Consider the following 128,773-nt stretch of genomic DNA (forward strand, 5'->3'; position numbering starts at 1 on the left):
GGCACTCCCACACCTATCATCACCGCACATACACCGGCACTCCCGCACGCACCATCCCCGCACATACACCAGCACTCCCGCACGCACCATCCCCGCACATACACCGGCACTCCCACACCCATCATCACCGCACATACAACGGCACTCCCACACCCATCATCACCGCACATACAACGGCACTCCCACACCCATCATCCCCGCACATACACCGGCACTCCCACACCCATCATCCCCGCACATACACCGGCACTCCTGCACACACCATCCCCGCACATACACCGGCACTCCCGCACGCATCATCTCTGCACATACCCCGGTACTTCCACACCCATCATTACTGCACATACACCGGCACTCCTGCACGCACTATCTCTGCACATTCACCGGCACTCCCGCACGCATCATCTCTGCACATACACCGGCACTCCCGCACGCACCATCACTGCACATACACCGGCACTCCCACACACACCATCTCTGCACATACACCGGCACTCCCGCACGCATCGTCACTGCACATACCCCGGCACTTCCACATCCATCATCACTGCACATACACCGGCACTCCCGCATGCACCATCACCGCACACACCCCGGCATTACCTCAGTGACATCCCCGCTGACAGCGCGTCTTCCTTCAGTTGCTGCGTGGAGCTCCCGGGAGCGGCGGTGTTTTACTGCCACTCCTGAAATCTTCATGTAGCAGAGCTGAAAGCGTCGCGGGAGCTCCGTGAATTACGTCGGACCTGGAGGGGTATTTGGGGATTTTAATAAAATGGTGAAAGAGGGTTTTTTTGTCTTTTATTCCAAATAAAGTTGTTTTTTTTTGTGAGCTTATTTACTTTCACTTACAGGTTAATCATGGAATGTGTCTCAGACGCCTGCCATGATTAACCCCTTATTACCCCGATTGCCAACGCACCAGGGCAAATCAGGAAGAGTCGGGTAGAGTCCCAGAACTGTCGCATCTAATGGCTGCGGCTATTCTGGGCAGCTGCTGGCTGATATTTTTAGGTTGGGAGGCTGTCCATAACGTGGGGCTCCCCATCCTGAGAATACCAGCCTTCAGCCGTATGGCTTTATCTTGGCTGGTTTCAAAGTTGGGGGGAACCGCAGGCCGTTTTTTTTTAATTATTTATTTTACTGCAAGATATAGACCCGCCCACCGGCGGCTGTGATTGGTTGCAGTGAGACAGCTGTCACTCAGCGTGGGGGCGTGTCTGACTGCAACCAATCATAGGCGCCGGTGGGCAGGGAAAGCAGGGAATACGAGACTGAATAATGGGCGGCCGGCATTTTCAAATCAGGAGAAGCCGCCAGCAGTGTGACAGCCGTGCAGCGCCGCACCGCTGATCGGTGAGTTGAGTGAGTGTGACTGTGAGAGAGAGAGGCTGGGGCCACACAGGGCACTACTGCCATGCTGGCATCACACTCGGCTCGCACTGGCAGCACAGCAGGAGCCGAGTGTCCCTGCGTCTGCGGTCCGACTGTGCGAGCGGACCACAGCTGCGGGGGGCGGCCAGGCTCTCAGGAGTGGCGGGCCAGCACGGAGGAGGGGAAGGTGGGATTTCTCTCCCTCTCTCCTCCGTAGCCGGTTATTGCGATTCTCGCTCTGCACGCGCAGTACACCAGTGTACCGCGAGTGCAGTGTGATTTTTCTCTCACCCCCATTCACTTGAATGGGGGTGAGAGAAAAGAGTCTCGCATTGCACCCGCAGCATGCTGCAATTGTTTTCTCGGTCCGATTAGGGCTGAGAAAATAATCGCTCGTGTGTGCTGTCACACAGGCTAGAATTGGTGCGAGTGGAATGCCAGGTTTTATCGCACTCCACTCGCACCGATTTTCTTAGGCCAGAGAGAGATTTTCTGACAAGCAATGAATTTATATCACTTCTGAGCATGCTCAGAAGTAAAAACCGAATCCGGTACATGCTTCCGGCATTTGATGCATGCCACCGGATTCGGCATGCATAGACTTTCATTATGCACCATGCCGCACCCGGCGCGATGCAGTTTTTTGTCAGAGACAAAAAACGTTGCAAGAGACGTTCCATCCGGCCGCCGCATTTGCCAATTAAGACGGATCCGGCAAAAGCCGGATGCAACGCAAGACCATCAGGCACAATCCGGCGCTAATACAAATCAATGGGGATAAAACTGATCCGGTGCCGGATCCGTTGTATCCGTTTTTTTCTGGATTGTGCCTGATGGAAAAAAACTGATGTGTGAAAGTAGCCTTAGAATTTGATACAAAACTGTTCTAGAAGTGGGAAGAATGTTCATTTCTAGAATGATAAAGCGCGGTGTGACATTAGTGATCAGTCACTGCCGGTTGGATCTGTATTGGGCTGCGGTCACACATTGCTGTAGGTAGTTTCCAGATTAACTCACAGTCCTCACATGTAGAGATGAGCGATATTCGAGGTTCGCCAATTTCATGTTCGAGTGATTTTGGGGGTGCTCGAGATCGAACTCGAGCTTTTTGCTAAAAGCTCGACAGTTCGAGTTACGTTCGAGAACGGTTCGATCACCAAAAGCAGGGCTTTTTACAGCTACAGTGTGCAGGGAGCCATCACTGGCAGCCTGCGGTAAGCTGGTAACCAATGTAAATATCGGGTATCCAAGCAAAGCGTTTTGGTTAGCAACCCGATATTTACCCTGGTTACGTGTGCAGGGAGCCGACACTTCCCCGCTCGGTTCCGCCCCCTTCTGCACTCGGCATGTACACACACACACACACCTGTCCCCAGCCATGCAGTCCCCGGCACTGACGTTCTCAGCGCCACATGGCCCCGCTAGGCTCCACTCACCTCGCACTCCACCGCCTGCACACATGGCCCCGCTAGGCTCCACCCACTTTGCACTCCGCCACCTGCACACATGGCCCCGCTAGGCTCCACCCACCTCGCACTCCGCACACTTGGCCCCGCTCGGCTCCACCCACCTCGCACTCCGCACACATTACCCTGCTTGGCTACACCCACCTCACACTCCGCACACATTACCCCGCTTGGCTCCACCCACCTCACACTCCACACACATTACCCCGCTAGGTTCCACCCACCTCGCACTCCGCACACATTACCCTGCTTGGCTCCACCCACCTCGCACTCCGCACACATTACCCCGCTTGGCTCCACCCACCTCGCACTCCGCACACATTATCCTGCTCGGCTTACCTGCGGTGATGAAGTCCCGCCCTCCCGACCTCAGCGCTGTCACTGTCCTCCATGGCCGCCGCTTGTCACATCTGCTCCTCTCGCTGCCGACCCGAGACTGTGACTAGCGGTGACGTCACAGGCTCCCGCGATACTTGGCTGTGAAGGCGGCGGTCATTGAAGTCAGTGACAGCTCTGCTATCAGTAGTGCAGGAGATTGTCACTGCAGGTAATGTACCTCGCTCCTGACAGCAGCACTTGTCATGCCCTGCAGTGACCTGAGCTGACCCATTGATGTTAGCTCAGGTCACTGCATTGCTCTCCCAGCCAATGGGGAACATTCTGTTCTTCATTGACTGGGACAGTGACTATGGTATGGAACGTCATGGGAACCCCTTGGATTACAGCAGACCTGGAGTTGTTTTTCTTTCTAATAAATTGGTTAAAGAGGAAATGTGTTGAGGAGTGTTTTTTTAAATAAAAATGTGTTTGTCTTCTATTTTTTTTTATTACTGACTGGGTTGGTGATGTCGGGTATCTGATAGACGCCAGACCTCACGAACCCCAAGGCTTGATGCCAGGTGACATTACACATCTGGTATTAACCCCATATATTACCCCGTTTGCCACCGCACCAGGGCACGGGATGAGCTGGGGCGAAGCACCAGGATTGGCGCATCTAATGGATGCGCCACTTCTGGGGCGGCTGCGGCCTGCTATTTTTAGGCTGGGGAGAGTCCAATAACCATGGACCTCCCTAGTCTGAGAATATCAGACCCCAGCTGTCCGCTTTACCTTGGCTGGTGATCCAATTTTGGGGGGACCCCCACGTGGTTTTTTTAATTATTTATTTAATTTAAAATAACAGCGTGGGGTGCCCTCAGTTTTGGATTAACAGCCAAGTTGAAGCTGCCAGCTGTGGTCTGCAGGCTGCAGCTGTCTGCTTTACCCTAGCTGGCTATCAAAAATAGGGGGAACCCTACGTCATTTTTTTTTAACTTTATTTTTTAGCCTAAATACAAGGCGAAGCACCTCTTAGTGCCACATGAAAGGCACCAAAGGGTGCAAAATTACAAAATGCAGGAGAGTGGAACATGATGTGTCTTTCTGCCATTATAATGACAGAAAAGACTGATATGAAGTGTACAAGCACAGGAAAATCACCAGAGCGCTCTACGCTGTGAAAAGGAGTAGAAAATGGCACTGGAGTGAACATGTGACCACCTCATGTAGGTTGAAGCTATGGACCCTGGGTAAATTTATGTATTTTCCCTCTTTCAGTTTTTGTACAGTACACAAAAAAAACGGAAGGCACACGGATGACAAACGGATGACATACGGACCGTATACGGAACGGAAACGGATGCCACACGGATGCATCCGTGAAAAAAACGAACCGTTTTTTGCGGACCGCAAAAACGGATCGCTTATGTGAATGTAGCCTTATTCTGATCTGCCGTTTATAAACAGCAGGCAGAAATAAGTGAATAGCGCCCCCCAGCGTCAGAAAATCTCTGGGGTTTCAGGGGTAGCTGAGACCCTGTAGATCATGATTCAGGCCGGTTTTTCCGGTCCCCGCTCACGTGATCACCGGTATACACCGTACACTGATGATCACGTTACAGTAAATGACAGCGCCGGTAAAAAATAATTTATCTCCCATCTGGCATGAACAAACATCTCAGATGGGAGAAAAATCTCCTCCCCGGTCCCCCCCCCCCGTCCCCCGGTGTCGCCAAAGTGTCCCCCCCCACGACCCCCTCCCGAAAATCCAAGATGGCCGCGCGCACAGGTGTGTGCCGACCGCATTCACCCTACTCCTCTGATTTCTGTCGCATGTGCCATGACACATGCGACAGAAAACTCTTCCCCAGGCCCTGCCAGGTCACCCCCTATAAACCCACCGGTGTTCCCCAGTGTCCCACGGTACCTGTGCAGCGTTCATCCCCCGCGGCCCCCTCCTTCACAATAGACCCTGCCGCATGCACAGAGCGGCTGTCAGCTCAGCTTCCTGTGTTCAGACACAGTGAGTGGCGGTAACCATGCATCTGTAAGCTACTGCAATGCCCTGCTCATGAGGTAAGGAACATAGTTAATCAGGAAAGCTATACTACATTTTAAATGGAGGTATTTGATTTTATAGTTGCCCTGCTGAACGACTACCAAACATGAGAGTCCGTTATACGCCACACAAAAACATGTCTAAATAGCGAGCTCTGTTGTTTAGTATTCATTCAGCTGGATAACTGGACTTAAAGGGGTATTCCATCTCCAAGATCCTATCCCCAATATATAGTAGGTGGAATAGCAATAATATCAGCAAATACCAATATTTGGAAATGTAGAATAGTTCTCCTGATTAGGCATGCCCTTACCTCATGAGCAGGGCATTGCAGCTTTGGTAGCAACAGTTACGACATGGACTCTGCTGCTGTGGATCCGGGGAGAGTGGGTGCAGATTCATTGCACCCACACTCCTCGCATGGAGGGTTTGCACTCCTAGAAAATGGGGGATACGTTCCCTGAGGGTGCCCCCCCATATTCTAGACGGTCTAGAGTCGTCGTGGGACCCCCTTATTTTTTTTCCTTACAATAAATTGGTGAAAGAGGGAATGTTTTGGGGAGTGTTTTTTCAAATACATTTTTTTTGTCTATTTTTTTTGTTAGTACTGGCAGTTTGTGATGTCGGGTATCTGATAGACGCCATGACATCACAAACTGCTGGGCTTGATGTCAGGTGACCTTACAGCTAGTATCAACCCCATTTATTACCCCGTTTGCCACCGCACCAGGGCACGGGATGGGCTGGGGTGAAGCGCCAGGATTGGCGCATCTAGTGGCTGCGCCACTTCTGGGGCGCCTGCGGCCTGCTATTTTTAGGCTGTGAAGGGCCAATAACTATGGACCTTCCCACCCTGAGAATACCAGACCAGAGCTGTCCACTTTACCTTGGCTGGTGATCCAATTTGGGGGGACCCTACTTTTTTTTTGTAATTATTAATATTTATAAAACAATTATAAAAAAGAGCTTGGGGTGACCTCCACATTGGATCACCAACCACGGTTAAGCTGCCAGCTGTGGTTTTCAGGCTACAGCCGTCTGCTTTACGCTAGCTGGCTGTCAAAAATGGGGGGACCCAACGTCATTTTTATTTAACTATTTTTTTTAAATAAAAAAAATTAATGGGCTTCCCTGTATTTTGATTGCCAGACAAGGTAACGCCAGGCAGATGGGGGTGGCATCCCGTAGCTGTCTGCTTTATCTGCGCTGAGAATCAAAAACACCGCAGAGCGCTACGTCATTTTTTTTAATGATTTCTTTTTACAGCACTGTGATGTCACGCAATCAAAATACAGGGAAGCCCTTTTTGTTTTTAGTTATTTAAATAAATAATTAAAAAAAAATATATATGGGCTCCCGCTGCATTTTTTGTATTGCTAGCCAAGGGTAATCCAAGCAGCTACTGGCTGCTAACCCCCACTGCTTGGTGTTACCTTCACTGGCAATGGAAAATCCAGGGAAGCATTTTTTATTTTTTTTGCCAAAAAACTACAAAAAAAATAACGTGAGCTTCACCATATTTTTGTATGCTAGCCAGGTACAGCAGGCAGGTATGGCTGCCCCCAACCCCCAGCTGCCTATTTGTACCCGGCTGGGAACTAAAATTATAGGGAAGCCCTTTTTTTTAATTATTTCATGAAATAATTAAAAAAAAACACGACGTGGGCTTCGCCCCATTTTTGTGTCCAGCCAGGTACAACTAGGCAGCTGGGGATTGGATCCGCAGCATAGGTTAGCCCGAGCTTTCTGGGCCTCCCTGCTGCGAATTGCAGTCCGCAGCCGCCCCAGAAAATGGCGCTCTCATAGAAGCGCCATCATCTGGCACTGTATCCAACTCTTCCAGCTGCCCTGATGCCGGTGGCTCGCTGGGTAATGATGAGTTAATAGTAACTTTGTTTTACTAGCTAGTATTAAGTCAGAGATTCTTAATGTCAGGCAAGTTTGACCCGGCCATTAAGAATCTCCAATAAAGGGTTAAAAAAAGACACCACACAGAGAAAAAATACTTTAATAGAAATAAATACACAGACACACTTAGAGACTCCATGTTTATTACTCCCTGACAGCCCTCCTCGATCCATGGTCTTCTGTCTTCTTTCTCCTTCAACCCATGCAGCTCTGCTACATCCGACAGCACAGCATGGGAGTAAGAACGCTGCTGCTCCCCGTGCAGGCTTTTCACTCCGTTAGTGATCAGTGCTGTTGGCTGTTAGTGGTAACGTCATTGCTGACAGACGGGTTACCATAGCAACGGTGCTCCGATCACGTGATTCCCGGTGCCGCTGTGTGCTGTTAGCGGTGACGTCACCGCTAACGGGCGCGTTGCTATGGCAACGGTGATCTGCGTTATTGACCGGCTGTGGCAGCCGGTCAATAACGGAACGGGGAAGCAGAACGGGGAGTCGACCGTGTGCCAGAGCATGTCGCCGGTACACGGCGATACACAAACGTGTACCGGAGAGATGCAATGACAGTACCTAGCATGACGTCAAAGCCATGTGACCAGTCTGTAGCCAATGAGCTAATAGACACGTGACTGGTCACATGCTATTTTGACGTCACGATAGCTCCTGTCATCAGTGCTGGTTACCGGGAGGACGCAGCGATTACCGATGGAAAAGCTGCGGGAGACAGAGTGCAGGACGCATTGCGGCGACAGGTAAGTGTTATGGCAATGTTTATTAACTGTATGTGTATATTTATAATGTGTTTTTATGTGTTTCTGATTGCCTCCCATTGTTTTCAATGGGGTTCGAGAGGTTCGTCGAACGGGGTACCGTTCGACGAACCGAACCGAACTCGAACTCTAGGGGGGTGGCTCATCTCTAGTGTCCACCTTCACCACATCCCGTGGGTGGCATCACGAACCTAACATGGCTCTGGCTGTACACCTACGTCCCCTAAACCGCCAGCCCCTTTTAGACCGTAGTGACCACAGGACCCCCGGGTCCGAAGACGCTCGAGCCATCCAGCAGCGAGTCCGGATCCGAGCGGCTCAGCTGCAGCCGAGCACGGGGCGGTACAGATGCAAAAAAACTGATGTGTGAAAGCAGCCATAGGTACTCAAACTGTTATATTTATTATTTTTTTCCAAAGGGCAAATTTTTATTTTCATTATTATTATAACTTACATTTTATTATTGCTTTTTGCAATATAAATAATTTCACACAGCGCTGATTGTTTAGTTTTGCTAGAATTTTAATTTTACTGTATTTCCACGAGTCGTGGCCGCAGGACTGACATTGAAAGAGTGGGCGGAGCCTCACAAGGAAAAACGGAACCGCGCAGCTGACAGTCTTCATAACTTACAATGTTGGATCAGAGTGGATTTTTTGAGGATCTCCCTGTAGCCTTCATTCTGTACAGTTTGGTGCTGAGGTGGCTGGAATTCAGTTTTTTGAAGTGTGGGAGGAGCCTCAAAGCAAAAAAACGTAACAGAGCGCAGCCGAGAAAGTGCTTAAAATTTCACACATTGTATCGGAGTGGATATTTTGAGGACCTCATTTTAGCCACTCCATTCTAGCTGCTTCAGCAGTGAGCCGTCTACATCAGAGTGGGCTTTTTGAGGACCTCATTTTAGCCACTACATTCTAGATGATTCATTAGTGAGCTGTCTAGATTGGAGTGGATTTTTTGAGGACCTCATCGTGGCCTCCACTATGGACAGATCGATGCTGAGGTGACTAGAATGGATGTTTTTCTGAAGATTGGGCAGAGCCTCACAGGGAGAAGCGTAACAGAGCGCAGCAGAGTCGTCACAATCTACAATATTGGATTGTAGTTGCTTTTTGAGGACCTCATTTTAGCAACTCCATTCTAGATGATTCACTAGTGAGCTGTCTAGATTGGAGTGGATTTTTTGATGATCTCCCTGTAGCCTCCACCAGGGGCACACCACCAATAGAGGCAGGTCACTTCACCGCTATAAGGCCCGTGAGTCACTGGGGCCCGATGCCAGTGCTGGCATCGACCCCCTTCCCCTCCCGCGGGCCCAGTGCCAAGGATCGCACTTTCATTTATATCGGCATCACAGATGCCAATACAATTGAAATGAATGATGAGAGAAGGAACAGAACCCTGCATTATAAAACATGACGGACTATGGCGGTGCATTATAATACATGTAGGACTATGGTGGCTGCATTATAATATATGGAGGACTATGTGGTGCAGTATAATACATGGAGGACTATGGGAGTTGTATTATAATAATTGGAGGGCTATGAGAGCTACCTTATACATGGAGGACTATGGGAAATGCATTATAATACAAGGAGGACTATGGGAGTTGTATTATAATAATTGGAGGGCTATGAGAGCTACCTTATACATGGAGGACTATGGGAAATGCATTATAATACAAGGAGGACTATGGGAGTTGTATTATAATAATTGGAGGGCTATGAGAGCTACCTTATACATGGAGGACTATGGGAAATGCATTATAATACAAGGAGGACTATGAGGTGCATTCTAATAAAATGAAGGGTTACGTGGGACCCAATATAGTATATGCAAGGCTATGTGGGAGACATTATAGTATTTGGAGAACTATATATACGAGGGGGCACAAAGACACAAGCTTGGGCTGGGAAAGTTTTGTGCTGATGGAAAGAGGCTCTTTCCCGCAGCACCCAGCTTTCCGATACTCTGATATAGAAAAGCTGGGTTCTGAGGGAGAGATGTATAGCAGAGCATAGGGATGCTGGGTCCTGAGGACAAGATGGATATCAGAACATAGTAAAGCTGGATGATGATATAAAGAAGGATTTCAGATCATGGGAAACCTGGGTGCTGAGGGAAAGAGCCAAGCGTTAACGTCATTATCCCGTACCCTGAGTGTCGGTGTCATTATCCCATACCCCATGTGTCTTATGTTGGGGGGGCCCAACCAAGAAGCCCTTTGCTTGGTTACCCGATATTTACCTTGGTTACTAGCATCCGCCGCTCTCAGGCTGCAAGTGCCGGCTCCCTGCTCCCTGCACACGTAGCCAGAGTACACATTGGGTAAATAAGCGAAGCTGTTTGCTTATTAACCCGATGTGTACTCTGGCTAGGAGTGCAGGGAGCCAGCGCTAAGCGGTGTGCGCTGGCAACCAAGGTAAATATCAGGTAACCAAGCGCTTGGTTACCCGATATTTACCTTAGTTACCAAGCGCAGCATCGCTTCCACGCGTCGCTGCTGGCTGGGGGCTGGTCACTGGTCACTGGTGAGATCTGCCTATTTAACAGCTCACCAGCAACCCGTGTAGCGACGCTCTAGCGATCCCTGCCAGGTCAGGTCGCTGGTGGGATCGCTGGAGCATCGCTTAGTGCTGGTACCTTTACCTTGAGAATGGCTGTCAAGGGAGGGTAGGAACTGGAGTGTTGGAATTCCACTTGTTGATCCCTTTGTTCTCTTGAAAGATAATCCACCACCAGAGGAGTCAACATCTGCTCTCAGATAGAGAACACAAGAACATTTGGCCGAGCACTCCTGTATGTGATAGTCACGAGAGCTGGAGGCCAAATGATTGTAGGGATTGTTTAGGGGCCTTAAAGGGTTTGTTTAGTGAAAACAAGTTATCACAAGTTATCACCTCTCCATGGGCCAGGTGATCACCTGCTGATCAGTGTCCGATCACTGAGTCCTGCACTGATTGGGAAAACAGGGAATTTTTATCCATGTTTCAGGTATGTGTGACATCCATTTTAAACACGGATGCCACACGTACTCATGTTATTCTATGGTGTTCCTCACACATGCGTGTTTTCACATGGACCGTGTGGCCCCATGTTTCCCTGCACGCAGACATGTCAGTTTTTACTCCGGCAGCACGGGTGTCACACACTGATGTGATCCATGTGACACGTACCGGAGAAAACACGTGTCTCTAAAATAAATTTTTTTTTATATACTCTCTTGTCTCCAGCCCTGCTGTCACTTCCTTCCGATCCCCGCTCATTATACTCAATGAATATGCACTGCACGGAGGACCTGGAAGCAGCAGCACTAGAGACATCAGTGCCAGGGACAGCATCGCTGGGGACAGGTGAGTATCCTGCAGTGTGTGTGCAGTGAGGTCAGGACTATCCAAGGAACTCTAATGATATCCTGCCTACACCCATGCTACTGCGGGTGTAGTGACCGTGACTTCACGGGTTCATCAAAGTTCATTGGGAACTCGGATAAACCCATGACCTTACTGCGGCGGCAACAACAATAGTGCGTACGTCACAAAGGGGTCATCAGGATGTCATCTGAGTTCATTGTGAACTCGGATTAACCCGTGACATCACTGCCACGCCCGCACATACTGCTGAGGTAGTCACTGCGGTGACCTGAGCTCACCTTATGAGGTCCAGGTCACCGAACGGAAGCATCCACAGCAGTGTGTGTCTGTGCTCTCACAATCAATTAGGAACGTTCGGTTCTCCGTTGAATGTGACAGCAGTATGGAATCGACATGGCCGCCCAAATTGGATTTCAGCAGACCAGGATTAGGGCTTTGATAGAGAAATAAATTGGAAAAGAGGGTGTCTCTTGTCTTTATTTATTGAATGATTCTCTTTTTATGTCTTTCCAGATTTGCTTTTGGGGAATGTCATGGGACCTCACCATGGATTACGGCGAAATTTTTATTTATAAAAGTCAAATAAATTGGTGAATGAGCACGGAGTCGGAGGTTTTTTGTTCAAATAAACTTTGTTCTTATTCTTTCAACTACTGGATTAGTAATAGGGGGTGTATGCTAGATGCCACCCATTACTAATACCAAGGCTTGATACCAGCTGGAGCTGGCATCAACCCCACAAACATTACCCTGTTTGCAATCGCACCAGAGCAACGGGAAGAACCGAGTCCAGCACCAGAATTGGCGCCTCTAATGGATGTGCCACTTCTCAGGCGTCTGTGGGCTGCTATTGTTAGGCTAGAAAGGGCCAAATAACCATGGCCCTTTCCACCCTAATAATATCATCCCCCAGTTGTCTGCTGTACCATGGCTGGTTTTTAGTAAAATGGAGGGGACCCCACAACATTTTTTTAAATCTAAAAATTTGAAAAATAAGCATGGGAATCCCTCTATTTTTCATAACCAGCCAAGGTACAGCAGACAACTGAGGGTTGCCTGCAGCTGCTGCTGTTCCTGTGCGAGACATGAAAATTGTGGGGACCCCACTTCTTTTTTTTTTAATTAATAAATAAAAATGGTGTAAAACAGCTGGTCAAGCTCTCTCTTCTATTTATCTTTATATATGTATTTATAATTTTTCAGTCTTTACACATTAAAAAACCAAAACACGGACGTCTGAAACGGGACTTATGGATACCCATCTACTGTATGTACTAACGTTTTGTGTTGCTGCAAATTATGATGTTCTCAGCGGCTAAAAATACTTCTCAAATTTTCTAAGGAGTATTGTTACCCCTCTGTAAAATATGTAGTGTGACCTCTACCAGAGCCTGTCCTATGGAACAGTGGTGACAACAGCTTCAGACCCTCAGCAAAAAGCAACTTACATCCCTTTAAATTAAAAAAAAAACAAAGGTTTCGCCCCAAATGACCTGAATCAGGCGATGTGAGCATCATGGAGTTATGTTGCCACAAAAAGAGGATCAGGGGGCTGCTGAAGACCGAAAATAAATTGTCAGCGAGATCTGAACAGTTTACTGTGCGTCTACATGTGAGGACTGTGTGAGTTGTTGTGGAAACTCCCTACAGCAATGTGTGACCGCAGCCCGATACAGATCCAGCCGGCAGTGACTGATCACTAATGTCACACCGCGCTTTATCATTCTAGAAATGAACATTCTTCCCACTTCCAGAACAGTTTTATTAAAACAAGTATCAATAATTCTAACAAAAAGGAGAAATATTTATACAGTTTTATTTTTATAGAGAACCATCGATTCCATGCTGCACAAGGGAACGGGTAACACAAAATACAGATACTACTGTGCCAGTAGTCACAAGCTGTATTTGAAAAACAAAAGGGAGAGGATTAATAACACAGAGTTCCCTGTCCGAGCCCACCCAATGTGCAACACTGCCCCCTGCCCAGCGCAAGCCCACCCAATGTACAACACGGCCCCCTGCAATCTCCCCCAAAGTGCAGCCTCTCCCACTGCGAGCCCCCCCAATGTGCAGCCTCTCCCCTCCGCGAACCTCCCCAACGTGCAGCCCCCCCCTGCGAGCCCACACACATTGCAGCCTCCAGCTACCCAGTGCAAGTCCACCCCACAATGCACAGCGTCACTCCCTGCCCAGTGCAAGCCCCCACAACGCGCACCGTTGCCCCCCCTGCCCAGTGCGAGCCCCCCCAACGTGCAGCCTCTCTCCCTGCGACCCACCCCCGCAACGTGCAGCCTCTCTCCCTGCGAGCCCCCCCAATGTGCAGCCTCTCTCCCTGCGAGCCCCCCACTCCAACGTGCAGCCTCTCTCCCTGCAAGCCCCTCCACCCCAACGTGCAGCATCTCTCCCTGCGAGCATCCCCTAACATGCAGCCTTTCTCCCTGCGAGCCCCCCCAACATGCAGCCTCTCTCCCTGCCAGCTCCCCTCCAATGTGCAGCCTCTCTCCCTGCGAGCCCCCCCACCCCAACATGCAGCCTCTCTTCCTGTGAGCCCCCCCACCTCAACGTGCAGTGTTGTGAATGTCAGTTATGCTTTGGCTGCTGGGAGGCTCCCTCTGATGGCCAGGAATGGTTTGGACTTAGACCAGGTGTGTTGAGCAATGGGCGTTTCCATTGCTAACTCTCTGCTTATTTAAATCCTGGTCTGATAGCAGGCTATGCCGGATGTCAGTTGTTCTTTGCTCACCAGCCTGCTTCATTCTGCTCTACACCACATCTACCCCAGATAAGTGCTTTGCTCTTTATTTATTGTTTGGTTCTTTTGCTCTTATCGGAGTTTGTCATTTGCTGTGGTTGTTTTCAGTTTATTTTGCATGCAGGGATTTTCCCTCTCAGTTTCTTAGCTGGGAAACTCCCTGCAGTTTTGTTTGGAGCATAGCTCCTTTAAGTCCATGTGTTTGTGGCTTTTTTGAATTTGTTATGATTCTTGTTTTCTGTTCATTGGGACGACAATAGCGCCTGGTATAGGACGGAGGTCAGATCGTGCGATCTGAGGGCCTTTTTGTACTATCAGGAATTTGGAATTTTGCAGGGTTTTTCTCTGGCTACCATCAGTCCCTTTCCTGTCCTTTCCTATGTTAGTCAGTGGGGGCCTCACCTTTTGCTAATCCTATCATCTATCTGTGTATTGTGTTTTCCTATATCACCGCAGTCTTTGAATGTGGGAGGCTTGCTATTCTTATCTATTTTCTGAGGTAGAGAGTTATTCATCTTTCCTACCTTTAGGATAGTTAGTTCTCCGGCTGGGTTCGCGGTGCACAGGATGTTAGTTCACCCCTCGGCTACTTCTAGTGTTGATGGTTAGTAAGGGGATGGCGGCCAGATTAGTTGCCAATGCTCTTGTCACCTTTTCCAATGATTTGTGGTGGTCTTCCATGGTTCCGGATCATAACAGTACATCCGGCCAACAAATTGAAAGGGTACTCTTAAGAAGGAAAAAAAAAAAAAAGTCTGCTGAGAATTTTTTTTTTGCGTTTTTCCTCTTCTTCTTTGGGTTCCGTGGAAGATTTCTTTTTTCTAGCATGGATGAATTGGGTGAGCGTGTTGCTCATCTTGATGCTAAAGTTCGTCATATAGAGTCTTATCTTGCACAGACTCCCCTTGCAGAGCCTAAGATTCCCGTTCCTGAATTTTTTTCGGGAGATAGGTCGAGATTTTTGAGCTTCAAAAATAATTGTAAATTATTTTTTGACCTGCGCCCTAAGTCCTCAGGGAATCCCGTACAGCAGGTTAAGGTTTTCATCTCCTTACTCCGTGGTGACCCTCAGGACTGGGCCTTCTCTTTAGCGTCTGATGATCCGATTCTCAGTGATGTGGACTCCTTTTTTCAGGCTTTGGGTTTATTATATGACGAACCCAATATTGTGGACCAACCAGAAAAGGTCTTGTCCTTAACTCAGGGTTTGGATTCTGCAGAAACGTTTTGTCAGAAATTTCGAAAGTGGGCGGTCCTTACCAAATGGAATGATGATGTGCTTGCGGCTCTTTTTCGGAAGGGTGTTGCTGATTCTGTGAAGGATGTAATGGTAGGATTTCCAGTCCCTTCTGGTCTTGATGCCTCTATGACCTTGGCCATTCAGATTGATAGGCGTTTACGTGAGCGCAGGAAGATACCTACTGGTTTTGTGCCTGTGAAACAGTCTTTGGAGCCTATGGAGTGTGATAGGGTCCTTTCTAATGCTAGTCGGCAGGGGTTCAGACGGAAGAATAGACTGTGTTTCTATTGTGGAGACGCTTCTCATAGCATCTCTGTCTGCCCTAAATGTGAAACGAGATTGGCTACTTCTGTTACTGTGGGTTCTTTGCAACTAAAGTTTCTTTTGTCTGTCACATTGATTTGCTCATTGTCTTCCTTTTCTGCATTTGCCTTTGTGGACTCAGGGGCAGCGCTCAATTTGATAGATTTTGGGTTTGCTAGGGATTGTGGTTTCCCCATGGTTCCTTTGCAAACTCCTATTCCTTTAAGGGGCATTGATGCTACCCCTTTGGCAGAACATAAACCCCAATTTTGGACCCAGGTGCTTATGAGAGTTGCACCAGCGTATCAGGAAACTTGTACATTTTTAGTATTGCATAATCTACAGGATACCTTGGTATTGGGATTTCTGTGGTTGCAGACCCATAATCCAGTTCTTGACTGGAGATCCTTGTCGGTAGCTAGTTGGGGTTGTCAAGGTTTGCATCAGGACCTTTCCGTGTCGTCCACGTCTGCTCAGGCAGTTGATGTTCCGCCTTTTTTGTCTGATTTCCGTGATGTTTTTAATGACCAGGAATCTGATTCTCTGCCCCCACAACGGGACTGTGACTGTGCCATTGAGTTGGTGCCGGGTTGTAAATTTCCCAAGGGGCGGATTTTCAACTTGTCTGTGCCCGAACATGATGCCATGCGGTCATACATCAGGGAATCATTGGAGAAGGGGCACATTCGGCCCTCATCTTCTCCTTTGGGTGCTGGCTTCTTCTTTGTTGCTGAGAAAGATGGTTCGTTGAGGCCTTATATTGATTATCGTCTTCTTAATAAAATTACGGTCAAATATCAGTACCCTTTGCCTCTGATGTCTGATCTGTTCTCTAGAGTGAAGAGCGCCAAATGGTTTACGAAACTGGATCTCAAGGGTGCGTATAATCTCATCCGTATTAAGGAGGGTGATGAATGGAAGACGGATTTTAATACTCCTGAGGGGCATTTTGAGTACCTAGTGATGCCTTTTGGGCTCACTAATGCACCCTCCGTCTTCCAGGCCTTCATGAATGATATTTTTCGGGACCTTATTGGTAAATTTTTGATTGTGTATTTGGATGACATCTTGATTTTTTTCTGATGATTGGGACTCTCATGTTGGGCAAGTACGGGCTGTTTTTCAGATACTTAAGGATCATGCACTGTACGTTAAGGGGTCAAAGTGCCTCTTTGGGGTGCAAAGGATTTTCTTTTTGGGCTTCATCTTGTCTCCCTCCGCTATCAAAATGGACCCGGTTAAGGTTCAGGCTATTTACGACTGGGTGCAACCGACTTCTCTAAAATCCCTGCAGCGGTTTTTGGGGTTTACTAATTTTTACCGTAAATTTATAGCCAATTTTTCTGCCATTGTCAAACCTCTGACAGATTTGACAAAGAAGGGAGCTGATGCTGAGCATTGGACCCCAGAGGCAATTGTGGCCTTCCAGGAGCTTAAAAGGCGATTCCCTTCTGCCCCAGTCCTGCAGCAACCTGATGTGTCTCGTCCATTTCAAGTTGAGATCGATGCCTCAGAGATCGGAGCAGGTGCTGTTCTGTCTCAACGAGACGCTACTTCGGGTAAACTTAAGCCCTGTGCCTTTTTCTCTCGGAAGTTTGCCCCTTCTGAACGGAATTATGATGTGGGGAACCGGGAATTATTGGCTATGAAGTGGGCACTTGAAGAGTGGAGGCATTGGTTGGAGGGGGCTAGACATCAAGTAGAATCTTATCTATCTGGAATCGGCCAAGAGGTTGAATCCTCGGCAGGCCAGGTGGGCTTTGTTTTTTACCCGGTTTAATTTTGTGGTCTCTTTTTTGCCGGGCACCAAGAATGTTAAGGCCGATGCCCTTTCCAGGAGTTTCTGTGCTGAATCTTTGGAGGTTGTCGAACTGTCTACTATCCTGAATGATGGTGTAGTTTTCTCGGCTATTTCGCCTGATCTGCGGTTGGCACTGGCGGAATTTCAGGGGGATAAACCTGAGAGATGTCCTACATGGAAACTATTTGTCACGGACCAATGGAGAGACCGAGTTGTCTCTGAGGTTCATTGCTCTGTTTTGGCGATCATCCTGACATTTTTGGTACTCTGGATCTTGTGAGCCGCTCTTTTTGGTGGCCTTCCCTGTCCCGGGATGTCCGTCGTTTTGTGCAGTCGTGTGGAGTTTGTTCTAGGTCCAAGCCCTGTTGTTCACGTTCTAGTGGGCTATTATTGCCTTTGCCGGTCCCTAAGAAACCTTGGACGCACATCTCTATGGATTTTATTTCAGAGCTTCCCGTCTCTCAGAAAATGACTGTGATTTGGGTGATCTGTGACAGATTCTCCAAGATGGTCCACTTGGTTCCCCTATCTAAGTTGCCGTCTTCATCAGAGTTGGTGCCTTTGTTTTTCCAACATGTTGTTCGTTTGCATGGTATTCCCGAAAACATTGTTTGTGACAGAGGGGTGCAGTTTGTATCCAGGTTTTGGAGGATTTTTTGCTCCAAATTGGGTGTTCAGCTGTCTTTCTCCACGGCGTTTCAGCCTCAGACCAACGGTCAGACTGAAAGGACTATCCAGACCCTGGAGACCTATTTACGGTGTTTTGTTTCTGCGGATCAGGATGACTGGGTTTCGTTTTTGCCTTTGGCTGAATTTCCCCTTAACAATAGAGCTAGCTCTACCACATTGGTGTCCCCCTTTTTCTGCAATTTTGGGTATCACCCCAGGTTCCTCTCGGGGCAGCTTGAGGCGTCTGACTGTCTGGGGGTGGATTCGGTGGTAAACAGAATGCAGCAGATTTGGGGACAGGTAGTGGATAAATTGTTTCAGTCCCAAGAAACTGCCCAAAAGTTTGTCAACCGGCGTCGGACTGTTGGTCCCCAGTTTAAAATAGGGGACATGGTGTGGTTGTCCTCTAAAAATATTCCTATGAGAGTTCCATCTCCTAAATTTAAGCCCAGATTTATTGGACCTTATAAGATTTCGGAGATTATCAACCCTGTATCTTTCCGTTTGACTCTGCCTGCGTTATTTAAGATTCACAATGTCTTCCATAAGTCCTTGTTGAAGAAACATGTGGAGCCAACAGTTCCTGCAGCAGCGCCTCCTGACCCTGTTTTGGTACAAGGGGATCTGGAGTATGAGGTTGAAAAAATTCTGGATTCCCGTCGCAGTAGACATCAGCTTCAGTACCTTGTGAAATGGAAGGGTTATGGGCAGGAGGATAACTCTTGGGTTGAGGCTTCTGACATTCATGCGAACAGGTTGGTTCGCGTCTTCCATCATGCTCATCCCGAGCGACCCAGTGACGTTGGTGAGGGTTCGGTGACCCCTCCTCAAGAGGGGGGGTACTGTTGTGAATGTCAGTTATGCTTTGAATGCTGGGAGGCTCCCTCTGGTGGCCAGGAATGGTTTGGACTTAGACCAGGTGTGTTGAGCAATGGGTGTTTCCATTGCTAACTCTCTGCTTATTTAAATCCTGGTCTGATAGCAGGCTATGCCGGATGTCAGTTGTTCTTTGCTCACGAGCCTGCTTCATTCTGCTCTACACCACATCTACCCCAGATAAGTGCTTTGCTCTTTATTTATTGTTTGGTTCTTTTGCTCTTATCTGAGTTTGTCATTTGCTGTGGTTGTTTTCAGTTTATTTTGCATGCAGGGATTTTCCCTCTCAGTTTCTTAGCTGGGAAACTCCCTGCAGTTTTGTTTGGAGTATAGTTCCTTTAAGTCCATGTGTTTGTGGCTTTTTTGAATTTGTTATGATTCTTGTTTTCTGTTCATTGGTATGACAATAGCACCTGGTATAGGACGGAGTTCAGATCGTGCGATCTGAGGGCCTTTTTGTACAATCAGGAATTTGCAATTTTGCAGGGTTTTTCTCTGGCCACCATCAGTCCCTTTCCTGTCCATTCCTATGATAGTCAGTGGGGGCCTCACCTTTTGCTAATCCTATCATCTATCTGTGTATTGTGTTTTTCCTATATCATCGCAGTCTTTGAATGTGGGGGGCTTGCTATTCTTATCTATTTTCTGAGGTAGAGAGTTATTCATCTTTCCTTCCTTTAGGATAGTTAGTTCTCCGGCTGGGTTCGCGGTGCACAGGATGTTAGTTCACCCCTCGGCTACTTTTAGTGTTGATGGTTAGTAAGGGGATGGCGGCCAGATTAGTTGCCAATGCTCTTGTCACTTTTTACCAATGATTTGTGGTGGTCTTCCATGGTTCCGGATCATAACAGTGCAGCCTCTCTTCCTGCGAGCCCCCCACCCCAACGTGCAGCCTTTCTCCCTGCGAGCCCCCCCCCAACGTGCAGCCTCTCTCCCTGCGAGCCCCCCAACGTGCAGCCTCAACAACGCAGTGTTGTTTCTTCCCGGTGAAAGACCTGGCGTTGAGAAACACGTGATGGTGTCTCTGCGGTGTTGGATGTTGTTCTCCCTAAGGTCAACCATCCTTGCTTATGTAGTCTTCTACTAGGCATTGCTTCCACTAGCCAGTTTCCTACTCCACACTGATGAGGGGCAAATACCCCGAAACAGCTGTCTGTGGATGGATACCATGTTTGGTATAGGTGGTCTCCTTGACTGGAGACTGCCCTTCCCGTGGTTGTTCCTTCCCGGTGAAAGACCTGGCTAGTTTCCTTGCAGCGTTGAGAAACATGTGATGGTGTCTCCGCAAGCTTTCTTGTTTTGAATATTTCCCAGGGGGCATTGCTCTAGAATCACTGCGTTGAGAAACACGTGATGGTGTCTCCGCGGTGTTGGATGTTGATCTCCCTAAGGTCAACCATCCTTGCTTATTAAGATATTTTTTGGCCCAGTCTTGACGTCTTATCTTATGTTTCTTGTTCAGAGGTGGTGGTTTTTCAGCCTTCCTTACCTTGGCCATGTCCCTGAGTATGGCACACCTTGTGCTTTTTGATACTCCAGTAACGCTGCAGCTCTGAAATATGGCCAAACTGGTGGCAAATGGCATCTTGGCAGCTTCACGCTTGATTTTCCTCAATTCATGGGCAGTTATTTTGCGCCTTTTTTGCCCAACACGCTTCTTGCGACCCTGTTGGCCATTTGACATGAAACGCTTGGTTGTTCAGTGATGACGCTTCAAAAGTTTGGCAATTTCAAGACTGCTGCATCCCTCTGCAAGACATCTCACAATTTTGGACTTTTCAGAGCCCGTCAAATCTCTCTCATGACCCATTTTGCCAAAGGAAAGGAAGTTGCCTAATAATTAAGCACCCCTCATTACAGAGAGGCACATCATCTGATTTACTTAATTGGTAGTTGTCTCTGAAGCCTATACAGCTTGGAGTAGGACGACATGTACAAAAAGTATCATGTGATCAAAATACTAATTTGCCTAATAATTCTGCACACAGTGTACATCTTTCCCTCAGCACCCAGCTTTCCCATATCAGAGTATCGGAAAGCTGGGTGCTGCGGGAAAGAGCCTCTTTCCAGCAGCACAAAACGTTCCCATCCCAAGCTTGTGTCTTTGTCCCCCCTCGTATATATAGTTCTCCAAATACTATAATGGCCCCCGCGTAGCCTTCCATATAGTATATTGGGTCCCACGTAACCCTTCATTTTATTAGAATGCGCCCCATAGTCCTCCATGTATTATAATGCATTTCCCATAGTTCCTCCATGTATAAGGTAGCTCTCATAGCCCTCCAATTATTATAATACAACTCCCATAGTCCTCCATGTACTATTTCTTACCCCATAGTCCTGCATGTATTATAATTCACCCCATAGTCCTGCATGTATTATATCTCACCCCATAGTCCTCCATATATTATAATGCACCACCATAGTCCTGCATGTATTATAATGCACCACCATAGTCCTCCATATATTATATCTCACCCCATAGTCCTGCATGTATTATAATGCACCACCATAGTTCTGCATGTATTATAATTCACCCCATAGTCCTGCATGTATTATAATTCACCACCATAGTTCTGCATGTATTATAATTCACCCCATAGTCCTGCATGTATTATATCTCACCCCATAGTCCTCCATATATTATAATGCACCACCATAGTCCTGCATGTATTGTAATGCACCACCATAGTCCTCCATATATTATATCTCACCCCATAGTCCTGCATGTATTATAATGCACCACCATAGTTCTGCATGTATTATAATTCACCCCATAGTCCTGCATGTATTATAATGCACCACCATAGTTCTGCATGTATTATATCTCACCCCATAGTCCTGCATGTATTATATCTCACCCCATAGTCCTCCATATATTATAATGCACCACCATAGTCCTGCATGTATTATAATGCACCACCATAGTCCTCCATATATTATATCTCACCCCATAGTCCTGCATGTATTATAATGCACCACCATAGTTCTGCATGTATTATAATTCACCCCATAGTCCTGTGTGAAGCCCCGCAGGTGTTGCTGATGCAGTGTCGGTGCATTACCTTCAGGGACTCCACGTAGCTGGATCTTGGTCACAGGTAGGAAATCTTCTATTTGTCGTGACGCCACTCTCAGATTTGCGGTCAGTGGGGACCGCCACTGCAGATTAAGGGATGCCTGGGGCTGATGGTGGGTGCAGCCAGTTGTTGTAGCCTCCTGAGAGTGAGGCAAGCCCCAGGGCCCTGTGTAGATGTGTAGAACTACAAGGCGCAGAATGACTCCACACAAGCAGGATGTCTTTCAGGGTTTTTACTCACAGTTGATGGCAGGGTGAGTGACCCGGGCATAGCTGGGATGAACCAAGTGGGAACCAGGTGTCCTTCAGGCTGACTTCTGATGGTGACTACCAACTCGCCTTCCTTAGCCCTTTTAGGTTTGGGGTGACCCCGACTTTTAGTCCCTATGGGGATCACCCAGGGAAGATGCTGCAGCCTCTCTCCCCTTCGTTTGCCGTGTGCTTGTCGCCTGGACCAGGCCACTCCAGCTGCTTGCCTCCTGTGACCTATGGGCCCTAACTGTGGCTACGTGGCTGCGGCTTTTGGTTGTTGTGGTGTGGGCTTTGAGGGCCCCACACCGGCAGGTTTGGCAGGGAAAGGTGAATCTATCCTCGCTCCGGGATCTGCCGCCCGTTTGGGCCTGGTACTCTCTAGCAGTCTCCTTACTTCCCACTCCGTGCCCTCTCTTTAGCTGAAGATGGATTTCGGGTAGCACTCCTAGTTGACCGTTCTCCCCCGTCGGTAGCCACTGCGCGGACGCTGTCAGACTACAGCAGCCCACGGGATCTGCTCCTCACTTGAGCTCCCTGGACTCTGCACTGAACTGGCTCACTGCTCCTCCTCTCCTGTTCTTGCCTACGCCACCTAGCAACCAGATTCTCTTACCACACCCCTTGATTGGAGATGGAGGCTCTACCCCCTCCACTATTCCAGTGGAGGTGAAGGCTTGCCCCCTCCTGGGTTCCCCAGGGGTCCTCTCAAAGGTACATGTGTGAGACCTGATCACTATGCGCCTGTGTAGTCACACCTCGGTCAGCCTTCTGGATTACCTGTATTGTACTGTCCCCAGCATGGGTGCAGTACTCAGTGGTGCCTGACCAGGTCAGGGGCGCCACATTCCCCCTTAGTTATCACCAGCACGTCCTCGGGCTGCAAGACAACATTTTAAAATGCGTAAAACAGTAAAAGCATGATAAAACATTTTAAGACCACCAGTTATCATACATCACCACCCTCCACCCACAAGTCCGTTAACCCACCCAGAACCCTCTCAGGAGGCAGGTCACCGGTTTCTTTTGGTAACCAGGTCTGGGCCATCCACTTCCCCAGACCTTTCCTCCAATCTGCCTCTCCCGTTGGCCGCGCCTTCAGCCACTTCTGGCAGGATGTAGAGGCGGCTTTCATGGTCTGGTGGTTTCAGGGTATACCTGGCCTGGTGGAGTCGCGCCTTCAGCCACTTCTGGCAGGATGTAGAGGCGACCTCCACAGTTGGTGCTGACCAGGTACCCTCTTTGTGGTGGAGAGCCAGGCCCCATAAACAGGCATGCTCTCTGGTCGCAAGTGAGCCAAGGCCCTATATACGGACGGACTCCTCCTGGTTGCAGACGAGCCAAGCCCCTAAACAGGCTGACTCTGGTGGTGGTGCCACTAGTGTAACTATTTACACTGCGAGAGTTTGTGGCTATAGCAAGTTCATAGCCTTAAGGTTTATTTCTCACAATAGTTTTTGTGGGCACATGCTTAAACGTGAACGTTGCAAAACTTCAAACTTTTTAACTGGTCAAACAGTAACTTGGTGTACTTCTTTCTTTTGCTTTTCTCTACTCCTCCTTACCAGGGCTTTGGCCTGTAGGGCTGCGGCACCTGTTGTTTTCTTGACCTTTTTCCTCATCTGTAGTGGTCTCATCAGTAGGGTCTTTCTCTGTTCTTTCTTTATCTCTGTCTTTCCTTTCTTCTTCTGTGTCTCTGTCTTCCTCTTCTGTTGTAACTGCAGGGCTTCTGCAAGGACTGTTAGGGCATGGTGCAACATCTAGGGCATACCAGCCTCTTTCTCCCTGATGCATAGTGAACTCCACTGAGTCTCCTACCTTCAAATTTCTTCCAGGGTGTCCTCTGGGCAAATGGGCTCTCACATCCCTTCTATTTACGAAAATCCCTTCCTTCACACCAGGTGACACTATAAAGCCGTATCCTGATTTGAGGCTAAAATCTTCGACAATTCCTCGACGCAGGGGTCCTCTGACCTGTGCCTTGGCTCTTCTCAAGAACCGTTTCTCCTGTAGGTCTCTGGCGGTGACTTCGTCTTGCTGTTCAGGAGACTGTGGTGTTGGAGGATACTTCGTACTACCGCCTCGGCGCCGTGTCTTGCGGGCTGGATTCTGCGCAGTACAACTTACAAGCTCCCAGGTGGGGCGGTAAGGCAGGTCTTCCTCAGCAGGAGGTGTCAGGTCTTCCTCATCCCAGCGGGAATATGGCAGCATCTCCGGCTCTGGGACTAGCACTGCTGCTGGCTCCTGAGTCAGCTCCTCAACTTCCTGACCTCCTCTCCCCCTTAGTTCTTCTTGGCACTCCTTTGGCGGCAGTGCTGGGGATGGACTTCCTTCAGCAGGCCCAGACGGTGGACTCTTCGGCGTGGTTGCTGCAGGGGTTGCCTTAGGGGTGTGCGGAGGGAGTATGCACTGTACTACCAACCATTGTGGAAACTTGGCCTCCATGTCGGCCTTCAGCTGCCAGTATGCGGGGTCCTCTCCCAGCGTGGGCTTCCCAGCAGGGACCTCCTTGGACTGGGGAGCGGTGTCTGCTCTGACCTTGCAGGCCGGGATAAATGGTGGTGTAGTCTTTTCTTGGCGGGCCGCGCCTGTCATGGCGGCGGCCTGGTCTTGGCGGGCCGCGCCTGGCATGGCGGCGGCCTGGTCTTGGCGGGCCGGGCAGGGCATCGCTGCGGCGGCCTGGTCTGTGCGGGCCGGGCAGGGCATCGCTGCGGCGGCCTGGTCTGTGCGGGCCTCGATGGGATCCGTGCAGGTCGAGCTGGGCGTCGCTGCAGCGATCGGGGCTTGACGGGCCGCACCTGGCGTGGCTGCGGCCTGGTTCAGCATCTCACTTGCGGCGCGGACGAGCGTAACTGCTGCGGTGGGGTCTTGGCGGACTGGGCTCAGCAGGGTGGCAGCCTGGGTCAGCGTCACACCTGCAGCACAGATGAGTATCGCCGTGGCGGTCGGGCCCTTGCGGGCCGGGCGGGGCATCGCTGCGGCGGCCTGGACTTGGCGGGCCGCACCTAGCGTGGCTGCGGCCTCACTCAGCGTCGCCGCGCCGGGCGCCTCTTCTGGGACCGCGGGCGTAGCTGCAGGGGTCGGGGCACTTGCGCTGGCCGGGGCAACTCTGGACTCACCCATCGGTGGCACCATCGGGGTCTGAGTCGTCGCCGCTCGGTCTGGCATGCGTCGCGCGGCTCCCTCCTCGTAGGTCCGAACCGCCGCCGCCATCTCCAGAAGCTCCGTGCGTTCTTCTCTGAGCTGTCGCATAATCCTGGCCTCCAGCTGGTCACAGAAGATAGCAAGCTCCCGGCACCACCAGGCAGCAGTGCCTGGTTCTGGGTATCCGCGTCTGGACTCCATTTTCTCTAGCAAGCTGCTGGCTTCTCTTCTGCTCCGCCGTCTCTGGACGCTTCCGCTTTCTTCACAAGCGAGGTCAGGACTCTGCAGGGGATCTCTGGGTAGCCACACCTCTTCGTGGGCGGTAACTTCTTCCAGCGCGGGCTGCTGTTGTTTTTCAGCGCGCTTTTCATGGTGGCAATATGGCGGCGCTTCCAATTTTCCAAGCGGACCGCCCAGGCACATGGTCACCTGTCTGAACAGGTCTAGTCCTTATCCTGTTCGTGACGCCAGATGTGAAGCCCCGCAGGTGTTGCTGATGCAGTGTCGGTGCATTACCTTCAGGGACTCCACGTAGCTGGATCTTGGTCACAGGTAGGAAATCTTCTATTTGTCGTGACGCCACTCTCAGATTTGCGGTCAGTGGGGACCGCCACTGCAGATTAAGGGATGCCTGGGGCTGATGGTGGGTGCAGCCAGTTGTTGTAGCCTCCTGAGAGTGAGGCAAGCCCCAGGGCCCTGTGTAGATGTGTAGAACTACAAGGCGCAGAATGACTCCACACAAGCAGGATGTCTTTCAGGGTTTTTACTCACAGTTGATGGCAGGGTGAGTGACCCGGGCATAGCTGGGATGAACCAAGTGGGAACCAGGTGTCCTTCAGGCTGACTTCTGATGGTGACTACCAACTCGCCTTCCTTAGCCCTTTTAGGTTTGGGGTGACCCCGACTTTTAGTCCCTATGGGGATCACCCAGGGAAGATGCTGCAGCCTCTCTCCCCTTCGTTTGCCGTGTGCTTGTCGCCTGGACCAGGCCACTCCAGCTGCTTGCCTCCTGTGACCTATGGGCCCTAACTGTGGCTACGTGGCTGCGGCTTTTGGTTGTTGTGGTGTGGGCTTTGAGGGCCCCACACCGGCAGGTTTGGCAGGGAAAGGTGAATCTATCCTCGCTCCGGGATCTGCCGCCCGTTTGGGCCTGGTACTCTCTAGCAGTCTCCTTACTTCCCACTCCGTGCCCTCTCTTTAGCTGAAGATGGATTTCGGGTAGCACTCCTAGTTGACCGTTCTCCCCCGTCGGTAGCCACTGCGCGGACGCTGTCAGACTACAGCAGCCCACGGGATCTGCTCCTCACTTGAGCTCCCTGGACTCTGCACTGAACTGGCTCACTGCTCCTCCTCTCCTGTTCTTGCCTACGCCACCTAGCAACCAGATTCTCTTACCACACCCCTTGATTGGAGATGGAGGCTCTACCCCCTCCACTATTCCAGTGGAGGTGAAGGCTTGCCCCCTCCTGGGTTCCCCAGGGGTCCTCTCAAAGGTACATGTGTGAGACCTGATCACTATGCGCCTGTGTAGTCACACCTCGGTCAGCCTTCTGGATTACCTGTATTGTACTGTCCCCAGCATGGGTGCAGTACTCAGTGGTGCCTGACCAGGTCAGGGGCGCCACACCTGCATGTATTATAATTCACCCCATAGTCCTGCATGTATTATAATTCACCACCATAGTTCTGCATGTATTATAATTCACCCCATAGTCCTGCATGTATTATATCTCACCCCATAGTCCTCCATATATTATAATGCACCACCATAGTCCTGCATGTATTATAATGCACCACCATAGTCCTCCATATATTATATCTCACCCCATAGTCCTGCATGTATTATAATGCACCACCATAGTTCTGCATGTATTATAATTCACCCCATAGTCCTGCATGTATTATAATTCACCCCATAGTCCTGCATGTATTATAATTCACCCCATAGTCCTCCATATATTATATCTCACCCCATACTCCTGCATGTATTATAATGCACCACCATAGTCCTGCATGTATTATAATGCACCACCATAGTCCTGCATGTATTATAATGCACCACCATAGTCCTCCATGTTTTATAATGCACCACCATAGTCCTCCATATATTATATCTCACCCCATACTCCTGCATGTATTATAATGCAGCCACCATAGTCCTCCATGTTTTATAATGCACCACCATAGTCCTCCATATATTATATCTCACCCCATAGTCCTCCATATATTATATCTCACCCCCATAGTCCTCCATATATTATAATGCAGCCACCATAGTCCTGCATGTATTATAATGCACCACCATAGTCCTCCATATATTATATCTCACCCCATAGTCCTCCATATATTATATCTCACCCCCATAGTCCTCCATATATTATAATGCAGCCACCATAGTCCTCCATATATTATAATGCAACCACCATAGTCCTCCATGTTTTATTCTCCTCCTCCCTCCTTCTCCTCCGGTTATTCTCAAAGATGTTTGGGACAATGTACCTTCCAATTTTTATAGATCTTTTTTTTGTGTGTGTGCAGACAGCAGTGTTTGTGCTGCAAGGAGTTGTGTGAATATAATTGCTGCAGAGATCACCTACTCTAAACTTATGCATTAACATTTGTGATATTAAATCTTCTACACCACCAGGGCTATATTTTGAATTTTTTTTTCCCCCTATATTCTTTCTAAATTTGAGGTGTCCTGTAGAACAACACAATGTGTATACAAAACTGAGCAAAAGCTTGTAAGATTTTTTTTTTTTAAGTGAACAAAAAAAAAACCTCAAATCCCAAAAGATGCACTATTGATGTAACTTGTCGTAGCACCATCATATTCCACAGCACTTACAGGCATCGCTGTCCCCATTGGAATTTGTGGCGCCCCTGACCTGGTCAGGCACCACTGAGTACTGCACCCATGCTGGGACAGTACTTCCAGGTAATCCTAAAGGCCAGAATGAGGTGTGTACGCACAGACACATAGCAACCAGGTCTCCCACACCTTTAGAGGGGACCCTTGGGTAGTCTCCAGAGGAGGGCTAGCCTTCAATTCTTCTCAAGAAGTGTAGCCGAGGGGCTGGAAGCTAAAGTGCAGAGGCTGTAAGGAAAGAGAGGAGGGCCAGTCTGGTAGTGGAGCGCGCCGGTTGCTAGGAGAAAATAGAAGTGCTAGGAAGGCGAGCTAATTGTCACCCTCAGACTTGCCCAAAGGACACCTGGTTTCACCTGGTTGATTGAAGCATCGCCCGGGTCAGCTCACAGAAACATCTTGAAGCGAGTAAAAATCAGTTAAAAGACTGTTGGACTCTGCCTGAATTATTTTGGGACCTGCTACCCTGCTCACCCAAGCCCCTGGGGCCAGCCTCACTCACGGGAGGCCACACCATCTGACTGCAGACCCCATCAGCCCCAGACGCTCGTTAAATCTGCAGTGGCGGTCACCCATATCCCTGACCGCAAACCGTGAGTGGCGTCACGATAATAAAAACTAACATACCTGTTGCCAAATATACAGAAGAAAGTCCTGTGACGTCCCTGAAGCTGGAGCGGCATCCCTTGGGGCAACGCAAATTTCACAATCTAGATTCCCGATCAGTATGACTGGAGCGTGGGTGGAAACTAGGCAATGCATAAGAAATCCATGGCAAGAGATTACATATTTTTTTTCTATTTTATTTAATTCTCTAAAAAGTAAAGCCTCAATTCCCCCAGGACCACTTGTCACCTGTTTCATATTTTGAGGCATCTCTGCAGTGATTTTTTTCCGTCTAACATCTTGGAGAACTGACCATTAATGATAGGTGAGCGTGCTCGGTACTTGTTCAAGCACACGTCTGTGTATAGCTGCACTTCTTCCTTTGCATTATATAGCACTCTGGACACTGAGATCGGCTCCCACCTACACTGACGCACTGATAATCTGGTTTGTTTATTGCTTAACGCTAGTACATTCACAGCACTTGGTTTCAGCTTGCATTATACTCCAGCGAGAGGCTGGATCTGGGGCGCGGGCTGCGCATGCGCGGCTTGCGTTCCATTTCACCGGCTTCCTGTATTCCAGTAACAGGAAACTATGTTTACCTTACATGCCCATACTCCTCCAGGACGCAATTGCGGGGGGCGGGGTCTGGGGCGCGCACTGCGTGAGCGCGTCGTGCGTTCCAGACTCCCGACTTCCGGTATCCAATGACAGGAAGTGATGTCAGTGATGCACGCCCACACTCCACACTTAAACGCCCGAACGCTAGACACTGCACACTCTGCAGGATCCTCACACAAGTCCACACGTCCAGCGGTAGCACAGGTGAGTTATGGTAGCCGACTCCTTTTCCCTCCTTCTCTTTACTCTCTACGCTACTCACATAATCCTTTTTTACTTTTATTAGGACTCCGGTCATTAACTTTTCCGGTACTACCGGTGATATCACACATACAGACCGCAATTTGTAGGTAATGTAAACAGTCCCTTTGTTTGCCTTATATCTCAGTCTCATGAGCAATCACTAGATGGAGGAATAATTATTCGGGAATGTCCTGCTTCTCTTCTTCTCTTGTACAGAGTGATGCAGGCACAAGTCTGCACATTATCACATCCTTGTGACTTCACAATCATCCCTTACCATTGCAACCTGCAGGTAACCAGTATCAGCCGGATAGGAATCAGGGGTTTATTACATCTACCTTGCATGTAAGATTATATGTTACAGCCCTTTTCTTTCCATTTTGGCAGGACACTGCTGGCCAGTCTCTCTGAGATTTAATTCAGCCACTTATTATTGCCATACAGCCCATAGGTACCTATCTATTTCTATATTATTCATTTATGCTTATATACATGACATATGACGTATTTCTCTTTCATTTCTGTTCAAGCTGAGACCAATGTGGCGCAACCCTACTACAGAAACGACCCTTAAGTGATACAGTGCACAACGCTCGTCTATACTTCATTACTCTTAGGTATCAACCCCACATTTCAGCTTTGAATTACGTATGACATACCTGACATCTTTTTCACACACAGTAGACGCAGCCCGTAGAAAACTCTTGACAATATGGCGACATTGCACCTAGGGTGGTTAAATACACACCATATTGAATTCATTAAACCTTGTATGCTCACGCAGAGAGGCGTCTACTGTAAGTTCATGTATACATCACTAGATAATTTGGTTATTATATTGTACTATGTGGATTACATATAGCTCGCAGTACTTGAAACATACTAATCATATCCACGTGGCACAGCATTTGACTTTGCACAGGGAGTATAGCTCCTATATATATCACATTACAGTGACCCTAAACCTACATTATAATATGTTTTACATGTAAATTGATATACGTCTTCTCTATTTTAGTTAAAGGCCTCCCAAGCCACTAACGCGGTATGACCTACCTATTGCGGAGATTTTGTATCTAACATATTACTCTTGGTGAGTCATGTAGGTTACCATCTTCCTCCCATATCTACATTCCCCATATATCTACTCTACGATCTCATTGTCTCACATCTCTCTGCTGTAGCATGACATTCTCTCTCTTCTCTGGACTCATATCTTCTCTTCCTACTGCAGGGTCGGCTCCTCCAATAACTCCACCATATCACGTAATCACTATAGTTCGATATCCGAGACCAATCTCTATGTACTCCGATACTTACATATGGTTCCACATGCCTCTTATTGGACTCCCATGTCCTTACTGAATATCTATTATGTTATAACTATATGACAGATTGCATCTCTTACTCGGTATTTTGTCCTCGTCTATCTCGATGATGTTGGAAAGCATGTCCTCTTTTGTCAAGCTTATATGTATATGATATTGATTATTGTTATCTCTCACTGTATACAGATAAAAAGTCCAGTCTGACGAAGGCTTATTGCCGAAACGTCGACCTATTGTGGACGAATTGCGTGTGCATATTTTCTACTTTTTTTGAATCTAAATAAAGAATTCAGCATAATATCATCAACGTCTCTTTTTTGGGAGTAGTAGTGTGCCGGGGTTACCTCCCTTGCTTGTTCAAGCATCAGGTTACTTGGGGTGCTCGGCTGACTATCGCGGGTGCTCAGATATGTCGTTCATGAAACATCGAACACAAATTGTCGGCTTGCTTCACCGAATGATTGGAGAAGGCACCACAGTGAGCAACTTGCATGTTGTGCCCCCAAAATAACTCTGCCCCCCCACTGGAAATACTGTATGTCTGGCGGTATGTAGTAGGGCCAAACAGCCCAATCATTGACTTCCATTATACTTGGTACTTGAGCTGAGCATCTGACCTGCTCGACACAAGCAGTGAGCCTTGTACTGCTCACCCATCGTTACTAATGACAGATCTGTATATGAGACTTGTGCTGACCCTTCGGTCTCTTGATCCCAGATGGGATGATGAGATCAGGACTCTTTGGGGCCGGATCATCACCTCCAGGATTCCTTGTTCTTTATGGTGAAGATGGTTCTTAATGACAATGACTCCAGTCAGTGTAGCAGGACAATGACCCTAAACTTACAGGCAGTCGGACACCTTCCTGATGGTATTGCACGATGGACAATTGTCCGCCTGAATTTCTCAGCAATGAGGACATCAGTACTCTGACCAAAGCCACTCAGTGCTGCCTTTCCCTTTAAAAGGAACTTGTCACCTACTCACCTGGAGGGTGGTCCGGTCTGATAGGCGTTGCTGGTCTTGACCCGGCACCCCTTCCCTTGCAATCACCGCCTCCTTCTTGCGGATGACGCATTCTATATTAGCCACAAAGTGTTCAAGGACCCGTAGACGCGCAGGTTGTGTGAAACGGCCACCGTCCTCCTGCGTGCCTGCACCCGGTTACTCTTCCACATGATTTTAATGCACCTTCTTCAATAAAGTGGATTTTTATGAAAGGCGATGGTGAGTGACACTTTTTTCTCTTCTGCATAGACAATCAGCCACACAGCGTCCTCCATTGCCCTCCTGCGCACGCGCACTTCTCTCTGCTCTGCTGCAGGCATAAGAAAGCACTGTAATGCGCAGGTGCAGGGAATGACCATAGACCGCCCACACATGCGCATTACAGTACACTTTGATCTGCCCTCAGCATGGCAGAAAGAAGTGCGCAGGAGCGCAATGGAGGATACTGTGTGGACGATATAGAACGTGTCATCCACACGAAGCTAGTAGAGGACGGCGACACTCATCAGCCTGGACCAGCACCATAAGTGAGTAGATCACAGGTTCACTTTTAAGGTGTGTATGTGTGTCAGCACAGGATGACTGTTCAAACCCAGTACAGGCACTTACGCATCATGGTGCTGCCAATCATTAATGACACCATCCTCCCTGCTTGTCATCCATCTGTCTCTAACCCTTTCCCCCCCACCCCTTCTTTGATTGACAGCTCTGGCTTCATAGAACAAGAGAACGGCAGGGATTAGATGGACAACAAGCAGATGGGGAGGCATTTACCTGATTGGCCGCGGCATGAGGCACTGAGCGCCTGTGCTCGGTTTGGTCAGTCTCTCTGGGCTGACGGAATCCTTTCCAATCCACTTTTGGAAAAAAAAAATAAATATTTTTATACTTGTGATGTTGTAACTATATATTGCAATAGGAAGAAGAGAAGACGTCTTCCCAGCTCAGTGCTTTATTCTCCTGTTTGTAGCACAGTGGTCCTGGGCCAAATCTCACTAAGGACAAAACTAAAATTTTGTTTGGTTATTCCTTCTGCATTGTGTAGAAGAAATGGCTTTGAATTAATATATTAAACCATTTTTTTTTTTTTTGGGGGGAGGTGGGGATGGAATATTGTTTATTTTTGGACCGGCAGTGGTTTCTTCACTCGTGCTATGTAAAAGAAAATGGCACACGTCTTCCTACATGGCATTATGCCTCAGTCCTCTGCACTCATGTTCTTCAGCAGTGACGTCCTGGATTCAGATCTCTTCAGTAACTGCAACTAAAAGTCAAATAGGTTATTTATTTGTAGAAGAAACTACAAAGTTTACATGTGCGGTGGCTCAGTGGTGAGTATTGCTGCTTTACAGTACTGAGGCCCTGGGTTCAAATCTCACAAAGAACAATATCTGCAAAGATGTTATAGTTGGTAGACTTGGGTCTTCTTTCTGTTTTTAAACCTTGTTCCTTTGTGAATGGGGGAGGTATTTAATTTTGGGTTTTTTTACACTTTTGGTAGAGGATACATGCAATGGTTTGATGGATTGTTTCTCTGTGCACGGGTGGCTGAGTGTTTAGTGCTGTTACTTTGTAGTCCTGAGGTCCTGGGCTTTAACCTCAACAATATCTAAAATCATGTTATTTTTGAAAAGTGGAAAAAAAAAATTACAACATGTGTTGGTTTAGCTACTTGTTCCATCTGTGCAATTCTGCATTATACAGAAAATACCACCTGACAACGACAACATGGTGGCTCAGTGGTTAGTGCTGATTTTTCTTTTGCAGTACTGGGGTCCTGGGTTCTAATTCCACCAAGGACAACAACTAAAAGCAAATGTGGCTATTTTTTCAACATTATATGAAAGATGCAAAAATTACCTACTTATGGTGGCTTAGTAGCTACTACTGTAACTTTGCAGTGTGGGGACTCTGGCTTCATCTCACCACAAGGTGGCTCAGTGGTGAGTACCATGTGCAGCACTAGTATCCTGCCTTCATCTCACCACAAGGTGGCTCAGTGGTGAGTACCATGTGCAGCACTGGTATCCTGCCTTCATCTCACCACAAGGTGGCTCAGTGGTGAGTACCATGTGCAGCACTGGTATCCTGCCTTCATATCACCACAAGGTGGCTCAGTGGTGAGTACCGTGTGCAGCACTGGTATCCTGCCTTCATATCACCACAAGGTGGCTCAGTGGTGAGTACCATGTGCAGCACTGGTATCCTGCCTTCATCTCACCACAAGGTGGCTCAGTGGTGAGTACCATGTGCAGCACTGGTATCCTGCCTTCATATCACCACAAGGTGGCTCAGTGGTGAGTACCATGTGCAGCACTGGTATCCTGCCTTCATATCACCACAAGGTGGCTCAGTGGTGAGTACCATGTGCAGCACTGGTATCCTGCCTTCATATCACCACAAGGTGGCTCAGTGGTGAGTACTATCTGCAGCACTGGTATCCTGCCTTCATCTCACCACAAGGTGGCTCAGTGGTGAGTACCATGTGCAGCACTGGTATCCTGCCTTCATCTCACCACAAGGTGGCTCAGTGGTGAGTACCATGTGCAGCACTGGTATCCTGCCTTCATATCACCACAAGGTGGCTCAGTGGTGAGTACCATGTGCAGCACTGGTATCCTGCCTTCATATCACCACAAGGTGGCTCAGTGGTGAGTACCATGTGCAGCACTGGTATCCTGCCTTCATATCACCACAAGGTGGCTCAGTGGTGAGTACAATGTGCAGCACTGGTATCCTGCCTTCATATCACCACAAGGTGACTCAGTGGTGAGTACAATGTGCAGCACTGGTATCCTGCCTTCATATCACCACAAGGTGACTCAGTGGTGAGTACCATGTGCAGCACTGGTATCCTGCCTTCATATCACCACAAGGTGGCTCAGTGGTGAGTACCGTGTGCAGCACTGGTATCCTGCCTTCATATCACCACAAGGTGGCTCAGTGGTGAGTACCATGTGGAGCACTGGTATCCTGCCTTCATATCACCACAAGGTGGCTCAGTGGTGAGTACCATGTGCAGCACTGGTATCCTGCCTTCATATCACCACAAGGTGGCTCAGTGGTGAGTACCATGTGCAGCACTGATATCCTGCCTTCATATCACCACAAGGTGGCTCAGTGGTGAGTACCATGTGCAGCACTGGTATCCTGCCTTCATATCACCAAGGAGTTTGCATGGTCTTTTCTCACTATAGAATAAATTACATTATACAACTAAGGATAGCTCAGTGGTTAGCACTGCTGAGGCCATGTGTTCACAGGGAACAACTAAAAGGGTATACAGTATATGACACTTTCTAATTTTCAGTTGACTTCTTGTTCTATATTCCGCAATATTACTTTATATAGAAGAAACCACCACCTCCTGTAATGAGCAGCATGGTGGCTCAGGGGGTTAGCACCAATGCTTTGTAACACTGATGCTCAGGGTTCAAATCACACAAAGACTAACTCCTTTAGGCATGTGCTACTTTTAAAGTTTGTTCAAGATTCAGCATTGCTGGACTATCTATAAGAAATTACCCATTCTTCTTATGGCAGGTTGTGGTTCAGTGGTTTTATCGTTGATGTTTTGCAGCACTGAGGTCCAGAGTTCAAATCCATCCAAAGACCACAATTAAAGCCATGTGCGGGTCTTCCTTTGACATTATATAGAAGAAACGAAATCTACCTCCTTAGGACAGCACGGTAGCTCAGTGGTCAGCGCTGGTGCTTTGCAGTGGTGGAGTCCAGGGTTTGAATCCCCACCAAGGATGACATCTGCAAGGAGTTTGTATGTTCTCCCTGTGCTTGAGTGCCCCAAAGACATCCAGGTAGGGGCAATGGCGAGAATCCTGTGGTGTTACTTGTATCAAGTGTGTGTGGCCTCCAGGAGGGACACTGCTGCTATGCGCTGCTTGTCTGGCCAGGTCATTGGGCGAGTATCCTTAGTAGTGTGTTGGTCCTTCATGAGTATACTGATACAAGCCAGATATAAAGCAATAGATTTGCTATATATGTGCAGCTCAGATGGAAACTGAGCTGTAAAAACAGTTACTAAGCGTTTTGTGGACTTAATTTAACCCATCTCCTGGTGCAAGGAAAGACTGACTGCTCAATGGACAGGCCAGGCCAAGCCAACCTAGCAAGTCACTCCCCAGAAGCAGTGCTCCTCATCAGTGATGAGCTACCTATACCATCACTGACCCACTATCCATAGGTCACTGGAGGACAGGTGGAAACCCAATTCAATCACAGAGAGAACATACAAACACACTGCATATATCATCCATTGTGGGATTTGAACCCAGAACACCAACACTGCAAAGCACCAGCACTAACCACTGAGCTACTATGCTACACAAGACTAATCCTCTGGTTGAGCCATTCATATGACTCTAACCACCCATTTGAAGATTATGAAAAAGTGGAACAATGGACTTTTGCCATCACTGATTTCAACTCCTGAGAGGTGGAATCTCCTTATCCTTGGTCAGACTTGAACCCAGAACCCCACCGTTGTAGAGGAACTGCCCAGACCACCAAGCCACCTCACTGTTTGAGAACTTACTTGTGGCTAAGGCCGCTTTACAAGCTACGATTTCGCTAAAGCGATCTCATTGGGGTCACGGAATTTGTGACGCACATCCAGCCGCTGTAGCGTTCTCGTTGTGTGTGACACCTATGAGCGATTTTGAATAGTCGCAATAACGTTCAAAATCGCTCATCGGTGACATCCCCCCCTATTCCCAATTATCGTTGCTGATGCTTGGGCGATGTAGTTCGTCATTCCTGCAGCAGCACACATCGCTATGTGTGACACCGCAGGAATGAGGAATCTCACCTTACCTGCGTCCCGCCAGCAATGAGGAAGGAAGGAGGTGGGCGGGATGTTCGTCCTGCTCATCTCCACCCCTCCGCTTTGATTGGGCGGCCGCTTAGTAACGTCGCTGTGACACCGAACGAACAGCCCCCTTAGAAAGGAGACAGTTTGCCGGTCACAGCGACGTCGCTATGCAGGTAAGTCCGTGTGACGGGGGTGCGCGATGGGCAGCGATTTGCCCGTGTCGCACAAACGATGGGGGTGGGAACGCACTCTAGCGATATCGGTAACGATATCGCAGCGTGTAAAGCCCGCTTAAGTCATTGATATGGCTTCCAGCACCTATGGGAAGGTCATGAAAAAGAGGAGCATTGCATCTTTGCAGTCACTGATTTCAAACCCAGAGAAGAGGAATCTTCTTGGACAGAATTGAACTGAGAACCTCAACATTGCACAATAAGAGGACAAACCAGAGAGCCACCTCACTACCTGAGAACTTACTTGGCTAAGTCATTGATATGACTTTCCCCACCCATGGGAAGATCATAAAAAGAAGGAGGAGGGCCCCTTTGCAGTCGCTGGTCTCAAAGCATGAGAGGAGGAATCTACTTGGGTCAGCATTGAACCAAGGACCATGACATTGCACATTAAGAGAACAAACCAGTGAGCCACCTCACCACCTAAGGGCTTACACTTCTGGCTAAGTCATTCATATGACTTCCAGCACCCATAGGAAGGTCTTGAAAAAGAAGAGCAGGGACCCTTTGCAGTAACTGATTTCAATTCCTGAGAGGAGGAATCTCCTTGGTCTGACTGGAACCCAGAACCGGACATCTACGGCACAGACCACCAAGCCACCTCGCTGCCTGAGACCTTACATGGGGCTATGTCATCAATATGACTATTGATCATATTGTGATGGGCAGATTATAAAAAAGCAAAAGTAGGTGCCCAAAACATCCAACCAGTTAACTGATTTCAAGTTCTAAAGTTTATCTGAGAGGTTGAATCTTTACTTCAATTGTTCTTCTAAGGGAAAAAGTGGGGAAAATGTGTGTGTTTATCAATTAACCAAACAGAAACATAAATCCCATCAATACTTGGTGACCATCTTCTGTCTTCATCACTTCTGCCCAGATTCGCAGTTTTTGAAGGATCTCAGTTCTTCCAAATATCTAAAGCTACGATCCCAGATCCACTATCAGGATCCGTTCCGTTTTTGACGCTGCAGAATTTCTGCTCCATACCCACAGCTTGGTTTATTTGCGTTTTTTACGTTGCGTTTTTTGTCTCTTTGGTGTCATTCTTTAAATAAAACTGTTTTGTCTTTGAAACTTCCCAGTTTTGACAATCTTATGTGCGGATTATGTGTTTTTGAGGAGTTGCCGCCTCGTAGACGCACCAAAACACGTGTGTCACTTACCTGCTGAATTTCCACATCTAATGCATTTCTATGGGGAAAATCTGCACAGAAAACTGAGCGTTCCCGCAAGAGAAACGAACATGCTGCGGTTCGGAAACACACCGCACTCAGTGCACGCAGCGTAAGAAAGAAGCGCAGTGGACATGAGATTTCTATGAATCCCATCCACTTTGCTTGTACTGTAAAATATTGTAATTGATAAAAATAAACTATTAACTTTTTACGGTAATTTTGAAAGCTTCTCACGGGGCGGCATTTCTGACCCACACCTGCCTATATCTTTTGCACAGTATATACACTGCTCAAAAAATGAAAGGGAACACTCAAATAACACATCCTAGATCTGAATGAATGAAATATTCTCATTCAATACTTTATTCTGTACAAAGTTGAATGTGCAGACAACAAAAGCACACAAAAATCATCAATGGAAATCAAATGTTTTAACCAATGGAGGCCTGGATTTGAAGACACACACAAAATGAAAGTGAAAACAAGTCAAAATCAAAATCAAAACAAGAAAAAATTAAAGTGGAAACAAGTCAAAATGAGGCTCAGTATTGTGTGTGGCCTCCATGAGCTTGTGCGACCAGGGCCGGCGTCAGCACCCGGCATACCCGGTCAAATGCTGGGGCCCTGGGCTGCCGGGGGGGGGGCTCACTCGCGGTGGCAGGAGTGGCGTAACGCTACTTAGGGGGGCCTGGTGCCCACACTGTCACCAGCCTCCCCCCGCCGAGGATCGTGCTTTCAATTGTATTTGCATCGCAGTTGCCGATACAATTGAAAGCAATAATGAGGGAGAGAGCAGCGCACTCCCTCTCTAATCATTCTCCCGCTGTGACTGTCGGCGCTCTGACAACTCTGCAGCGGAGCACGGTGATGTCAACACTGTGCGCCTGCAGTGAGGTCAGATCGACAGCAGTGGATGCGCCGAGCATCCGGAGCAGCAGGGGAACAAGGAAAAGTGAGTATGTATTAATCACTGTGGCTAGATAACCATGGGGGCTGTATACTACATGAAGGTGTCTAATGCTATCTAGGTCTGTACTGTGCTATATGGGGCTGTATGCTACATGAAGGTGCCTAATGGTATCTGGGTCTGCACTGTACTATATAGGGGCTGTATACTACATTAGGATGCCTAATGCTATTTGGGGACTGCTTAATGTTATATGGGGGCTGCATAGTGCCATATGGGGGCTGCATAATGCTCCATGGGGGCTACATAACAATATATGGAGGAATATGGGGGCTGCATACTACTATACTCCCGATTTGTATACCCCCTCAGCTGTATGTCCCCCCCCCACCCCAGTGCTGTATACCCCCCAGAGCTGTATATCCCCCCACCCAGAGCTGTACACCCCCAGAGCTACATATAACCCCCCACATCAGAGCTGTTTGTCCCCCCCACCCCAGAGCCACTGCCCCCCACTAGAGCTGTATGCCCCCCATTGCTGTATACTCCTTTCCTCAGTAATATGTATGCCCCCCCCCCAGTAATGTGTATGTCCCCAGCCTCTCTTCTGATGTATATACAGCAGTGTTAATGTTCTCTATGTGCGGCCATGTCTGTTAGTGATGGCCACCAATCAGCGTGGCACAGACACATGCCCAGGAGGAGCTGGATGGAGACAAGCGGGGAGGGGAATGAGGCTGTTGCCGGCTTCACAATATTAGAAATATCTCTAATGTGTCTGTGTGTGCATGTATGATCTGTATCTATGTATGTCAGTGTATATGACTGTGTATAGATTTGTCTGTTTATATGTGATTTTGTGAATTTCTCTTTAAATATATATGTGTACGTATGCCTGTATGTGTATGTATCTGTGCATGTCTATGTGTGGATGGGGCCCACTAAGACTCTTTCGCCCAGGGCCCACAAAAACCTGGAGCCGGCCATGATATTGTATATAGGGGCTACTTGGGGGATTAATGCTGTATATAGGGGATGCTGTGTGTAGGCTCCTACTGTATATACAGGGTACTGTGTGTGGGCTCATACTGTATATAGGGGGTGCTGTGTGGGCACATACATACTGTTATATATGGGCTATGTTGGCTCATACTGTAAATACATTGCTGGCCAAAAGTATTGGCACCCCTGCAATTCTGTCAGATAATACTCAGTTTCTTCCTGAAAATGATTGCAATCACAAATTCTTTGGTGGTATTATCTTCATTTAATTTGCCTTCAATGAAAAAAACAAAACAAAAAATTGCCATAAAGCCAAATTGAATATAATTCCACACCAAACATAAAAAAGGGGGTGGACAAAAGTATTGGCACTGTTTGAAAAATTATGTGATGCTTCTCTAATTTGTGTAATAACAGCACCTGTAACTTACCTGTGGCACCTAACAGGTGTTGGCAATAATAAATCACACTTGCAGCCAGTTGACATGGATTAAAGTTGACACAACCTCTGTCCTGTGCCCTTGTGTGTACCACCTTGAGCATGGAGAAAAGAAAGAAGACCAAAGAACTGTCTGAGGACTTGAGACTCCAAATTGTGAGGAAGCATGATCAATCTCAAGGCTACAAGTCCATCTCCAAAGACCTGAAAGTTCCTGTGTCTACGGTGCGCAGTGTCATCAAGAAGTGTAAAGGCCATGGCACTGTGGCTAACCTCCCTAGATGTGGAAGGAAAAGAAAAATTGACGAGAGATTTCAACGCATTTCAAGAACGTTCTCAGGTCAGATGAGACAAAAGTAGAGCTTTTTGGGAAAAGCCACCAACATAGAGTTTACAGGAAAAAAAAGAGGCATTCAAAGAAAAGAACATGGTCCCTACAGTCAAACATGGCGGAGGTTCCCTGAGGTTTTGGGGTTGCTTTGCTGCCTCTGGAACTGGACTGCTTGACCGTGTGCATGGCATTACGAAATCTGAAGACTACCAACAAATTTTGCAGCATAATGTAGGGCCCAGTGTGAGAAAGCTGGGTCTCCCTCAGAGGTCATGGGTCTTCCAGCAGGACAATGACCCAAAACACACTTCAAAAAGCACTAGAAAATGGTTTGATAGAAAGCACTGGAGACTACTAAAGTGGCCAGCAATGAGTCCAGACCTGAACCCCATAGAACACCTGTGGAGAGATCTCAAAATGGCAGTTTGGAGAAGGCCCCCTTCAAATCTCAGGGACCTGGAGCAGTTTGCCAAAGAAGAATGGTCTATAATTCAAGCAGAGCATTGTAAGAAACTCATTGATGGTTACCGGAAGCGGTTGTTCGACGTTTTTTTGGCTAAAGGTTGTGCAACCAAGTATTAGGCTAAGGGTGCCAATACTTTTGTCTGGCCCATTTTTGGAGTTTTGTGTGAAATGATCAATGATTTCATTTTTGTTTCATTCTCTTTTGTGTTTTTTCATTGCAAGCAAAATAAATGAAGATAATAATACCAAAGAATTTGTGATTGCAATCATTTTCAAGAAGAAACTGAGTATCATCTGACAGAATTGCAGGGTGCCAATACTTTTGGCCAGCACTGTAGGGGTACTGTGTGGGCTCATACTGTATATAGGAGGTGCTGTATGGGCTCATACTGTTATATAAGGGGGGCTATGTGGGCTCATACTGTATATAGGGGTACTGTGTGGGCTCATACTGTATATAGGGGTGCTGTGTGGGCTCATACTGTATATAGGGGTGCTGTGTGGGCTCATAATGTATATAGGGGGCGGGCTGTATATGGGCTCACAATGTGTATAGGCGGTGTCAGCATATTTAATTCTGCTCAATATTAACAATTAAACAATTATAATGTGTTAATATTGAGCAGAATTACTTTCAGCTTTTTGGTTCGGCCTCCACACCACAGTCTCTCATGTGGCCCCTTTGGAAAATGACCCCCCCCCCGGCTCTATTATGTACAGCGCGGTACATAAGGGAACAAGAATTTTGGTGTTTTTGCCTTTCAAATTTTGCTGTACCTGTGCGTTAATCACATGACTTATCAAAAGAGGATCAGACCTGTCACATGACACATCGGACTGCTCCTAATCCGCCTGTCCGTGGTTATGTAGGTGTGTTGTGTGTCTGTGAGATCTTTGCATGTGAGCGAGAAGAATCATCCGGTGTAAGGTAACTTAAGGTGAATTGTTACATAATGTTGTGTCTTGTCTTCTGCTGGTGAATGGGAGAATGACACCTGTCCTGACCAGGATGGGTTTTCCTCCTCCGGATGTGAGGAAGATGGTTCAGTGCATGTGACGCCCTGGGCAAGCCAGGGGTCACAGGTCACAACACCACACGCACCCCACATTCCCTGCAGGTACACCAGCTAACCTAAAATCCTTGTTGCCTTCCTCCAGGGGCTGGTGTCCACACCAGGGGGTGGAGCCAGGCGGTTGGTGTCCGCCCACCGAGGAGTTCACAGCCCTGGAGGCGGGAAGAACCAGGCAGTTTAGCTCAGGGGGAGCTTGAGTGAAGGAGTAAACAACTGAGTGGAGTGAGGAAAGTGGAAGGAAGTAGGAGTAGAGACAGGACAAGTGAAAGTGACAGAAAGCCTGAAGTTGGTCCCTGGCTGTGTGCCTGGACAGAGTCAGCAAGGTCAGCAGACGGCAGTGAAGGTCTGCAGTGGGAATGTCTGGAGGTTGCTGGAAGCACCGCGGACGGGTAGTGGCCCGGCGGTCTGGAGCAGTATACAAAGGGCAGTCAGCACCAGGGCAGGGGCCTTTCGGATCCCGGCAAGGCTTGGAGTCGCCGTAAATTGCCAAATCCGTTAGTGAAGGGGACGTCTGTCTCCCAACAAGCAAGTCCCGATTGACGGCAAAAGTCCAACCTCAACGGGGAAACACCGCCACCGCCAAGGCACCAGTTTCCCAGGGCCGGCGCCTGCGGGCAAGAGAGTGGCTCCTCCGGTCCAGATTGTAGCCGGGGAGCGGGTAACCGGTGGGAACCCATCGCTACCAAAAAGACATTTCATAGGTGCAGGGAAGAGACCGTCACCGCTGACTGCAGGGAACCGCAGCACCGTGAACCGTCCGAGGGACCCGTCCAACCAGCCGTTTGTTTACCGAGAACTGTGTCGTGTTTACTGGCTGAGTGAGTACCACAGTGCCGCAAGGCACAGCGCTGCCCCTGCACCCCTGCACCTCCACGGGCCCCATACCCGCTTGCCCACCATCACAAGTCCATCCCTGGGCCCCGGGAGCATCACCACCCCTACCCACGGAGGGGCACATCAACAACTGGCTGCTCCGCACCACCACTCCCGGGCTTCCCATACAGAGCAGCGGTGGTGTTAACAAGTCACCACAACCGTGGGTGGCGTCACGGACAATAAATCCCCAAAACACCCAAAAACCCCTTTTCACTCACGGGCGAGGAGCGCCGCTCGAGAAACCCCCGGGATCCGGCCCACCGCTCGAGCCACCACTCAGTAGCTGCCGGACCCGAGCAGTGGGGGTGAGCGCAGTGCCCCGGCAGCCTCCTCCCCGCCCGCGACAACTTGGCGTCACGAACAGGATCTTACCACTCTGCCGTTGGGTAGAGGTACGCCTTGTGACCGCCGGAGGTATCCGGCTGAAAAATTCCAGAAGCCGCCATCTTTGGCGCGAAAAGTTCCCGCTCGAGCGTCTTCTCGAGTAGCAGAGGCGCAAAGGCCAAAACTCCGCCCCAATAGAGGAGTGGCCGGAAAGAAGCTAAGGGGGGACGCGATGGCGGCTGGCTGGATGTGAAAGCAGCTATAAAAGCAGGGACGCCAGGACCCTGTGGCCATCTTGTTGCTAGTTCCTGGAAAGCACGACCGCCGAGATGTCCGCTCCAAGCAATAACAGCGAGACCACCGCGCCCGGCACGGCGACGTGGTTGAGGGACCGGACCGTCCCGCTGAGTAACCGTCTGCAGGCCCATATGCAACTCCTCCTGGAGGAGTGGGAGACCGACATGGCGGATGTGGTGGCTGCTATGTGGAGACGCGAGGCAGAAGATGATTTGGAGGAGCGGGTAAGCGACCCACGCCCCTGTATTCCTGAGGGATCGGCCGTTGGAGCTGAGGGGCCCGGCCGGCTTCCGCTCACCCTGCCTCTCTCCCCACTACCCGTGATAGCTGCTGCCGCTCCGCCATTAGGCCCGCTACCTGCCCAACCGGTAGCGATATCCTGCCCAGCCGCTCCGGTGGACCAGCCGGCTGCAGACGTCCGGGACGTCCCTGAAGTACACCAGGGGGAACTGCTAGAACTGCGGCCCCTAGACAGCATGGTGCCCGAAGTCCCAATAGAGACTGTGCCAGACCCTGAGCCCGGGACCGTGGCCTGGATGAGGGCCCGAGTGATTCAATTCCACCAGCGTCAGCAGGATCAGGTCATCCGGATGATGGCACAGTGGACCAACGAGGTGGAGGAGCTGATTACAACTGGTCCGATGAACGGAGGGGAAATGGATGTAGCAGAGTCGACTGGAGACCCACGTCCCTATGTCCTACCAGGACCGGCCGCTGCGGCTGAGGGGCCCGGCCTAGTCTCGGCCTATGCATCACCCTTGCCATTACTTATGGGGCGCCTCAGTGTAAGCTCGCCTAATATGCTGCTCCGTGCTACTGCGGAAGGGTCTGAAATGCTGGATGCTGGAGGCCAGGAAGCTGCGACAGCTGGCGGCAACCCGCCTGACGCAGGGATAAGAGATGACGACTCCTGCCCCAGCCTCGGGTCTGCTGTTGAGTTTGAAGAGGCAAGTGAGCATTCCCGCTATGTAGGAGAACCCGTGACTGTCCATACCCCGCGTACCGGTGGAAATGGGTACCGGGTGCCCCTGTCTCAGCAGGCATGTCAGTGCATGTTTGATATGCTGGTGGCAGAGGATGGGTCCGCCTCGGCAGAAGAATCTGAGTAGGGCAGCGGAGCACCGTTGTCCAGTCCCCGTTGGGACCACCAGAGTTTGTTTGTGTTAGTTGAAAAATGATAAGTAAAAATGGATACCGTGAAAGTCACCTGATTGTCTGCTGTGATTGAACCGGCCGGAGCTGGCACCGTTGTCCCCGTGGGGACCGTTTAAAAATAGTTTTTGCATGGGAACTATCCATGGACAAGCCCGTGAACTTGCAGGGCAACCACAGACGTTAGTGGCTTGTAAATATGTTGTTTTACCGTACCGTTTCCGCAATGCCGCCTCCGGAGAGGCAGGTTGGAGGGAGGGCCCTCAGCAGAGCAGGCTGGGGCCCAGCCACCACAGGAACCGGTGGCTACCCTCTGGAGGGAAGGACAGATCCCGCTCGGGTAACGTGTGCTGGACTGTGGGTCAAGGGGTGCTGCCTGGGTTTTAGGGGCAGCATCAGGGCCAGGTTGCTTAGGTGGGAGAGAGTGGAAACCGTACCCGTAAAACCGTTTAGTAACGTTTAAGTGATGAACCTCCCGATGTGGGATGAAGTTATTTTACTTGTATATATGTTACCGTTTTTCTATTTTTCAGAAAACAAAAAGGAAAATAAAACCGGTGTTGGACAGGCAGCCCGAGGACGGTCTGCGTTTTGCCTAAGGGGGAATGTGACGCCCTGGGCAAGCCAGGGGTCACAGGTCACAACACCACACGCACCCCACATTCCCTGCAGGTACACCAGCTAACCTAAAATCCGTGTTGCCTTCCTCCAGGGGCTGGTGTCCACACCAGGGGGTGGAGCCAGGTGGTTGGTGTCCGCCCACCGAGGAGTTCACAGCCCTGGAGGCGGGAAGAACCAGGCAGTTTAGCTCAGGGGGAGCTTGAGTGAAGGAGTAAACAACTGAGTGGAGTGAGGAAAGTGGAAGGAAGTAGGAGTAGAGACAGGACAAGTGAAAGTGACAGAAAGCCTGAAGTTGGTCCCTGGCTGTGTGCCTGGACAGAGTCAGCAAGGTCAGCAGACGGCAGTGAAGGTCTGCAGTGGGAATGTCTGGAGGTTGCTGGAAGCACCGCGGACGGGTAGTGGCCCGGCGGTCTGGAGCAGTATACAAAGGGCAGTCAGCACCAGGGCAGGGGCCTTTCGGATCCCGGCAAGGCTTGGAGTCGCCGTAAATTGCCAAATCCGTTAGTGAAGGGGACGTCTGTCTCCCAACAAGCAAGTCCCGATTGACGGCAAAAGTCCAACCTCAACGGGGAAACACCGCCACCGCCAAGGCACCAGTTTCCCAGGGCCGGCGCCTGCGGGCAAGAGAGTGGCTCCTCCGGTCCAGATTGTAGCCGGGGAGCGGGTAACCGGTGGGAACCCATCGCTACCAAAAAGACATTTCATAGGTGCAGGGAAGAGACCGTCACCGCTGACTGCAGGGAACCGCAGCACCGTGAACCGTCCGAGGGACCCGTCCAACCAGCCGTTTGTTTACCGAGAACTGTGTCGTGTTTACTGGCTGAGTGAGTACCACAGTGCCGCAAGGCACAGCGCTGCCCCTGCGCCTCCACGGGCCCCATACCCGCTTGCCCACCATCACAAGTCCATCCCTGGGCCCCGGGAGCATCACCACCCCTACCCACGGAGGGGCACATCAACAACTGGCTGCTCCGCACCACCACTCCCGGGCTTCCCATACAGAGCAGCGGTGGTGTTAACAAGTCACCACAACCGTGGGTGGCGTCACGGACAATAAATCCCCAAAACACCCAAAAACCCCTTTTCACTCACGGAGCGCCGCTCGAGAAACCCCCGGGATCCGGCCCACCGCTCGAGCCACCACTGAGCAGCAGCAGCCGGACCCGAGCAGTGGGGGTGAGCGCAGTGCCCCGGCAGCCTCCACCCCGCCCGCGACATGCACGCTGGTCACTTCAGTGCTGCCATAATAGCTCCACATCTATAGTCCTTGCAAGAGCCTGATGGAGGATACCAGCCGGCCGCGCGGGAGCCTGATGGAGGATACCAGCCGGCCGCGCGGGAGCCCGGTGCAGGATACCGGCCGGCCGCGCGGGAGCCCGGTGCAGGATACCGGCCGGCCGCGCGGGAGCCCGGTGCAGGATACCGGCCGGCCGCGCGGGAGCCCGGTGCAGGATACCGGCCGGCCGCGCGGGAGCCCGGTGCAGGATACCGGCCGGCCGCGCGGGAGCCCGGTGCAGGATAGCGGCCGGCCGCGCGGGAGCCCGGTGCAGGATAGCGGCCGGCCGCGCGGGAGCCCGGTGCAGGATAGCGGCCGGCCGCGCGGGAGCCCGGTGCAGGATAGCGGCCGGCCGCGCGGGAGCCCGGTGCAGGATAGCGGCCGGCCGCGCGGGAGCCCGGTGCAGGATACCGGCCGGCCGCGCGGGAGCCCGGTGCAGGATACCGGCCGGCCGCGCGGGAGCCCGGTGCAGGATACCGGCCGGCCGCGCGGGAGCCCGGTGCAGGATACCGGCCGGCCGCGCGGGAGCCCGGTGCAGGATACCGGCCGGCCGCGCGGGAGCCCGGTGCAGGATACCGGCCGGCCGCGCGGGAGCCCGGTGCAGGATACCGGCCGGCCGCGCGGGAGCCCGGTGCAGGATACCGGCCGGCCGCGCGGGAGCCCGGTGCAGGATACCGGCCGGCCGCGCGGGAGCCCGGTGCAGGATACCAGCTGGACGCGCGGGAGCCCAGTGCAGGATACCGGCCGGCCGCGCGGGAGCCCGGTGCAGGATACCTGACGGACGCGCGGGAGCCCAGTGCAGGATACCGGCCGGCCGCGCGGGAGTCCGAATGCGGATGTCCAGATGAGTCGGTGAGTGAGAACAATTGAAAAGAACAATAACACATCCAGCAACTAATTTAAACAAGGTTTTTGTTTTGTTTTTTTTTAATTAATTAAAAACAAGTCATTTGTGTCTTAAATAAACTTCAATAAGTTACATTCCACCGAAAGAGAGAAAATGGGAAAACAAGCGACAAGTTCACAGGACACAGAATCACTTTTTTTTGTTTTTTTTTTAACTTAAATACAGGGGACTTAAAATCATTTTTTTTATAATGTAGGATGTAAAAGTCAAATCTGAAATTTTCAGTGAAACCCTACTGTACATAGCACACAGCAGGCTGCAGAATGAGCTAGCAGTGAATTGGTCAGTGAACTCGCTCTCTGCCCTGTACCTCTCATCTCTATTCTCCACAACCATCTTCTTAGCTGATTTGAGTTCATCTGTCTTCTGATCATATTATATTTTATGACCAGAAGAAAATTTTACTTTCTTCCGGTCAAATCAGCTTAGAAGATGGTTGAGAAGAATAGAGATGAGAACTACAGGGCAGAGAGCGAGCTCACTGACTAATTCACAAGAGGGATGTAAAAAAAAAAAACAAGGATAAACAAAACAGACTGTAGAATGAGCTCGCTCTCCGGCTCCGCACCCTCTCCACCCTCCGGCCCGCAGCCTCTTTACTAGAGATGACCCAGCCTCTCCTCCCTCCGGGTCCGCAGCCTCTCCTCCCTCCGGGTCCGCAGCCTCTCCACCCTCCGGCCCACCGCCTCTCCACCCCCCGGCTCGCAGCCTCTCCTCCCTCCGGCCCGCCGCCTCTCCACCCCCCGGTTCGCAGCCTCTCCTCCCTCCGGCCCGCCACCTCTCCACCCCCCGGTTCGCAGCCTCTCCTCCCTCCGGGTCCGCAGCCTCTCATCTTTCTTCTCCTGATCGGTCGTCCAAGATTTTTTTTTTTTTCCTTTAAGGACCAGAGGATAAATAAACTGTAATTTGGATCAGGAGAAGAGAAATGAGAACTACTGGCCAGAGAGTGAACTCGCTGAATGATTCCCTGTTAGCTAATTCTGCAGACTGTTTTCTACATCCACTTTGAATCCACAGTACAAAAATGTTCACTGAAAACTTGAGGCCATAAGTAAATACAGCTGTTTCTGTCATTCTGCAGTCTATGTACTGTGACTCATAGAGGTTGTCCTTAATTGAATGTAATTAAATTTTTAGACATAAATCCAAGCATTAAAATTAAAAATAAATAATAAAAAAGTCCCTGAACCAGTCCTTTAAAAAAATAAAAAAAATTATTAAGTCTATCTAATCACAAAAACAATCATGTGAATGTGGCCAATCTGACCTGAAGCTCCACATTCCCGGAGTAAACATTTGGTAGCAGACGTGCGGCTCCAGCTGCTGCAACACTACAACTCCCAATATTCAGATTACAACAGCTGGGAGGAGCCACAGGAAGAGGAACTACCGGAATAAAACACACAAAAAACACAAACAAACACAAACAACCACATTTTGGGTCTCATTAGAAATCACTTAATAAATTCTGTTTTCATTGTAGTTATAAAATTATTCTGTGTCTTAAAGGGGTCTGTGAAGATGTAATTTACCCCCTCACTGTATATGCTGTGATACTATGTCATGATATGTATATTTCCCTGTCATTTATTTTGTATAATATGTCATGTAACTTTTCCCTGGTTGTATTAGTTGTAATTCATGTATTTCCTTGGGGGAGCTACTGGTCTCAATGTGTCTCTCTCATACAATTGCAGTCTTGGCATCTAATGTGATTATGTAAATAGCCTGTTGTCTTCTATCCAGAGTTGTGTATCTAGTCTGTAATTGCATTGGCCAGTGAAGGAAGAGTCATTGTTCTGCACAGCAGGGGATCCCTTCATCTACTGTGGCTGGCAGACATATGGGTGCCCTGTGATGGACCAAACCATTGATGATAGGATGTGTGACCCCTACCCCCTGAACATGGTGGACTAGTCAAGGAGCACAGACAATGCATTTCCCTTTTTGTAACTTCAGAGTGAGCTGAAATTTTGGAAGAAGAAGGAGCTCCCAGCCTGGGTGGCTGTGGACACGGACGGAGCTAGGCCTGTGTGGCGGCCCGTGGGATTGTGTGGAACTCTTTGGACTACTGTAAGGACGATTGCTTTGTTATCCGGTCCGAGGATTGTCGGGAAGGGCCCCCGAATCTGTTTTACGTGGACTTATCGTGTGCTGTTTCAGTGTTCTTGTGAATAAACCTGTTGGATCGTCCCTCGGCCTCGTCCATCCTTTGCTCTGTTGTACACTCCCGTCACAAACTGGTGGCAGCAGTGGGATCAGAGCAGAAGGAATGGAGGACAATGGCTCAACATCAGGAACCAGCACTGCAGAGTACAAGACCTGGACTTTGGGGAGCCTGCAATGAAAGGCCCGTGAAGTAGGAGTTCGTTTCAAAGGACTCTCCAAGGAGCAGCTGATTGAGGCGCTAGAAGGAGTCTGCTCGCAAAATGACGTGGAGGAAGGATCCTCACAGCAAACGGAAGAAAGACGGCAGCCGGAGGTAAATACCCAAAAAAGTCAGTGGGTTGTGTGGTACGAGGAGGAGATGGCCTTGCTGGGAGAGGAGACCACCATAGAAAGAGTACATTACTTACCGGTAATGGGATTTTCCTGAGTCCACGACAGCACCCACGAGAGAGGGATCCGCCCCCTTCAGGACAGGAAACCTACAGATAAAAAAGGGGCAGTCCCCCTCCCTCATCAGTTGGTTGCAGAGAACCGGGAGAGGAACCGCCAATGAATGAATAGACAAAAAAGCCAGACCCCAGGACACCAAATGGTGACAAACAAGCAAGAAAGGGAAGGGGTGTAAAGGGTGCTGTCGTGGACTCAGAAAAATCCCATTACCGGTAAGCAATGTACTCTTTTCCTTTCATCACGACAGCACCCACGAGAGACTTAGAGAGATTACACTCAGAGGGAGGGAAAACCCACACGACGGGCCAAGCCTCCAACGGAAGACAGCGGAAGAACACAGGTCAGCCGCCAAAGACCGGAAAGGCGGACGGATAGGACCAGGATACAGCCGTACAATACCATCGAAGGAGACACAGGCCACATCCATCCAAGGAGGAGGCAACCACCCAGGAGAAGGATCCGACACCGAGGAGGCCAGGGGAACCCGATGCATCACAGACGATAGGAGAACAGCAGCCCACAGCCATCAGGACAAGGTACGTCACGCCACGCGAGGGCCACAGCCGGAATCCTGAAAGACAAAGAACAACAGAACAAAGACCCAAACCCCCCGCCAAGGGGCCGACCGAGCGACCAAAGCAGGAAGGGCCAATGGACCGGGCCGGACAGGCGCGAACACGCCTCGCAGAAGCAAGGTCGACCAAGAGACAGCACCGGAACGGACGAGGAGGAGAAGAGGCGCAGACGCGAAGCAGGACGCCCAAGGCGCCAGGCCAGGCGGAAGGCCCGGGAGGCGCAAGGCGGCAGGGCGCAAGGCAGGAACGCCGTAAGAAGCAAGCACAAAAGCGCAAGGCCTAGAGACGCAGGACGAGAACACAGGCCCACACGACCAGGAGGCCCCGAGCACAGAGGACCAGAGGTACAGAGGCACAGACGTCAAGAGGCACAGAGGTACAGACGCCAAGAGGCCCCGAGGCCCAGAGCCCAAGAGTCCCAGACCCCAGGAGGCCCCGAGCCCAAGAGGTACAGAGGCCCAGAGACCGAGAGGCACAGAGACCAAGAGGCACAGCCGCCGAGAGGCACAGCGACCAAGAGGCACAGAGCCCAAGAGGCTCAGAGACCAAGAGTGACAGAGACCAAGAGGCCCAGAAACCAAGAGGCACAGAAGTGAAGAGGCACAGAAGTGAAGAGGCACAGAAGTGAAGAGGCACAGAGGACAAGAGGCACAGAGGCCCCGAACCCAAGAGGCCAAGAGGCCCCGAGGCCAAGAGGCACCGAGGCACCGAGGCACGGAGGCACGGAGGCACGGAGGCACGGAGGCACAGAAGCACAGATGCACAGAGGCCCGGAGGCCAAGAGGCCCAAGGGCCAGGAGGCCCAGAGTCCAAGAGGGCCAGAGGCCAAGAGGCCCAGAGGCACAGAGGCACAGAAGCCCGGAGGCCAAGAGGCCCCAAGGGGCAGGAGGCCCAGACCCCAGAGGGTCAGAGGGCAAGAGGCCCAGAGACCAAGAGGCAGAGAAGCGAAGAGGCACAGAGGCCAAGAAGCACAGAGGCACGGAGCGGAGGCCAAGAGGCAACGCGGCACAAGGGCCAAGAGGTACAGAGGCCAAGAGGCAGAGAGGCCAAGAGGCACAGAGGCCAAACGGCACAGAGGCCAAGAGGCACAGAGGCCAAGGGGCACAGAGGCCAAGGGGCACAGAGGCAAAAGGCCAAGACGACAAGGGCCAAGAGGCACAGAGGCCAAGAGGCACAGGGACCAAGAGGCACAGAGGCCCAAGCGCCAAAACGACAAAAGCCAATTGGCACAGAGGCCAAGAGGCACAGAGGCCAAGAGGCACAGAGGCACCAGGGCCAAAACGACAAAGGCCACGAGGCACCGAGGCCAAGAGGCACCGAGGCCAAGAGGCACCGAGGCACAGAGGCACAGAGGCCGGAGCCAGGAGGCACAGGGCCAGGAGGCCCAAGCCAGCAGGTACAGAGACCAGGAAGGCCCCGAGGCCCAGAAGGCAAAGAGGCCAGGACGGCACAGAGGCCAAGAAGGCACAGAGGCCAAGCAGGCACAGAGGCCAAGAAGGCCCAGAGACCAAGAGGCACAAAGGCCAAGAGGTACAGAGGCACAGAGGCTGAGAGGCACAGAGGCCAAGAGGCACAAGGTCGGAGCCAAGAGGCACAGGAGACCAAGAAGAACAGAGGCCGGAGGCAGCAGGCACAGAGGCACAGGGCCAGGAGGCCCAGAAGCCAAGAAGGCACATAGGCCAAGAAGGTACCGAGACCAGAAAGCCAAGAGGCGCAGAAGGCCAAGAGGTACCGAGGCCAAGAGACACAGAGGCCCGAGCCAGAAGGCACAGAGGCACGGGGCCAGGAGGCCCAGAGGCCCGGAAGCCACACAGAGGCCCGGAAGGCCCACAGAGGCCCGGAAGGCACACAGCGGCCAGGAAGGCACACAGCGGCCAGGAAGGCACACAGCGGCCAGGAAGGCACACAGCGGCCAGGAAGGCACACAGCGGCCAGGAAGGCACACAGCGGCCAGGAAGGCACACAGAGGCCAGGAAGGCACACAGAGGCCAGGAAGGCACACAGAGGCCAGGAAGCCACACCGAGGCCAGGAAGGCACACAGCGGCCAGGAAGGCCCACAGAGGCCAGGAAGGCACACAGAAGCCCCGAAGCCACACAGAGGCTAGGAAGCCACACAGAGGCCAGGAAGCCACACAGAGGCCAGGAAGCCACACAGAGGCCAGGAAGTCACACAGAGGGCAAGAAGCCACACAGAGGGCAAGAAGCCACACGGAGGCCAGGCAGCCACACAGAGGCCAGGAAGCCATACAGAGGCCAGGAAGCCACACCGAGGCCAGTAAGCGACACAGAGGCCAGGGAGCCACACACAGAGGCCAGGGAGCCACACACAGAGGCCAGGCAGCCACAGAGACCAGGAACCCGAGAGGCCAGAGGCACCGAGGCAGGAGGCATGAGGCCAGGAGGCAACCGAGGCGCGTGGCCAGGAAGCCCAAGGCACAGAGACAGTACACACAGAGGCCCGAAGGCAGGAGGCACCGAGGTCAGGAGGTACATAGACCCGAGACCAAGAAGGCACAGAGGCCCGAGGCCAGAAGGTACAGAGGCCCGAGGCCAGAAGGCACAGAGGGCCGAGGCCAGAAGGCACAGCGGCCCGAGGCCAGAGGGCACAACGGCCCAAGGCCCTGAGGCACAGCGGTCAAGGCAAGGAGGTACAGCGGCCCCAGGCCAGGAGGCAATAAGGGCTGGCAGCACAGGGGGCCAAGGCCATGAGACACAAAGGACCAAGGGCAGGCAGCACAGAGGAACAGAGGCACAAGCCAGGAAGCACGAGGCTGAGAGACACAGAGGCCCGAGACCCAACCACAGACGACGCCAAGTCCAGGAAGCTCAGAGGCCGGGAGGGCCAGAGGCCCGAGGCCAGGAGGACCCGAGACCAGAGGACACAGAGGCCCTAGAGGCAAGGAGGGCCAGAGGCGTGAAAAAACACACAGGCCACAAGGGTCAGGACATACAGAATGCACAGGGGCCCGAAGGCCATAGGGACCAGGCGGACACAGGGGCCAAGAACCCACAGAGACCAGGACCCCACAGTGGTACGAGTCCATAGAGCCCACAGGAGCCAGGAGCCGACAGGGGCAACAGGGGCCAGGAGCCCACCCAGGCCACAGTAGCCAGGAGTCCACAGAGGCCCCGAAGGCCAGGAGCCCCAGAGAGGCCACGAGGGCCAGGAGTCCCTGAGAGGCCACGAGGGCCAGGAGTCCACAGAGGCCACGAGGGCCAGGAGTCCACAGAGGCCACGAGGGCCAGGAGTCCCTGAGAGGCCACGAGGGCCAGGAGTCCACAGAGGCCACAAGGGCCAGGAGTCCACAGAGGCCACGAGGGTCAGGAGTCCACAGAGGCCACGAGGGCCAGGAGTCCACAGAGGCCACAGGAGCCCAACTCTTACCGGGCCCGGAGGCCACAGGGGACACAGCCAGGGAAACACAAAGGCCCCAAGGACCCCGGCCAGGTCATGGCAGAAACCAGCTCGGGCACAGCGCACCCGCCGCGTAACCGGAGGCGCAGCCCGCGGCACAGGGAGAGGCGGCGGCCGATACAGCCGTACAATACCCCGAGTACCGACAGCAACTTACCCCGCGTCCGGCTCAGGAAGGAGGGATCCACGGCCTTCACAAGGAACCTGCCCGGTCCACTCCCCCGGAAGCGCTCCAGTGCACTTCCGGGTCACGGCAGCAGAGAGAGCGCGTGGACACGGCAGGGCCCCCCCTGCCGTCCACAGCCAGGCGCGCGCAGGTGCCGGCGTCATTACCCCGGAGGCAAAGCCGAACCAAGGGGAAGAGGACGAGACGCACCGGAGGACGGAGTCCACGAGGGGAGCTCCACCGACCGTGCTTCTGGGCCTAGAGCTCCGCCGTTCCCACAGAGACCGCACGGACTCAACTGGACCCAGGTACTGTAGGTTCCTCTCCATTCAGGACAGGAAACCAACTGATGAGGGAGGGGGACTGCCCCTTTTTTATCTGTAGGTTTCCTGTCCTGAAGGGGGCGGATCCCTCTCTCGTGGGTGCTGTCGTGACGAAAGGAAAAATAAGATGGAGGTCATGCGTGGAGCTAATGAGAAGGAGCGCAGGATGGAGGTGATGGCATTGCTGGATAAGCAGCTGGCTGTGGAAGCCGCGAAAGGTTCCAGACAGACTGTAACCCCAGCACCCATCATGAGGGAACTTCCCAGGGTGTCCCGCAAAGACTTTAAGCCATTTAATGAGGCTGCAGGCGACATTGAGGGCTTCTTCCAGGACTTTGAGCATCAGTGTCGATTAATGGAAGTCCCGGACAGGGAGCGTGTCCGGCAACTGGTTGGGCTCCTAGAGGGGGGAGCTGCTGAAGCCTATAGAGCTATGGACCCTCGGTGGAACTGTGAGTATGCGGAGATTAAACAGACTATTCTAGAACATTATGCTGTGACCCCAGACACTTACAGGACTCAGTTCCGTGCTTTAGCCTGTGATGGGGAAGTGTCTTTTAAGATATATGCTCATAGACTCAAACAAATATGTAATCGCTGGCTGGAGGCAGAGGAGGCCTTATCTTGGGAGACCTTCCTGCAGGTCATCCTAAAAGAACAATTCTTTGCCCAGTGCCCCGCTGAGATCCGGGAATGGGTGCGTGAGAGAAAACCAGCGACAGTGGAGGAAGCTGCTGCTCTCGCTGATGAGGCTCTCACCATCAAGCCTCAGTGGAGGGTTCTGTTGGAGGATGGAGAGACGCCTAACAGCTCCACAACACCGGATGCCCCCAGTTATTCTGTCCCCATTGTTCCCCGTTCCTCTAAGCCGCCACATGTTGATACCCGTGTTAATGTGCCTCCAGTTGCTTCTACTGCATTTTCTGGAATACGCCGGGGAGAGGAAGTAACAGAGCGCAGGTGTTATGTTTGTAGGCATCCCGGGCATTTGCAGGCCTCATGCCCAGCCAGCCCATGGAGGAATCATCCTCAAACCCCTACAGCACCTTCAGGTGGGAGCCGGCCTCCAAGTTCCCCTACCCCTTACCCAAGAGGACCCCTTGGATGGAGGGAGACCCAGCTCAGATGCTATCAATGTGGACAGCCAGGGCATCGCAAGTCTCCTGCCCAGCTGTTCAAATGAGGACTGATCCTGCACCCAATCGGATTGTTAATTATTTACAGCCCAGTGCCATGGAGGAAGATGTGGCACCGCTATGTGAGGACTGGCCTAGTGACTCAGCCCCCCATGTTGCACCACCAGGAGTTTACGGGGTGCGACCCGCAGTTATGACGACTTCTGCTCATCGAGGTAAGCACTTGCAGGAGGTTGTGCTGGATGGACAGAGACTTGTTGGATTTTGTGACTCGGGTGCTTTCCTCACACTGGCTGATCCCCGAGTGGTTCGGCCTGAGGCAATCCATAGAGGACCTGGGATTGTCATTGAACTGGCTGGTGGACAATGGAGGACTATTCCCACAGCCACTGTGGATCTGAACTTTGGTTTTGGGGTCAGGCGATGTGTGGTTGGGGTGATGGGTGGTCTGCCTGCAGCTGTTCTCCTGGGCAATGATGTGGGAGAGCTACGATGCCAATTCGTGGCTGCATGAAGCCACATGTAAGTAACGCTCTGCCTGTGTGTACTTAACCAGTGACCTGTAGAGGTCCCTAGTACGTACACAAGTTGGGAGGGGGAGGGATTGTGAAGATGTAATTTACCCTCTCACTGTACATGCTGTGATACTATGTCATGATATGTATATTTCCCTGTCATTTATTTTGTATAATATGTCATGTAACTTTTCCCTGGTTGTATTAGTTGTAATTCATGTATTTCCTTGGGGGAGCTACTGGTCTCAATGTGTCTCTCTCATACAATTGCAGTCTTGGCATCTAATGTGATTATGTAAATAGCCTGTCTTCTTCTATCCAGAGTTGTGTATCTAGTCTGTAATTGCATTGGCCAGTGAAGGAATAGTCATTGTTCTGCACAGCAGGGGATCCCTTCATCTACTGTGGCTGACAGACATATGGGAGCCCTGTGATGGACCAAACCATTGATGATAGGATGTGTGACCCCTACCCCCTGAACATGGTGGGCTGGTCAAGGAGCACAGACAATGCATTTCCCTTTTTGTAACTTCAGAGTGAGCTGAAATTTGGAAGAAGAAGGAGCTCCCAGCCTGGGTGGCTGTGGACACGGACGGAGCTAGGCCTGTGTGGCGGCCCGTGGGATTGTGTGGAACTCTTTGGACTACTGTAAGGACGATTGCTTTGTTATCCGGTCCAAGGATTGTCGGGAAGGGCCCCTGAATCTGTTTTACGTGGACTTATCGTGTGCTGTTTCAGTGTTCTTGTGAATAAACCTGTTGGATCGTCCCTCGGCCTCGTCCATCCTTTGCTCTGTTGTACACTCCCGTCACAGGGTCCTCCAGTAAACAACATTCATCGTGTAATCACAATATAGCTGATAAATGGATAATCTTAGGGTACCGAATGCAGCCCCCCTCCCTCGTTGATTACAAGAAAATGGGGATTTGTGTGAATGAAATACTACTAAGCATGTGCGACCACCACTCCTGATAACCAAATATGGCAGTGGTCGCACATGCTCACTAATGATTCTTACACACAGGAGGCCTATTTTTCTCGCGATCGGTGGGGGTTTTAGCAACTGTGTCATCTATTGGTGGATCGATGATATGTTGCTTATGGAACAATACCATTAAATTAAAGACATTGTAGAAATGTTGTTTTTTTTTGTACTATCGGATGTACCAGTCAAGTAATAAATGTCTACAATAACTATAAATTAAAGTGGATTTCCACCTGAAATGTAAAGCTAGATATATATTAGTAAACCGTAAGATAAAGAGGCAGTCAAAATTCGGTCATTCTTTTACCTTTAGCTAGATTAGCTTTTTTCTGTTTACTTCCGGTAGCCATATTGTTAAAATGGCAGCAGGAAGTGGAACCATATTGTTAACCCCTTCAGCCCCAAGCCTATTTTGACCCTAAAGACCAGGCCATTTTTTGCAATTCTGACCAGTGTCACTTTATGAGGTTATAACTCTGGAACGCTTCAGCGGATCCCGGTGATTCTGAGATTGTTTTTTCGTGACATATTGGGCTTCATGTTAGTGTTAAATTTAGGCCGATATTTTTTGCATTTCTTTGTGAAAAAAACGGAAATTTCGCGAAAATTTTGAAAATTTTGTAATTTTCAAACTGAATTTTTATGCTCTAAACCCAACGAGACATATGACACAAAATAATTAATAAATAACATTTCCCACATGTCTATTTTACATCAGAACAATTTTGGGAAAAAAAAAAAATTTAAGGAATTTATAGGGGTTCAAAGTTTGAGCAATTTCTCATTTTTACAACAAAATTTACAAAGCCACTTTTTTTAGGGACCACATCACATTTGAAGCAATTTTGAAAGGTCAACATGACACAGAACACCCAAAAGTGACACCATTCCAAGAACAGCATCCCTCAGGCTACTCAAAACCACATTCAAGAAGGTTATTAACCCTTCAGGTGCTTCACAGTAACTAAAGCAATGTGGAAGGAAAAAAATGAACATTTTACTTTTTGCAACAAAAATGTTAATTTAGCCTCAAATATTGCATATTCACAAGGGTAGCAGGATTAAATGAACCCCCAAAATTTGTTGGGCAATTTCTACTGAACACGCAGATACCTCATATGTGGCGAAAAACCACTGTTTGGGCGCACGGCAGGACTCGGAAGGGAAGGAGCGCCATTTGACTTTTTTGAACAGAAAATTAGCTGGAATCGTTAGCCGCACCATGTTGCGTTTGGAGAGCCCCTGAGGTGCCGAAACAGTGGAGCTCCCCCACATGTGACCCCATTTTGGAAACTAGACCCCTCATGGAATTTATCTAGATGTTTATTGAGCACTTTGAGCCTCTGGGGGCTTCACAAAAGTTAATAGAGTTGAGCTGTGAAAATAAAAAAAATTTTTTTTTACCACAAAATTGTTACTTCAACCAGGTAGCTTTTTTTTTCACAAGGGTATCAGGAAAAATTGCACCATAAAATGTATTGTGCAATTTCTCCTGAGTACACAGACACCTCATATGTGGTGGAAATAAAATGTTTGGGCGCACAGCAGGGCTCGGAAGGCAAGGAGCGTCATTTGACGTTTCAAACGCAAAATTGTCTGGGATAATTAGCGTATTCCATGTTGCGTTTGGAGACCCCCTGAGGTGCCGAAACAGTGGAGCTCCCCCACATGTGACCCCATTTTGGAAACTAGACCCCCATGGCATAGAAAAAAAAACCAGCGGAAGATGGGGGGGGTGGGGCGGCAGATGGGGCGGCAGCAGATGGGGGGGCAGCGGCATTTAAAGGGAGCATCTGTGATTGTGAGACGGCGGCTGGGATAGGGTGGGGGCGGATGGGAGAGGGCGCAGTGGATGCAGGAGCAGCAGCGGATGGGGGGAGGGAGCGGGTGGGGGGGATGGGTGGGAAGGGGAGTGGGAGGTGAGATTGGGGATAGTTACCCTACAGGATGGATCTAGGCAGCTGGATCACAGGAGATGAAGGAGGCAGCAGATTGGGGAGGGTGAGAGGTGGGGGAGGGAGCACAGCGCAGATCACGGAGGAGACAGGTGAGCAGAGCACAGATCACAGAGGAGACAGGTGAGCAGAGCACAGATCACGGGGGTGACAGGTGAGGGAGCGCAGATCACGGGGGTGAGAGGTGGAGGGAGAGTGGACAGCACATCACGGCGGTGACAGGGGAGGGAGCGCACATCACGGCGGTGACAGGGGAGGGAGCGCACATCACGGCGGTGACAGGGGAGGGAGCGCACATCACGGCGGTGACAGGGGAGGGAGCGCACATCACGGCGGTGACAGGGGAGGGAGCGCACATCACGGCGGTGACAGGGGAGGGAGCGCACATCACGGCGGTGACAGGGGAGGGAGCGCACATCACGGCGGTGACAGGGGAGGGAGCGCACATCACGGCGGTGACAGGGGAGGGAGCGCACATCACGGCGGTGACAGGGGAGGGAGCGCACATCACGGCGGTGACAGGGGAGGGAGCGCACATCACGGCGGTGACAGGGGAGGGAGCGCACATCACGGCGGTGACAGGGGAGGGAGCGCACATCACGGCGGTGACAGGGGAGGGAGCGCACATCACGGCGGTGACAGGGGAGGGAGCGCACATCACGGCGGTGACAGGGGAGGGAGCGCACATCACGGCGGTGACAGGGGAGGGAGCGCACATCACGGCGGTGACAGGGGAGGGAGCGCACATCACGGCGGTGACAGGGGAGGGGGCGGGTAGCTGACCACGGGGGTGAGAGGTGGGGGGGCGAGCAGCACATCACGGAGGTGGGGGGAGCGAGCAGCACATCACGGAGGGGAGGGGGCGAGCAGCACATCACGGAGGGGAGGGGGCGAGCAGCACATCACGGAGGGGAGGGGGCGAGCAGCACATCACGGAGGGGAGGGGGCGAGCAGCACATCACGGAGGGGAGGGGGCGAGCAGCACATCACGGAGGGGAGGGGGCGAGCAGCACATCACGGAGGGGAGGGGGCGAGCAGCACATCACGGAGGGGAGGGGGCGAGCAGCACATCACGGAGGGGAGGGGGCGAGCAGCACATCACGGAGGGGAGGGGGCGAGCAGCACATCACGGAGGGGAGGGGGCGAGCAGCACATCACGGAGGGGAGGGGGCGAGCAGCACATCACGGAGGGGAGGGGGCGAGCAGCACATCACGGAGGGGAGGGGGCGAGCAGCACATCACGGAGGGGAGGGGGCGAGCAGCACATCACGGAGGGGAGGGGGCGAGCAGCACATCACGGAGGGGAGGGGGCGAGCAGCACATCACGGAGGGGAGGGGGCGAGCAGCAGATCGGAGGGAGCGGTGGCACTATGACAGATGGAGGAGGACAGGGTGCACGATCCCTGTCCTCCTCCATCTGTCATAGTGCCACCGCTCCCTCCGATCTGCTGCACGGAGGTGAGGGGCCGGGCAGCAGATTGGGGGGAGCGGTGGCACTGTGGCAGATGGAGGGCGGCGGAGGCAGCGGATCGGGAGGTGTGGGGGTGAGGGTGCGGGCAGGAGATTGGGGAGACAGGTGGCAGATCGCGGAGGGCAGCGTCGGCGGCGGATCGGGACGCTTTTCGTACAGTGCAATGGCAGCGCGGCAACTTCCGGGTCCCATGCTCCGGTCTCATAACAGCATGGGACCGGAGCTTGTCGCCCTGCCATTGCACTGTATACACTCACTGTGCTCACTGTGCTGGCGTGCTGCAGGGACAAGTGAAGCTGATGGGGGCGGTCACCAGCAACAGGTCCACTGTGATTGGAGAAATCGGTCACAAGGCCGATCTCTCCAATCAGAGCATTGGAGCTGGGGGAGGGTGATCCAGTGAGGTCACCCAGCTCCAGCCAATGGCCAGTGCTACAGCTGCACTGGCCAGGGCTGGATTTCAATGTTTCAGTCATTTTAAATGGCTGGAACATTACAGTGGCTGTGATTGGTTGAGCGGCGTTCGTCAGCCAATCACAGCCTCCGTAGGTCCGGGGAGGAGGCACCACCCCTCCTAAGGTCAGGAACAGGTCCCCTCCTCCCCGAATCTGCGGTTTTTGTTAACATATTGCAGTCACCGGAGGCTCCGGTGCCGCGATTCCGCCATGACGGAAAGATCCGTCCTTGGTCGTTAAGGCCCAGGGCACAAGGACGGATCTTTCCGTCCATGGTCGTGAAGGGGTTAAAGAGCCAACAGGAAGTGGAACCATATTGTTAAAGAGGCAACAGGAAGTGGAACCATATTGTTAAAGAGGCAACAGGAAGTGGAACCATATTGTTAAAGAAGTAACAGGAAGTGGAACCATATTGTTAAAGAGGTAACAGGAAGTTGAACTATATTATTAAAGAGGCAACAGGAAGTGGAACCATATTGTTAAAGAGGTAACAGAAAATGGAACCATATTGTTTTTTACAGCTGTATGAACTTTTCAGCACCTGTAAGTGAGCCTGTGGCGTATGTGAGCACATTGATAACCGGTATGGCTGCACTTCCTGTTATAATATGGTCACCAGCACTGAGAGGGTGCGGGGGGAGGCAATCTCAAAGTAAAAAAAAAACCTTTGGCTGCTATTTAAACTTATTGTTTAGTAGTATGTGAGTAATTTAACATTATGGAAGGAAGGGGACTTAAAGGGACTGATCACCTATGACATTCTGTTTTCTTTGGGCACAGCAAAAACAGTCATGTAAAAAAATAAATAAAAAAATATCACTTTAATCCGGGTGGGTTGGGAATCTTGCTTCGTTTAGAACAGGACCCATAAGTCCAGCAATAATAAAAATACAAAACTTTGCCTACCACAATAAAAGGCAGCATCTGACAAGTGATATATAAAGGAATATTCCAGCCATAAACATTTATTGTCAATTCACTGGAATATTTCTTGAAGTTACTCTTAAAAGGACAGTGCACTCCAACACATACTTATAAAACAAAAACCAAACAAAGCAAATATTCGACATTTTGCATTAAATGTAACACGACTGTTTTCCTTTTTTTACGTGGATGCTGTTCTGGGTACAAAATAATATTTGCAATTCGAAATCATTAAAAATGTAGCACCGTTTGCCTTCTATAGCCTCCATGCTGCGCTGTCTATTGCAAGCTGCTTAATGAGTTAACGGAGAATCCCTCAGTGAGCTCCTTGTCATGTGGCATTTATAACTTCTCCTTCTTCTGAGCTCCTCTCCTTTCCTGCCAGAAAACAAAGCCTGTAAAAGCCAAACGGTGCAAAATTTTTAATGTGACCCAATTGCAAAAATTAGTTTAGACCCCAAAATACAATACAATACAAAAAAAATGCTCTAATGTTGGATAACCCCTTCAAGTGCAAGTCTAGATGTTAGGGAATATCTGATTAGTGTTATCCAATGTGTGGTGATGCTACAACCCTCATCATGTAGATGGGACACCCCCGTTTGGGGACAACTGGATAATATAAGACCTTTGTAACAGAGAAAAATAAGATTTTTCTGACAAAAACTGACGCAATCCCAAAAAATTATCAATTCCGACAGATATCACAAAATACACGAGTTCAGGTCAAAGTTTTCACAATTCAGGAACCATAAATTTCTTTTTAAAATCTTAACGAAACGTTAGAAGAAACCGGTGAAGATTCCCGAATTGTGAAAACTCTTCACCCGACCCCCGGACCATCTTTTTACATAAAATATAAAATTCCATTATAATAGGAAAATCCTTTTTTGTTTTGTACAATGTAAAAGAAATCTTATTATTTACAGGTTTTCTTACAAGACCCGCTTCCCCTGAGCCGGTTTCTTCCGTCGGTCGCTTTGGCAAGTTTATTTATTATTATTTTTATTTATTTTTTTTAATTTCCGGTTGTCGTTAATCAAAGAATCGACACTGCATGTAGGTTTCATCCGAGGCCGTGTAACCAAACTTCTCGTAGAAGGCCACGTTCTTGCGTTCTTGGGCTTGCACTCCAGCGTGACCTTGTAACAGTCGAGCTTTTTACTTAGAAGAGTAAGAACCGACAACAGCCTGGAGAAAAGGAGAAAATATAGAAGAAATATTAGAAAGATAAAGTCTAAATACAGCACATGGGGCAAATAGGAAAAAAGGGAACAGCATTTATCTTAAAGAATAACGGTTTATTTTTCAGTATCAATAGAACATGTGAAAATAAACCTTGTAATATACAGTCATATGAAAAAGTTTGGGCACCCCTATTAATGTTAACCTTTTTTCTTTATAACAATTTGGGTTTTTGCAGCAGCTATTTCAGTTTCATATATCTAATAACTGATGGACTGAGTAATATTTCTGGATTGAAATGAGGTTTATTGCAGTAACAGAAAATGTGCAATCCGCATTTAAACAAAATTTGACCGGTGCAAAAGTATGGGCACCTCAACATAAAAGTGACATTAATATTTTGTAGATCCTCCTTTTGTAAAAATCACAGCCTCTAGTCGCTTCCTGTAGCTTTTAATGAGTTCCTGGATCCTGGATGAAGGTAGATTTGACCATTCCTGTTTACAAAACAATTCCAGTTCAGTTAAGTTTGATGGTCGCCGAGCATTGACAGCCGCTTCACATCATCCCACAGATGTTCAATGATATTCTGGTCTGGGGACTGGGATGGCCATTCCAGAACATTGTAATTGCTCCTCTGCATGAATGCCTGAGTAGATTTGGAGCGGTGTTTTGGATTATTGTCTTGTTGAAATATCCATCCCCTGCGTAACTTCAACTTTGTCACTGATTCTTGCACATTATTGTCAAGAATCTGCTGATACTGAGTTGAATCCATGCGACCCTCAAATTTAACAAGATTCCCGGTGCCGGCATTGGCCCCAAAGCATGATGGAACCTCCACCAAATTTTACCATGGGTAGCAAGTGCTTTTCTTGGAATGCCGTGTTTTTTTGCCTCCATGCATAACGCCTTTTTGTATGACCAAACAACTCAATCTTTGTTTCATCAGTCCACAGGACCTTCTTCCAAAATGTAACTGGCTTGTCCAAATGTGCTTTTGCATACCTCAGGCGACTCTGTTTGTAGCGTGCTTGCAGGAACGGTTTCTTTCGCATCACTCTCCCATACAGCTTCTCCTTGTGCAACGTGCGCTCTATTGTTGACCGATGCACATTGACACCATCTGCAGCAAGATGATGCTGCAGGTCTTTGGAGGTGGTCTGTGGATTGTCCTTGACTGTTCTCACTATTCTTCTTCTCTGCCTTTCTGATATTGTTCTTGGCCTGCCACTTCTGGGCTTAACAAGAACTGTACCTGTGTTCTTCCATTTCCTTACTATGTTCCTCACAGTGGAAACTGACAGTTTAAATCTCTGAGACAACTTTTTGTATCCTGCCCCTGAACAACTATGTTGAATGATCTTTGTTTTCAGATCATTTGAGAGTTGTTTTGAGGAGCCCATGATGCCACTCTTCATAGGAGAACAACTTCCAAGTGGCCACCTTAAATACCTTTTCCCATGATTGGATACACCTGCCTATGAAATTCAAAGCTCAATGAGGTTACAAAACCAATTTAGTGCTTTAGTAAGTCAGTAAAAAGTAGTTAGGAGTGTTCAAATCAAGAATTTGATAAGGGTGCCCATACTTTTGCACCGGTCAAATTTTGTTTAAATGCGGATTGCACATTTTCTGTTAGTACAATAAACCTCATTTCAATTCAGAAATATTACTTAGTCCATCAGTTATTAGATATATGAAACTGAAATAGCTGTTGCAAAAACCCAAATTGTTATAAAGAAAAAAGGTTAACATTAATAGGGGTGCCCAAACGTTTTCATATGACTGTATCTTCTCAGGGAAATCTGCTTTCTACTTCTCCTCGATTGGTTTTTCCTTTTTCAAAATTTTAAATTCACGGGTAAAAATTAACTTCAATGTTCCCATTACTGAGATAAAAGATGACAGTTGGTGCTTATAAGGTTCTACACAGAACGGTAACTGTCATTTCAGAAGAAATTGCTGCCTCCAGCTCCTCCCTCCATAGAACTTCAAGAGCACCAACTGTCAGCTCCTATCTCTGTAATAGGAATGATTGTCTTCACTGAAGACGGATTTTAAAAGTTTTACCCAAGAATTGAGAGTGAAAGAAGCAGAGTTCTCAGATAAGATACATTCCAAAATGGTTTATTGTTATATGTGCTGTTAATTCATGAAATAAACATTAAAACAATGGTTACTCTTCAAAGTGACCTAATACCCTTGGTAGTAAAATGGGACTATACACTTTTCCTAATGGCCAAAGTTTGCCTCCCCTGCTCAGATCAGCGGATACCAGGTACCAAACATGAGAAATGTGTCCCAGGGTGAAGTGTCATTTCATAGGTACCCCGTTTCCCCAAAAGTAAGACCTACCCTGAAAATAAGCCCTAGCATGATTTTACAAGAGTTTAGGAGTAAGCTTGAAATGTAAGCCCTATTCCAAAAATAAGCCATAGTCAGGGCTGATGTTAGGCTATGTGCCCACGGGACAATGTACCCGCAGATATATCCGCAGCTACGTCCGCTGGTTTCCCGCAGCTGATCCCCGGAATCCGCAGCTATCCATTGCTGCGGGATTCCAGCGAAATATCTGCGGTAAACCTGCGTACATTCGTGCAACTTATCTGCAGAATTCCCGGCCTCTATCTTTGTAGTAGAGGGCCGGGACATCCGCAGGCATTTCCGCAGGAATAATTGACATGCAGTTATGTGCGGCCGCAGGACATCTGCAGCATATTCCGCAGCTGCATATACCGCAGCATGGACACAGCACTCCCCATGTCCCATAGGATAACATGGGGAGTGTCTGTACTTGCTAAACCCAGCGGATTTATCTAGAAAATCCAGATAAATCCGCAGGTTTTTCACGGCAAAATCCACGGGTACAGAGTCCCATGGGCACATGCCCTTAGGGGGAGTCAAACTGAGCAATTTCTCAGAGACCCCAGCGTTTGTATTCCAAGGTTAAGATTGTTTAAGGACCTTTGGTGACGGATGGATAGAAGGATGGATGGATAGAGGGAGGGAGGGATAGAGGGAGCGAGGGATGGATGGATAAAGGGATGGATAGAGGGATAGAGGGATGGATAGATGGATAGAGGGATGGATGGATGGATATAGAGACAGATGGATGGATGGATAGAGAAAGGGATGCATGGATAGATAGAGGGATGGATGGATGGATGGATGGATGAATAGAGGGATAGATAGATGGATGGATGGATAGAGGGATGGTTGGATGGATAGAGGGATGGATGGATGGATGGATGGATAGAGATAGGGAGGGATGGATGGATAGAGACAGGGAGGGATGGATGGATAGAGACAGGGAGGGATGGATGGATAGAGAAAGGGATAGATGGATAGAGGCATGGATGGATTGATGGATGGATTGATGGATGGATGGATGGAGGAAGGGATGGATAGAAGGAGGGATGAATGGATAGAGGGAGGGAGGAATGGATAGAGACAGGGAGGGATGAATGGATAGAGGGAGGGAGGGATGGATAGAGAGAGGGAGGGATGGATAGAAAGAGGGAGGGATGGATAGAGGGAGGGATGGATAGAAAGAGGGAGGGATGGATAGAGGCAGGGAGGGATGGATAGAGGCAGGGAGGGATGGATAGAGACAGGGAGGGAGGGATGAATGGATAGAGGGAGGGAGGGATGGATAGAGAGAGGGAGGGATGGATAGAAAGAGGGAGGGATGGATAGAAAGAGGGAGGGATGGATAGAAAGAGGGAGGGATGGATAGAAAGAGGGAGGGATGGATAGAAAGAGGGAGGGATGGATAGAGGGAGGGATGGATAGAAAGAGGGAGGGATGGATAGAGGGAGGGAGGGATGGATAGAGGGAGGGAGGGATGGATAGAGGCAGGGAGGGATGGATAGAGGCAGGGAGGGATGGATAGAGGGAGGGATGGATAGAAAGAGGGAGGGATGGATAGAGGCAGGGAGGGATGGATAGAAGGAGGGATGAATGAATGGATTCAGGTGTTACACTTGGGGTTTGGAGAGTTATCTCGATGTTCCAGATTTTGAAGAAAAACTCGGTAGTTTCCATGCAAAACAGTTAAACCCAGGGAATGTCGGACAATCTCCAATCAGAGCTGCCAATGTTACGCTATATAGTGGCCCGCTGCAAAGTTCAAGAGAAGATGCTCTGGGGTTGTTTTATTAACAGAATGCGATTAATAAAACTGACGGGACAGAATAGCCGAGCGGTCGTTTTAAAAAGGGATAGTCCCAGCTCATCGGGTATAGCACCAACATACGCCATCACCTAATGACCTAATAACTGGGTTTCACCTCTGAAATCATCACTGAACTGAAGGGGCTGGCAGAGCGTAACCCCCCAAAAAGAGCAGGTAGCCGGGGTGCTGCTCTGCAGGAATAAAGCATCTAGGAGGATTCGGCATCAAAGCAGCCCTTCTCAGGATCTCTGGGGGATGGGGGTCTCACACGATGGACCCCACCCATTAAATAATGATGTCGGGCTCTGCGCCATGTTCCTGTTATTTACTATGACTAATATTTCATCACTTACAGTTTTCCGAGCTGTTTTCCCCGGCACTCGTCACTGACGACCACCTCTTCTATCCGACCTCGCTGCAGGGAGAAACACAGATCAGCAAAACCGCTCCGCCATCAGGTGACATTACAGACACGCAAAGAACATTCCTTTTTTTTTGGGAAAGCGTTATTAAAATAGTAATAATAAAAAAAAATAATAATGTAATAAAAATTGAAAAAAAAATAAACCTTCTCGCTTACCTTGGCGCAGCCGTGTATAAACTTATTTTCTATGATTAATGTGGCCGTGGCTACAATCTGCCCGAGGTTCAGATCTTCCACGACAACCACAAAGTAATTCTCCGTTTTCTTCAGGTGTTTAAAGTTCTCTGAAAAAAGGAAAGATTATAATAAATAAGACGGGATTTAAAATTGGTCAGTAATTAAATGGTTTCCAATTCAGAGAGAGAGAAAAAAAGAGAGGAAGTAAGAGAAACAAAGAAAAAAAAAAAAAGGGGGAGGAGTAAAAAAAGAGAAGAGGAAAAAAAAGAAAAAGAGGAGGGCAATAAAAAGAAGAGGGGAAAAAAAGAGGAGAAGAAAAAAGGGGGGGGGAAGAGAGGAGGGGGAAAAAAAGAGGAGGGGGAAAAAAAGAAAGAGGAGGGGGGGGGAAAGAGAGGAGGGGGGAAAAAGAGAGGAGGGGGAAAAAAGAGAGGAGTGGGAAAAAAAGAGAGGAGTGGGAAAAAAAGAGAGGAGTGGGAAAAAAAGAGAGGAGTGGGAAAAAAAGAGAGGAGTGGGAAAAAAAGAGAGGAGTGGGAAAAAAAGAGAGGAGTGGGAAAAAAAGAGAGGAGTGGGAAAAAAAGAGAGGAGGGGGGAAAAAAGAAAGAGGAGGGGGGAAAAAAGAAAGAGGAGGGAGGAAAAAGAAAGAGGAGGGGGAAAAAGAAAGAGGAGGGGGAAAAAGAAAGAGGAAGGGGAAAAAGAGAGGAGGGGGAAAAAGAGGAGGGGGAAAAAGAGGAGGGGGAAAAAGAGGAGGGGGAAAAAGAGAGGAGGGGGAAAAAGAGAGGAGGGGGAAAAAGAGAGGAGGGGGAAAAAGAGAGGAGGGGGAAAAAGAGGAGGGGGAAAAAGAGGAGGGGGAAAAAGAGGAGGGGGGGTGTAAAATAGTGAGTTTATGGAGATTTGATTCATAAACTTGAATACATACATTCATATAATGTGTGTATTTCGCCCATGCCTTTAAGAGTGTCTTTGTAAGTTGGAAATACTAACCAAGGTTTGACATGGTAGAACCAAAGCCATCTGCCATTGTTCATCAAAGCTTTCAACGTAGTGCTATATTCTATTTGGAATTTGTGCTAAGATGTGAAATTAGCTTTGAGAATCTTCTTTCTGTTACACTAGGGTCAAGGGTCAGCGAGCTTCAAAAGGGTTCTATATATTTTACATTCTATGTCAAGTGGTTTAGTTTTACAAGTCTCCACTGCGCAAGACACTTATTTTGCAGAAAATATGAATCACGTGATATGACATAAGCTAGAACTAAAAAAGATAGTTAGTTCTTGTAACACCATGTAAAGAGATAAGGAGAATCAGGGGGTGGGGTTTGAATTATAAAAGCAGACCACACTTCAAAGGGTCAGAAGAAGAAGAAGGAAGAAGAAGAAGAGAAAGAGGTAGAATGGGAGCATTCGACCAGACGATCCACAGAGAGACGGCTTATCACAACATCACAGCTATGTAAGATAAATGAACTCTGTTTTTTTCTCTACTTACCTATCTACCTATCTATTAACTCAAGCCAAGACAGTAACTTTTCTGTAATGACTTTAACTTCAACTTTTACTGAATAAATCCATATATGTTTTTGCACCTATATTGCTCCAATCATTAATATACTGGCTTAGCATATGTCACGTCAAACCGTATTTTTAACATATTTGGCGAGCATCAGCCTGAATGATTGAGAGGCACAGCTGTTTTCTGTGCGGGGTGATTTTTTTCACACTGCCTTTTCTTGCGGTGGGACTTTTTTTCTCACGTCATTCCCTGCCCTTTGTCCGAGAAGGGGGGTCAGTGCAGTAAAATCTCTGTCCAAGTACTGCAGGCAAAGACATACACTGTGTCTACATCACGGAACCTTGAAGAGGTTTAATGTGATAAGCTGCACGGAGGTCGTATGTGTCAAAGCCTTGACGGACATCTGAGGACTTCCAATTCCAGGACGATCGATCCATAGACGATTGGAGCCATTCCAGGACAAGCATCACATATTGGTGAGAAATGGATTTAATTCATGATTATTCTAGTAACAGTCATGTAGAGTATACTTTTGACCAGACGCACACTGACGCACAGTTATGGTCAAATCTGTACCGGCAATGTGAACTTGAGAATGCTAAGTTAGATAAGAAGTTTTTTACTGTGAAACGGTTACAGAAAAAGATACAGAATGTATTGGGTATGGTATACACTTACAACTCCATGGTGGTTGGGGTACAGCCATATGCACACACCATCTGCATGGTGACTGATACACCCAATACAACAGACACATCCAATACAACAGATACACACATCACAGATGCAGAAACAACAGATTGTCCAAATTGTTCGATATTAGCAGAACATATCGAACATCTGGAAGATCAGTTGGAAACAAGAGCAGATTTAATATCAAAATTACGGAAAGATATTAAATATGTATCTGTTATTACAAGGCAGAACAAGACAGATGCTTCCCAGTCACATGCCTCAGGTTCCGACATACCGGACCGGCTGAATACAGCCGAGGACGAGAGTCTAAATGAGGAGGAACTTCGAAAAAAGAAGTTACATGATAAGGCAGCCCGTCTTAACATTAAAATCCATGACCAATTAATGAAAATCATTAAAGACATACCCAAATATGATGATAAAATGGACGCCTTTCATAATGCGGACATTTTTGAGTCACATTCAGATAAATATAATCTGACGAATGATCAGAGAAACAAGATATTTAGGGTATGGCTTCCCTCCCACATGGCAAAAAGGTTACAAGCAACACCTAGGCCAAACGAACACTATGACCTGATCCATGACACAAAGGAAGATAGGCTGAGACAGTTAATTCTCTTTACCACAGGAGAGTCTACCCCAACAGTCGAATTGTTAGAAAACCTTAAGACACACATACAGGAGGATCCATTTGTCTTTTTAGTGAAATTCGAACAAGGGTATAGATTAATAATGGAAATCGGACCTGATCAAGAACAGACTTCCATGGTCAAGGCCTTTGTTAAAAAGTTTAAATATTTGGACCCTGCTTCATTCGAAATAGCTTCTAGGATGGAAAATTTACAAGAGGCCACGTCATTTATTGATAGAATACGTAGAAGAATGAAGCAAAATCAGGTAAAGTCAAAAATAGCCATGATAGAGGGGACCACTGACACATTAGTATCCCAGGAAAAACAGATCAAACACAAAAAACCGGTGTTGAATTCTAAAAACAAGAATTCGGGGGGGGGGGGTAACAGAAAGAGCAATATCCACTGCTTTTTCTGTGGCCTACCCGGACATCTGAAGTGGGAATGCAAGAAATTCCTGAGGGCGGGAGCTGAGGGAAGGCTGGGTAAAGAAAATGGACTGATGCCAAACACATCCAGTGCACCTCCCCTATCTTCAGCACCTCCACCTTCATATGCACCCACTCATACTGACAACAGAAATAACCAATCACCATATGCACCTCTTACCAGACAAATAAGGGAAATGACCATACAGGGATTGGATGGAAGGAGCAAGACACCTGCTGCTCTTCTCCCTTCTCCATCCTCCTGACTAGCAAAGCCGGTGCCCAGGCTCCACCCACTGGAATTTGTCACTCGAGTTTCAATGGATAGCTGTGGTCGACCATTTTTAAAGGTAAATCTTGAAGGTCAGGAAGTAACATTTCTCCTTGATACAGGTGCGCAATTGAGTGTCACAAATGTTGATTTATATTTAAAGCCAGATTCCCCTGTATGTACAATTGTTGGTTTCAGTGGTAAAAATGGAACAAAGGTGACATTAGCACAGGATGTTTCTTTGGAAATACCTGGTTTTTTGAAAACGAAAATGGATATTTGGTGTTGTCAGGATACTGAGAATATAATTGGCACTGATTTTATGGAAAAGCATGGCTGGATTATTGATTTGGGTAACAAAACAGTTTGGAAAGATTCTAACGGTTGTAAGGCGGTAGTTATTGATCCAAATGAATATAGTCATGTCGGGACCATTTGTTTGACCGATGTAGTGTCAGCAGATCATTTGTGGCCTGAAACTGGTGGTGATGAAGTATTGACTGAGATAGTACAGCGGTTTCCTTCTTTATGGGCTCAGTACAGGAATGAGGTTGGAACGATGAAGGATGTTGTTGTTAAAATTGAAGGCCGAGATCCGCCTCCACAGCGTCAGTATAAGTTGCCTCCGGAGTCAGTGGCTCCGATGTCCAAAATTATTCAGGAATTGTTGGCTCAAGGTGTGATACGTAAGGCAAATTCTGTTTGTAACAATCCATTGTGGTGTGTTCTGAAAAGCGATGGTAGTTATCGGATGTTATTGGACTTGAGGATGTTCAATAAGTATACTCCCAATGTTGCACCGATTGTAGCTGATACACGTGACATGATGTCGAGATTGGATGCAAAGGCAAAGTATTTCTCAGTATTGGATATCAGTAATGGTTTTTTCAGTATACCGATTGAGAAAAGTTGTCAATATAGGTTTGCATTCAACCACCTGGATCAACAATACGTATGTTGTAGGCTTCCTCAAGGCGCTAGTATGTCGCCAAGCATTTTTCATCAGGCGCTAGCAAACGTTTTGTCGAAATTTTCTCGTCCAGAATGTTTATTGGGGAAATCAGACATGGAAAAAGACTTAGGCATCTTAGTGAATAAGAATCTAAATTGGAGTGCCCAGTGTCAGGCAGCAGCCACCAAAGCAAATAGGGTGATGGGATGCATTAGAAGAGGTCTGGGGGCACGAGATGAAAACATCATTCTCCCTCTGTACAAATCACTAGTCAGACCACACTTGGAGTATTGTGTGCAATTTTGGGCGCCGGTGCTGAAGAAAGGCATTACTGAACTTGAAAGGGTTCAGAGGCGGGCTACTAAAATAATAAATGGAATGGGTGCATTACAATACACGGAAAGGTTATCAAAATTAGGTCTATTTACTCTAGAAAAGAGAAGACTTAGGGGAGACCTAATAAATATGTACAAATATATCAGAGGGCCATATAGAGATCTCTCCCATGATCTGTTTGTACCAAGGACTATGACAAGAACAAGGGGGCATTCTTTTCGATTGGAGGAAAGAAAATTCCTACATCAGCATAGAAGAGGGTTCTTCACGGTAAGAGCAGTGAGGCTCTGGAACTCTCTTCCTGAGGAAGTGGTGATGGCCAACTCAATGAATGAATTTAAGAGAGGAATGGATGCATTTCTTGTTAGCAAAAGTATAGAAGGTTATAAATAGCATAATCTTACAGGTAGATAGAAGAGCGACCAAGATTATTAGAGAAATGGGTGGGCTGCAATACCAAGACAGGTTATTAAACTTGGGGTTAGTTAGTTAGGAAAAACAAAGGCTTAGGGGGATCTAATCACAATGTATAAATATATGCGGGGACAGTACAGAGACCTTTCCAAAGATCTCTTTACACCTAGGCCTGCGACTGGAACACGGGGGCATCCGCTACGTCTTGAGGAAAGAATGTTTAATCATAATCACAGATGAGGATTCTTTACTGTACGAGCAGTGAGACTATGGAGCTCTCTGCCGTATGATGTTGTATTGAGGGATTCACAAGTAAAATTTAAGCAGAGCCTGATCGCATTAATTGAAAAATATAATATTACCAGTTATGTATATTGGATTTTATGACAGGGTGTTGATCCAGGGAACTAGTCTGATTGCCGTATGTGGAGTCAGGAAGGAATTTTTTTCCCCATTGGAGCTTATTTGACACATTGGGGTTTTTTTGCCTTCCTCTGGATCAACATGTTAGGCTACGGGTTGAACTAGATGGACTTAGAGTCTCCCTTCAACCTTAAAAACTATGAAACTATGAAACTATTGCAATATGTGGACGATATCTTGTTGAGTACAGAGAACAAGGAGTTGCACGTGACTCTACTTGCAGAATTGTTTGAGCTGCTGCATGATGCAGGATTGAAACTGAATACCAAAAAGGTCAAGCTGATGCAGACTGAGGTCAGGTTTTTAGGAGTTCTGCTAAATCCAGGTAAAAGGCGACCCCTACAGGACAGAATTGAGGCAATTGCATCCCTTCCAATTCCAACAACACACAAGGCACTAAGACATTTTCTAGGACTTGTAAATTACTCAAGGGATTTCATTGAAAATTTTGCTGACAAAGCCAGACCTTTGTATGATCTTTTAAAAGGTGATAATGATTATTATTTTGGTCCCTGGGGTGTCGAACAGGAAAAAGCCTTCACACAATTGAAACATGATCTACAACACGCACCTGCGTTAAGTATGGTGGAAAAGAACGCACCTTTTGCGCTTCAAGCACACACTTCAGAGACAAGTATCTCTGTGGTTTTGCTGCAGCTGCAAGGGAGGGAATGGAGAATCTTGGGTTACTTCTCTAAGCTTCTCTCACCTGTTGAGAGGGGGTTTGAGGTGTGCGCAAGACACCTGGTGGGAGTGTATTTTGCGATAAAAATCACTCAACACATCATCGGGTTCCAAAAGGTTATTCTCCAAACGCCACATTCCACACTGAAACTTCTCTTTGAGAAAAATATCCCAGGTGTGTCACATCAGAGATTTGCCCATTGGTTGCTCTCATTGTCTCCAAATCAAATTGAGGTAGATTATAAGGCCAAATATGTTCTTCCTCAATTGATGCAGTATGAAGGACAAACCCATGATTGCCTACAAACGTTCCATGAACCAAGTCCATCTCTATTCAGACGACAGTCGGAAGACGCAGATGAACCTGTGTTTGTAGACGGTTCTAGATTTTTTCTGGAAGGACACTTTCACACAGGATATGGAATTTTCTATTCCAAGCGAGGACAAGTGGTAAAACACAAGTTACCGAGTCATTTCTCAGCTCAAAGGGCAGAGATAGAAGCGGTAAGGCTATGTGCACACGGTGCGTTTTTCGCGGCGTTTTTGCGCGTTTTTCGGGTGCGTTTTTGGCCTCAAAACTGCATGACTTTGCTTCCCCAGCAAAGTCTATGAGTTTTCATTTTTGCTGTCCCCACACAGCGTTTTTTTTTCAGCTGCGTTTTTGTGGTGACCACAAAAACGCAGCATGTCAATTATTCCCGCGTTTTTCACTGCGCTTTTCATCCATTGAGTTCAATGGGATGTTGAAAGACGCAATGAGAAACGCAAATAGCTGCGTTTTGGTGCGTTTCTAAGACCAAAAACGCAGCTATAAGCGCAGGAGGTGGGTAGTAAAGTGACGTGTACAGGAAGAGGATTCCTTCTGTCAGTATAGACAGAAGCATGAATCCTCCCGGTACCGTCACCGCCGCTTCCACCTCCCGTCCTGTGCATGTATGCTGCCGTGCGACGCCATGTACAGGCAGGAGGTGGAAGCGGCTGCGAAAACAAAAGTTAACAGTAGAATAAAAAAAAAAAAAGTTATACTCACCTGTCTGCAGCCTCGCGGTGCCATGCCCGCTCCCAGCTCCTGTCACGGTATCGCCGCTCCCGCTCCGGCTGTGTGCAGTCTCCCCGGGGCAGGACCTTGCTTGCAGGACCTGGCGATGGATCACCTGATGCAGTCACCTGACGCATCAGCTGATCGAGTCTCGGGCTGACGCGGGCGCCCGGCCGGTATCAGCGGATGCGTCAGGAGACTTCATCCCTGATTACCGGCAGTTGCTGCAGCGATCGGACAGGATCAGACTCCCGCCCCATCGCTCCGGGAGCTGCCGGTAATTCAGCACATAAGTGAGTATTATTTTTTTTTTTTTTTCTACTGATGCATCAGCTGATTGTATAATCGGCTTTTATACAATCAGCTGCTGTGTCATGTGATTCACATCCTTTAACCTAACACATCATCTGATCGGTATGCCTTCCAGCAAACCGATCAGATGATATTGGATCCTGATTGGACGGCGCGGGACCCTAACCCAGGATTACTGCGGAGGGGGGTTTATTTCAATAAAGATGGAGTCACTAATTGTGTTGTGTTTTCTTTCTAATAAAAATATTTTTCTGTGTTGTGTTTTTTTTTTATCTTTACTAGAAATTCATGGTGGCCATGTCTAATATTGGCGTGACACCATGAATTTCGGGCTTAGGGCTAGCTGATAATATACAGCTAGCCCTAACTCCATTATTACCTGGCTAGCCACCCGGCATCAGGGCAGCCGGAAGAGTTGGATACAGCGCCAGAAGATGGCGCTTCTATGAAAGCGCCATTTTCTGGGGTGGCTGCGGGACTGCAATTCACAGCGGGGGTGCCCAGAAAGCATGGGCACCCTGCACTGTGGATTCCAATCCCCAGCTGCCTAGTTGTACCCGGCTGGACTCAAAAATGGGGCGAAGCCCACGTCATTTTTTTTTTAAAATTATTTCATGAAATTCATGAAATAATTTAAAAAAAAAAGGGCTTCCCTATATTTTTGGTTCCCAGCCGGGTACAAATAGGCAGCTGGGGGTTGGGGGCAGCCCGTACCTGCCTGCTGTACCCGGCTAGCATACAAAAATATGGCGAAGCCCACGTCATTTTTTTTTTTGGGGGGGGCAAAGAAATCCTGCATACAGTCCTGGAAGGAGGATGCTGAGCCTTGTAGTTCGACAGCTGCTGTCTGCTCTCCTGCATACACTATTGGATGGAGGATGCTGAGCCTTGTAGTTCGACAGCTGCTGTCTGCTGTCCTGCATACACTATTGGATCGAGGATGCTGAGCCTTGTAGTTCTGCAGCTGTCTGCTCTTCTGCATACACTAGTGGAGAATGAAGAACACATTGAAGAAGGAAATGACATCAGACCTTTTTTTTTTTTGTTCACTGATAAAAAACGCATAAGGACGCAGTGAGCAAAAACGCAGCAAAACGCAGCAAAAAAACGCACCAAATCGCGGCAAAACGCGTGCGTTTTTTGCCGCGTTTTTTCGACGCAGGTGCGTTTTTGTGCGTTTTTAGCGGCCAAAAACGCACAAAAACGCAGCGTCAAAAAAACGCAGCGTGTGCACATAGCCTAAGAATGGTCCTACAGCTGAATGAAGCTGATGATCAAACTCCAATGGTAATCTACAGTGATAGCTCCTATGTTGTCAGATCCCTAACTGATTATCTGCCTGTTTGGGAAAGGAGAGGCTACGTGGATTCCTCCAACAAAGCCTTGGTGCACCGCGAAACTCTAGAATCAATTTTTGAGATGGCATCTAGGGCCCCAAATAGATTTGCTATAGTGAAAGTCGCTGCACATCAAAGATCTGATGATGAGTTATCTGTAGGAAATGCAACCGCAGATGCTCTAGCCAAAGAAGCTGCCCTGACAGGAGAGGAAGTGTTTGACTCTGAACCTTCTGAGAATTCAGCTGTTCAAAGAGCAGACACGTACATACCTTCATTTGCAGAAGAACAGAGAAAAGATCCTTCTCTTGTTACTTCTCAGGATGATCCAAAGCCTCCTTTTATCTGTGAAAATGGGGTTTTGTGTCACAATTCAAATGGAGAATTGCGTCCCGTTGTACCAAAACATCTACAGGTAGAATTCACTCGATACAACCATGAGAGTTTAGGTCACTTGGGACAACAGAAATTGTTAGTCATTCTCAAGGAGAAATTTTATTGGGAAAAAATGGACGAAACAGTTCAAAGTGTTGTACTATCATGTCTCATTTGTGCCCAAATAAATCCAAGACCTAAAGGACAGAAGCCACCACTTCTACGAATCGCACCTGCAGATGGTCCATGGTCTACACTGCAGATAGACTATATTGGTCCTTTACCCTCAGGTAAACATGGTCTCAGGTATGCATTGATTGTGGTAGATGTGTTCTCAAAATGGGTAGAAATATTACCTGTTAGGAAAGATGATGCTTTGTCCACAGCAAGGGAATTGGTACATGTCTTTTGCACTTGGGGGATCCCAAGGATGATTACCTCCGATCGAGGAAGCCATTTCACAGGTAAAATCATGCAAACTGCTTGTGCTATTCTAGGGGCACGACAGCAATTTCATGTCCCCTATCATCCACAATCTGCGGGAATTGTGGAAAGATTGAATAGAACTATCAAGTCCAGAATTGCAAAGATGCTTTTGGACAAAGGTAACACTTGGGTTGACAGAGTACCCTTCATACTCATGAGTATAAGAGGTTCAATCTCTTCTACAACTCAATTCACTCCATTTGAGTTGATGACGGGAAGAAAAATGCCATTGTGGTTTCCACATGAGCCATTTTTATCCACTCCACAAAAAGATGCTATCTCAAGGTCCCAATGGTTGAGATCGCTGCAGGAGAACCTGAAAGCGATTCTGCCATATGCGGCATCGAGAATGCAGAAAATGGAGCCACCCTATGAGTCCAAATTCAAGAAAGGTGCTCTAGTGATGATCAAAACCTTTCGCAAGAGTGGTCCATGGGAGTGTAATTGGGAAGGTCCTTTTGAAGTCCTTGAGACTATGGGACAAGTCATGATTCTTGTGCAACGAGTGTCAAATGTGGTAAAAAAGACCCGGAAAACACAAAAAGTGTGGGTTCACGTTGACCAGTGCAAAATATTTGTGACAAAATAATGATACTGCATTTCTTTCCAGGAAGAAATGGATTCCTATAAGAACTGGAATAAAGAACCTAAAGACTTTGAAGGAAAGATGACATCAAGCCTTCTGGAAAAAGAACATCTTCCCAAGCTCAAGACAAGCTTCTACGTGATGGGATCTACTTTCCTGCTGCTTTGCTTTATTTCCGTCATTGTCTACATGTTACATCAAGGAACAATCACCAATGATGTGAATGAGCGGACTAGAGAGATTCAACATTCACGAAGACCGAGAGGATCAGAGACACTGAACTTACTGACAGAGAACATCGCGGATGATTCTGTGGAGATAACAGGAAATATCTGCATGGGATATGGAACAAAATGTTGCATTGAATTACATTTCGTACATGACACAGACATAATATTACATGCTAGTGCAGGACCTAAAACTAGATTCACACAATTACAAGGAGAATATGTACACAATAATAAAACGGGTACATGGGAATGTTCTCCTACTGATGTACTATACTGGAACATAGAGATCAGAGGTGATGAACCTGCTGTATGGTCCGGTGATATTACAAATGACATGATTGCTAAGGGAAAGTTTGGAAGATCCAAAACAGAAATTTTGTTAAAAACTCAGGTTTTTGGGAAAATTCTGGATCCTTCTTTACTCTCCATTACAGAAGGAGATAAAGATTGGGTCAAAACATGGAATTTCCAGATAACACGGGAACCTGTACAAGTTCAGGTATCTGTAGTGTTTACCGTTACTAACACTATAGTTCCGGAAATAAGGGTTTCACCACAGACCGTACATAACAAAGAAAATACATTTCCTATAATGTTAAAATGTAACACAAGATTGAGATTGCCTTCTGAGTCTCTGATGACATGGACCAAGAATTCATCATTTTTGGGAAGTTTTTTTAAACAGTCCAACTAATGTCATTCACAGAGGTCAGATTGGTAATATCAGATGGATGGATGATAATTTCATTTTTTCCATAGAAAATCCATCTTCCAGGGACTCTGGAATTTACCAGTGTTGCGTTGAAACAAAGACACATTACAGACATTGTAAAGACGTTAGTGTGAATATTTGGTCAGCAGCAGATAGTGCATGCACAAACACGAGATTCATGCCATCTTCTCCTTTTCAACTTAATCAATTTCAGTCCAAGTCCTTATTAAGGGATGGAGAATTTATGACAATGGTATGGACTTTCAATATGTCTCATTGGAAGATCTCTACCAGGTTTCCTCAGTGTCAATCACATCTCATAAACATGGAGATGGGGATAGAACAATGGTTTGGGAGAAGAACAACTCAGACTAGGAGTAAGAGAGGAGTGTTAGAAGGAATTCTGGGAGGAGTTGGGACAGTGGGAAGTCTGACTAATGCCATGAGTATACAGACACTTAAGTCAGATTTGGATAATATTGGTTTTATTGGAGGAAAATGTGTAAAGATTCAGAAGAGTTTGAATCGACTTCTTGAAAAGATGGTAATGAATACAGCTGCTGTACTAGGGTCTTCCGTGTCACATCTACAGGATGCTACATTAGCTCTCGTGGAAAGCACACACGAAACACAAGTAGCTAAAGCGTGCCTGGAGATACAGATAGAGTACTCCTCTAATCTGAAGCTGATTGCACAAGCTTTACAGAGTGGAATTACTCCACTGGGAATACAGCGAAATTTACCTGCAGAGTATAATTTTGCATTGAATCATACGGATTTGTGGGTAAATAAGTGGTTAGGATGTGAACGAAACATTTGTGTTGGCACATCGCTAATCCCAGTGATCGGAAGAGAAGGGACTATTGTTCCTGTTACAGTTTTGGGTATACCTGTGAGTAACACACAACAAGTGTTCTATCAACTGCAGTACACAGATTTTGCATTTGATGGAGTGAACACTGAACAAGTAGACATTTCTTCATGTTTGCATTTTGTTTCTAAGGTGATGTGTTTACCTGGACAGGATAAGGTGATTTATCATTCATGTTTTCATAATCATTCTTCTTGTCATGCGAGAATAGAGACTGTACAGACACTACATGATCTGGTGACTCCAGTAAGTCCAAATAAGATTTATTTCCAGGTCATGTCGGAGACAGAGATGGTTTCTGCTTTCTATTCTACTTGTGTGCATAAGGAAAACCTACCTATGGGTTTGTATTGTATAGAAGGAAATGTGAGATCTCTTTCAAAGAAGGAAGGAAGTTTTAATATCACTTCTATAGGAAAGAGAAACTTAACGGCATTTCCCATACAATTCAATTTATCACAAATAAATGATTTTCCTTGGGATATGTGGACAAGTGAAATAAAGAAAGATAAGGGTTTGTTAGATTTATTAACGAAACAGTTAAAGGAAGCAGAAATAATATTCAGGCATGAACAAGGTGAATTAAGTGATATTGAACACGAATGGAATGGAATGTCAGGTAGAACTTGGTGGAGAAGTTTTGGGAAATCGGTACATTCCTGGTCTCAGTCATCTTTTCAGTCAGCGGTTGGAAATGTTTTATTTAATCCCATCATAATCTTATTTTTATTAGTTTTGATGTGTATTATTTATCAAGTTTTTGTAATGTGTAGAATTCAGAAGATATATAAGAATATAAAAATAGAAATGAAAAAGGAAGATAACATTCTTACAGGAATGTTAAATCGCAAGATGACTTTTTGACAGAAAGTTTCAGATTGGTTTATCAAGTCAGATATTGGTCTAGAATTTTCAACTAGAATGTATGTGATACGAATGATGATGAATGAGTTAGGGTTTCCCGGGGATTCATCAAATCTTCAAAAAGGGGGGACTGTAAAATAGTGAGTTTATGGAGATTTGATTCATAAACTTGAATACATACATTCATATAATGTGTGTATTTCGCCCATGCCTTTAAGAGTGTCTTTGTAAGTTGGAAATACTAACCAAGGTTTGACATGGTAGAACCAAAGCCATCCGCCATTGTTCATCAAAGCTTTCAACGTAGTGCTATATTCTATTTGGAATTTGTGCTAAGATGTGAAATTAGCTTTGAGAATCTTCCTTCTGTTACACTAGGGTCAAGGGTCAGCGAGCTTCAAAAGGGTTCTATATATTTTACATTCTATGTCAAGTGGTTTAGTTTTACAAGTCTCCACTGCGCAAGACACTTATTTTGCAGAAAATATGAATCACGTGATATGACATAAGCTAGAACTAAAAAAGATAGTTAGTTCTTGTAACACCATGTAAAGAGATAAGGAGAATCAGGGGGTGGGGTTTGAATTATAAAAGCAGACCACACTTCAAAGGGTCAGAAGAAGAAGAAGGAAGAAGAAGAAGAGAAAGAGGTAGAATGGGAGCATTCGACCAGACGATCCACAGAGAGACGGCTTATCACAACATCACAGCTATGTAAGATAAATGAACTCTGTTTTTTTCTCTACTTACCTATCTACCTATCTATTAACTCAAGCCAAGACAGTAACTTTTCTGTAATGACTTTAACTTCAACTTTTACTGAATAAATCCATATATGTTTTTGCACCTATATTGCTCCAATCATTAATATACTGGCTTAGCATATGTCACGTCAAACCGTATTTTTAACAGGGGGGAAGAGAGGAGGGGGGGAAAGAGAGGAGGGGGGAAAAGGGGGGGAGAGAAGAGGAGGAAAAAAAGAGGAGGGGCAAAAAAGAAAGAGAGGAGGGGCAAAAAAAGAGAGGAGGGGCAAAAAAGAAAGAGAGGAGGGGCAAAAAAAGAGGAGGAGGGGCAAAAAAAGAGGAGGAGGGGCAAAAAAGAAAGGAGGAGGGGCAAAAAAGAAAGGAGGGGGGGGAAAAAAGAAAGGAGGGGGGGGAAGAGAGAGGAGGGGGGGAAAGAGAGAGGAGGGGGGAAAGAGAGAGGAGGGGGGGAAAGAGAGAGGAGGGGGGGAAAGAGAGAGGAGGGGGGGAAAGAGAGAGGAGGGGGGGAAAGAGAGAGGAGGGGGGGAAAGAGAGAGGAGGGGGGGAAAGAGAGAGGAGGGGGGGAAAGAGAGAGGAGGGGGGGAAAGAGAGAGGAGGGGGGGAAAGAGAGAGGAGGGGGGGAAAGAGAGAGGAGGGGGGGAAAGAGAGAGGGGGGGGGGGGAAAAGAGGAGGGGGGGGGGAAAGAGGAGGGGGGGGGGAAAAGAGGAGGGGGGGGAAAGAGGAGGGGGGGGAAAAGAGAGGAGGGGGGGGAAAAGAGAGGAGGGGGGGGAGAAAGAGAGGAGGGGGGAAAAGAGAGGAGGGGGGGGGAAAAGAGAGGAGGGAGGGGGAAAAGAGAGGAGGGGGGGGAAAAGAGAGGAGGGGGGGGAAAAGAGAGGAGGGGGGGGGGAAAGAGAGGAGGGGGGGGAAAAGAGAGGAGGGGGGGGAAAAGAGAGGAGGGGGGGGAAAAGAGAGGAGGGGGGGGAAAAGAGAGGAGGGGGGGGAAAAGAGAGGAGGGGGGGGAAAAGAGAGGAGGGGGGGGAAAAGAGAGGAGGGGGGAAAAGAGAGGAGGGGGGGGAAAAGAGAGGAGGGGGGAAAAGAGAGGAGGGGGGAAAAGAGAGGAGGGGGGAAAAGAGAGGAGGGGGGAAAAGAGAGGAGGGGGGAAAAGAGAGGAGGGGGGAAAAGAGAGGAGGGGGGAAAAGAGAGGAGGGGGGAAAAGAGAGGAGGGGGGAAAAGAGAGGAGGGGGGAAAAGAGAGGAGGGGGGAAAAGAGAGGAGGGGGGAAAAGAGAGGAGGGGGGAAAAGAGAGGAGGGGGGAAAAGAGAGGAGGGGGGAAAAGAGAGGAGGGGGGAAAAGAGAGGAGGGGGGAAAAGAGAGGAGGGGGGAAAAGAGAGGAGGGGGAAAAGAGAAGAGGGGAAAAAGAGGAGGGGGAAAAAGAGAGGAGGGGGAAAAAGAGGAGGGGGAAAAAGAGGAGGGGGAAAAAGAGGAGGGGGAAAAAGAGAGGAGGGGGAAAAAGAGAGAGGAGGGGGAAAAAGAGAGAGGAGGGGGAAAAAGAGAGAGGAGGGGGAAAAAGAGAGAGGAGGGGGAAAAAGAGAGAGGAGGGGGAAAAAGAGAGAGGAGGGGGAAAAAGAGAGAGGAGGGGAAAAAAGAGGAGGGGAAAAAAAAGAGGAAAAAGGGAGGAAGAAAAAAAAGAAAGAAAAAAGGAGAAAGACAAAAAGTGCACTCTTACTCACTAATAAAATCCTCTGCAGTCACGTTTCCGACTTTGGTGAGTTGACCAAGTACTTTGTAAAATCCTGAAATAAGAATCAAAGTTTTAGCAAATAAATAGATTCACAGGACCCCGATCCAGTGGCCACGTCAGGAGTCCACGGCCGTCAGATGGGAGCCCCACGATCTGTCAGAACAGGTATCGGTCTCTGGGCGTTAACGAGAATATTCCTATTAATTGACAAGAAAACAGACAAAACTGGACAAATCCCGCTTAGGTCGTAGTTGGGGGGGACTAATCTGTTCTGATGCCCCCCTCTATTAGCCAGCATGACAGCATATGGGGCAGAAACGTGTCACAGACTGAGATACACTCCGATCATCGGGGTTCCGGGAGCTAGAATCCTTCCATAATGATCACTGACCCAACTATGATCTGAAAAAGGGACGAGTAAATGGGGGGAGCCACATAGATGTCTGGCCGCCGCAGTAATCCTCTGCTCAGATCAGGGTTGGGGTCTTCCGCCCTGGACGTGGGCGACCATTGCAAGCACTGACCTCGGTTTATGTCTGCAGTACACAGGGGTCTCAGGACGAGTCCTTCTCCAGGGTGGTCCGGAGAGATGGATGGACTGAACGACACCATATTCTGACTCCAGTCAATCCCTTCCAGTAACTGAGGGTCAAACAAGGGGGTCTCATCTGGGATCATGGCTGCAGCTCCTGGAACCAAAAAGCAAAGAAATAATCAGCAAAAGTCACACAAAAAAAAAGGACATACAAACACCGAAGTGTATTCTGTGATAGGCTGTGCAAACACGGGGGGGGGGGGGGGGGCTGAGATTTCATCAGCCGGACACAGGACTACACAGGATGATTCGGGAGGAATCTCGCTGACTTCTTTAAAGGTGGCTTTACATACTGCAACATCGCAAACGACATCGCTGTAACGTCACCGGTTTTGTGACGTAATAGCGACGTCCCCAGCGACATTGCAGTGTGTGAAGCACATCAGCGACCTGGCCCCTGCTGTGAAGTTGCTGATCGCTACAAATCGTTCAGGACCATTCTTTGGTCCTTTGTTTCCCGCTGTGCAGCATGATCGCTAAAAAGTCTCAGTGTGTAAAGGGGACTTAAATGTGCAGGTAGCAGGAGCCGGCTTCTGCGGACACTGGTAACCACAGTAAACATCGGGTAACCAAGAAGGTCTGTCCTTCGTTACCCGATATTTACCTTCGTTACCAGCCTACGCCGCTCTCACTGTCAGTGCCGGCTCCTGCTCCTTGCACGTGTAGCAGAGTACACATCGGGTAATTAACCTGATGTGTAAAGTAGCAAGGAGAGCAGGGAGCCAGCGCTAAGCGGTGTGCGCTGCTCTCTGCACCTGTAGCTGCGTGCGCTGGTAACCAAGGTAAATATCGGGTTGGTTACCTGATATTTACCTTAGTTACCAAGCGCAGCATCGCTTCAGTGCGTCGCTGCTGGCTGGGGGCTGGTCACTGGTTGCTGGTGAGCTCACCAGCAACCCGTGTAGCGATGCTCCAGCGATCCCTGCCAGGTCAGGTTGCTGGTGGGATCGCTGGAGCGTCTGACTGTGACCTCTCACCAGCAACCTCCTAGCAACTTACCAGCGATCCCTATCAGGTTGTATCGTTGTTGGGATCGCTGGTAAGTTGTTTAGTGTAAAGGGGCCTTAAGGCCCAGTCACACTAAACAACTTACCAGCGATCCCAACAACGATCCAACCTGATAGGGATCGCTGGTAAGTTGCTAGGAGGTCGCTGGTGAGATGTCACACTAGCGACACTCCAGCGATCCCACCAGCAACCTTACCTGGCAGGGATCGCTGGAGCGTTGCTACACGAGTTGCTGGTGAGCTCACCAGCAACCAGTGAACAGCCCCCAGCCAGCAGCGCCACGTGGAAGTATGCTGCGCTTGGTAACGAAGGTAAATATCGGGTAACAAACCCGATATTTACCTTGGTTACCAGCGCACACCGCTTAGCGCTGGCTCCCTGCACTCCTAGCCACAGTACACATCGGGTTAATTACCCAATGTGTACTCTGCTACGTGTGCAGGCAGCAGGATCCGGCTTCTGCGGACGCTGGTAACCACGGTAAACATCGGGTAACCAAGAAGCCCTTACCTTGGTTACCCGATATTTACCTTCGTTACCAGCGTCCCCGCTCTCACGCTGTCAGTGCCGGCTCCTGCTCCCTGCACACAGCCAGACTACATATCGGGTAATGAACCCGATGTGTACTGTGGCTACATGTGCACAGAGCAGGAGCCGGCACTGACAGTGAGAGCGGAGGAGGCTGGTAACGAAGGTAGATATCGGGTAACCAAGGTAAGGGCTTCTTGGTTACCCGATGTTTACCGTGGTTACCAGCGTCCGCAGAAGCCGGCTCCTGCTGCCTGCACATTTAGTTGTTGCTCTGTCGCTGTCACACACAGCGATCTGTGCTTCACAGCGGGGGAGCAACAACTAAAAAATGGCCCAGGACATTCAGCAACAACCGGCGACCTCACAGGGGCCAGGTTGTTGCTGGATGTCACACACAGCAACATCGCTAGCAACATCACAAAAGTTGTTCGTTAGCAGCAATGTTGCTAGCGATGTTGCTAGCGATGTTGCTTAGTGTGACGTGGCCTTTACTCTAGGTCTCTGCTTGCTGACAGTGAATGGAAACTTTCCCGTTTACAGCCAAACGGCTGAAAACCCTGTACAACAGGCAGAACGGAATTTACAGTCAATTTGTCCCCAAAATGAATCGCAAATCTCTGCGGAGACAGGTGCACAAAATAGAAAAATGGCTACTAAACGGGATGTACAAGAATTGTGGGTCCAGAGTCCTCTACTTGCACGGATCAGCGTGGACCCCCGGGCCGTCACCTGTGAGGCTGATCCAGATACACAGAGGACCCTCAACAAACAGCAAACTATCAGCTGTCCTGCTAATTCTGGTACTTCATGTCACAAGAACCAGAACCATCCATGGGAATTGCCCGACACTTCTGTGATTCACTGTTTGTTCTATGGGCGGCTACAGTCCCTGGAGACCAACGATCCGGACGGGAGAAGGAACCTACAACGTCTACACTTCTGAGACAAACCTAAGACTACGCAATGAATAGTGAAGGTTTATGTGATCGTATCCTCTAATAATGAGAAAATAACGAGGGAGAAATCATATGTGCAAATAAGATGCCCCTCGACACAGGCAAAGGATCGGTGACAGGACAAGAGCCCAGCAAGCCGGCACCTTCCCGTCCAGTAACCTGATCTCTCAGAACAATGATCCCCTTAAGACGTGTATGTAAGAAATGTCCAGCGACAGCGACACACCCAAGTGTCACAAAGGAGAGGAACCTGTCAGTGCCTCCACCTCACCTGGATAGGTCACTCCCTGCGCCACATACCACACCGGATCCAGGGGACAATTGTATGACATGTACCGATATACCGTACCCATCATGTACCGATATACTGTATCTGTCGCGGGCGGAGGAGGGTACGCTGCGCTCTCCCACTGCTCGGGTCCGGCTGCCGCTGCTGCTGCGGCCTGCTGCTGCTCGAGCGATGGGCCGGATCCCGGGGACTCGAGCGGCGCTCCTCGCCCGTGAGTGAAAAGGGATTGGTTTTTGGGATTGTTTATTGTCCGTGACGCCACCCACGGTTGTGGTGATTATGTGGACACCACCGCTGCTCTGTATGGGGATCCCGGGAGCGATGACAGGGTGCAGCAAAGTTGTTGGTTCTCCCCTCCGTCGGTAGGGGGTAGTTGTCCCGGGGCCCAGTGATGAGGTGGGTGATGAGGGATGGTGGGGCCGGTGCAGGGCTTGACGGGGTGCAGGGACGCGGGGGCAGCGCTGTGCCTTGCGGCACTGTGGTACTCACTCAGCCTGAGACAGGGACACAGTTCTCGGTAAAACACATGGCTGGAAAGACGGTTCCCACGGACGGCTGCACTTGCTTTTCCCCAGTAGTTGATGGTGACGGTCCCTTTTCCTGCACCTAAGATGATGTTGGTAGCGATGGGTTCCCACTGGTAACCCGCTCCCCGACTTGGATATGGGCCGGAGGAGCCCTACTTTGCCCGCAGGCGCTGGCCCTGAGAAACTGGTGCCCTGGCAGTGGCGGTGTCTCTCTCTAACGGTTGGACTGTTGCCTTCAATCGGGACTTGGTTGTTGGGAGACCCAGAGGTCCCCTTCACTGACGGATTTGGCAAATTCACGGCGACTCCTAGCCTTGCCGGGATCCGAAAGGCTCCTGCCAATGGTGCTGACTGCTCTTTGTATACCGCTCCGGTACCGCCGGGCCACCACCCGTCCACGGTCCTTTCGGCAACCTCCAAGCAGCCTCTCCTGCAGATAGTCACCGCCATCTGCTGACCTTGCTGTTCAGTCCGGGGCACACACCCGGACCAACTTCAGGCTTTCTTAACTGGTACTTTTTCTGTCACTACTCTCACTTAGTCTTCCACTTTAACTCCTCTCTCAAGCTCCTCTACCACTTCACTTCCTTCTACTTCCTCCTCCCTAGCTTGACTGCCTGGTTTCCCCGCCTCCAGGGCTGTGAACTCCTACGTGGGCGGAGCCAACCGCCTGGCCCACCCCCTGGTGTGGACATCAGCCCCTGGAGGAAGGCAACAAGGATTTTTGTGTAGCTTTGATGTACCTAGCTGGGGTGTAGGGTGTGGTGGTGTCATGACCTGTGACCCCTGGCTTGCCCAGGGCGTCACATTTCCATCATGTACCGATATACTGTATCCATCATGTACCGATATACTGTACCCATCATGTACCGATATACTGTACCCATCATGTACCGATATACTGTACCCATCATGTACCGATATACTGTACCCATCATGTACCGATATACTGTACCCATCATGTACCGATATACTGTACCCATCATGTATCTTCAGTTACTAAGATCTAACAGAAAGAGGCCAGGCACTTCTACCCAAAAAAATTCCAAATCACAGGCGGACATAACATTGGTGTAACCGCTGAACAGGGACCAAGAGTTTATGGGGTCACCACCTCCAAAGCAGGTGGGACTGTGTATTAGGAGGAGCTATTGAATTACAAAAGAGAACAGATATTGCTGTAGCAGAGGGGCCTCTCCTGTCTGTGTCCGCTCCTGGTCTGAACTTCATATTAGACATTAGGGCGGAGGGGGGAAATGGCCACAGAGGGGCCTCAGAGCCGGGGGTGAACAGCTGCAGGTGGGCGGGCTATGGGGCCCGGGTAGAAAGGTGCAAGAAGACCCCGGAGCCTGGGGAAGGGGATGGGGGGGGGGGGGGGGAGGAGGAGGACGCAGAGGGACCCCATAGCCCAGGGGGAAAGAACACAGAGGGGCCCCAGAGTCCGGGTGGAAAGTCACAGATGGGCCCCAGAGCATAGGGAGGGAAAGGACACAGAGGGGCCCCAAAGCTCAAGGAGGAAAGGATGTAGAGGGGCCCCAAAAACAAGGGGGAAAGGACACAGAGGGGTCCCAAAATCCAGGAGGGAAGGGGTGCAGAGGGGCCCCAGAGCCCGGGGAGGGAAAGGACACAGAGGGGCCCCAAAGTCCAGGGGGAAAAGATGCAGAGGGGCCCAAAAAGAAGGGGGGAAAGGACACAGATGGGCCCCAAAGTCCAGGGTGCAGAGAGAGCCAAGAGCCCAGGACCAAAGAGTGCCCATACCAGGTAGGGGGCGCGGGGAAGGAAGAAAGGCGCAGAGGGGACCAGCTCTGGATTATTTCCCCTTTCCACATTGATAATACATGCACACAAAGTGCATGAGCAAAGTGTGAGCAAAAGTAAGTGTGAGTAGAATTGTTTGTATTTAGTTGTTTAATTACTTAACATTTGTTTAGTGCTATCCCCATTAGAAAATGTGCTCCACTATTGCTAATGCGATCCAGTGTACATCTTGTCTCATGTATGCAGTCCTTGAAAAGCCGTTCGAGGGTGCACACTGTTGTTCGAGATGTGCGCAAGTTGCACAATTGGAAGCCCAGATACTGGATCTAAATAAGCAGCTGGCAACTCTGAGATGCATTAGCAATATGGAAAGGAGTTTGCTGCTCACTGAGCAGCAGCTTGCTGGGTCAGATGTGGGGGAGGATCGTAGTAGGGAGCGGCAGGACGGTGAGGTAGGTAGCTGGGTGACAGTTAGAAAGGGGGGTAAAAGGAAAAGGCTAGTCCTGAACTGACACACCCCAATAGGTTTGCAAACTTGGCAGATGAGGGGGATGTCATTACAGGGGTAGCATTGCTGCAGCAAGGCATGACCTCTGAACGCCAGAGGAGTGTCTGCTCCAGTAAGTGGGGGAATAGGAGTGCAGGGCAGGCAAGACAGGTACTGGTAGTGGGGGACTCAATTATTAGGGGGACAGATAGGGCAATCTGTCACAAAGACAGGGATCGCCGAACAGTGTTGTCTTCCTGGCGCTCGAGTTCGGCACATCGCTGATCGGGTTGACAGATTACTGGGAGGGGCTGGGGAGGACCCAGCGGTCATTGTACACATTGGCACAAATGACAAAGTTAGAGGTAGGTGGAAGGTCCTTAAAGATGATTTCAGGGAATTAGGTTGTAAGCTTAAAGCATGGACCTCAAAGGTGGTATTTTCGGAAATACTACCTGTGCCACGAGCCACACCAGAGAGACAAAGGGAGATCAGGGAGGTTAACAGGTGGCTCAGGAATTGGTGTAGGAAAGAGGGTTTTGGGTTCCTGGAGAATTGGGCTGACTTTTCAGTTGGCTACAGATTCTATGCTAGGGATGGGCTGCATCTTAATGGGGAGGGTGCAGCTCTGCTGGGGCAGAAAATGGCTAGAAGTTTGGAGGAGTGTTTAAACTAGGAATGGGGGGCGAGGGTATTCACTTTATAGAAGGGGAATGTAGTGCAGATAGTGACCAGGGCACAAGTAATGAAATTGGGGGTGGTACGGGGGGGGAAGGGTTAGGACAGTTAATACAGTAAGCAGGAATACAGGTACAGAGTCATACGTAACGTGCATGTACATTAATGCCCGAAGCCTCACAAATAAGGTGGAGGAATTAGAATTAATATTGTTGGAAGAAAATTATGATATAGTGGGGATATCAGAGACATGGCTGGATGAGAGCTATGACTGGGCTGTTAATTTACAGGGTTATAGCCTATTCAGGAATGACCGTACAAATAAGCGAGGGGGAGGTGTGTGTCTATATGTAAAATCATCCTTAAAACCCATCCTGCGTGACAACATATGTGAGGGTACTGAGAATGTAGAGTCCCTATGGGTGGAGATAAGGGGGGGGGAGAATGAATAATAAAAATACTGATAGGGGTGTGTTATAAGACGCCGAATATTATGGAAGAGGTAGAGAATCTCCTCATAAAGCAAATTGATAAAGCAGCGAGTCTCGGAGAGGTAATTATTATGGGGGACTTTAACTATCCTGATATAAATTGGGGAACAGAAACTTGCAGTTCCAGGAAAGGAAATAGATTTTTGATAACAATGAAAGATAATTACCTTTCACAAATGGTACAGGACCCCACAAGAGGGGGAGCACTACTAGACCTTGTACTAACCAATAGGCCAGACCGCATATCAAATATACAAGTTGGGGGTTACTTGGGGAATAGTGATCACAAAATAATAAGTTTTCATGTATTAGTGATCACAAAATAATAAGTTTTCATGTATTCTTTAGTAAGATGTCTAGTAGAGGGGCTACAAGGACACTAAACTTCAGGAAAGCAAATTTTAAACAGTTGAGAGATGATCTTAGTGCAATAAACTGGGATGATGTACTAAGTAATAAAAGTACACAAAGCAAATGGGAGACTTTTATGAGCATCCTGAATAGGGCTTGTGCAGAAAATATACCCTATGGGAACAAACATGCTAGAAATAGAAGGAAACCCCTATGGCTAAATAGAGCTGTAAGGGAAGCAATAAAAGAAAAACAGAAAGCCTTAAAAGAATTAAAGAGGGTAGGTAGTGATGAGGCATTATATAATTATAGAAAATTAAATAAAATATGTAAAAAGCAAATTAAGTTAGCTAAGTTTGAGACAGAGAGACTCATTGCGAGAGAAAGTAAAAATAATCCTAAAATATTCTTTAACTACATAAACAGTAAAAAACTGAAAAGCAATAGTGTTGGCCCCCTTAAAAATAGTCTTGGTGAAATGGTGGAAGGGGATGAGGGTAAAGCCAACCTGCTGAATGACTTTTTTCTACGGTTTTTATACAAGAAAATGCCATGGCAGATGACATGACCAGTGATACCATAAATTCACCCTTGAATATTACCTGCTTAACCCAGCAGGAAGTACGCCGCCGCCTCGAAATCACTAAGGTTGACAAATCTCCGGGCCCGGATGGCTACACCCCAGAGTACTACAGGAATTGAGTTCTGTGATAGATAGACCATTATTTTTAATCTTCTCAGATTCCTTAATAACAGGGTCGGTACCGCAGGACTGGCGCATAGCAAATGTGGTGCCAATATTCAAAAAGGGGACAAAAACTGAGCCGGGAAATTATAGGCCGGTAAGTTTAACCTCTACGGTTGGTAAAATCCTTGAGGGTTTCTTGAGAGATGCTATACTGGAGTATCTCAAGAAAAATAACCTTATGACAGAGTATCAACATGGGTTTATGAGGGATCGATCCTGTCAAACTAATTTGATCAGCTTCTATGAAGAGGTAAGTTCAAGCCTGGACCAGGGAAATGCAGTGGATGTTGTGTATATGGACTTTTCAAAAGCTTTCGATACGGTGCCACACAAAAGGTTGGTACATAAAATGAGAATAATGGAGATAGGGGAAAATATCTGTAACTGGGTTAAAAACTGGCTCAGTCATAGGAAACAAAGGGTGGTTATTAATGGTACGTACTCGGACTGGGTCTCAGTTCATAGTGGGGTACCACAGGGGTCAGTATTGGGCCCGCTTCTTTTCAACATATTTATAAATGACCTTGTTGGGGGCATGCGGAGTAGAATTTCAATATTTGCAGATGATACTAAACTCTGTAGGGTAATCAATACAGAGGAGGATAATTTTATATTACAGGGAGATTTATGTAAATTGGAGGATTGGGCTGAGAAGTGGCAATTGAAGTTTAATGTAGATAAATGTAAGGTCATGCACTTGGGTAGAGGAAATAAAATTTATAATTATGTACTTAATTGTAGAACACTGGGTAAAACAGACACAGAAAAAGACTTGGGTGTATGCGTGGATGGTAAACTTCACTTTAGTGGCCAGTGTCAGGCAACTGCTGCCAGGGCTAATAAAATAATGGGATGTATTAAAAGAGGTATAAGTGTTCATGAAAAAAATATAGTTCTACCTCTGTACAAGTCACTAGTGCGACCGCACTTAGAATACTGTGTATAATTCTGGTCACCGATATATAAGAAGGACATAGCTGAACTGGAGAGGGTGCAGAGAAGAGCCACCAAGATTATTAGAGGAATGGGTGGGCTGCAACACCAAGACAGGTTATGAAACTTGGGGTTATTTAGTTTGGAAAAACGAAGGCTTAGGGGGGGATCTAATCACAATGTATAAATATATGAGGGGACAGTACAGAGACCTTTCCAAAGATCTTTTTACACCTAGGCCTGCGACTGGAACACGGGGGCATCCGCTACGTCTTGAGGAAAGAAGGTTTAATCATAATCACAGACGAGGATTCTTTACTGTACGAGCAGTGAGACTATGGAACTCTCTGCCGCATGATGTTGTAATGGGTGATTCACTACTAACATTTAAGCAGAGCCTGGACGCCTTTCTTGAAAAATATAATATTACCAGTTATATATATTAGATTTTATGACAGGGTATTGATCCAGGGAACTAGTCTGATTGCCGGATGTGGAGTCAGGAAGGAAATTTTTTCCCCATTGGAACTTGTTTGCCACATTGGTTTTTTTTTGCCTTCCTCTGGATCAACATGTTAGGCTACGGGTTGAACTAGATGGACTTAGAGTCTCCCTTCAACCTTAAAAACTATGATACTATGATACCTTGTTCGCCTCTTCCTTTTTCTCCTTCCTGACGTTTAAAGCTGAAAGGTCTTGGTTTTCTTCTGAAAGATGACACTAGCTATATATGATTCATTTACAGAATGACCAAAATGATTTGCTGGAAAGTCTTGAAATATGTGAAGCTCTCATGGCAGAAACAGTAAGTGTTCTCTAATATAGACAGCAAATTCTATTACCACTATTTTAAATACTATTTTAAATACGGAGTCAACTTTTTTCACCCCTTTCTCCTTTAGCAAAGGGCTCATGATCAACTGGGCAAAATGCAGAATGAGTTTGATCATCTAATAGCTGAGAACGAAAGCCTGAAAAAAGACGTTTCCTACCTGGAAAAATGTCTTCAGAAGAAACTGGAAATAAATGAATTTGAAACGCTGGAGAAACAAACTCAAAAAGAGCATGAGGTGAGTCCGGTGACTAGTGAAGGTACGACGCCTCATAGAAAGGTGTACTGGATTGGAAAGGGATCCACCCTTCACAACATATGACGTAAACTTTGGTCCCCGCCTTTGTTGAGGGCTCACGTGCGGAGCCTGCACATGACCGCTGATTTAATCCGCCATCATGTGCCTCAAACGGCTTCGGACAAATTGGAGCTCCACCTGCTTCTAATAAAGTCCCTCTGTCAATCTCTTCAGAGGGATTTAAAAAGCACCAACAGGGGGTGCGTCATTCCCCTCTCCCATTAGCTCGCGTCATAACGTGCTCTTGGTGCGCTGATGGGTTGCAGTGACAACCAGGGGTCAGCTGATGAGCCTTGTGTCATTACAATCCTACAGTGAACGCTGTCCATGAGCTGGCGTTCATGGGAGATGGTAATTTGTGCTATACAGAGCCGTGCTGATGTGCAGCACAAGCCATCAGACGATGGTCGCTTCACGTCCCCTAGGGGGCAAGTAAATACAATAGAAGGTGGGGAAAGCCCAAGTTCATCTCTCCCCCCCTTTTCTCCCATTGAAATGAAGGCAATTTTAAAAAATACCCATTTGGTATCACTACCTTCAGAAATGTCTGATCTGTGAAAATCTAAAATCAGATCTGTAAATGGCATCACAAGTTTAGAAAATCAAAACTCCAGAATTGCAGGGGGTTTTGCCTCCCATAAATAGAATGCCATAAGAGGCGATCAAAAGATTGTATCTACCCAAAAAATGGTATCCGTCTAAAGGTCAGCGGAGGGTGCAAAAAAGCAATCGCCAGAGCCTGGAAAATAAAAACATTTATGGGTCTCACAAAATGTTGACAAAAAGGAACATATGTTTCCCACCACTTAAAGGAAATCGGTCATGCCTTTTTTGAGTTGGTATTTGTGTGGGGTTTTTTTTTTTGTTTTTCTGTTTTTTTTTTAAAGGAAATACAGGTAGCATTTAAGGTGAAATTAGTCACCCCTGTATGCCTCCTGGATGAGGGGGGTGTCTGGCAAAAATCCTTTCATATCTTCTGGGCTACGGGCATATGCTGCCCAGAAGAGGAGCCTGCCTCCAGCCTTCATTATACAGGACTAGCTATTGACCCCGGAGGGCGATGATTTAGCATTGTGGCGGGACTTTGTGGGTGGGCTCTTTATCTATTCCTCCCCTGGCTCCTTCCTTCCATTTTAAGCTTTGCACAGTGTCCATCTCCATTACCTCTATGGCCGCTTGCACAGTGCTATGTTCACGTTGTAGTTGAAATCTTCAATAAAATGGTGACTGATTCAGCCCATGCGCATACCGCCAACTCGGCGCCATTTTATTGAAGACACTGATTATCATCTGAAACAAACTGAATATCACCAGTCACCAGAAACCGTGTCTTCAATAAAATGGCACTGAAGTTGTTGGTATGTGCACTCTGACTGACACCATTATATTGATGAATTCAACTACATGAACAGCACTGCAGACTGCTGCGAACCATAAACCCCTTAACTAAACCCCTCAGTCCCATGCAAGAAAAAGACCACACCATAATTTAACAAAACACTCCTTTATTGGATGGAGGTCGGTCACAGCCATAGAATTGTAAACCATTATAAACTCTCATAACGGGCCGAAAGGCCAATGCACATCTCAGTGCAAATATTAATCACCAGCCGGACTCCCGGCGGAAGAGCAGCAAATCAGCCTTGTAAACATTACATGACCGCCAAGGAGGAGCAGAGTATTTATACTGTGCTCCGACCCCCACCCAGAAAGAGAAGGGCTTGCTCAATTCCATCCTGTAGGTCAGAAAGAACAAAGGTCATTTCCACCCGCATGAATAATGAGAATTAATGGAGCTGAAACCATGCGGGAGAACGAGACCACTTCTGGCAACACCTGAGGCCATGTAAGGCCCCGAATACCCTTCCAGAACACATCCACTCCACGAAGGCCAAGGCATCTTCCACCGGACGCTGTTCCGCACGCTGAGACGCCCAAAACACATAAGAGTGACCCAATATGCAGACCACCGGGTTTGTACCTATAAAGAAACACATATTAGAACAGTAATAACTCAGGTCGAATATAGCGAGCAAAGCATGAAGAACGCCAACGACCAATCCTCTGAATTTCCTGATTGGAGAGGCCTGCGCGAGCAGCCTCGGTAGCAGCGCCAATCCTAAAGGAATGAGTACCGAATTCCGCCGGTTGTAAGCTTAGATTGCGCAAGCACTTCCGAAAAATGGACAAAAATTGAAAACGTGTGAGGGGGGAACCATCTTCATGGGAGAAAAAACAAAAACCGGCGCGCCGAAAGGAAAGATACGTAGCGACCAATGTTCTAGGGCAGTGATGGCGAACCTGTGGCACTCCAGCTGTTGCAAAACTACAATTCCCATCATGCCTGGCCATTAAAAGCAAAAGCTTTGGCTGTGAAGACATGATGGGAATTGTAGTTTTGCAACAGGTGGAGTGCCACAGGTTCGCCATCACTGTTCTAGGGCAAATCGGGCCCTGGATGGCGTACAGAAAACAATAGAAATAGGGCGCCTGCTCTCTACCGAGACTCTGCTTCTCTTCCAACCTTTGATCACCTGGCGGACGAAAAATACTTTAGTAACATCCGGCCAGCCAAGAAGACGAAAATGAAAGGACACACCTGAGAGGCGATGCTGCGCCACAGAACCTGAAACGCCTGTCTGGAAGAGGTGGAGTAAATAATCACATGTGACCTCCAGACGACTAGCATCACAAGACATAACCGGCTTATCACTGGCAAAACTAGACCATTCAGACCATGCCTTACCGTAGGCTTGCCAGGTTGATTGCGTCACCGAAGATCTTATTAACGGCATCAATTGGGCTCCAGCAGATCCCACAGGTACGATGGGCACGGAAGACCTTCCAACTGGGCTGAAGGGGATAGCTCTCTGAATGTCTGCCACTGAAAGCGAGAAAGAGAGTTAGCACAAGCATTATGAACGCCAGGAACATGGCGGGCACGCAGTAAGATATTTAAAAACAAACATTTCAATACCAGAAATCTGATAAGCCTAATAACCGGGAGGGAAGAAGACGTCAAAAAATTAATAGCATGGACGACACTCAAATTATCAGAACAGAAACATATTTTTCTATTGCGGAGCTCAGGGCCCCAAATGGCGACAGCCGTCACAATGGGAAAAAGCTCAAGGAGAGTATCATTACTTGTGACTGCGGAGCTGTGTCAGCATGCAGACCATGGCTCCGCACACCACTGGTCACCAAAAATAACCCCGAAACCAGAGGATGCCACCGCATCAGAAAAAAAGGGGTAATTCGTCATTAAAAACCTCTGGTGTCTGGAAGTAGGTCTGGCAATTATAGGACAGTAGGAATTCTCTCCAAACCATTAGATCTGAACGAAGAGGGGGTGTTATACGAATCCTATGATGGGGAAGGCGAATACCCTTGGTGGAAAGGGATAAACGCCTGGAGAAAATCCTGCCCATGGGCATGACACGGCAAGCAAAAACTAATAGCCCAAGCAAAGACTGCATTTGCCGAAGTGTAACGCTGCGAACCGAACAAAAGCCTTGTATGAGCTCAAGGAGCTTAGCAACCTTCTCCTGTGGGAGGCGAAAAAACATACCAACAGAATCAATTTCAATCCCCAGAAAAGACAGCGAAGCTACGGGACCAATAGTTTTATCGGCGGAAAGGGGGACACCGAAAACAGACATAAGTGAACGAAAGGAATCCAAAAGGGTTGAGCAGACCTGGGAATCCCGAGGGCCAACAAACAAAAAATCGTCGAGGTAGTGAATGACCGATCGGATTCCCGTTTCAAACCTGAGGACCCATTCTAGGAAGGAGCTGAAAAGTTCAAAGTAATGGCAAGAGATAGAACAACCCATGGGGAGGCAGGTGTCGTAATAGTAAAAACCGTCCACAGAAAGCCCTAGGAGGTGGTAACAATCCGGGTGCACTGGCAGAAGGCGAAAGGCCGACTCAATGTCAGACTTGGCCATCAACGCCCCTGGCCCCGCCTCCTTCAGTAGGGCGACAGCTCTGTCAAAAGAAACGTACAAGACAGATGCATCCGCTTCAGAAATCCCATCATTCACTGAAGAACCCTTGGGGTGAGATAAATGGTGGATTAAAGTGAACCTGTCATCAGAAATTTAGCTATAAAGCTAAAAGTTTCCCCCTCTGCAGCTCCCGGGCTGCATTCTAGGAAGCTTCCTACGGCAGGAGGACAGCAACGTACATCTGGCAGCCCGCCCCCATGGACGATTAAAGAAATTTGCATAAGAAAAGGTACAAGTTTATAAAGTATTTATTTTGGAATAAAAGGGGCCACAAAAACTATAGGAAGCTTCCTAGAATGCAGCCCGGGAGCTGCAGAGGGGGAAACTTTTAGCTTTATAGCTAAATTTCTGATGACAGGTTCCCTTTAAGCGAAACTTGCCCGCTTCTTTCTTTGGGACAACGCCCAAAGGAGAAACACGCAAATTGAAAAAGGGGATATCAGGAAAGGCTACCCATCAAAACTTCGTGCTGCAGCTTTTCTTGCAGCACAAGAGGTGCTTCCTTTGCAGATTTTAAATTGGTTGCAAAAACAGGGCTCTTGGAAAATTGAAAGAGGATGAAAAAAACCAAAAGTGAAACCGAAACGCAATTGAGAACCTGCGTCTTTATTGGGGTAACGGTCGAGCCAAGGCCCCATTGCGGCTACGCTCACCGGGGTCCTTGGCTTCGGATTGTTGTGAAGACTTTGAAGGCAATTTTGAGGGGGGGCGATTGTATTTGACCGCCGCATGGGAACCTCCGCAGGCTGAGCACTCATGCTTATACTTACAGAGTCCGAAAAATCTGCAGTGACCCTCATTGTATAACCAGCAGCAGCCGGGCCTGCGAACGGCCCCTGGCCCTGATCCGGCTGTATGGGCAGGGGCCGCTGCGTGAAAGGGGGCTGTATGTTTTTGCGCTAACATAAGGCGAAGCCACGAATCAGTCGCCTTCACACCCCAACCTAAGTGTGGTTGGAGTGCTAGGCGCCTGCGGAACTCCTCATCGTACTTCCACCAGGCCGAACCGCCATGAGCTTTATATGAATTATAAATGGAGTCTAAGTAAATGAATAACTCAGAACATCGCTCAGGGTGTTTCTGCCCCATGACACAGCCTAGAACCGCAAAGGCCTGAAGCCAATTGTTCGGTACGGGCAACCTTCGGTCTACGTTCAAAAGGCTTATCACCCGCTCTGCGCTCCTTATCGACCGCATGCTGATCAGTAGACACCAGGGACCAGATATCTACATAGTCATTAGCATAAATTTTTTCTATTGTTTCCTGGTCTAAGTGAGAGCCAAGGGGCGAAACACCACAGAAGAATGCATCCTTGTGTATGTCAGCACGCACCGGTGGTTGTTTTTGAGTAAATTGATTGAAATTTAAGGGGTTAATATGAACCTTATTAGGACCAGGGGGTTGAACCTGGGCGGTAAGGGCTTTTAAAATAGTCACGATAGAAGGATTATTACCCCAAGCCCCAGAATAATCGTACTCACCACTTCCTTGAGGAATCGGAGGAGGCTGGGTTGGGGCGGGTGACGTCGGCAGGTCCACTTCAGCTCTATTTTGGCGAGACGACCGATGAGACCTATGACACTCGCTGCGGCGTGGACTCTCTGATGACCATGACGAATTGTCAGAAGAAGAAGGCGAGCGCCACCGGGAAGATCTTGAACGATGGCTCCTGCCTGAAGCCCTGTGACGTCGTGAACGGCTGCTCCGACTACCATGAACCCGGCTACGCGGGCGACGCCGGCCAGCGGTGCGAGATGGCGAGGAAGAAGCGGAGGAGGATCATGCGGAGCGGGTACCACAACCACGATGGCGATGACGGCGTGACGGGGATCCAGCACCCGCACGTTTGGGATCAGTGGCTCGGGGTAGGATGGTAGCAGCCGTACCAGCAGGGGGCAGTGCTGACAGACAAGGGGTTAATAAAGGGGGTTGAGGAAGTAGGGATAGTAGGGAAGCAGCATCTAAGCAGCCAGGAAGGGGGGGGTGAGGGGGTTAATGGCAGCAGGAGCAGAGGCCATGGCTGCATTTAACATAGGGGGGTTTGTAGTAACAGCCTCAGTAACCACCTGAGGCTGAGAAACATGGACCTCACTGGAGGATCCACTAGAACTGGCTTGTGCTCCCATTATAGCAGCTGGCAATGGAGGGGGGTAGTGCAGGAGGGCTTGGGCAGTGAGGGGGTTAATGCAGGTGCTGGTGTAAGCAGTACCAGAAGATGGCGGCGCCGCTACCTCAGGGTGACAAACAGGAGGTGCGGCCACCGCGCTTAGTGACTGACAGGTGGGAGGGGGTAATGGTGCTTGGTGAAACTGTATATTTTGAAAAAGAGCGGGTCGCGTCCCACGTGACCGCTGTGTAGGCGTGGCCGGGTAAGTGGGCGGGCGTTCACAGAGCTGCGGCCGTTGAAGCAGAGAAGCAGGGCTGGGAGTGTGAGCTGGGGGCGCGGCTACCGCGCTTCTCAACTGATAGGCGGTGCAGGGGCTGCAGAGGGCGCGGCTGGGGCTGGAGGGGGTGCGACTGTGGCTGAAGGGGGCGCGCCTGGGGCTGAAGGGGGCGCTACAGTACGGCATGAGCGCCGAGGTTGTGAAGGGGGGCTAAGGGGACCTGGGGACCGGGAACGCTGCGCACGGCGCTGGGGTGCATGATCAGGGCTTAAGCGCAAAGGGGGGCGAGCGCGCCGCACTGACCGCCTGCTGGCAGGGATGGACACAGGGGCAGGAGCTATATTGTCAGGATGGACGGGACGCTGGCTAACAACAAGGGATGACAGCCATGCATCCCCTTCCCTCCTGATGCGCTCCAGGATGGCAGCGGTTAGATCGTCCGCCATTACTCACTCTCTCCAGGTGCACAGCAACACAGCTGCCTCCGGGTCTTGCAACAGCAAGGAGAGACCGGACAAGCTGGACACTGGGAATATAAGGAGGAGGAAAGGTGGGGGGGAGAATCCCATTGGACCACATTAAGCAAGGGAGAGGAGAGCTTGCATGGGACGCAATTAACCCAATCAGTGCTGGTCACAGCAGTCAAAGGCACCCAGTTGAATGACTGGAGTGCCCATACAGGCACCTGTCTGTGTAGATACTGAGCTGGCAGACAGATCCACCTCCCCCCAGAAGCCAGGACACCATGCTCTTGGAGGAAATGTAGTCTGAAGACACAGGAGGGGCTGGCAGGAAGTTCAAAATGTAAAAAGTGACAGACCATGGGGGGCTGAGGTTGGGTGAATGTGCAATCCGTGTCTTTCACATTTTCATCAATTAATAATTTAAAAGACCATTCAGGTTCCTATGTTACAGTATTGCAATTTATCCATAAAAATTGGATACGAATGCTGTGGCCCCATATCACGCACACGCCCATCTAAAAACTGATTGTATCACAACTGCAGCACCCAGTAAACTAATTGATACATAGATGGAATCGGGGTCTCTATCCCTACATTATGCTGCTCTCAGATAAGGTAGCAAAAACCTGGTGACAGATTCCCTTAAATCAGAACTGCAGCATCCAGCAAAGTAAGTGGTACATTGATGGAATTGGGATCTCTGCCTCAATATCATGCTACTTTCAGATGGGGTAGGAAAATCCTACAACCAGTTTTCTCTTTAGGCTATGTGCGCACTTACCGGATTTTGCCGCGGATTTTTTGCGGTTTTGCTGCATGTTTCGCTGCAGAAAATGTTCATAACATCTCTGCAGTGAATCACCAGCAAAACCTATGGGCAAAAAATATCCTGTGCACACTAGGCGGAATTTGACAGCTGCATGTTTTGCTGCGGGATTCCCGCAGCAAAAACAATTGCATGTCAATTCTTTTCCGCACGTCGCTGCGGGATTTCACTCCATTGACTCCAATGTTAATCGTGAAATCCCGCAGGGAATAACGCAGGATGCAAATTCTGTGCGGTTCACTGCGTTTTCCTGCGTTATTCCCTGCGGTATTTTGCGGTTTACCTCCGGTAATGTACATCGCCTGTCTGCGGTTTTGCAGGGAAGTGATGTCATTACAGGAAGAGGAAGCCGTGCAGAGAGTAAACACAGATCACAGACCACACACACACACACACAGACACACACACACACAAACACAAACATCACAGACACAGAACACAGACATAAACACATAGAAAGAAACCGGAAATATAGAAAACAAAGAACGTGGGCTCCGCTGTATATTTACCTTCCAGCCGAGGTAAGCACACAGCGGCGGCCCGGTATTCTCAGGCTGGGGAGGGAGAGAAGCAGGGTTAATGTCCCCCGCCTCCCTCCCCCTCCCGCAGCCGAGAATATCAGCCGCAGCTGCATCGGGACTGTCGCATGCATTATGCGGCAGCACCGGCGTGTCCCCGGCTCTTCTTGCTGCCGTGTAGCAGTGGCAGCAAGGTAATACAAGGGGTTAATGGTGGTGGATCACCGCCATTAACTCCAGGCTTGATCATGGCAGCGTCTATGACAGCTGACATGATCAACCCGTAAGTAAAGTGAATAAAACACAGACACCGAAAAATCCTTTATTTTAAATAAAACAAACAAGCCTCGTTCACCATTTTATTAACCCCTCCCGCACCAAAGCTCCTGCGTAATCCACAGCTCCGACGTCCTGCGCTGCTTACATCCAGCCGCGACTGTCACAGACACAGCGCTGAATGCAGCAGAACTGCAGAGCAGAGCAGTCGGAGCGTCCAGAAAAAGCTGGAGGGGGTCGGAGCGTCCAGAAAAAGCTGGAGGGGGTCGGAGCGTCCAGAGGAAGCGGAGCGCCCAGAGGAAGCTGGAGGGGGGTCGGAGCATCCAGAGGAAGCGGAGCGTCCAGAGGAAGCTGGAGGGGGGTCGGAGCGTCCAAAGGGAGCGGAGCGTCCAGAGGGAGCTGGAGGGGGTCGGAGCGTCCACAGAAAGCTGGAGGGGGTCGGAGCGTCCGGAGGGGGTCGGAGCGTCCGGAGGGGGTCGGAGCGTCCGGAGGAAGCGGAGCGTCCAGAGGAAGCGGAGCGTCCAGAGGAAGCGGAGCGTCCAGAGGAAGCTGGAGGGGGTCGGAGCGTCCGGAGGGGGTCGGAGCGTCCGGAGGGGGTCGGAGCGTCCGGAGGGGGTCGGAGCGTCCGGAGGGGGTCGGAGCGTCCGGAGGGGGTCGGAGCGTCCGGAGGGGGTCGGAGCGTCCGGAGGGGGTCGGAGCGTCCGGAGGGGGTCGGAGTGACCGGAGGGGGTCGGAGTGTCCGGAGGGGGTCGGAGTGTCCGGAGGGGGTCGGAGTGTCCGGAGGGGGTCGGAGTGTCCGGAGGGGGTCGGAGTGTCCGGAGGGGGTGTTAAAAACATTAAAATTAATACATCTAGTTATCAAATATTTCATAGTAAGACATATATGTTCACAGTTCTGTTTATGTTGAAGGGCATAGTATATTAATAAAGTTTTTATAAGGAATAAGTATTAAAATATCCATATTGAATATATATGCTGAGCATGGAAGGATATATATAAATCCTTCCAGAAGCTTCTGGTAGCTTCTAGAAGCTTATGTCATATGGAACTATGTTTAACTAGAACACCCTATATGGATTGAACAGCTGGTATATAATACACGATGGAGGGGGCCACTGGCTCGCTCCTCCACATTGCCTGCGGTCAGAAGACTCCAGTGGCAAGATGAAGACACGCTGTCCGGCCTAAGAGATGACATCCCCTGCCTTGCCATTCAGGACCCAAAGAGAGATGGGTAAAGACTTCCCATTGATCAGTATGGACTAAATGAACTCTTTTTAAGTAAGCTGACAAAGTATATTATTTTTCCTTTCTGTAACTGAACCCTGGCAACCATTTTTTAAATAGATAAAATACATTTATTTTTTACATTTTTGAAGTCCTTTCTTTCATGCGCCTTTACGTATTTGAAGAAAAATATATTTAAGATATTTAAGAGTATATTTTTAACAGGGGGTCGGAGCGTCCGGAGGGGGTCGGAGCGTCCAGAGGAAGCTGGAAAGGGTCGGAGCGTCCAGAGGAAGCTGGAAAGGGTCGGAGCGTCCAGAGGAAGCTGGAAAGGGTCGGAGCGTCCAGAGGAAGCTGGAAAGGGTCGGAGCGTCCAGAGGAAGCTGGAAAGGGTCGGAGCGTCCAGAGGAAGCTGGAAAGGGTCGGAGCGTCCAGAGGGGGCCGGAGCGTCCAGAGGGAGCTGGAGGGGGCCGGAGCGTCCAGAGGGAGCTGGAGGGGGCCGGAGCGTCCAGAGGGAGCTGGAGGGGGCCGGAGCGTCCAGAGGGAGCTGGAGGGGGCCGGAGCGTCCAGAGGGAGCTGGAGGGGGCCGGAGCGTCCAGAAGGAGCGGAGCGTCCAGAGGGAGCTGGAGGGGGTCGGAGCGTCCAGAGGGAGCTGGAGGGGGTCGGAGCGTCCAGAGGAAGCTGGAGAGGGTCGGAGCGTCCAGAGGAAGCTGGAGGGGGTCGGAGGGTCCAGAGGAAGCTGGAGGTCGGAGGGTCCAGAGGAAGCTGGAGGGGGTCGGAGGGTCCAGAGGAAGCTGGAGGGGGTCGGAGCGTCCAGAGGAAGCGGAGCGTCCAGAGGAAGCTGGAGGGGGTCGGAGCATCCAGAGGAAGCTGGAAGGGGTCGGAGCGTTCAGAGGAAGCGGAGCGTCCAGAGGAAGCTGGAGGGGGTCGGAGCGTCCAGAGGAAGCTGGAGGGGGTCGGAGCGTCCAGAGAAAGCGGAGCGTCCAGAGGAAGCTGGAGGGGGTCGGAGCGTCCAGAGAAAGCGGAGCGTCCAGAGGAAGCTGGAGGGGGTCGGAGCGTCCAGAGAAAGCGGAGCGTCCAGAGGAAGCTGGAGGGGGTCGGAGCGTCCAGAGAAAGCGGAGCGTCCAGAGGAAGCTGGAGGGGGTCGGAGCGTCCAGAGGAAGCGGAGCGTCCAGAGGAAGCAGGAGGGGGTCGGAGCGTCCAGAGGAAGCTGGAGGGGGCGGAGCGTCCAGAGGGAGCGGAGCGAGTCGGAGCGTCCAGAGGAAGCTGGAGGGGGTCGGAGCGTCCAGAGGAAGCTGGAGGGGGTCGGAGCGTCCAGAGGAAGCTGGAAGGGGTCGGAGCGTCCAGAGGAAGCTGAGCGTCCAGAGGAAGCTGGAGGGGGTCGGAGGGTCCAGAGGAAGCTGGAGGGGGTCGGAGCGTCCAGAGGAAGCTGGAGGGGGTCGGAGCGTCCAGAGGAAGCTGGAGGGGGTCGGAGCGTCCAGAGGAAGCGGAGCGTCCAGAGGAAGCTGGAGGGGAGCGGAGCGTCCAGAGGAAGCTGGAGGGGAGCGGAGCGTCCAGAGGAAGCTGGAGGGGAGCGGAGCGTCCAGAGGAAGCTGAAGGGGGTCGGAGCGTCCAGAGGAAGCTGAAGGGGGTCGGAGCGTCCAGAGGAAGCTGGAGGGGGTCGGAGCGTCCAGAGGAAGCTGGAGGGGGTCGGAGCGTCCAGAGGAAGCTGGAGGGGGTCGGAGCGTCCAGAGGAAGCTGGAGGGGGTCGGAGCGTCCAGAGGAAGCTGGAGGGGGTCGGAGCGTCCAGAGGAAGCTGGAGGGGGTCGGAGCGTCCAGAGGAAGCTGGAGGGGGTCGGAGCGTCCAGAGGAAGCTGGAGGGGGTCGGAGCGTCGCGTCCAGAGGAAGCTGGAGGGGGTTGGGGTCAGAGCGTCCAGAGGAAGCTGGAGGGGTCAGAGCGTCCAGAGGAAGCTGGAGGGGTCAGAGCGTCCAGAGGAAGCTGGAGGGGTCAGAGCGTCCAGAGGAAGCTGGAGGGGTCAGAGCGTCCAGAGGAAGCTGGAGGGGTCAGAGCGTCCAGAGGAAGCTGGAGGGTCGGAGCGTCCAGAGGAAGCTGGAGGGGGTCGGAGCGTCCGGAGGGGGTCGGAGCGTCCAGAGGAAGCTGGAGGGGGTCGGAGCGTCCAGAGGAAGCTGGAGGGGGTCGGAGCGTCCGGAGGGGGTCGGAGCGTCCAGAGGAAGCTGGAGGGGGTCGGAGCGTCCAGAGGAAGCTGGAGGGGGTCGGAGCGTCCGGAGGGGGTCGGAGCGTCCAGAGGAAGCTGGAGGGGGTCGGAGCGTCCAGAGGAAGCTGGAGGGGGTCGGAGCGTCCAGAGGGGGTCGGAGCGTCCAGAGGGGGTCGGAGCGTCCAGAGGGGGTCGGAGCGTCCAGAGGGGGTCGGAGCGTCCAGAGGGGGTCGGAGCGTCCAGAGGAAGCTGGAGGGGGTCGGAGCGTCCAGAGGAAGCTGGAGGGGGTCGGAGCGTCCGGAGGGGGTCGGAGCGTCCAGAGGAAGCTGGAGGGGGTCGGAGCGTCCAGAGGAAGCTGGAGGGGGTCGGAGCGTCCAGAGGGGGTCGGAGCGTCCAGAGGGGGTCGGAGCGTCCAGAGGGGGTCGGAGCGTCCAGAGGGGGTCGGAGCGTCCAGAGGGGGTCGGAGCGTCCAGAGGAAGCTGGAGGGTCGGAGCGTCCAGAGGAAGCTGGAGGGTCGGAGCGTCCAGAGGAAGCTGGAGAGGGTCGGAGCGTCCAGAGGAAGCTGGAGAGGGTCGGAGCGTCCAGAGGAAGCTGGAGAGGGTCGGAGCGTCCAGAGGAAGCTGGAGGGGGTCGGAGCGTCCAGAGGAAGCTGGAGGGGGTCGGAGCGTCCAGAGGAAGCTGGAGGGGGTCGGAGCGTCCAGAGGAAGCTGGAGGGGGTCGGAGCGTCCAGAGGAAGCTGGAGGGGGTCGGAGCGTCCAGAGGAAGCTGGAGGGGGTCGGAGCGTCCAGAGGAAGCTGGAGGGGGTCGGAGCGTCCAGAGGAAGCTGGAGGGGGTCGGAGCGTCCAGAGGAAGCTGGAGGGGGTCGGAGCGTCCAGAGGAAGCTGGAGGGGGTCGGAGCGTCCGGAGGGGGTCGGAGCGTCCAGAGGGGGTCGGAGCGTCCAGAGGGGGTCGGAGCGTCCAGAGGGGGTCGGAGCGTCCAGAGGGGGTCGGAGCGTCCAGAGGGGGTCGGAGCGTCCAGAGGGGGTCGGAGCGTCCAGAGGGGGTCGGAGCGTCCAGAGGGGGTCGGAGCGTCCAGAGGGGGTCGGAGCGTCCAGAGGGGGTCGGAGCGTCCAGAGGGGGTCGGAGCGTCCAGAGGGGGTCGGAGCGTCCAGAGGGGGTCGGAGCGTCCAGAGGGGGTCGGAGCGTCCAGAGGGGGTCGGAGCGTCCAGAGGGGGTCGGAGCGTCCAGAGGGGGTCGGAGCGTCCAGAGGAAGCTGGAGGGGGTCGGAGCGTCCAGAGGAAGCTGGAGGGGGTCGGAGCGTCCAGAGGAAGCTGGAGGGGGTCGGAGCGTCCAGAGGAAGCTGGAGGGGGTCGGAGCGTCCAGAGGAAGCTGGAGGGGGTCGGAGCGTCCAGAGGAAGCTGGAGGGGGTCGGAGCGTCCAGAGGAAGCTGGAGGGGGTCGGAGCGTCCAGAGGAAGCTGGAGGGGGTCGGAGCGTCCAGAGGAAGCTGGAGGGGGTCGGAGCGTCCAGAGGAAGCTGGAGGGGGTCGGAGCGTCCAGAGGAAGCTGGAGGGGGTCGGAGCGTCCAGAGGAAGCTGGAGGGGGTCGGAGCGTCCAGAGGAAGCTGGAGGGGGTCGGAGCGTCCAGAGGAAGCTGGAGGGGGTCGGAGCGTCCAGAGGAAGCTGGAGGGGGTCGGAGCGTCCAGAGGAAGCTGGAGGGGGTCGGAGCGTCCAGAGGAAGCTGGAGGGGGTCGGAGCGTCCAGAGGAAGCTGGAGGGGGTCGGAGCGTCCAGAGGAAGCTGGAGGGGGTCGGAGCGTCCAGAGGAAGCTGGAGGGAGTGGAGCGTCCGGAGGGAGTGGAGCGTCCAGAGGGAGTGGAGCGTCCAGAGGGAGTGGAGCGTCCAGAGGGAGTGGAGCGTCCAGAGGGAGTGGAGCGTCCAGAGGGAGTGGAGCGTCCAGAGGGAGTGGAGCGTCCAGAGGGAGTGGAGCGTCCAGAGGGAGTGGAGCGTCCAGAGGGAGTGGAGCGTCCAGAGGGAGTGGAGCGTCCAGAGGGAGTGGAGCGTCCAGTGGGAGTGGAGCGTCCAGTGGGAGCTGGAGGGGGTCGGAGCGTCCAGAGGGAGCTGGAGGGGGTCGGAGCGTCCAGAGGGAGCTGGAGGGGGTCGGAGCGTCCAGAGGGAGCTGGAGGGGGTCGGAGCGTCCAGAGGGAGCTGGAGGGGGTCGGAGCGTCCAGAGGGAGCTGGAGGGGGTCGGAGCGTCCAGAGGGAGCTGGAGGGGGTCGGAGCGTCCAGAGGGAGCTGGAGGGGGTCGGAGCGTCCAGAGGGAGCTGGAGGGGGTCGGAGCGTCCAGAGGGAGCTGGAGGGGGTCAGAGCGTCCAGAGGGAGCTGGAGGGGGTCAGAGCGTCCAGAGGGAGCTGGAGGGGGTCAGAGCGTCCAGAGGGAGCTGGAGGGGGTCAGAGCGTCCAGAGGGAGCTGGAGGGGGTCAGAGCGTCCAGAGGGAGCTGGAGGGGGTCAGAGCGTCCAGAGGGAGCTGGAGGGGGTCAGAGCGTCCAGTGGGAGCTGGAGGGGGTCAGAGCGTCCAGTGGGAGCTGGAGGGGGTCAGAGCGTCCAGAGGAAGCGGAGCGTCCAGAGGAAGCGGAGCGTCCAGAGGAAGCTGGAGGGGGTCGGAGCGTCCAGAGGAAGCTGGAGGCGGTTGGAGCCTCCAGAGGGAGCGGAGCGTCCAGAGGGAGCTGGAGGGGGCGGAGCGTACAGAGGAAGCTGGAGCGGGTCGGAGCGTCCAGAGGGAGTGGAGCGTCCAGAGGAAGCTGGAGGGGGACGGAGCGTCCAGAGGAAGCTGGAGGGGGACGGAGCGTCCAGAGGAAGCTGGAGGGGGACGGAGCGTCCAGAGGAAGCTGGAGGGGGACGGAGCGTCCAGAGGAAGCTGGAGGGGGACGGAGCGTCCAGAGGAAGCTGGAGGGGGACGGAGCGTCCAGAGGAAGCTGGAGGGGGACGGAGCGTCCAGAGGAAGCTGGAGGGGGACGGAGCGTCCAGAGGAAGCTGGAGGGGGTCGGAGCGTCCAGAGGAAGCTGGAGGGGGTCAGAGCGTCCAGAGGAAGCTGGAGGGGGTCAGAGCGTCCAGAGGAAGCTGGAGGGGTCAGAGCGTCCAGAGGGAGCGGAGCGTCCAGAGGGAGCTGGAGGGGGTCAGAGCGTCCAGAGGGAGCTGGAGGGGGTCAGAGCGTCCAGAGGAAGCTGGAGGGGGTCAGAGCGTCCAGAGGAAGCTGGAGGGGGTCAGAGCGTCCAGAGGAAGCTGGAGGGGGTCAGAGCGTCCAGAGGAAGCTGGAGGGGGTCAGAGCGTCCAGAGGAAGCTGGAGGGGGTCAGAGCGTCCAGAGGAAGCTGGAGGGGGTCAGAGCGTCCAGAGGAAGCTGGAGGGGGTCAGAGCGTCCAGAGGAAGCTGGAGGGGGTCAGAGCGTCCAGAGGAAGCTGGAGGGGGTCAGAGCGTCCAGAGGAAGCTGGAGGGGGTCAGAGCGTCCAGAGGAAGCTGGAGGGGGTCAGAGCGTCCAGAGGAAGCTGGAGGGGGTCAGAGCGTCCAGAGGAAGCTGGAGGGGGTCAGAGCGTCCAGAGGAAGCTGGAGGGGGTCAGAGCGTCCAGAGGAAGCTGGAGGGGGTCAGAGCGTCCAGAGGAAGCTGGAGGGGGTCAGAGCGTCCAGAGGAAGCTGGAGGGGGTCAGAGCGTCCAGAGGAAGCTGGAGGGGGTCAGAGCGTCCAGAGGAAGCTGGAGGGGGTCAGAGCGTCCAGAGGAAGCTGGAGGGGTCAGAGCGTCCAGAGGAAGCTGGAGGGGTCAGAGCGTCCAGAGGAAGCTGGAGGGGTCAGAGCGTCCAGAGGAAGCTGGAGGGGTCAGAGCGTCCAGAGGGAGCTGGAGGGGCGGAGCGTCCGGAGAGTTTAATGTGTGACCGCAGCTCCAGATGTGACTGCAGTGCGCCCCTATGTTCCTCCAGGTCAGTTCCTGTCGATTTCACCCCCAGTTTCAACCTTGTGGAATAAAATGTGTGCAGACGTCTGATCACGAGCGATATCATTTATATTTTTGTAAATAAAGCTAACAGAGAATCTCAGAGATCACACCAGGACGGACAACGACCCCCATCATCCACAACGCTGTGCTGTACAGAAAGGGATGACATGTAGAAAAATATCCTAAATCTCATCAGATGATCACGAGACTCCCACAGCCCATTACCATCCTGTGGGGCCCCAGATATGCAGATATTGGGAGGGGAGCCCGAGGGGCACAAACATTTTTAATAAAAAAAATAAAAAAAAAAAAAGCTAGAATTACAGAAGCCACAGCAATAAGGCACTACAAGTGTTCCTCGCATCCGACAAGAAAGGAGCCGCACACCGGAGGCAAGAGCACGGGATGCGAGCACGGATTACAGGCCACCACGGCCGGAGCACAACCCTCCCCCAACAGGCCCGGATCCAGGCCGGCGGCCCCCACTGATGGAGCAGACGGTGGGGGTCCATAGCCACGAAGCAGAGAGCGTGCGGTGATCGGACCCTGTCACCCCCAGAGATGGCGGCTGTGGCGAGTTTCCCATCACCACTTCTCAAAGAAAATAAAAAAATGGTGAAAATTGTGAGAGAAGAGAAGAGAAGAGAAGAGAAGAGAAGAGAAGAGAAGAGAAGAGAAGAGAAGAGAAGAGAAGAGAAGAGAAGAGAAGAGAAGAGAAGAGAAGAGAAGAGAAGAGAGAGATAACCTGGCATCACCACGTCTGACCGTCACCAAACATGTGAGAAGACATCAAGAAATACCAGACTCACCCCCCTCCCCCATGGAGACCGGCAGGGTAATACTACGGGGGTGCACCTATATAGAGGGGCTGAAGAAGTGACCCCCAAACCACGTACACCCACCTAGTGCAGCGGCCTCACCCGCCACCGTTACCTGTATATGAAGATCCTAATCCACCTGCAGGGGAGAAAACCCACAACTATTACACCCCAAAAAAGGCAAGAAAAGTGCGAGAGCCGACCAATACAGAGCGGTAAATATACACGGGATTATATCTGTATACGACAGATACGCTTAACACCCGCCAAGATATACAGAGATACATGATAATATCCTGTCTGCAGCCACAACTAGAGGGAGCTCCCTGTATACAGAGATACATAAGATCCTGTCTGCAGCCACCACTAGGGGGAGCTCCCTGTATACAGAGATACATAAGATCCTGTCTGCAGCCACCACTAGGGGGAGCTCCCTGTATACAGAGATACATAAGATCCTGTCTGCAGCCACCACTAGGGGGAGCTCCCTGTATACAGAGATACATGATAAGATCCTGTCTGCAGCCACCACTAGGGGGAGCTCCCTGTATACAGAGATACATGATAAGATCCTGTCTGCAGCCACCACTAGGGGGAGCTCCCTGTATACAGAGATACATGATAAGATCCTGTCTGCAGCCACCACTAGGGGGAGCTCCCTGTATACAGAGATACATGATAAGATCCTGTCTGCAGCCACCACTAGGGGGAGCTCCCTGTATACAGAGATACATGATAAGATCCTGTCTGCAGCCACCACTAGAGGGAGCTCCCTGTATACAGAGATACATGATAAGATCCTGTCTGCAGCCACCACTAGGGGGAGCTCCCTGTATACAGAGATACATGATAAGATCCTGTCTGCAGCCACCACTAGGGGGAGCTCCCTGTATACAGAGATACATGATAAGATCCTGTCTGCAGCCACCACTAGGGGGAGCTCCCTGTATACAGAGATACATGAGAAGATCCTAATAATCAGAAAGACAAGGAGTTTTTATAGGCAAAAAATAGACAAATCTTTATTCATACAAAATATATGCAGTTAGAAAAATACACAAGAATAAAATAGTGCTATAGGGGGAAACACCCAGAGACGTATGGGACAAAAAAGCACTCTCATGTATCAAAACATAAGGGTATATACAAAACAGGCCCTAGTGAAAGATTATAAAATACAATCATGTAATAGGCCAAAAATTCAATGCTTACCCATTATGGAGAGAGCGTCGCAAGTGCGTCGCTAATGCGTCCCACAGGTCACAGAACCCTTCCTACCAACGCGCGTTTCGCATCATATATCTCAGCTTCCTCAAGGCGGGTTTGACTATTGATCCCAAAAATAGGTCTTAAATAGGACCCAAAGCAATACCATTGGATGAAATGTAATTGCAACGCATACGCATCGCACATGAGATGACTACTTCCGACCCGCGCTACGCATAAAGGAGGCGCCGGAAATCCATGTTACCGAGGACGCAAGTGCGTTGCCAGCCTCATCGCACATGCGCCGGGCGGATCGAGAGACATCTTTCGGATATGACACAATAGCTGCGCGTGCACAGCGCACGTGACATGACCACTTCCGCTCCGTCCGGCAGTGTATAGATGAAGGAGGCATCGGAAATCCCGGTAACTAAGGACGCAAGTGCGTCACTAACTTAATCACACATGCGCCGGGCGGGTCAGATGGACACGTCAACCATGCGAAGGGCACGCGCACAGCGTGTCAATCCGAATGCAAGAATTATTAACTTTAGATATTCAAGAAGGGAGCACAAAACATTAGTGCATCACCACTTATCCACCACATTAATGTAATAGAATAAAAATCGCATAGTACATAGGACCATATTCAAAAATGATAAAAAAAAAAATTACATCATCATAACAATCATGACAATGAGAGGGGTCAAAATAGATAGTAAATAACATCACGATTATATATCACAAGAAGTAGTTTAGTAGATCGGTCTCTTTTATGATCTTCCAGAGATTCAGATTATATTCATGATGATAAATATAGATGTCTCTTAAATTCCTCATAGCTTATACAGCTCATCCACAGTTGAACCATATTACGGATCCTAAAGATTGGGATCAAAAGTATAGGTTTTAGACTAAACAAATTATAGCACCAATTAAAAAACAATATAAAAAACCGGCAAAGCCATAAAATACATGAAGCCAAACATATAGTTCATGATAGGAGCAATATCAAAGAATAGAAGGACCCTCATAAGGACACTATAAGAAAGGTGCAAAATTCGCCGCTTCATTTAGGCCAAAAGGGGCAACCGTATTTAGCATAATGATTAGTGATGAGCGAGTATGCTTGTTACTACTCGGTACTCACACGAGTATCACTGTACTCGGGCTACTCGGCGGGTACCGAGTAATTTCGCGATACTCATGCTGTACTCGTGGTCTTAATCCCTGCATGTTGGCGCTCTTTTGAGAGCCAGCCCTCATGCAGGGATTGGCTGGCAGACCACTGCAATGCCACAGCCCTGTTAGTTGTGGAATTGCAGTGATTGGCCGGCCTGCACAGCGTGACCGAGCCTTTATACCGGCGGGCGCGCTGTGCTCTGCACACAGCCATCTCATATTCCCTGCTTTCCACGCCCACAGGCGCCTATGATTGGTTGCAGTGAGACACGCCACCACGCTGAGTGACAGGTGTCACTGCACCCAATCACAGCAGCCGGTGGGCGTGTCTATACTGTGCAGTAAAATAAATTAAATAATTTAAAAAAACGGCGTGCGGTCCCCCCAATTTTAATACCAGCCAGATAAAGCCATACGGCTGAAGGCTGGTATTCTCAGGATGGGGAGCCCCACGTTATGGGGAGCCCCCAACCCTAACAATATCAGTCAGCAGCCGCCCAGAATTGCCACATACATTAGATGCGACAGTTCTGGGACTGTACCCGGCTCTTCCCGATTTGCCCTGGTGCGTTGGCAAATCGGGGTAATAAGGAGTTAATGGCAGCCCATAGCTGCCACTAAATCCTAGATTAATCATGTCAGGCGTCTCCCCGAGATTCCTTCCATGATTAATCTGTAAATTACAGTTAAAAAAACACACACACGGGGCGTGTCCTAGACATGGTGGCGTGAGGAAGCTTACCTCCAGAGCTCCCGCGCCCACAGCTTAATATTACAGACTCCGGTGGTCCCTCCTCGTCCAGGATGGCCCCCAAGAGAAGACCGGGCGGTGCCCCCACCTCTGCATCCCCCGGAGTGGGCCAGAAGTCCCAGGGGAGCCTCTCCAGATACCTGGCAGGGTCGGGCCGGGAGCTCCCGCCGGCGGCCCAGGACAAGATGGCGCCGGCGTCTCAGCAGCGTTCTCCGGCTGGGGATTCCCCTGGTGCGACCCGGCGCCCGCCCACAGCCTCTGCAGCAGCTCGGATGTCGGGTGAAGGGGAGAAACGAGCGAGCGTCACAGCAGGGAGACCGGCGGCTGCAGATCAAGGTATAGAAGCATGGAGGAGGGGGGGACCCACAGGCCCGGCCACACAGCATGTCACTGAGGAGTCAGAGGAGGCCATGACATCCGGGGGATCATCTGTAATGGGATTCTCAGCGTCCCTCTGCACTCCAGGTACCCCTCCTTCTCTGGGGCAAGCAGAAGACCCCTTGATGGCAGACGACCAGCCCCCCGGCCCCCCTCGGGATGATTTGCAGGCTCTGAGGGAGCTTATACTGGCCCTCCCTAGCAAAAAAGATCTGGAGGATGTGGTGGCTAGAATAGAATCCTCCCAGCAGATGGCGCTGACTACCCTGAGAGAGGAAATGGTGGTGCTGGAAGATAGAATAGAGGCAACAGAGCAAGCACAGGAGTCCCTGGAGGGTAGAATGGAGAGGATTGAACGGGACTGTGAGACTTCTAATGCCCGCATTAGGGAGCTTGCTCTGCTATTGGACGATCAAGAAAATAGGGGCAGAAGAAATAATATAAGGCTGAAAGGTATACCGGAGGACTGGCCCCAAGATGTGCTGCGCGCCAAAGTCTTATCCATTTTCAATCAAGTCACTGATCGCCCACCTGAGGCCGCCTATCTCTTTGACAGAATTCATAGGGTCGCAAGGCCTGGCCCCAGATCTGCTTCCTTCCCCAGAGACGTATTATGTCGCTTGCACTATTATGGGGATAGAGAGAGGATTCTTCAGGGAGCCTGGTCGCGGGGCTCTGTGGATGTAGACGGGGCTGTGGTGAAGCTCTTCCCGGATGTCTCCGGCCGTACACTATACATGAGACGGTTGCTACACCCTCTTCTGCTCAAAATCAAAGAGGCAAGCGCCTCGTACAGATGGGGCCACCCCTTTCATCTGATTGTCCGCAAGGGGGACTCTGTTCCAATTGAGGAGGCACTCTGAGCTTTCAAAATTGTATGACTTTCTTGGAATACCAGACTGCTCTATCCCGGACTGGATGGAGTGGGAACCTCAGGCCCCAACTGGGAGGCGAAGGAGGAGGGATGGCGTCCAATCCTCCCATTGTGATGATCTTGGAGGGTCATGAAATCTCCTGGTTGCTGATGGGTCGGGGAAGTGACCAAAGTGGTGGCGGAGGGGTCGGGAGAGAAGTATGGCTGGAGGTTGTCTCCTTGCTCCGCTGGCAAGGGTTCTGGCTGGGCGACTGGCCCAACAGTCCACAGCGTACTGACTTACGTTCAATGCAACTTTGGTCTTTTGACGTTGGATCGTTTAGGGGAAGGGGGGGGGGGGGGGGGGGGGGGGGGGGGGGAGTCTCGCATCTCCGTCTTGGGCGGGAGGGACCGCGGGAGGTTAATTTGACGGACCCTCCCCGTTTGTTTGGGGTCTGGGTCACCAAGTATACAAATGTGAGGCGCGGGATGGAGCTCTGGCCACATGTCAGTTCTTGTCCCTAACTATCCCTAAGCAGTTTCTGGGCTGGTCCCTGGTACTGCATGCGGCAGAACTGCTGCTTTTCCACTCTCTTCCTTTGCACTTTGTGCTCCTCTACATCTTTCTCTATCCCCTGCTAAAGGGTCTTTGCTTTCGCTTGGCTACATTCTCTCAACCCTCTCTCTTCCACTCATCCGTTTCCCTCCTCCTTTCCTTCCCCCCTCTTATTCCCTCTCTTTTTTTTTTTTTTTTTTTTTTTTTTTTTGTGTGTGGGTGTGTAATTTGTTGTTCGTTCCTCCAGAGGTCCGTGACGGAGTATGACAAAGCAGAGACAAGCCGAGCTTCGGGTGGGATCACTGAATGTTAAGGGTCTTCACAGCCCGGAGAAACGGTCTATTCTCCTGAACCTACTATGGAAAAACAGAATTCAGGTCGCTTTCCTCCAAGAAACACACTACTGCGAGGCAAAACCATACAAACTTGCCGACAGAAGGTATCCTGTAGTGCACCATTCACCCTCCCCGGACTCTAGATCCAGGGGCACGAGTATCTTATTGTCCAGTACGCTCCATTGGGAACTGTTGGACTCTCGATCAGATGATCAGGGAAGGCTTCTGATGCTCAAGGGACGCATTGCTACACAGACTTTTACTTTTGTGGCGGTCTACTTGCCAAATTCGGGTCAAGGCCCTACATTGCTGCGTTATCTTGAGCAGATAGAGGAATTCTCTGAGGGCACTCTGGTCTTTGGGGGTGACTTTAATGTTGTGTTGGAGCCGCCGAGGGATAGCTCCAAAGGGGTGTCCAGTTTGCCACATTCGGTACTACGTCGCTTGCGACGGGGTCTACATGACCATCAACTAATAGACACTTGGCGATTGATGCACCCATCAGACAAAGATTTCTCATTTTACTCGGCAGCGCATGATTGCTACTCCAGGCTAGACCTCTTTTTCCTTAAACATGGGGATCTACATTCTCTGGTGGCTTCCTCAATCGAGTGCATATCATTCTCTGATCACGCCCTGATCACAATAACTCTATCCCTCGGCTACCCCAATGGGAGGCAGAGTCAATGGACCCTGAACACTTCGCTACTCGACGAACCGGTGACAATGCAGGAAATAAGGGAGGCCTTGCGGGAGTATTTCAGAGACAGTGGGGGGGGGGGGGGTGTCCCCGGGCATAGTCTGGGAGGCGCATAAATGTGTGGTGAGGGGACTGTTCATCAAACATGGGGCACGTCTGAAGAGAGAAAGAGAAGCTAGGGTTACATCCCTTTTGGCAGACATTAGAGGGCTGGAGGCAATTCACAAGAGGTCTCTGGGAGGGGATGTGGGGGCCATTTTGGTCAAGAAGAGGGAGGAACTGAGGACCCTACTAGGCTGCAAAGCTAGGGGAACATTGGCTAGGTGTAGACGGCATTTCTATGAATTTGGCAATAAGAGTGGCAGGACCCTGGCTAGAGCTCTGAGGACTCAGAGAGCGAGAGGATATGTATCTAAGGTGCACATCGCGGGAGACAGATGGGCTACTTTGCCGAAAGACATTGCCTCCGCTTTTAAAGATTTCTTTTCCACCCTTTATACAATTGATGGGGGGCGGTCTGAGAGGGCCAGGACGGAATTGCGTAACCGTATACGGATGTACATCGCGGACTCCGGCTTGAGACATCTTAAGCCGGAGGATGCGGCCGATCTGGAAAGGCCCATCTCGGAGGAGGAATACTGGTCCGCACTTAAAAAATCCCCCACAGGCAAGGCTCCTGGCCCGGATGGTTTCCCTCTGCTCTATTACAAAAGGTTGGATTCCATTTTGATTTCCCCATTTCTGTCAGCATTCAACCGTGGCCCACATTCGGAAGCTGCTCCCTTGCCAAGGGATACCCTGGCTGCTAATATAGTAGTTATCCCTAAAGAGGGCAAAGATCCTACTTCGTGCGCTAGTTACCGACCCATTTCCCTCCTCAACACAGATCTGAAGCTCTTCACTAGGATTCTTTCGGACAGACTTTCCCCTTTGCTGGGGGAGATTGTTCATCCGGATCAGGCTGGGTTCATGATGGGCAGGGAAGCAAGGGACAACACGACTAAGGCTTTGAACATAATACACAAGGCTAAATCTGTTGGGCTGCCTTTGATGCTTCTGTCGACCGACGCAGAAAAAGCGTTCGACAGAGTCAACTGGATTTTTATGGAGGAGGTTCTGCGGGCGGTGGGGTTGGGGAGCATGATGCTTGCTTGGATCTGCTCCCTGTACAGCATCCCTTCGGCAGCAGTTAGAGTGAACGGTCTCCTCTCAGAGAGATTCCCCATCCGCAATGGAACAAGGCAGGGTTGTCCTCTCTCGCCTTTGATTTTTATACTGACTCTGGAACCCCTGCTCAGTCGGATCAGAAGTAACATTAACATATCGGGCCCAAACGTCTCAGGTTCTACTTATAAAATCGCGGCCTATGCGGACGATTTACTTTTTTTTATTACCAACCCTCGGGTTTCCCTCCCTAATCTTATGAGAGAGCTGGAAATCTACTCCTCATTATCTAACTTTAAAATTAATATGTCAAAATCGGAGGCCCTAAATATATCTCTTCCCCTTGAGTTAGTCACTTCGCTACAATCCGCGTTCGAATTTCGGTGGGCTAGTCAGGCCTTGAAGTATCTGGGCGTCCAGGTGCCTGCGGACCCTAGTCAAATCTACAAATTGAATTTTCTCCCGCTCCTGCAATCACTTAGAAAAGACTGCGCCAACTGGGGGAAGGGCTACTTCACATGGTTTGGGAGATGTGCAATATTGAAGATGAATATTCTGCCACGTCTCTTATATCTTTTTCAATCCTTGCCGATTAGGATCCCTAGCTCTTTCTTCAAGGAACTGGCCTCTTTACAGATCAAATTTATCTGGGCCAACAAACCTGCGAGACTTTCCCGATCTCTTTTGTGCAGGCCTAAGAGTAGGGGAGGCCTGGGTATCCCAGACCTTATAAAGTACTATCTGGCCACGCACATGGTTAGGGTTTTGGACTGGTGCCGCCATTCCAGCACAAAGCCGTGGGTAGCCCTAGAACAAAGCTTCTCGGAAATACATCTTCCGGTCATCCCTTGGCTTTTGAACCTCCCCCTGCCTGCTCTGAGATCTCATCCTACCATTGGTGCCACTGTTGAATGCTGTTCGAGAGGGGAGGTCAGACGTCTTCTTTTGCCAGTGCCTTCTCCTATGACACCCATACTAGGTGACCCGGAATTCCGTCCTGGTCTCTTGGACCCGGTCTTCAGAAAGTGGGTTCAAGGGGGCAAATTCAGAGCCTGTCATCTGGGTAGAGAGGGGGATTGGCTTTCACTGACAGATATCCGGGGCTTTTTGCCTTCGGGTTCCCTGGGGGATTGGAGGGCTATGCAGTTGAGGCACTACATGCTTTCCCTTCCTCGCTTCAGCCGATATGACGGTCCGCCCACGGGATTTGAAAAGCTGTGTCTGGGAGAGGGAGTCGTAAGGCACTCACTATCCTTGGTATACAACATGCTATCTGATCCGGGGGATTTGCCCCCCCCGACCTACCTGTTGCAGTGGGAGAGGGACCTGGGGATTAGTTTATCCGACTCAAAGAAACAAAATCCTCCAGCTAGCACATAGAACTTCGATTAGTTCCAGACTGCTGGAAGCTAATTACAAACTGTTGGCTAGGTGGTACAGGGTCCCGACCAGACTCCATAGAATGTTTCCCTCAGTTGACCCGGTTTGTTGGAGATGTGGTCAGGGGGAGGGTGATTTTGTGCACATTTTTTGGTCTTGGCCTTCTCTGCAGCGGTTTTGGTCAGAAGTGGGGGAGGTAATCAGACGAGTGACCGGTACTTCTGAAACAATGGGTCCGGAGCTGTTCATTCTACAGCTATCCGAACTCCCGGTTTCTAAATATAGGAGATCTTTGCTTAGATTCCTGGTCATGTCTGCCAGGTCTTGCGTTCCGCTTGGTTGGAAGTCTACTACCCCCCCCACGGTGACGCAGTGGGTTTCGCGGATTAACGATCTGATGCATATGGAGGATTTGACATCCTCTATTAACGATCGCCAGGAGGACTTTTATCGGACATGGTTCCCATGGATAGAGTTCACCTCCTCGGCGGAGTACGCGGACTTGGTCACGGAACCTCAGGATTCCTGATTTACCCCTTTTTTTTTTTTTTTCTTCTTTTCTCTTGTCGCTTTTTTTCTCCCCCTCTTTTCCTTTCTCTCTACTTTATTCCCTGATCTTTTCTTCTGCCCTCTTCTCCTTCCCCTTTCTTTATTTCTTTCTTTCTCTACAGGCCTTCAATCTTGGTTCAGGTCCTGATCTCTTTTTCTTCGCTCTTCTCCCTACTTACATTAAGTTGGGTCGGCTTATAAAATATGTAAACTGGGCCAGACCTGAGTAGTAGTGGGGATGGGAATTGTATATGTGTGCAGACTGTATATATACTACCGTCATTTCTGTAATATTACCTGCGTCCCAGTTGGGGGCAGGGGATGTACTGTTTGTTACGAGTTTGGCTTTAAAATAAAGAATTTAGAGACTTCCAGCTCCTGCGCTGAGGATGTAAGACGTGCAGTGAAGAGCTCCAGCATCAGCCAGAGATCAAACTGAAAGCCAGGGCAAGATCCGTCCCCATCCAGCGTCCTAAGGCAGACCTGCCACCGGGTATAAGCCATCCCTGCATATAACCCCCACCACTCGAGCATCTGCTAGATCTGAGACCGGAGAACTTTGTGACCGAGGAGGGGAGCAGGGCAGCAGACACTGCAATCACCTCTCTGTCTGAAGCAACGTGGAGGAGGTAGGAGGGAAGTTCTGCAGCAGTGTGCCACTATAGATCGTGCAGTGAGGGAAGCTGGAGACCTGAGCCCTGCATATACCCCTACCCCCCCTCTGGGACAGGCCGTGATTCTGAGGCACTGGAGTGACCCCCCACTGGTGATCTCATTCCCTTGGGGCAAGCCAGACAGTGTGCTCACCTGGGCTGAGGAGGAAAGTCTGCCACCTGTAGCAGGGAGGAAGATCTGAGGCAGGGAGAGACCAGGGACTCTCAGAGGACAGACTGGCAGAAAAGTGGCAGCAGAGGAGTAGAGAAGGTGCCTGCTAGACTGCTCCAGGCTCCTTTGATCACCTCGACCATATTTGGGCGGGAAACAGTTCTGCTTCAGCCATTACTCAGTGAATTGCTGTTTGGGGAAAAGAGCGACATCTGGTGGACTGAGGCAGTCATAGCACCTCACTTTGAAGAAAAAAAAAAAAAAATCTCAAATAACACTCTCCCCCAGTGGCCAACATAAAGAACTGCACCCAATGTAATGGTTGCTGGCTTCTAAGAGGACTGGAAGTAAATAAATAAATCCTAAAACAGGATCCTCAATTTTCAACTGGGTAGTCCCCTCCTGATAAAGAGGAACTTTTCTCCCAGCCAGCGGACCAGCGACCTATGGATCGCTACCTTCTACGTAGCGCGCAAAAATCAGACCATTATCGCCAAGCAGAGGTCAGAGCAGGCAGCAAAAGGGAGGGAGACATGGCATCGAGCCCTTTGGAGGAACAAGTCCTTGCGGATGTATCTCAAATCGCTCCACAGTGCCTTCAGTGATGACTCAATAAACAATCCTAATGATGGCAGCAGGGAGGATGCCCAGCAACCGCAAACGATAGACTACAAAAATATGGCGGCGGAGGTCACAGCCAACATCATGCCAGGGATTCAGAAAACCTTGGAGCAAGCTATCCAGAATGCCCTCCATAACTTCCGGGGAGAACTAAACAAACATAAAGGACAGATAGAGGAGCTGCAGCAGAGGGTGTCATCTCTGGAGGAGGAAAATAAACAAATGTCTTCACAGCTGGAAGAAACTGTTGCAGAGACAAAACGACTAACAGACAAAAGTTGAAGATCTCGAAAATAGATCCAGACGCAGCAATCTAAGATTAGTGGGGCTATCTGAAGCGGTCCCGACTGCCGAACTGCAACGCTTGTGTGAAAGGGATCTGCCGACAGCCTTGGGAATCAACAGAGGATGTAGAGTTGAAAGAGCTCACAGGGTGGGCCCAGACCTGCGCTCCCATAATCGAGAATCCGGAGGAGATCAGGCACTAAGACCACGCCAAGTGATTATGAAATTTCTAGACTATAACGATAAATTTGACATCATAAGGGCTTATAGACAGCAAACTCAACCACTGATCATAGAGGTATGAGGCTCCTCTTATTCGAGGATTACTCTGCAGACGTGGCCAAGCGAAGAAGAGCCTTTAGCAAGATTTGTGTCTCCCTATTTCAAGCCAAAAGAAGTTTTACGCTTCAGTATCCGGCCCTGCTGAGGATTTTTCAAAAGGATGGCAACAGTATTGTTTACAACTCGGCAAAGGATGCAGAAAGAGACATGGAAAAAATATTACAATCGGCAAAAATTGCAGAGAGAAGAAGAGATCGGAAGGGGGACGAACGGCAACCGTCACCGAAATCTCAGAGATCTACGGACCACAGAAGATGAAAAAACCTCAGTGACAGTCTGTCTGACGCCTTGATTCATCCTCTTACCTACTTTTCCTTTTAATAGACTGGAGTTATGCCGCAGTGTCTTGGTGGGGATATCAAGTTATTGAACAAACTATCTTTGTGAGCAAAGGTTGGCAGGGATCTAGTGGGGGAGGATTATGGGCTGCCTTGGGACATGGGTGACTCGCCGAGCCGGGGGATGCTTGTCCACACAATCTATACCCTCCTTCCTTGGGGATGTATCCTGTGGTTCGGCGAGGGAAGTAACGAAATAACCGACTTGGTCAAATTGGGTGGGTGTAAGTAAGAGATATGGACGGCACCCTGGTATTCTTTTGTATCTATTTCCTATGGTGCAAGATGAGCTTCTTTATTATGATTGTGTAACCAAGCACACTCATCTTCAGAAAAAAGTGAAGTCCAGAGCACTTTTGGTGGTGTGTAGAGTTGGGAACACACTACAGTGCACTACGAATTTAAAGTTACTGTTGACTAAGTGTTGATTGCTTTGCTGTGTTTTTCTAGTTTTTTGTTTCTTCTTCTAACATCTTCTTCTTTCTTTTAAGAGTCACTGAGAGACTCAGAGTGCTGTGCAACACCTCCACAAGCGACCAGTAGAAAGCAGTAAATAGATTCCACAGGGACCCTTATGATTATCATTTCCTGGAATGTAAAAGGCCTGAGGTCCCCGAATAAAAGATCTAAGGTATTGAGACATCTCAAACGATTCTCCCCAGATATCGTTCTTCTTCAGGAAACTCATTTGGGAAAAGAAGATTTTTTCAGACTTAAAAGATTCTGGGTTGGGACTGTAGTGGGTTCGGCAGCACAGGGGAGACATGCAGGGGTAGTGATCTTATTCCACCGGAATTTTGCTTTTCAGCTATTGTCCCAGGAGTGTGACGACCAGGGGAGGTGGGTTCGGGTCACTATAGATCATGGGGGAGAAACCTATTCTATACAAAACATCTATGGTCCTAATAGTTCAAATAAATCCTTCTTTGAAGATATAGAAAGGAAGATTATTCTTGACAATTCACCTCTGATAATCACCGGTGGTGACTTTAACACAGTACATAAAATAGATGAGGACAGAAGGAGCCAGAGCAGGGCCCCTCATAGAGAAGAAAATGCACTCCCTTCTCTTCTTAACCAGACTGGGTTGAGGGATGTCTGGCGCTGGCTACATCCTGACGCTAGAGAGTTTACTCATTTTTCCCATGTCCACCAATCCTGGTCAAGGATCGATTATCTTTTGACCTCTGAGAGTTTATTGAATAGACTGAAATCGGTTGAAATATATGATTTGGTCATATCAGACCATGCCCCAGTGGGTATGGAACTGACGGACAAGGTGGTTAGGGGGACAGACTTTATATGGAGGTTTCCAGCCTTCCTTACGAAGGATGAGGGATTTAATGACAAATTGCGCTGCTGGTGGGAGGAGTTTATATTTGACAACAGAGAACACATAGATCAAACTGCTCTGTTTTGGAATACGGCAAAGACTGTGCTGAGAGGCAGAATTTTAATGTATGTCTCTTCCCTCAAGAAAAAGGTGAAGGAGGGGTATTCCGAATCGAGTGCAAAACTCAGACAAGCTTACACGGAGTTCTTGCAGAATCCCTCAGCTCAAAATAGAGAACATTGGAAACTGGTCAAACAAGAGTTTGAGATGTGGTTAGACAGAAGGGAGCAGATGCATCGAACTAGACAAGAAGTTGAATTACTCAGATATGGTAACAAGGCGGGTAAATTATTGGCGAGATTAGCGAAGGGGCACTCTAAAGTATCTCCCATAGTCAGAATAAAAGATAGACAAGGAAAGGTAACTTCCGATCCCAAAAACATAAATGCCATACTACAAGACTTTTATAAAGACCTATATAAATCCTCACACACCAACATAACAGAGGGCAGATCCTTTCTCCAACATTTATCTCTCCCAAAACTTACACAGGAGCAGTTGGATGTAATTAATGCGGATATTAAGGAAGAGGAGGTAAAGCAAACTATTAGTCATCTTCAGAATGGGAAGGCACCCGGTCCTGATGGATATAGTGGGGAGTTTTATAAGGCACTTAAAGAACAGATTTCCCCGACATTGACCACTTATTACAACACTATTTTGACAACAGGGGACATTCCAGTCAGATCCAAAGAGACGTACATCAAAGTAATACCGAAACAAGGAAAGGACCCCCTAGAGGCAGGCTCCTACAGACCTATTTCACTAATTGACCTAGACCAAAAAATTATGTCTAAAATAATGGCTGAGCGTTTGGCAGGGGTGCTTCCTCAGTTGGTGAAACCGGCTCAGGTGGGGTTTGTTAAAGGGAGGGCTGCAGTTAAGAACATAAGGAAGGTTTTGACAGTGTTGGATGTGGTGGGACGACAGCAACACTCAGGTGACAGACCAGCTCTCCTAACTCTAGATGCAGAGAAAGCATTTGATAATGTCAGTTGGGAATGGTTGGGGGCGACACTGGACACTTTCAATTTAAAAGGCAAATTTAGAACATACTTGGACGGGGTATACAACAGCCCTACAGCCAGAATACATACTCCTGGATTCCTCTCTGCTCCTTTTCACCTACACAAAGGGACCAGACAGGGCTGTCCAATGTCACCATTGCTATTTAACCTGGCCATGGAACCCTTTGCTAGATATGTGGAGGAGACTGATCTATTTGACGGAATTAAAGTAGGCAAGGATATAGTCAAAATTGCTCTTTTTGCAGATGATGTCATATTGTTCCTGTCACGACCACTAGCACAGTTAAGAGATATTTTTGATTTTATTCAGAAATTTGGGGAATACTCGGGCTACAAGATCAATATTAACAAAAGCGAACTTTTAGAACTAGGAGAAAAAACACCCCTGGAGCACTGGAGGAAGCTGGGTTTGGAGCTCCGTGTCTCAAAGTCACATATATCGTATTTGGGTATAAAGATAGGGAGGCGACCAGATCAATTATACTCACTAAACTATACCCCCCTGATAGGTAAAATATTGGAGGAATTGCAAAGGTGGCATCACTTACCAATATCCCTTCTGGGTAGATGTCATTTGATCAAAATGATTAGCTTTGCCAGACTCCTATACCCCTTGCAAACCCTACCCCTGATTTTAAAACACTCAGACATAAACAAATTGAAGAAGGCCTTTACACACTTTATTTGGACAGGTAAAAGACCCAGAATCGCTGTAGAAAAATTGATGCTATCAAGAAATGAAGGAGGGGTTAATTTCCCAAACATACGGGCTTACAATATCGCCTCTTTGTTCAGGCATGTGGTGGATTGGATGCACGACACAAGTTGTTACTCAAACACACATCTAGAACGACAGTTAGCCGCCCCCTGGGACCTAACCGCTCTTATCCACACTAAACAAGCCAAACTGCCACAGTCGGTAAAATCCTCCTTTCTACTAAGGGACACTATAATGTGCTGGAAAATAGTAAGGAAAGCTTTCCAACTGCCCTTCTTGATCTCTAAACATATGCCAATATTTGGCCACCCCGAATTCCCCCAGGGAGCAGAGGTCAGGGCGGTAATTGGACAGACAAGTGACCATTTACGGAAAGCGGGGAGTATTATGAGTTTAGAGGATAAAAAATGGATGTCTCCACAAGAAATCATGCTCAAATTTCAGATACATAGTAAGCATTTCATGCAGGTCCTGCAGCTCCGGTCTTTCTGTCAATCCAGACTCAGACAGTTAGAAAAGGAAGCTACCTCTCATGCCCTAGATGAAATTATTGGCCAATGCACCCAGATGGTGAGCATTTCCTCACTGTATGGTAACATAAGACACAAATTTTTGAAAGCAAGACACAGTAAACTGTTCAGGACATGGGAGAGGTGGACCGGAGATCTGGATATAGCTGAGACAATACTGCAAGGGTGGGAACGGGTGAGAAAATCCATCTTGTGTGAGAGATGGAGGGAGACTTATTTTAAACTCATGCACACAGCGCTGTATGGATTTAACATCCCGCCTTCCCATAGCTGCCCTGACAGAATTACAGCATGTCCTAAATGCAAGGTGCCCTTTACAAACCTTTGGCATGGGGTGTGGGAATGCACAGAAGTAGTAACTTACTGGAAGCTAATAAGAGACCAGATCCAGGCATGTTGGGGAACAAAACTTCCACAATCGCCACAGGCTTTGCTTTTCCATCAACTTCGTCCCCCTGAATCTGAATCTCAACTTGGGATAGACAAAGTGAAGATCCCTAGAAATATTCACACATTTTTAATTGTGGCTTTACGAAATCTTTTTAGCGAGTGGCTTAAACCAAATATTCCATCAATGGGATCAATAATATCTCAAATGAAACAATTATTAGGGCTGGAATTGCTAGAAGCTGAAAGGAGCAAAGAAAAATCAGCAGGGAAAGTTTTTCCGCTGTGGAAACAGTTTATAGGGTTCCACTATAGTCCTCAGGAAATTCTGAAAATAGTCAGTCCTTTTTGCCATACGGAATGGTACTGTCTGGAAGACCTGGGGGGGACATTGGGGGCTTTAGGGACATCAGAAATTACTTAATGTGCATTATATGGAATCGGTGGCTGATACCATCACAGAGGCATAATTGTGGAGTGGTTCACATTCTCACTCATTGTTCATTGTCTCTTTGTGTACATGTCTTCTTTTCCTTTTTTTCATATAGCTTAAATTAAAAAGGTTGTAACTACCACTATAGTAATCTGCAAGGTACACTGCTCGAATGTTGAGCATATCAATGTCATGTACACTGTCTAATTCTTTGAACAAGTTATTGCTTCCCTTTCTGTTATGTTTAAAAGTTTAATAAAAAATAAAAAAAAGATGTTTAAAAATAAAAAAAAAAAAAAAAAATAAAGAATTTAAAAAAAAAAAAAAAAAAAAAAAAAAAAAAAAAACACACACACCCGAAAAATCCTTTATTAGAAAAAAAAAAAAACACTAACAAAGTCCCTCATCACCAATTAACCCCGACAAACCCTCCATGTCCGGCGTACTCCACAGTCCTCCAGCGTCGCATCCAGCTCTGCTACATTCAGGTGACAGGAGCTGCAGAATACACCGCCGCTCCGGTCAGCTTCACACAGCAACTGAGGTGAGTAGCGCGATCAGCTGCTGTCAGTCAGGTAACTCACGGCCACCGCTGGATCCAGCGGTGCCGCGATTAACCTCAGTGACAGCAGCTGATCGCTATACTCCTCAATTGCTGCATGGAGCTGACCGGAGCGGCGGTGAGTAGCGCGATCAGCTGAGCTGTCACTGAGGTTACCCGCGGCCACCGCTGCATCCAGGTAACCTCAGTGACAGCTCAGCTGATCGCTATACTCACCTCAGTTGCTGTGTGAAGCTGACCGGAGCGGCTGTGTCTTCTGCAGCTCCTGTCACCTTCATGCAGCACAGCTGGACGCGACGCTGGAGGACTGTGGAGTACGCCGGACATGGAGGGTTTGTCGGGGTTAATAAATTGGTGATGAGGGACTTTGTTAGTGTTTTTATTTCTAATAAAGGATTTTTCGGGTGTGTGTGTTTAACTGTAATTTACAGATCATGGAAGGAATCTCGGGGAGACGCCTGACATGATTAATCTAGGATTTAGTGACAGCTATGGGCTGCCATTAACTCCTTATTACCCCGATTTGCCAACGCACTAGGGTAAATCGGGAAGAGCCGGGTACAGTCCCAGAACTGTCGCATCTAATGTATGCGGCAATTCTGGGCGGCTGCTGACTGATATTGTTAGGGTGGGGGGCTCCCCATAACGTGAAGCTCCCCATCCTGAGAATACCAGCCTTCAGCCATATGGCTTTATCTGGCTGGTATTAAAATTGGGGGGAACCGCACGCCGTTTTTTTTAAATTATTTAATTATTTATTTCACTGCACAGTATACACACACCGGCTGCTGTGTTTGGGTGCAGTGAGACACCTGTCACTCAGCGTGGGGGGCGTGTCTCACTGCAACCAATCATAGGCGCCGAAAAGCAGGAAAGCAGGGAATACGAGATTGTTTAATCTCCGGCTTTTTCAAAAGAGGAAAAGCTGCCGGAGTTTAGTGAACAGCTGTGCAGCGCCGCAGCAGTGATCGGGGAACG

General features: G+C 49.6%; 1 protein-coding gene across 1 annotated transcript; it reads right to left on the reverse strand.

The window, feature by feature from the left end:
- Positions 1 to 61,886: 61,886 nt before the first annotated feature.
- LOC142257991 (glucosamine 6-phosphate N-acetyltransferase-like) lies at positions 61,887 to 121,358 on the reverse strand. The gene is given in 8 exon segments (XM_075330355.1): positions 61,887 to 63,628; positions 63,631 to 63,706; positions 68,231 to 68,292; positions 68,458 to 68,585; positions 84,108 to 84,170; positions 84,643 to 84,807; positions 97,347 to 97,484; positions 121,141 to 121,358. Coding segments are annotated over 7 exon segments (621 nt in total). The 5' UTR covers positions 97,396 to 97,484; positions 121,141 to 121,358; the 3' UTR covers positions 61,887 to 63,550.
- Positions 121,359 to 128,773: the final 7,415 nt, after the last annotated feature.

Source organism: Anomaloglossus baeobatrachus, chromosome 12 (genome assembly GCF_048569485.1).
Source record: "Anomaloglossus baeobatrachus isolate aAnoBae1 chromosome 12, aAnoBae1.hap1, whole genome shotgun sequence".
NCBI lineage: Eukaryota > Metazoa > Chordata > Amphibia > Anura > Aromobatidae > Anomaloglossus > Anomaloglossus baeobatrachus.